Source organism: Ictalurus punctatus, chromosome 25 (genome assembly GCF_001660625.3).
Source record: "Ictalurus punctatus breed USDA103 chromosome 25, Coco_2.0, whole genome shotgun sequence".
NCBI classification, from domain to species: Eukaryota; Metazoa; Chordata; class Actinopteri; order Siluriformes; family Ictaluridae; genus Ictalurus; species Ictalurus punctatus.
Window position 1 is genome coordinate 5,328,008 of NC_030440.2, and position 124,367 is coordinate 5,452,374.

At 39.0% G+C, this 124,367-nt stretch overlaps 6 protein-coding genes across 13 annotated transcripts; 2 read left to right on the top strand and 4 right to left on the bottom strand.

Annotated features, from left to right (window-relative positions):
* Positions 1–3,204: 3,204 nt before the first annotated feature.
* On the top strand, positions 3,205–5,185 carry LOC108257698 (sterile alpha motif domain-containing protein 15). Its single transcript, XM_017455632.3, has 3 exons — positions 3,205–3,306; positions 4,022–4,120; positions 4,938–5,185. Exons 1-3 carry the CDS (start codon positions 3,220–3,222, stop codon positions 5,109–5,111), a joined length of 360 nt encoding a protein of 119 aa, XP_017311121.3. The 5' UTR covers positions 3,205–3,219; the 3' UTR covers positions 5,112–5,185.
* Positions 5,186–6,287: 1,102 nt separating this feature from the next.
* lrfn5b (leucine rich repeat and fibronectin type III domain containing 5b) lies at positions 6,288–13,027 on the top strand. The gene is made up of 3 exons (XM_017455572.3): positions 6,288–6,846; positions 9,962–11,384; positions 11,758–13,027. Exons 2-3 carry the CDS (start codon positions 9,988–9,990, stop codon positions 12,734–12,736), a joined length of 2,376 nt encoding a protein of 791 aa, XP_017311061.1. The 5' UTR covers positions 6,288–6,846; positions 9,962–9,987; the 3' UTR covers positions 12,737–13,027.
* Positions 13,028–21,918: 8,891 nt separating this feature from the next.
* On the bottom strand, positions 21,919–34,693 carry yy1b (YY1 transcription factor b). Of its 2 annotated transcripts, XM_017456485.3 has the most exons (6): positions 33,995–34,693; positions 28,675–28,837; positions 26,178–26,213; positions 25,841–25,901; positions 25,386–25,544; positions 21,919–23,094 (listed from the first exon to the last, which is right to left on the bottom strand). In XM_017456485.3, the coding sequence occupies exons 1-6, from the start codon at positions 34,560–34,562 to the stop codon at positions 22,912–22,914; spliced, it is 1,170 nt and encodes a 389-aa protein (XP_017311974.1). In that variant the 5' UTR covers positions 34,563–34,693; the 3' UTR covers positions 21,919–22,911. The 2 variants fall into 2 exon arrangements, with proteins under 2 accessions (XP_017311974.1, XP_017311975.1); XM_017456486.3 differs by lacking the exon at positions 26,178–26,213 and having other exon boundaries at positions 33,995–34,689.
* Positions 34,694–35,231: 538 nt separating this feature from the next.
* On the bottom strand, positions 35,232–75,058 carry evlb (Enah/Vasp-like b). Its single transcript, XM_017456484.3, has 13 exons — positions 74,611–75,058; positions 51,129–51,297; positions 50,085–50,262; positions 39,814–39,877; positions 38,539–38,615; positions 38,067–38,344; positions 37,656–37,750; positions 37,498–37,543; positions 37,255–37,297; positions 36,842–36,902; positions 36,248–36,308; positions 36,084–36,141; positions 35,232–35,970 (listed from the first exon to the last, which is right to left on the bottom strand). Exons 1-13 carry the CDS (start codon positions 74,613–74,615, stop codon positions 35,933–35,935), a joined length of 1,173 nt encoding a protein of 390 aa, XP_017311973.1. The 5' UTR covers positions 74,616–75,058; the 3' UTR covers positions 35,232–35,932.
* Positions 75,059–76,059: 1,001 nt separating this feature from the next.
* Positions 76,060–85,708, bottom strand: LOC108257621 (echinoderm microtubule-associated protein-like 1). Of its 4 annotated transcripts, none has more exons than XM_017455537.3 (7): positions 83,695–85,708; positions 82,047–82,229; positions 80,507–80,642; positions 80,301–80,405; positions 80,157–80,188; positions 77,836–77,862; positions 76,060–77,598 (listed from the first exon to the last, which is right to left on the bottom strand). In XM_017455537.3, the coding sequence occupies exons 1-7, from the start codon at positions 83,843–83,845 to the stop codon at positions 77,558–77,560; spliced, it is 675 nt and encodes a 224-aa protein (XP_017311026.1). In that variant the 5' UTR covers positions 83,846–85,708; the 3' UTR covers positions 76,060–77,557. The 4 variants fall into 4 exon arrangements, with proteins under 4 accessions (XP_017311026.1, XP_017311023.1, XP_017311025.1 ...); XM_017455534.3 differs by having other exon boundaries at positions 76,060–77,609; XM_017455536.3 differs by having other exon boundaries at positions 80,157–80,191.
* A 1,456-nt stretch (positions 85,709–87,164) lies between these two features.
* Positions 87,165–109,169, bottom strand: LOC108258122 (bromo adjacent homology domain-containing 1 protein). Of its 4 annotated transcripts, none has more exons than XM_047150877.2 (10): positions 108,851–109,169; positions 102,400–102,561; positions 100,802–100,876; positions 97,619–99,232; positions 94,811–95,166; positions 94,575–94,734; positions 93,878–93,957; positions 92,648–92,739; positions 92,334–92,516; positions 87,165–89,585 (listed from the first exon to the last, which is right to left on the bottom strand). In XM_047150877.2, exons 2-10 carry the CDS (start codon positions 102,515–102,517, stop codon positions 89,540–89,542), a joined length of 2,724 nt encoding a protein of 907 aa, XP_047006833.1. In that variant the 5' UTR covers positions 102,518–102,561; positions 108,851–109,169; the 3' UTR covers positions 87,165–89,539. The 4 variants fall into 4 exon arrangements, with proteins under 4 accessions (XP_047006833.1, XP_053531753.1, XP_047006835.1 ...); XM_053675778.1 differs by having other exon boundaries at positions 92,328–92,516; XM_047150879.2 differs by having other exon boundaries at positions 87,165–92,516.
* Positions 109,170–124,367: the final 15,198 nt, after the last annotated feature.

A 124,367-nucleotide genomic window follows, 5' to 3' on the forward strand; every position in this document is an offset into this window, starting at 1 on the left:
CTGTATGCACATTAAACTAACAGAACATTATATGATGATTAAGTAACTTTGATCCTTTACTGAAGTGATAATTTGTCTAACAGCTAATTTCATACTTAGAGATCAAGTAATTGCTTAGTCATGAAATTAATTAAATAGATTAATCAAGATATGTATCCACCAAATAGCTTGTACAAGACCTACAAAACTATCCTCAGGTGCGAGAATATGATTAATTCAAGCCTATATATACCATTGGAGATGAACTCCTTTTCCTCCTGATATGAACAACTGTCTGTTGTTTTATAGAAACAACATTTGTATATGATTATCCAAATTACATATAGATGTAATACAGACTTTTGTATTTGTAAGTGGATCTATAATCATTCCATGGTTGGCATAGTAACAAGATGTATGAGTGAGGCACTGTGTGATATAATGCTCATAATGTAAAACAGAAGGTGAACAAATAGCAACACAAAAATGACACCTTTAGTGAATATATCCAGTTAAGTAATATTAATCTCGCTGCAATCTTTGAAGTGTTATTTTGAACTCATGTTATCTTTATAAACCTTGCATTTTTGCAATAGAATCTGGTGTAAAAATGGGAGGAGGATCTGGAATAGGAACAGTAAACCCTACAGGTTCAGATATCACTTATAATATATTTTTTCTTTTACTACTCAGATGACATTGAGTAGCTAATTACCAGCTATTTCCAATCTGTAAAGTGATAAATGAAGTAATTATGTAAAAAAAAAAAAAAAAAAAAAAAAAAAAACTATCTTAAAAGTATAACCTGTTCTGCTTTCCTGTCTGAAAGAAATATACACAATACCATAACTACAATACACAACCTTTATTGAGTAATATACTGTATAGTTATATTACATTTTCAAATTTAGTAAGAAATACAGATTGATTTTATTGACATAATGGGGTATGCTTCAAGAAATTTACATGTCTCCCATTATTAAAATTTATCTTCATTAAACTTATAAAGTTGAAGGTATATCTGGTTGTCAGTACATACAGTGCTGTGAAAAAAGTACTTTCCCCATCCTGATTTCTTCTGTTTTTGTGTATATCTCATGCTAAATACTTTTAGATCATAACCCCATTATGAATGCAGTTATATAGATTTGGGGAATTAGTAACAATGGGGGCAAGTACATCTTCACACAGGCCCAGTTTGTATTGGATAACTTTTTTGCTTCAATAAATAACATTATCATTTAAAAACTGTATTTTGTGTTTACTCAGATTGCCTTTTTTTATGTTGTATTTCGTGTGAAGATCTAAAAGTATTAAGTATGAGATATACACAAAGACAATAGAAATCAGGATGGGGCAAATATTTTTTCACAGCTCTGTAGGTACACACAATACAACTGGTCAAGACTAGAGGTATGAATCGGGGCTGGCATCAAAACACAATAAAAAAAATGGGCAGATTATATTTTCATGTAGGCAGAAGTACAATGTTAGATATGAAGCTTGCAGGACAAACAAAGACCACGTTCATTAACACGCATTTGCAGCATTTATTTGTTTGTCCTTAGTAACTGCCTGGTCAGGGTTGTGGTGGTTTAAATTAGGTTACTATTTTGATTATATTTTAGGAAACAGGACCAGTGACATTTGTTAGAAGATATTGTGGGCAGGTGTAAACTGCAAAAAAAAAAAAAAATTTTAAAAAGCAAGAGAATTTAAAAAAAACACCCTCACACAAATCTGTAGTCGAGACTTATTATCTATCTCAACTGTGGCATTTCGACCTCTGGGCATTCCTCAATGTGTTTTCCAGTGTTTCCAGGGCGGTAGGGTTCATAAAAATAAGTAAGTAAGTAAGTAAGTAAATACTTTACAGACCATTTACTACTACTACTATTACTACTACTGACACTACTACTACTACTACTATTACTATTACTATTGACACTACTACTACTACTACTACTACTGACACTACTAATAATACTAATAATAATCCATCCATCCATCCATCCATCCATCCATCCATCTTCAACCGCTTACTCCTTTTCAGGGTCGCGGGGGAGCCTGGAGCCTATCCCAGGGAGCATCGGGCACAAGGCGGAGTACACTCTGGACAGGGTGCCAGTAATAATAATGATAATAATAATAATAATAATAATAATAATAATAATAATAATAATTATTATTATTATTATTATTATTATTATTATTATTATTATTATAGGGGGCACGGTGGCTGAGTGGTTAGCATGTTTTCCTTGCATCTCCAGGGTTGAGGATTCGATTCCCGCCACCACCCTGTGTGCGCAGGGTTTGCATGTTCTCCTTGTGCTATGGGGGTTTCCTCTGGGTACTCTGGTTTCCCCCAGTCCAAAGATATGCATTGTAGGCTGAGTAGCATCTCAAAATTTTCCGTAGTGTGTGAATGTGTGTGTGATTGTGCCCTGTGATGGTTTGGCACCCCGTCCAGGGTGTCCTCTACCTTGTGCCACGAGTCCCCTGAGATAGGCTCCAGGTTGCTCATGACCCAGTGTAGGATACGTGGTACAGAAAATGGATGTATGGATATTAATAATAACAACAATAATTAATATAGTCTTGCATATAATTTTGAACCTAATTTCTGAATCTCTAGATTCACTAACTGCTCCACTGGGAATCTGAGAGACTGAGCTGGATGATTTATCCTGGCAATGATCACACTTCCCCGCATAATGCCTTAATTATATCCACTAAGCATGTTGTAAAAGCTATGATCTGGATGGCACATAAACGAAAACCTTTTCCTAATCCCTAAAATCAATAAAGACTTAGGGAAAACATGTGTAGACTTGATGAATCGGACCAGCGGCTGGCGGACTTGTGATGCATGAACGCAATTAAGCCCCAGCGCAATATGAAGCCCAACACAGCCAAATTAAATTAAGAGCTGCACAGTGTAGGAGGCAGTCAGGCTGATACTGTCGGGCATGAGCACAATGCTCCATTAAAACATGCACAGCCTACCATTTCATGATATAACTTTAGAATTATTTTTGCATTTGTCAATTCATACGCAAATTTAGTCTTTTTTATTTATTTATTTATTTATTTATTTATTTACTTATTTATTTATTTATTTTTACCAAGCTCTCTCTCTCTCTCTCTCTCTCTCTCTCTCTCTCTCTCACTCTTTCAGTATGCAAATTACCTCGTCGGCAAACTACTTTGGATTGGATGAAGTGTTGCCATGGCAACATGACAAACACAAAAATGGCGTTCCTTCAATGGAGCTGTCAGGATGTGGCGAACTGGATAGACTCACTAGGATTTCCCCAATACACGGTAAAATATAGCAAATAATTACTGCTGTATTTTTAAACGTCTCACCCAGAGATGTATGAATATTAGGATAATGGTATAGACTAGCCTAAGCCTACAGTCCAGCTGTTATTATAACGAGGTTATTCTGAGCAGAGACCCAAACTGGACCTGTGTGACCTGTGTGGACCTGTGTGAAATCATATATATATATATAAAAAACATTTACCAAACAGTTCATCTTTCAGATTTTCTATAGACTTCATTAGAGGTTAAATATAGATAAATTCACGATAAGCCATTTGTGCTTTTAAAAAGCATATAGGCTGTAGTTCTTCATAGTTCTTCTGTTTATATGAAACTGCCTGTGTTTCCTTCCTCCTGTTGTTAAAGAGTCTGGACAGCTTTTCTTTAATAACGCTTTGTCATCACTGTGCAGTTATGCTTTGCCAGCATCACGGAGAAAAGAAAACAATCTTATTTTCATAAACATCAGCAGTGTGTGCTCTTCCCTTACCAACTTAACACTCTGAAAAACAAAGACATTGTATTAAGGCAAGCATAAATACATAATACATAAAAGCATAAAAGTAGGCCATAGATAAGCACACAAATAAATGTTTTCCTTATTGCTTTGAAAATTAGCCTTACACTTAAGGCTATTGATTAATTAAAGCAATAACCTACATAAAATCATGTTTTTATATTGTGTTGTAATTGTATATTTAACTGCTCACAGGCATGCTTTACTGAGAATTTCATCACAGGCAGAAAGCTGGTTTACGTAAACTGCCGTTATTTGCCACGATTAGGAATCACTGACTTTGAACATATCAAGGTAAGAATGCATCATCTACCACAATATACACATTCTGCATAGCCTAAAATACATTGTTTTTAACAAAGGAAGTTTCACAGCTTTATTTCTGTAGGTTGGAAATGATGGTACTTAGAAATGCAACTATGTATTGACTGAAGTTTAAGAAAAAGAAAATGAAACAAAAACACATAAAGAAACCAAAACACATAAAGCTCCACCTTCTTTGTAGTTAACGTCCTATAAATTGCCATCTCTCTCTGTTTCTGTACTCATGATGAAGTTTCTGCACCAGCCACCTCCCTATCTTTTCCCTACTATTCATCAACTCTTACCTGCATGACTATTCAGTGCAAATCAGAAGCAGCACAGAGCTGTCTGATTTCTCCCAATGTTTAACAGAATCACTCATTTGACACTTTTGTCACTTTGCAAGAGCAGACCATGTCCTCAACTAACTGCCATGTCTTGTGTCATTAGTAATAAAACACCCACCACATTCATCACACTGTGATGAAACATGCTGGGTTCGCTGACTTTTGGAAATGAAATCTTATGAAGGTCACTGATGCATTTACAATTCAAATTCAAACACGTGTCACACTTCATTAGACATGTTAGATCTATTATATACTGTAAGAGTAAGCATAATAAATACAACCGAGATGATATCCTTGAGTAAGGGATATTTCTGCTCAGACTTGAATGGAGACACGGCAGCTTTACATTAGAGTCTGAGAGACTCAAATACAAGAAGATTTTTAAAGCCTGTAGAAGAGCTATACGATTTCAAAGCATTTCATAATTGAGATCAGTCACTCTTTTGTCTCTTTTGCAGGCGATTTCAGCACATGTCCGTGAGCTGCTAGGCGTCTCAGAGCCATTGTGGAGTCGCAGTATTGCAGACCCTCAACGAGATGATATGGGCATGTTTTTGGAAGTCAAAAGCAGGACTGGGGAAAGTGCTGATCCCCTTACCTATGCTCAGTTCCTCAATTACCAAAAGAAGTAAACAGCAAGATTACAGTATAAACAGCTTATGAAGTTCAATAAAAAAAAAAACCCTGAAAGACATTAAAGCTTTTCTTTTCATTTTAATTAGCTTTAAAAATTTGGCCAAGGAGCTTCATTACATTTACTGTTTTTCACAACACGATCGATCCCTGGTGTGTGATTGCAGGGAATTGGCTATGGTTTACCGGGCTTCATAATTTAAGCATTCTGTCTTAGGTGTTTTACAATGCTATTGAATTGAAAGTTATTTAAGGTTTAATTTGGCCTAATCCTTTTTCATTATTTTAGTAGTATGAAACCCAGATACATACTGTAGCTTTGGGAATAATTGGACATCAACCATTAAAAAGAATATAAAAATTCCTAGAGATTCACCAATCTCATAATGATTGTTGGTATCAAAGCCAATGGCCTGAAACACTGTACTGGCACTGGATTGGATTGGACATGTTTTCCAAAATGATTCAGCGACATATTTTAAGGCATGAGTGTGCATTAGGTTGACCGTCACAACACACATCTTGCACATAAACACAGGACACAACTTGTCTTAAACCACACCAGCCATGTACATATGTTTTGCATGTTTTGATTTGGCAGCATAGACTGGCAGAGGGACAGCTTGGGTTCTGGGGATGTCAGTGTAACTGGTGTATCTCTAATGTTTATTGTTGCATGTTTTTATTTGAGCAAGACATGTATAAACACTGAGAATATTCGAGTGTTACATTAATAATCCTCTTCATTTATTATTATTATTATTATTATTATTATTATTATTATTATTATTATTATTATTATTACTATTTAAAAAATGTTTTTCTTTTAGGGTGGGGGAATTGGGGATCTGAAATGTAATATAGCTTTGCTAGAAAATTAATATACAATATAATTAATAATATAGCTTTTGTTGAAAATGTGGACCTCTTGTGGAATTTCCCCTATTAATGTTTTTGTTATTAAGCAGCATAATGCACGGATTAAGACCTTGATAGTGACATTAATCTGTTCTTAGTGCAGTTGATTCAGCTGAGTTAAATATGCTTAAGTGGCCCCATTAGTGTTGAGACCTATAGAGGATAGAAGACTGATGACATGCCCTCCTGTAAAGCTACTAAGCAATACAGTGATTAGCTACACTGCCGAGAGCAACAAACATCTTCCGCGCGGAGATCTCTAGTCTAGTCTGAAGCCACGCACGTCCAGCTGCGGCTTGCGTTGCGCTGTCATCATGTCAGAGAGCGGCGGCGCGCGGAGAAGCGAGCGGATGTGACACCTGCTCCGCCGCTCCAGACTGACACCACCGGAGGCCATATTTAGGGCGGGTGAACCAAGAGATGCTACAAACATCTGCCCTGGCCTGCTGCGATGCGATCCCAGTTCAAGCCCAGTCGCGCTGTGTGTTTGCTGTCGGCGGCCACTGAGCCATTTTCTCCGCTGAAGCGACGCGTGCAGCCGTAATGCGGACGCGCACGGAGAGAGAGACACGCGAAGAAGCATCCGCAAGTGAGGATTTCACAGAGGCTCCTTGTAGCTGGACGTCTGTTACTCCCGCAGAGATGGGATCCCATTCGTATTGTTTCATTTAGTCATCTCTCCGCTCGCGTATTTCGGTCAGCGCTAAAGGAGCCGTCCTCAGAGGGACCGGGCGATCATGCTGTAACGGGAAGAAGCGGGATTTGGTGGGAAGAGGGGCGGTGTGCCGCACGAAGCAAGGCTCATATCTACACAAGGTAATTCTTATAGAAGGCGTTGCACCCTGATGCTTTCCTTCTCCACGCTGCTGCCATTGTGCTAACATGAAAACGCAAAGGAAAGTTGTTTATTACATTTTATTTATTTGTTTGTTTATTTATTTATTTATTTATGACAGGGATGGTCGATTGTCGAAATATGAGCTTATAAAGAATGCAGCCTGTCCGTCTATAGTACATTGCAAGGTCACAGAATTCCATACACACCTGAAATCTAGGATTGCATTGCAAAAATCGTTTCCTATCCGACAATCATCGTCTTGTAGGCTAATTTTAATGCATAGACTATAACCAATTATGCATAGCTTCCAACCTAACCTTGGTGCTGGGATGGCAAGCTGAGCATCCTATTACTTTCTGAATACACTATGGCACTGATCACTTCATCATTAAGGCTTGACATTTTCTGTGTATATACTCTTATTAGGTCTATTTATTTCAATTTGTTATAGAAAACCTAGAGATGTATGTTATGTATCTTATCACACTTCTAACTTGGCAATGCTATAACAATCACTAATAATTAAAGCTCCGTGCATTGTCACATGCCTCAAATCGACCTTTTAAACTGTTACCTTATTAACCATGAGTGTTTTTTTATATATATATATATATATATAAACTAAGGAAGGCTGTGGAATAAGACCTTGTGTGAGAGACCATGGATGTGAGAGAGACATGCTTTAAAGCTTACTCAGAAAGCTGAGTGCAAGATATTACGATGATTTCACTTCAGCTCTCCGGTTACATAGGTCACAAAAGCAGTAATATCTCATTGAAGACCTACCTGATAATGGTGGTCATCTGCATGTGGGTCATCCCAATTTACAGGGTGCATGTCTGAATTACCTGTCCATAATTGTAAAAAGGGCTGAATCATAATTAATCTGACTGCACATGTTCAGCCCAAAAAAAAAAGAAAGAAAGAAAGAAAGAAAAAAAGCAGTGTAACAAACAGGGAGAGATAAATACATGGGCTGATGCTTTACTGACCTGATTTTAGTGACAGGGATAGTGTGCAAGTAGTCACCACTGCTCCATTAGCCATATCCGTCCTCCGCCTGAGCGACCAGACAAGTCATGGAAATGCCTTTTAAACATGAAGCTGGTCAGGCATGTTTCTGTCACTGAAGGATCTGTTGGCCTGCATGTCTGCAGTTTCCATTTGAAATCTTTTCTATTTTATCTGTTAGCTTAGAGGTTGGTGTAGTAGGTCAACCCAGAGAGATATTCCTACATTTAAAATTGCCAGCTGGATCCTTGATATTTTGGTTAATAGATAATACATAACAAAGGAACCTGCAGGAAACAGCCTTTCTCAGCCTAATAATCCAAAACATCTGACTACTGCAGTCTAAAACCTGATCCCAGATGACCCTGGTACGTACAAAACATGGGGCAGGGCACAAGCTGTCTAAAATCAGGGCCATAAAGTAACATATAATAGCCCTGATTTTATGAGTACTTTTAGAAGCAGGGTTTGGATGTGTCAGGTTTTGTCTGCAATCTGACAGCATGTGATAATCTGCAAAGTGTGATGTACAGTATATTTAGTGAATATTTCCCCCTCTTTTCCCCATTTCTTGTCTTCTCTTTCTGTGTATTCATCCTTTAGGAAAAACACTCATGTTCAATTATCGAAAAAAAAAAAAAAAAAAATTCTAAAGCTTCGTTTATGCTGTCCTTTTCACATTTGATGTTTTTCTCTTGGAGCAAAAAAAAAAAAAAAAAACCCATCTCTGCTCTGAGCAAGTCGATGCAGTGTTTCAGTGGGGGGTAATAGCGGCTCCACTTCAGCCCAGCAAGCAGACAGAAGCTCTGCCAGCTAAAGCAGCCAGCTGGTTGGCCTGCAATACTAGCAGCAGTTGGTTAATAAAGTGGCATGATGTGAAGGGCATTTGACATGCTAAAAGAGTGTTATAATCAGTTCATTGAACGATTACATCACAGCTCAATTCATGCGAACTGTTACATTTATTACAGGTCACATAATGTGGCAAAATGTCAGATATATTCACAGAAACGCAAAATAATAGCTCTTTAGCTTTCTCAGAAGCAGAACATTTCTAAATGTAAAGAGAATGATTGTAAAGGAAGTTTTATCATGCAAGATCTTTTTTTTTTTTTTTTCCTAATCAGAAACATTGTAGTTAAGCCCTTTAAGATTTCTTATTGTTTGTGTCAAGATAGCTCTGCTTTGTGGCTGATTTTACACATTGATAGCAACATTGCTATCTGATAAGTCCATCATGATTGTAACCATGATACATGACAGTTAGCATTTCAGCTGACTGTTAGCGCTATGTTGCGACACTCTGGGCACTTGTGACGGTTTCCCTTGATGTCACGTCACAGTTAGATATCCAGATTATAATAATATTCATACATCAATAGTGAGAAAACGACTAAAGCCACTAAAATATAATGCACTCTATATTTTACAGAACATGTAGGAACTAGGAAAATACTTACCTTATATATATGCCCTAATAAAAATGGTCTTGTGAACCTTTCATATTTTGGCCATTCATAATTTTAGGTTGTATTAAATGTTATATCCTTGTCAAGGTTATATCCCTGGCAGGAGTAAGTGAATATATACTTTATCCCTTCTCACGTTGTATAGTCAGAAACTTGAGCAGCAGTGAAGCACTATGGAAAATCAATATGAACAGAACCACGTCTCTCTCTTGATGTGGCATCTGTGCTGATCCCTTCTCTTTGTCTCCAAATGATCTTTGGAGACATCATCCTAATTTCAGTGAGTAACTGGATGGCCAGAGGAATCTTTCATCCCTTTATATACAAAGATGAAAGGCTGATCATTATCATACCAAAACCCTGAATCAGTACAGCAGGGGTTTCAGTTGATCTGCCCCAGGCCCAATTGTGTGCATTCTGTCATTCTTATTTTTGACACTTTTCGTTTTATAACAAGAAAAAGTTGTTGTGGAACATTCTTCATCATAGCTTGACCTCAGCTATAAGATATTAGAAAATCTTTTGCACCTCAGGTATAGTTATTGCTGTTCTGTTTACTATATAGACCTGAATTACACACTGAGACAGTTCTGGTTCATCTCTTTCTTCACAGGGGTGGTATTACAACAGTGAACCCAGATGGAGACCCTATTTGTTTATCTGATGGTCATGATCATGGCAGTAAAAGCCCAGAAGATTCAAATATGTCCCAAACGTTGCATTTGTCAAGTGCTGCCACCCAACTTAGCCACCTTATGTGACAAAAAGGGGCTGCTTTTTGTTCCCCCAGACATTGACAGACACACAGTAGAACTGCGACTTGGTGACAATTTTATCACAACTGTCAAAAGGAAGGACTTTGCTAACATGACCAAGCTTGTAGACTTGACACTCTCCAGGAACACAATAGGCTCTATCACACCTCATGCTTTCAATGATCTGGAGAACCTGCGTGCCCTGCACTTGGACAGCAACCGCCTGACACGAATCACAAACGACACCTTTAGCGGCATGTCCAAGCTCCATCATCTCATTCTGAACAACAACCAGCTCATGTATATTCACATAGGAGCCTTTAACGACCTCCTGGCCCTTGAAGAGCTTGATCTCTCCTACAACAATCTAGAGAGTGCCCCATGGGTGGCCATCCAGCACATGACTAGCCTGCATACCTTAAGTCTGGACCACAACATGATAGACTATATACCTGAGGGCACATTTTCAGGCCTCATGAAGCTCAAACGTTTGGATGTTACTTCCAACAAGCTTCAGAAGCTTCCACCTGATCCAGTCTTCCAGCGTGCAGGTGTTCTGGCCACATCAGGCGTTTTGGGTCCATCATCATTTGCGCTGAGCTTTGGGGGGAACCCATTACACTGCAACTGCGAGTTGCTGTGGTTGAGGAGACTACGGCGTGAGGATGACCTGGAGACTTGTGCTGCTCCACAGCACCTCTCGGGACGTTACTTCTGGACGGTGTCTGAAGAGGAGTTCCTGTGTGAGCCTCCCCTTATCACACGTCATTCCCAGGAGACCCGGGCATTGGAAGGCCAACATGTTACTCTGCGCTGTAAAGCACGGGGTGACCCAGATCCTGTAATTCACTGGATTGCCCCTGACGGTAGACTCGTATCCAACTCAACCCGAACAGTGGTGCACACTGATGGGACACTAGATATCGTCATCAGCACAGTGAAAGATTCTGGATCATTCACATGCGTGGCATCCAACCCTTCTGGAGAAGCACAGCAGACTGTTCAGCTATTTATCATCAAACTGCCACATTTCACTAATGACACAAGCTTAGTACAGGAGCCAGATCCTGGCTCCTCAGATATCGCTACGTCCACCAAATCAGGTGGAGATGGTGGCACTGCCATTAGCAACACCAAAGCTGGGCAGGAAAAACGGGTGCTGATTTCTGAAATTACATCCTCCTCTGCTCTAGTGAAATTTAACTTACAAAGGAATATACCAGGGATTCGGATGTTCCAAATCCAATACAATGGAACCTATGATGACTCGCTAGTCTACAGGTAAGACCAAAAGTTTGACATTTTACAACAGGTATCATTATGCATACATATATTCATATGCAATGTGTTTTTCATTTCAGTGTAATGGCATTTTGGAAGCAGCAAACTGTGTAGGATATGTGTAAAACACAACATATACTAGTTAGCACCTACTAGAAGTAAGGAAGACTGTGGGATAACTCAGCAACAGTAATTTAAACAGTCCCCAGAGGTTAAGTGGTTCAGGTGTATGACATCACCACTCAGGCTATTGTATTAGAATTTTCTTAATTTGTTTCCCCCTTTTTGCACTTCAGTTGAGCTCAATGAGCTCTAAGTACCAAAGTACTGATTTTCAGATTTTGCTGAACTTCTAAACCATGTGTCCTTGCAGAATGATCCCTCCTACCAGTAAAAACATCCTGGTGAACAACTTGGCGGCTGGGACGTCGTATGACCTCTGTGTGCTTGCAATCTATGATGACGCATTGACCACTCTCACAGCTACCCGCGTGGTGGGGTGTGTTCACTTTACAACAGAACCCCAGTACCTCCGGTGCCACTTCATGCAATCACAGTTCCTTGGAGGTACCATTGTAGTCATCATTGGAGGTATCATTGTGGCCTCAGTCTTGTCTTTCATCATTTTCCTTATTGTACGTTATCGAGTGTGCAACCAGGAGGGAGAGGACAAGGGAGTAGAGCTGGGAGAAATTCGTTCTCAGTCCAGGAGCGAGCAGCTGCAGGTCTGTGGAATCATCAAGTCCATGTCCAAGCAAGTTCTGGGTGTGGAGATGGATGCGTGTCGGAAGGTTTCTCCACAGCTGGAGTCAGTGGCCACATTAGGAACGACGTCTGGGCCTGGGCCTCGGCCCTCTAAACCTGCCCTTCCTGACTGCACCGTTACTACCTCTGCTGCCAGTCACAGCTGGCATCCTGCCTCCCCCAACTCCCAGCGTCCCATGCATGCTGCCTCACACAAACCTGCAGGCGTTCAAAAACCAGACACACAGATCAGTGTAGAACTTGACAATACCAACAAAAACAACTCAGCCAAGGTGCGTCCCAAATCTGCCCAAATACGAGCCTACTCCACCACAGTGATGCCAGTATCCAGAAGGGTACAGCTCGATTCCTCACGCTACATGACTGTTCCAGTGGGGTGTATGAGAGTGAGTCGCAGGCATTCTCTAAATGTAGACTCCTGTAAGCAGACCAGCTATGGGAGTCTCCCGCAGCAGACTGGCAGCCTTCGCTCCAAACGCAGTCTGTCCATGAGTGGTGGAGATCTTCCCCAGCTGGACGTTTCAGCCAAAATCCATGGAAAAAACTCATTGTCAAGGTCAGAATGGGTTCTAGAAAGCACACTTTAATTAGTTGGTGTTTTTTTTTTTTTTTTTTACAACCTTATCACACTGGTTTTCGGTAGACATACAGACCATTTTATTATTATAGGTCAGACTAAAAACTCAAATCTTTTAAAAGTATCTGGTTTCTGTCTTGAACATGGCACTCTTATATAGTGGGACAAAAAGGCCACAGATTGATCAATGTTTTTTTTTTTCTTTTTCTAAAGAACAAACAAAATATAATTTTCTGCATATACTAAATAATGCAGTTGACATGTATATTACTTTGTTATATGGAGTAATCCATACAGTACATCCTGTATAAACATGTTATGTTGTGTAAAATAAAATGTGAAAAGCCCCTTTGTTTTCATCTGATATTTAAACAACGAAGTTTGGCAAGGTAACTATTATGCGATGTGATCAATAGTTAAAAATAATAGGCAGTGCATTTAGAGAATATAAATATTTATTTGCTAATAACTCACCCTGTAATCAATATTGTTCCTGATTACTCTCCATTATCAATATTGTGAGATTAGTGTAATGGTTTCTGCCCAATAACTGTTCTAAAGCCATCCAAACACACACAAAAACAGCTTTAATTCCTGAATAATGCTCCAGCAATGTACACTGTACAGAAAGCATCATCTTATTTAATAATAGGCAGCTGCCAGGACTTGTGCTTATTAACTGCACAATGAAACTTAGGTAAATTGGGTAATTGGGTGTGGAGAGCAGTTTTAGATTCATAATTAACACAATTACTCTTAAAATCCACACACATCATGCCACACCAGCACAAATGTTGTTTAACAGCCCAAGCACAATTTATATGCACAATGCACAGAAGTAGCCTAGTTGAGGGGGAAAAAAATCTCTGCATTTTCAGTCTGTACGCTGTAAAAATGATATCTTGGCAAGTAAATTAGTTTATTAAACCTCTTTCAGGATCATTTTTTACTCATTTCAAGTTTAAACGGATCTTATTCTATTGGCAGATAATTTTGCTCGTTTTGAGTGTTTATTTATAGAAAGAAGAACGACGATAAAATATGTCTAGAAGTAGGTTTAATGGTCTTATATTTGTTATAATATATAGTATATAATATAATATATATATATATATATATATATATATATATATATATATATATATATATATATATATATATATAAGTATATAATAAACTCATAATGAGAAATATCCTAAAACATTGCTTTTATTCAATACATCAGCCCTTGCTAAAATATTTTTTGCAGTGTAATATAAATGAATAACAGTCTTTATTTATGATATTTAAGTTACTGAACTGTGTGCCTCATGAGATCCATTGGCAAGATTTGAGGTTACAGAGTAGAAGTCAGGCATCGATACATCATGGAGTCTAACAAAGAGGCGATCAGAAAGCTGCATTGTCAATACTATTTCATTCTGATATTATCTCCAGTATGGAGAGATGAGCTCATGTTCTTTCTCGCTAGGTGGAGGTAATATATTTCATGGCTGAATAAGCCTGCAGGAGTGAATGTTGTGCAGTAATTATTTTTAGAAGTGTTAATCTTCAGCTCCCACGACAGCACTGAGTAGGAGAGGGGATCTCTCACAAGTATAGGCTCTCTGAGGTCTTCTGTTTGTTCAAAGGAATGGCAAGAAGGCTATGAAAGAGGCCATTCTAGTCCCAGAAGACTCGGCTCCCCTCCCTTTCCCACTAGCTCTCATGCTTATACAAGCAGACCTTAAATTTGACACAGGCAAAGCGAGCCTGCATCCACCACAGCACGGATTACAGAACATCATGTTAATGGACTGTTAAAGGACAAATGGGTTTAAATTGGCAATAATTTGCATCAGCTGTGAGAAGATTTGTGTCTTCCTATTTAGTTAGATGTGCCATTGGAGAGATAAATGGCAGGTATCATTTAAAAAATAATAAATGTAAATGATGCCTATGCATGGATAAATACAACCATGGAATATGGTGTTGAACAGATTAGGGTATTAACATGACTGCTGGAAGCTATAATGTCAATTAAGGATTGATTAATTCATGCACATGAGGAGGGCAGGTCATTGTTCCTTCTGTTCATTATCATTATTAAAATCCTGCAAACTTTAGCACGCTGTGTGACAGTCTCAAATCGGTCCCGTAAGGGCACATAAATAAAACATGAGTATCAGGGGCGAGAGCCTCACTTGAAATCCGACAAGGAGCTCCTTAGCTCTTGGGCTATGATTCAGTCAGCTGCAGATAAACAGAGCTCATCCTGTTCGTAAAGGGTCAGTAATTACTACTCCTACCATATGGTGCACTGCCACTTTAGCACTGATCTACCGAGGCCAAGGTAATGAGAGTTTCAGTTTAATTACCCTCATATATGAGAGGAGTCAACCACTTAAGATAGTCTTGAATACAAGCTTGCTGTCCACTTCTTTGCTGCTGAAGACATAAAAAAGGCAATAATCCCTTGTTAAACAGATACAATCATCTAATCATCACTTAAGTGTATACAGATTACATGTCTATATTGTTCCATCAGCTTTATTTAAAAAATACTTAAAGATTTAAAAAAAAAAAAAAAAAAAAAAACTTCTCAAGGGGCCATTGTGTAATTTATGGTTCTTGGAACTTTTGAAGAAAAGAACTGTTTTAGGGTTTTACATAGAATCTTCTATGGGACAATCAGAGTCAAATTGGTACAAGCTGATTCTCTCCATGCCAAATCTGCAAACACACCAGGGATGTGATTATGTTTTGTCACATAAAAAAAAATGCCACATCAACTTTGTCTTTCTTACATTATTGATTTTCCAATTAAATGTCCACAATGAGGGCAGAAAATAAATGGTTTTGATGTGTCCAGTGACTGGACTGTGCATACCTGTGGAGGAGGAATATAAACAGAATTATAATATATGCAGAGGCAATTTCAAGCATATGCATTATTAATGCAGGAAAATGTGCTCTGAATGAACATCCTTGTTAATATTGAATGTGATTACTCCTTCTGGGAAAGTGCTGTCTAGAATACAGTAGAGTAATTGAAATGGTAAAGCCTAAAGAGCACTCAAGACTAGACCAACATGGCCTCCATAGAACTTAGGTGAAATAGATCAAATGCTGCAGTGTCCTATATAAAACATGAATTGATTAGGAAAAAAACTGTAATTCTTTGTGCATTACTGTGAATTAACAAGGACTATGAATATAATATAACAGCGAGCATGAATGTTAAAAAACAATAGCTCTCTACTGTTCTCAAAAATATGACACAGTCCCCTTGAAAACTACTGGAAAGGCAAGGCCCATTCATTAGTTTGTGCTATACACCAAAGACATTTGGGTTTGAGATCAAAAGATATGAGACGAGAGTCTAGGATTTCAGCTTTTATTTCCTGGTATTTACATCTAAATATGTTAAACAAGATAAAACATAGAACCTTTTGCATTAGACCACCCATTTTTTTAGGCAAGCAAAAGTATAGGAACAGATTAGTCTTGAAGTAAATAACACTTAATATTTGGTTGCATATGTCTTGCTTGCAATAACTGCATCAAGCCTGCGACTCATTGACACTAAATTGTTGGTTTCTTCTTTTGTGATTCTGTTCTGGGCAGTGATGCTTTTTTTAACCCTGTTCCAGAAGCAGCCATGCAAGCCCACGCCATGACACTACCGCCACCATGTTTCACAGATGAGCTTATCTGTTTTGGATCATGAGCAGATCCTTTCTTTCTCCACAGAAAGTCTCGTTGGACTTTCCATCACTGTGGTAGTGATTAATCTTGGTTTCAGAACTTTTGTGGCTCGTCTCAGTATTTCTTTGCGAATTCCAATCTGGTTTTCCGATTCTTACTGCGGATGAGTGGTTTGCATCTTGTGGTATGGCCTCTATATTTCTGCTCTCAAAGTCTTCTTCGAATGGTGGATTGTAATACCTTCACCCCTACCCTGTGGAAGTTGTTGGTGATGTCACTGAATGTTGTTTTTGGGTTTTTCTTCAGCTGTTGTTTTCCTTGGCCGACCCATTCGGTGTCTGTTGCTCAGTACACCAGTGATTTCTTTCTTTCCCAGGACATTCCAAATTGTCACACTGGTTATGCCCAGTGCTTGTTAAATGCCTCTGATTGATTTTTGCTCTTTTCTCAACTTCTAAATGGCTTGCTTTTTGCCCTAGACAGCTCTCTGATCTTCATAACTTATCCTTTTAAACAACAAATGCAGTCTTCATGGGTGAAAGTGAAGGCTAAAACAAAGAGTAGATGTTTAAACAGTCAAACTAACAGGACACACCTGAGTAACTAGAAACACCTGCCATTATTTTTGCTCACCTACAAATTGGGTTGTCTGATGTTCTATGTCATTTAACACATATACATATACATATACAGTGCCCTCCACTAATATTGGCACCCTTGGTAAATATGAGCAAAGAAGGCTGTGAAAAATTGTCTTTATTGTTGAACCTTTTGATCTTTTGTTTTAAAAAAATCACAAAAATACTCTGCTCTCATGGATATCAAACAATTGCAAACACAGCACAGGTTTATCCAAAAAAACATATATTTGTTAAATATAGGTGTGCAAGAATTATTGGCATGCTTCTGAATTAATTTGAGAAAAATATATTTAAAGTATATTTCCATTGGTATTTTACATTTTTTTAGTACACCTGGGTGACCAAGAACAGGAGATTGTTCAACCATGACTTCCTGTTTCACAGGGGTATAAATATGAGGTAACACATAGGCCAAATTCCCTTAGTCATTCATAACAATGGGTTAGACCAAGGAATATAGCTGTGATGTGCGGCAAAAGGTTGCTGAGCTTCACAAAATGGGAAGTGGCTATTAGAAAATAGCACAAGCATTGAAAATGCCCATTTCACCATCAAGGCAATAATTAAGAAGTTCCAGTCAACTGGAAATGTTATGAATCAACCAGGATGTGTCTATATTGTCTCAACGCACTGTGAAGAGGATGGTTCGAGAGGCCAAAAAATCTCCAAGGATCACAGCTGGAGAATTGCAGAAGTTAGTTGCGTCTTGGGGTCAGAAAGTCTCCAAAACTACAATCTGAAGTCACCTACATCACCACAAGTTGTTTGGAAGGGTTTCAAGAAAAAAGCCTCTACTGTCTGGGGCAGTGGTGGCTTGGTGGTTAAGGCTCTGGGTCACTGATTGGAAGGTCGGGGGTTGAAGCCCCAGCACTGGCAAGCTGCCACTGTTGGGCCCTTGAGCAAGGCTCTGACCCTGTACTCTGACCCCTCTGACTACAGGCTGGGGTATGCGAAGAAAATAATTTCACTGTGCTCTACTATATATGTGACCAATAAAGACTCATTATCCTCATGATTATCAAACCCAAATGTCTTCAGTTTACGAAAACAAATTGGCCTTGCTGTTCCAATAGTTTCAGAGGGGACTGAAATATTAACTCAGCTCTGATGTTGTTGTAGTGTGCTAGCTCAGTTCAATTTCCTTCCATTCTCCTAAATGCCATTTGGATATGACTTTTTATACAAAACATTTAGATAATGGCAAATTGTTAAGTCTTTAACATGGATTGATGTACATTATATTAGCAATTTAAGATATTATACCTAATGTTTAATTATGGTTCAATATACACTCTCACTAAGCAAATTAGCTGTTTTGAAATTTACCCAGGGTTAAATTCCATTTGAAATTCATGACGCTTAACATACAATTGCTTGTGACCTGATGATAATAAGAATTTGATATTTTATGCCTTTCCTGATTGCTTGGCATTAGAATAAATCCACTAATCACACTAAAGTAAAGGTTCAGTGAAGCATCTCTCCTCAGTCATTTCAGCAGCTAAAGGATACACAATCACCCTCTTATCAATGCATTAATCAATCACGGGCACATGCATGATTTTTTCCACTCTCTCACCACCTCCATGGAATTCAAGGGGATCTGCACACAGCCCTTCATGACTTTGTTACCTTGGCAACATATTTCTGCATAACTATATGTGAAATGCAAGCTTTGCTTGCTGCAAAGACACACGGGATTCTTCATGAAAATCACATCACCTGCTGTTATCACACCAACACCAACAGACGCATGTGCATGGACGTACAAATTCACAGACACATACAGTACATGCAATACATTTCTATGTAGATCCACATGAGTGCTACTAAATAAAACATTCACGTTTGATAAATAAATGATACAGCTATGATGAAGAGACCAAATAACATATCTACTATTACCGTATGAAGGCAAACAAACAGCTCCATTTAAATCCACTTTTCCATTTCATTATGGTGACAAATTGCGGTGGCATATGCCCAGAAACTTGATGAAGCTTGAGGGGAAATGCTTAATAAACAGGCAGAAAACACCCATGTTTTGCTTACTCTGGGCAGGAGGCCTGACTGCGTAAGAAATAGAACATTTGCAGCGTTCACAATCGCAACATCGCTCCAGACCTAAACAAACACACGAGCAGTCGACTCCTCTCAGTGCTAAATTGTAAATTCTGCACACATGCATGACACACAAACATGCTTCCGTTCTCCGCAGACAAGGCATCCGCTGTTGGCAGCTCCTTCAGAGACAATAGGAAATTTGTGTTGCAGTAGATTTCACATGAAAGATTTACTGACAGAATCCAAATTCATATCCACAGATCTGACAGGCCTTAAAAAGCTGTGCGTGAATTATTAGGTGCATAAATAAATATGAACTTTCTACATTTCCACTATTATTAATCATTCCATCCAGGCAGTCCAAAGATATTTGTGCTTTCTAGCCTTCAGGCAGAACAGCAGAAAACAAAAGAAGATGAGAATCAATATGGTGGGTACACCACAAACACTGGTTAATGGATTTATCATGGACATATCATTTCTTCTCATATAATTTAACATATTCCAATTTTCCAATCAAGTCTGGTTATAGAATAAAAGGAAGTTTAATAAAGAGTCTCTATTTACAATGTAATGTAATGCAACCGATTTAATCTCTTCAGTCTGTTGAGCACACACAATAAAGTGTACACGGGCGTGTCTCGTGCATAAACGGACTCATTCTTAAAAAGTACAAATAAATTAACCTTTTAGATCATCTTTCAAGCTACCACTAATGTTCACTGTTAAATTTTAACCAGTATGCTATTGCACATTAGCCATGAAGGCTCATAAAACTGTCTGAATGTCATCATGATCTTTTTTTCATCCATGTCCAAGTGAGATTGATCGCTAGGAGATAATATACCTATCTACTGAACAATAAATATGCGTAACAGAGGCACTGGAGCCTGGTTGGAAATGTGTCTTTCCTTATTTTTGGAATCAACTCCCTTTTTCAGGCTTGTACAAATGTACAGTTGTGCTCTTAAATCTTCATGTTCAATTTTAAATAATGTAGCTAACATAAAATAAAATATGATAAGATTATAATTAATTGAATATCAAAGAAAAAAATTAAAGAAATGTTTTGGACCAAGCAGAATTAAGAAAATGATCTACATCCTTTGTTAACCCCCCCCAAAAAATACATCGCGGTATGATTTTTTTTTTCTTCACTTTTGCCACAGTAGTGGAAATCACAACAGTTATGTTTACTCTAGAGTTTTACAATTTAACAGTCTGTTTGACAGGCCCCTTGAATTTAATCCAAACCTCAATAGATTAATACAAAGAAGCTGATAAATAATGCCAATTTTTAGTAGGAAGTAAAAAAAACAACTAATAACCAATAGCAAATGTTATTGTAAAAATTTAAATAATTTGAATAGTTAAATTATGTATAATAAAACTGCAGAAGTGCTCTGCATTCCTTTTTCTTTCAAAGTTAAAAGGATTTTAACTTTGGCTGCAAAATGTTTGAGAACTAAGGTGTGTGTGTGTGTGTGTGTGTGTGTGTGTGGGTCTGACTGTCTGTCCCTTCCTCCGAACTTGTGTCCCCTCCAGTGTTCTGGGATAGACACCAAATGTTTAAACATTAAGTTAAAAATTTAAACTAACATTGATTATATTCTGACTTCTATCTAACCTCTTAAAAGCTTTTTGGACTTAAGCGTTACAATGAAATTTTGCAGTGATGTTGACGGTCTGACGATAGAACTGTACCCTTCAATAACTGAATGATCCGTCAGTCCAGTCAGGCAAGTAATTTGCACACAGCGAATACTTTCTGTGCTTTTTGAAACTCCATGTGATTAATAGCATGAGTGACACTAGTTTTAATACATGTACAGTTCAAGTAATGGGAACAAACACTAAAGAAAGAAAAAAAATCCCCACAGCCACTATGGCTGCTTGTGAAAAATATGGATGACTGTAACTTTTGAATTAAGAGAATAAAACACTAGGGACTCAGTAACATTCATAGTGACTCTTGTCTGCGTCGTGGTGGATCCAGAGCCTGTCCTGGGAACTCGACGCAAAGCAGGTGAATTCACCCCCATGGGATTTCAGTCCATCGCAGGACACTATGCACACACACCCACATTCCCATGCTCATTCACACCAACGAATAACCTTAGCACAGCCAATCCTACTATCTGCATGTTTACGGAGAGTGAGAGGAAACCGATGAACCCGAAGGAAACCCACATAACCATAGAGAGAACATGCGAAACTGCAGACAGTAACCCAGTAAAGCTACCCACTGCACCATCACACCACCCACTCAGTATCATGCGTTATTTTATATAATCAGAATGAATGAATCATCATAGCAGGTCAGGACCATGGACAGTGCATTAATACGTCTCAGAATATTATCAGACGAGCTGGATAGACTTGATGCAGAAATCGGAATATCACTCGTCTTTATGAATTTAATGATAGTGTATTAAAATACAAAAGCGGACTCAAGTTTACAATGTTAAGCAACAGCACTGAAACAGCTCTCCATGAAGAGCAGTTCTTCATCTCCCATCGCAATCACACTGACACTAAGGAATAACAAGGAAGTCATTTGCGAAAACAAGGGCATGACGAACGTCTTCATATCTTGACCACAAGAGGTCAGCACATATTCCAAGTCAGTAAGAAAACACACTTCAGAGATCAAGGATTAAGAGGGTGGCATTCGGTATAGCTCTGCTTTTTGTAGGATATTAATACGCCTGCACTAACATGGACCAAGTGTGCACTAGTGTATCGTTCACTTTAAAGGCTTACTTTCCTACAGGCATATAATGAAGCACAGAGAAAACACTGAGGCATTTGTGTTTTTAATTGTAGACTGAAATACATGACAATGCAAGTATTAACAAAGAATATTTCATGATTTAGGCCTTTATAATACATTACAAACAAACAAAAAACAAACTCTCACATTGTGGTTTATCGTGAGACGCGGTTCAATATATGGGTTTAAAACGTGAATTCATGTTTCCTTGCCGTGTGACAAAAGAGAAAGCGACTGATGACTGAACGCCTTAAGGCAGTAAACACTTGAAATCACACTGCTGTCCATTTGTACAAGATCTTCATACAGTCATACAATACACGTATACAGGATTATTCAATGGTTAGATTACAACCAAAGAGAAAATGAAAGAAAAAAAAAAAAGAACTTTTTTATTTTTTTTTTATTTTTACATAAAATACTTTTGAAGTATTGTCTTACAGTAAACTATAAATCAACCCTTTCAGGAACACACCCCAAGCAAAACCTTAAATCCTTAGGGATAAAGAATAATCACAAGGTTGCATTACTAAGTACATTCCAAAAATAAGTGTACAATATGCACACTTGGAAAAGTACAAAATTAAAAGCTATATCTATGCAGACTGGTGAAATAGATGGAATAGTGAAAAGAAATGGAGCAAATGCCAAAATGTTCCTTGTTCCTTACTGTGGTAAAAAGTAACGTCTACAGATGAGTGTCCATGAGATCCATCATTCTGCTGGCTGCAGTAAGCCATCACAAGGTGGGATGGGCTGCTGGGCCGGACACAGCCGTGCTCTGCTCCTCAGTAAGGGCCACACGCTTAGCGGGCTGATTCAAGAACACAGGGGTTCCCAATGTATCACTTTGTGTCTTTTACAATATGCCGTAATTAAACCCCAAGGCCGTTGGGTCATCATTTCTGCACTCCTTAGGAGAACTACAGACGAGCACAGTTCATACCTCCAGTGTTTTTAAGATGCTGTCACGTTGAGGCTGGATTCAGGTGTAAAAAGAAAAATGCAGAACGGAGCTGCTCATTGGTTGTTTTTGGCTTTTGCATGTGTTAGGATGTGCGACTTGAGATTGGTAGACTGAGCAAACTTCTTATTGCAGCCATCGAAAGGACAGACATATGGGCGGTCTCCAGTGTGAATTCGTACATGCGTGCGGAGGTTAAAGTCCAGGGAGAAGCGTTTCCCGCAGCCCTCGAAAGTGCACTAGGTAGGAGAGATAAACAGAGAATTTAGCTCTCTATTACCCACATATTCCATGGCATCAACAGAGGCTTGTGTGTGTAAATTAAACAAACATTCATTCACGTTCAGTAAGCGCTTTATTCTGGTAACGTCTGCAACGTATACAAGCATGACTCAAGGTAAATCTTTGGTCGCTTCTTTTCTCCATTGCAAAAAGTATCAGACATTTCAACACCAGAAAACTGGAACTGTGCCTTTCCATTGGGCATCAGGCCAGTACCAAATGTTCATATTTTAATGCTTCAATAATGTCTTTACAAGTATACTGTCACCTTGTTTATCCATCTCTCTTGTTTGCTGCAAACATTGACACAACAATGCCAGAAAGGAGTGTACTGGCACTTCTTTTCTCTCCATTTCAAGCACTGCTGTTAAGTAATGTTGCTGGAGAACAGCAGTAGTAATTATCATCAATTCACACAGAATCAGTGATCTCTTCATAAAACCGCAGAAGATAGCAGTGTCTCACAATTCACCATACCAAAAATTCTATACAGGTACACCTCAGGTCGATGCATATTGATTGTTTTGACCTTTAACTGCTTGTTATGGCCATGAAAATTGCATTACAAGGCAACATGCCCATAACATGCGTGTAAGCTACTCTTGTGCTATGTACTCAAAGTACAAAATCTCTTTCCTGTACAGGGTATAATGCAATTTCCACCTCTTCGTCTATTCAGGCTGGATTTATATTACCTGGGGATATTCCTACTGGCCCTTTTACAGGAGGTATAAGAAAGTAATCTTCCCAGAAACAGGAACACACAGCCCATAAAAATTATTGACACGACAGATTCAGGCAGGACTAAAATCCCAAGATATAACGGTGAAAACCTCATTACCCGACCTCTCTGTGAGCAATTAAATCAGTCTGAATAGGGACATAGAGAAAATGGAAAAACATTTTATCAATGAGCTTTTTTATCAGTAACTTCATTTCAGCCAATATAAGCTAGTTAACCAAGCAGAGTAAATCAATGAGTTTAAAGGAACAAAATTAATCCAAGCATTTCTTCCATTTAGGACCCAGTAATGGGGTCCCTGCATGCTGAAATGTTCATGCAGGTGCTTTCACGGTCATCACAGTTGGTGAAAAATTAGCTACGACTAGAACCTCATGCTCTACTGGCTCCTGTTTAAGCCTGTTCTTGTTTTAAAATGTGCAATGGGGAAAAAGCACTTTGGCCAAGTGTTTAGACCGCACATATCACGCACATTGCCCAGAGGCTAAATATGGCCCGCTCTCACATTTCATTCGGCCTGCATGAACTTGGGAATAAAATAATATTGAAACCGCTCGTAGTACACTACTACTCAACGTTTTTACTATATCTAGAATTCACATTAGATCTGTAGTGTAGCGATGACCACTGTACAGCACGCGGCCTCACATCTCACAGGTGCCGATTTTAATCAGCATTTCAACAGTAACTGTGGTGATTGACGTCAAACTCGCAATTAAAAAACCATTCAGAAATATGGCAGGTGTTGGCAATGGTGCAACCAGGAATTAATTTGATAAAGTGCAACATGCTCACACAATTTACGTGGACAGTAGTAGGAACAGTGATGACACAAACCTGTTATTTAATCATTTATGACACAATATATCATAAACCATTATTGCCATAAAATAGCTTTATGACAGTTCCACTGAAAAGTTTTAAAATAGTAATTGGGGTAAAATTCCTAATGGCTATACTGGGGGAGATATATATATATATATATATATATATATATATATCTCTCAGTCAGGATAGCCTTCAGGAATGCCTTTAACAAAGGAAGAACATATTGAAGTCATTCTCATGGCTGGATCAGGAAGCTACAAAGTTATGATGGACATGCAATTACATGCACAACACCCGATGTGTTAACACAAGTTCATCATGAGTGTGAGAGATGACTGTGTGTGCTTACAAAGAAATGGAAATCATGTAAAGGAAGTTTTGCAAATAAAGCCACGCTTTGCTAAAAAGTGCTAATTTCCCCCGTGTATGGAGACTTTCGGGACACCCAGTAGTTGTGTTAGCCCGTCTTTTTCCAAGAAACACACTATTCTAATTTCAGAGCCAGTTATTGATGTGAAGCAGTGAAATAATGTTAAAACAAAAGTTCTTTTAGAATTAAGTTAAAAAAAAAAAAAAAGAAGAAGAAGAAGAAGAAAAGAAATGAATAGTCTTTGTTTCCGGCCTTTCAGGGTCTCACAATAAGGCAGATTTTGACTGATATCCTTGGGATATACTAACCTGGAAAGGTTTTTCTCCGGTGTGAACAAGTTGGTGGCGCTTTAGTTTTGAACTCTCTACAAAGGCTTTCCCGCACTCTGCGCACACATGAACCCGGGGCCCGTGGGTATGGAGGTGCTTCCTCATTGCAGAGTTATCCCTGAACATCTTGGTGCACCCCTGAAGGAAAGACAGTTTACGCCGACTTGAATTAATAAGACCAAATCAAAGCTTGCTTCCAAGAACCCGTAAAGTGCAACGCATCATAACACGGTTAATTAATTAAGATATTAATATAAAGCTGTGATTTGCTTTGCAGCTCTGTTGAGAATTCAACAGCAGCGTGGTGTAAGAGGATTGCGAATGCATGGTACAGTCACGGACAGTGAAGTTGCTTACATATTCTTAGCTTTCCCAAAAAAAAAGGAGGAGTAAATAATGCTGAAGAATTTTGAATACATCACAAACACACTTACTTTGTGGGGACAGGCTATCGTTCTGGGTGCATCATCCTCTTTGACCTTTCGCGGTTTCATTCTGAGAGAACAGAAAGAACATGGTGCCTGATGAGCCGAATTAAGGCAAAATATTATTGTATTTATTGCTCAAAAGAACAACAATTCTCCCATTATGTAGTGTCTCATGTGAACACATCACAGCAAAGCACAGACACCGTGACCAAAATAGCTGAGACTAACAGTTATACCACCAGTGTCCCCTGTGAACAGCAGAGTTTAGCCCCTTATAGACCCATTGAGAAATATACAAGCTCTGACACCAGTATGATTGACAATCCGCAGGTCTGTGTCTTACCGTACTGAAGTGCGACCCAAAGAGCCGCTATTGTTACTGTAAGAAAAGACCTCAATTAATACTTGAAGATTAAAATGAAGACTAAAACATGCATGGTTGAAATGTAAACACTGTTTACTGTAACACGAATTCATTTTATTTCATTGCATGCCATGCACTAAGGGTATTACCAAGTAAACTGGAATTCTGGCTTTACACAATATACAAAATATGCGCACTGGAAATCACACACACACACAGATAAAAAAAAATAAAAATAATAATACATACTAAAATAAATGTATATAAATGCATCTAGCAAATCTGATTTTCGCTCTGAAACTGTAATTCATGCTTCAACTCATTAATCTCATAATGGTCTCAAGCTGAAGGAAAGATCATTTATAGCCATTTCTTCAGTCTTAACTTCCTAAGAGTTCCACACAGAGCTATGATCTGTAATTAGCTGCTAACAGGATTTCTAGTTTGTGACAAATCCTTTCAAAAACCCTAACCAGAGAGTATTTTAATGGTGATCGATTTCAAGTCACAGCGCATTCTCCAGTCAATGTGCTGAGCAGAACGTCAGAGCACTCAATAGCAATACTGACCGCTTTCCCCACATAATACATGGAACATACAATGGAAAGAATATACTAGGAAATTTAATTCAGTGAACATGATGGGTTCATGGCTCTACAGTAACTCATTTATCTAACGTGTTTTTATCCGAATACACTGAGCTGTATAGTTGAAGGTTAAGGAGCTGGGGTCTGATTTATCAAAGCACGCGCAGAACAAATTCTACATCTGTGTTTTTAAAGTGCCAGGACGGACACAAAGAAATATGGGCATTTATCACACGTGCGTTTACAAGCGGATGATAAATGACGAATCCCATACATCCTAAATTGCTCTGCTCGTGCACGACCACTCGCGTTTGTATAAAGATACACCCCCAAAACACCATATATGGTAAACAGCTTCCCTTCAAAAAGCCAAGCAGCCTGCTCATGGGTCTGTTTGTTGCTGAGGACATGGACCATGACAAAATATCTAAGAAGATAAACTCAGTCAATGAAGTAGAGATAGTGTTGCACAAAGAAGAGTAAACAAAAATGGACTATTTCATTATTTTATAAGTGGTTTGTCTAAGATATAAATTTTCTTAGATTGTATGGCTTCATGTGCATTTTATTGCCCTAATTTACATTGAGACCATGCGATGGTGTGAAAATCTCTCATTATCGTCGTCTTATCCGCTGCTGTAGATAGAAATGTAATGTATTGCACAGTGAGTGATATAAATTCACACAAGACGAGTCATTATTTAGCTCAAAGTCGGTGGGAAAATACCAGACCTGCCTGCAATTTCTCATGGAAATGTACCAGTGGCTAAAAACTCTACAAGAGAGATGAACTAAAACTGCATTGGGCAAACCTAAGCTGAATAACGATCCACTGATCACTCTCAGCAAAGAGGTTTGTGCGCCCCTTCTAAACACATTCACTACACAAAGCTGTGTGCTAAATCTCCAAGCAAGGAACCATCCTGATGAATCTTTAAATATACGTCTGTTGTACAATTTTACTTCACGTTTCATCAGTCACCAGTCTGGTGTCACCTTGTGAGCACAAACGTCAGTAATTACTCTGTCGATTATACGGTTATGCTGAACAGTAACACGAGATGGAAGGTCCTCATAATCAGTTTTACCCAAGATCATACTTTTCGACCACTGTCCATGGTCAGGAGTGAAAAATATCCACACATCCTCAAGCACAAAATGAAATCTGTGAATAATACGCTACGTGTAAAGACAGTTGACACACAAAACTGTGTGTATATATCTTTGTTAAACGACACTCCTGGAGTGACCTCACAAGGTCACACTCACTAGCACAAACCCTTATTACCCACGTAAGTGTTTTTCAATCCTGTTCTTGAGAGTACCCCCATCTTGCATGTCATTTTCCCTTCTCTAACTCGACCACTTCAGTCGGTTTCAGGCTTGTTGATCATCTGATTAGTTGTATCAGGTGATTGGGGGCAGGAAAAAACAACAAAATATACAGGTCAAGGGACCGTTTTTTTTCCATACGTCGCTTAACTAATGCATAAGCCTCCACAGAAGAAACGTATTAAGTTAACCTTAAGCTGTAATCTTTTTGTTCAAACTGACGCCATTTTTTTTCCTTATAAGAGAGCCCAAATTTAACCAAACCACCTAACATAGTAATGCACGTATGAGGAACAGAGCCTAGGATCAGGACTGAAAAACCCTGGCCTACACTACTACAATCATATACAAACGTTTCTTTCACCATAAGCGCAGACAACTCATTACCCAAATTATATGTTGCTCAGGGGCGTTTGACAAGTCAGTTCTCACCCAAAAACACACTAGTCATTTACAGTAGCCAACCTCAGTCACCAGTTACATAAATCCATTTTTTTTTTGTGTGTGTGTGTGTGTGTGTGTGTGTGTGTGTGTAGGTATGCTTGTATACATCTTACCTGGCAAATTCCGCGAGCTGTTTGGGGTCAGAGAGGTCGATGCCCGGGATGCCACCGGGAGGAAGCTTTTTTCCAGTCATGTATTCAGAGTAATCTGGAGGAGAATTCTCTCCAATAATCTGCTCCTCCACCACTGTTTCATGGTCAATGTCCTTTTTATCATCTGAAATGAAAGCACATTATATACTACAAATTATTAAACAGCAAACAAAAGTATACGACAAAACATTTTATGGAAATCTTGCAGAAAGCGTACAATGTCAGTGTAACTAGTTATGGCTTGTTTTGTTCACACAGATTACAGAATGATCATAGTTTTCTAGATGATTACTTTCACTCTGATACAAATAAAAATTTATATTTCAATGCTGAAAACATTACTATGGCAAAAGCACCAGAACACCTGGAATCATCTGATATCCAGCACACTGCTTAAAACAACTCTATAACGTATTATGCTTTTTGTACATGTTGACCGTTTCTAGGAGAATAAGATGACACTGTTACGGAGTAAGATCTACAGACCGTACAAAGACAGGCAAATATCATCCGGTATCTTTCAATCTGCCCATTCAAATGACATTTGCATGTGCAATTTGACTTGTCTCTAGTCACACCATCATAGCATTAACCTATAAATACTGACTTGAAATTTAGACTATTGAATTGCTTGCTCCCCTGTGGTACTGAAAAACCGTTGAACTTTGTAGTATTGAACACATACAGATGTTTGTGCATCAGATGTGTATTTTTTGGTGCTAAAAATACACGAGTCTGACTTGCATTAGCGCAATCAACAAGAATCGCAACTGAGCACCTAGTGTGTAGTAAACTGGCACGGTGCAGTGTAATCAATGCAAACAATGAGAAGTGAGACATAGCAGGGAAGTGGAATACTGCATGTCATAAATAAGTAAACGCATCATGAGTATATACATAATTGCAATCAAAATGATTCAACCCCCAGTGCAAATCAGGTTTAATGTCAAAATCTGCAGACTTTCAGCTGTTTGTAATATACAAATCAAACAAAAGCAATTGAAATAGTTCAACACAATGAATGCTTCAAGTGGTTTCCCCAAATTCAACTGAAAATGCAAGTGATAATGACTTCTCCAGTTTCAAAATTATTCAACCACCTGAATAGAATCATTCACAACAGCACAAAATATGCAAAACAGGTGTTGTCTCAAGCACACCTGATGCTACTAATCAAGGGCTTCATCAGTTGCACCAGGTGTGCTCGAGCTGGAACACATGAAATACCTGAACTGGCTAGGGGTAGAAAATTTATGAAATACCTGGACCGGGCAGAAAAAGGGAGCTATCAACGGCTGCAAACAGATTTCTGAGAAGGCAGGTTGTGAAAAACCCTCAAGTGACTGCAAAAATTCTGCGGCAAGACTTTGTGGCAACAGGCACTGAGGTTTCAGTGAGCACAGTAAGGCTAAACGCAGAACATTTCCATGCCAGAACTCAAAGACGTATACCACTACTGACCCAAAAGCACAAGAAAAGTCGGCTCAATATCATAAATAAGCCACATGAGTTTTGGGATTTTGTTCTGTGGAGCTCTGAAACAAACTGGAAGTTTTCAGCACGATGGGTCGGAGGTATTTCAGGAGGAAGAAGAATGAAGAAAGAACACTCTGTACACAGTCAAGCATGGTGGTGGCTCGGTGATGCTCTGGAGCTGCTTTGCCTCCTTTGGCACTGGAAACCTGCAGCATGTGGAAGGCAAGATGGATTCATTGAAGTATCAGGAAATCATAGGAGAAAATGTCATGCCGTCTGTGAGGAAGCTGAAGCTTGGGTGTCGTTGGACCTTCCAACAGGACAATGATCCAAAGCATACCACAAATTCCACCAAGGCTTGGTTGCAGAAGAATCCTGGAAGATTCTACAGGGCCATCACAGTCACCTGATTTGAACCCTACAGAAAATCTCTGGTGGGATTTGAAGAAGGCGTTGCAGCACGCAAACCCAAAAATATCACTGAATTGGAGGCCATTCCTCATGGGGAATGGACTAAGATTCCTCAGGAACGCTGCCAGAAGCTACGCATCTCATCTGCAACAGGTCATAACAGCAAAAGGGTGCTTTACTAAGTACTAAAGATGCTTGCCATGAAAGGTTTGAATAATTTTGAAACTGGAGAAGTCATTATCGGTTGCATTTTCAGTTGAATTTGGAGAAACCACTTGAAGCATTCGTTGTGTTGAACCATTTCAATTGCTTTTGTTTGAGTTTTTTTCATTGCAAACAGCTGAAAGTCTGTACATTTTGACAATAAACCTGATTTGCAATGGGGGTTGAATAATTTTGATTACAGCTGTAGGTGCCATAGAGTAACTCCATAGTAAATTATAAATAGCAAGAGTTTGCCCATTGTTGTACACGAGCAAGGTAGCATATTGCTCTTAAATACTGAGTCCAGTATTAGTGATCCTTGTGCATGACTTGTCATTGTTAGACAGGGTGCACACATGGGGTGTTGTTTTCTATGCAAATCAATATACACTCACTGTCCACTTTATTTATTCATGCAGTTATCTTATCAGTCAGTCATATGGTAGCAGTGCAATGCAAAAAATCATGCAGATACAGGTCAAGCGCTTCAGGTAACAGTCACATCAAACATCAGAATGAAGAAAATGTCTGATCTCTGAATTTGAATGTGGCGTTCCTGGGGAACCCACCCGGTCATTGTCCAGTCTTCAGCTGTCCAGTTTGGTGAGTCTGTGCTCATGATTCTTGTTTTGGCTGACAGTAGTGGAACCTGATGTGGTCTTCTGCTGTTGTAGCTCATCCACCTCAGAGTCTGATGTACTGTGCATTCTGAGATGCTTTTCTGCACACCACGGTTGTAAAGAGTGCTTATTTGAATTACTATAGACTAGGGTTGCCACGATACCATAAACACACCTTGCGATACTATACCAGCTGAAGTATCACGATACCAAGCAATGCTGTGTTAATTCATAATTCAAACTACAAAATAAACCAAATTTACACAATTACATAGATATAAATGAAAACAGACAAACCAGATTTTCCTCTGAATACATTATTAATGAGAATGAATAACTGGGTTTTGGAAAAACTCAAGAACAATCATACAACTGGCAAGCAACTAATTCAATGTGCCACATATTTAATCTGCTGTTCCCTAGAGCAATGAAATCATGCAAATGGAAATTGTCCTCAGAGAACCAAGAATGAACACATTAGGAATAAATAACTGAATTTGGAAATGAACTCCAAAACAAGGAGCGGAGAGTCGTAATTTAAGTAAAATGATTATTTTCGATAGAACACAAATACAAACACTTTAAAAAGTCATTTAGCGATTTCGTATTTATTGACTTTACAATTCAAGCACTTTTTAAACACCGCTAGACAGTAAATATCTATTTTCAAGGTTTTCCAGTACTCACATTTCAAAAAACCAAATTCAAGTACTTCAAGCACCTTGTACGAACGCTGATTTTTATTATTTAAACGCATAACGGAAGCTCACTAACACGGTCAATTTTATTATTTACACACCGCGGTTAGCACACTGTTAGCTCGCTTGGTAGCAAACAGGAGATTTTTAAAGATTAATGTAAATAATTTAGATTAAACAAAGTGTCACTAACCTTTGTGTATTCTGCAAAAGAAGTGAGATGTGTCGTTTTAGTGAAAATAGTATTAACTGTCGCACATTCAACAACATTACTTACGGTACTACTGTATTTAAAAAAAAAAAAAAAAAGTGGCATCGGCGGTATTTTGAGACTTTAGTATCGTGATACTACCGTAGTACCGGTATATCGTTCAACCCTACTATAGACTTCCAGTCAGCTCAGATCAGTCTGGTCATTCTCCTCTAATCTCTCTAATCTACAGTGTTTCAGCCAGCAGGCCCTCTGCTCACAGGATGTTTTTATTAGTTTTCACACCATTCTGTGTAAATTTTACACACTGCTGTGTGTGAAAATCCCTTTTGAGAAAGGCTCAAACACAACCCATGTAGTACCAACACCCATGACACAATTAAAGACACAGAGATGACACTTTTTTTCTCCTTCATTCTGATGCTTGATGTGAACATTAACTGAAGCTCTGCGTGATTTTTGCATTGTGCTGCTGCCACATGACTGACTAACTGCACGAATGTACACGTGTTCCTAATAAAGTGGACTGTGTGTGCACCATACGCCTGTACAGGTTAGCATGCATAGTGGCAGCTTGGGGGTGTTTCTCTTGGAACTATTTATGCACACTTTACAGTGCATGTCGGTTAATAATGTATGGACTTTGTGGTCAGTAGGATGAGGAAATAGAAATGAAATCAGCAACACTGCTTCATAAAACCCAACACCGTGTACATGTGGTGGGATTAGATACGGCTAAACTACAAGCAAATTAATAATACAGGACAAAAATGTTGAGATTAATTCTCAGGGCAAGCAGGATTTACTTATTTATACCATCTGTCTGATCACACGGGGAAGTCTCTCGCTTTGTTGCACAGGGAACCTCATTTACGGAGTAATTCACTTATTCCTTACAGTAAAGAGCTGTATACACGGCTGGTAATAAACATTAAAGAGTTCGAACAAACGGGGGGGAGTGTTGTAATACAAATTTCTATCAGTCAGGGGTTGAATAAAGCGTTGTTGTTGTTGTTTTTACAAAGACCGAATCGGAAACCATGTAGGGCATCAGCACTAGCCGACAGCTGTTGTTGCTAATTTAGTTAGCCAGCTATATAAGGTTAAACGTATCCTAGTTAGCCTACTAGCTACATGCAGTGTTGGTAGACGCAACTGTAATGACTCAGAGATAACCCCGTTAGCCTAATACTGTATTTTATAATCGTATCACAGCAGAACTGTGTCATAACGTTTATATTATTTACTGAAACTGACGTGTGCTTTTGTAGTACATATTAAACCCCGAGCTAACAAGTTAGCTTCCATACTAGCGGCCTAGACTCTACACGAGCAGCGCGCTCGCGCCAGCAAACAGCCGCCATCTTCGTTCGGCCGCGCCATCGCCATGTTTTCGGGCCGCCATACTGGACTCGGGGAACATGGCGGCGCCCAGCAACACTTAAAACATGGCTTCCCTTCAAAACAAAAACACAAGAGTCGAACTCTTCGCATGTTCGCGCACAGAAGTCTCGAAAAGAGAGTCCAGCCATTACTCTATCGGAACAGTCAGTGAAAATAGAGCAATGTAGAAAAGACAACGCCCTGCAAGGCCGCGCTTTGTATCGACAACACAAACGAGCGAGCAGAGAAACTTACGAATTTGTCAGAACCAAACTTACCCGACGCCCACATCGTCACGGAGAATTCTCCTTCCAGAGTCTTTATCTGCACCTGTTTTTGCTCCCATTTTCTCCCAGTGGCTTCTCCGGCGCTCAGGTAGGTCTTTTTACCCGCTTTCTTTCCACCGCTTCCCCCCTTCTTCATCCGGCCCATGGAACTCTTCCCAGCTACCGTGACCAGAGTCTGCCCGATGTACTCCTCCTCTGACCCGGGAGCGGGCACCGGGATGAGGATCTGGTCCTCAAACCCATCGTCTGTCCGCAGATCAGACTCGTCCCCGCCGACTACCTCCTCCCGGGTCTGCACCAGGATCACCTCCTGATGGTGGACCTGATTTGGGTCGTCTGTTACGAGCGGCTGCAGCGCGATCATGGGCTGGTGCTCGTCATCATCGTCGCCCCCGACCACTGTGGTCTCGATCGTTTCCACCGGAATAGTCTCCACTTCTATTTCATGAAGTTCCACTATTTCAGCCGGCATCTCCGAGCCGTCTGTCTCGATATACAGCGTTTCCCCGGATGCCATGTTGAATTCCGCCAGCTTGCCTGCTTGCATATACACACACATATACACACACGCGCGCACGCACACAGCGCTCGTTACCCCCACAAACACACACCCCCTCACAGAGAAACGATAGCTGCCCTCCCTCTTCTCTCTGATAATACAAATAACTCCGCTTCGCCTCGCAACGAGATCCCGTCGCCTCTCCGTTTGAGTTTCAGATCTCGCGAGATTTGAGAAAAACGCTCATTGCGAGCAGATTCATGACAGATGGAGCGTGACAAAATATAATAAATAAATACATAGATGTTATTCACCGTAACATTAAGTCAACAAATTTATTCCGAAATGTCTTGTTCAGTTTTTTTTTTCTGCATTTATTGTATATACTGATGAATCGAGTGTTTTCCTTTTTTTATTTTGCCACTGAGTGAAAATTTGTACAAAGTACAATCAGTGAAAAATAAAAGCTCAGGAGAACCACACAGATGCCTTATGTATGTTTTTTTTTCTCTGTCCCTTGCATTTTATTAATAAATTAAATATAAAACGGAATTGTGCTAACAGGGTTATGTCCTCTAGAGGGCGCGCTTGAAGTGGATTCCTGTACAAATCTCTCACAAATTAATCATATCACCTAATTTATGCAAGACATGTTCACAACTTTATTTCATGTACTTGAAAGCACGTAGTCAAAAAGGGGAAATTCAAAACAAACAATATATCACTGTACCCTTTTAGGCAATAAACATTTTTATTAACAACATGGTCACAAATACTCTGGTGTAGTGTGTGTTTTTTTTGTTTGTTTGTTTGTTTTGTTTTTGTTTTTTGCTGTAAGATCACAATATCCAAAAAGAAAGTTTGTCTCCTGTCCCTCAGTGTCATGTTCCACCTTCCTGTCAGTGGTTACACATCTGTGTTGCCAAAAGGAGTTAAAAAATACTCTTACAAAATCATGGTGAGAAACAAATATTTTTAACACAAACAAAGGAAAATAAAAGTCAAACAATATAAAATGTAGACATGGGCAATGTTCCGTGTATTATTATTATTATTATTAAATCACTGAATAAATACCTACTACCACCCAAATAAACACTGCTACCAATAATAATAATAATAATAATAATAATAATAATAACAAAAGCAATCCAAAAAGGGGGAAAAATCTAGAACAAATTCCTATAAAGACATTAAAGACATAAAAAGGTCAATATAAATTTAAACCAGAAAACAGAGAGGTCAGTGCAAGTGTCTTCCATCTGTTTTTATATCTGAGGAGTACCACAATGTAGACTACATATTAAAGCAAACTGATCCATTTGCTTTAACATGGTGGTAACGTTGCTGGGTGTCATCCCCTCTTCAGCTACAGCAGTTCCTGCCAGGGGTCAGGGCTCGTAAAAGAGGGGTCACATGAGGCTGGGAGATTATGTCGTGCTAATTCTACTAAGTTCATGTCTAATGGCTGGAAGAGAAAATAAAAACGCACAAGTTACTTACTAATTCATGATTCGTTTAGCATAAGTACGGTCTCATTTTACCATAATTGTAATTTTTTCATGAAATCTCTGAACATACCATCAATGATTTCATCTTTCACTTTGTGCAATTCACGAACAACTTCTTCCAAGATTTCCTACGGGTAAAGAAGTGAACAGCAAATAAACAAAACAAAGCAGTAAACAGTAGTAGTAGTAATAATAGTTAACATATAGCTCAGTTTAGCAAGATTAAACGCTTACTTGTTTCATTCTATCCAAGTCTAAGGCGTCTGTGTCAGTGCTACTGCCCACGGGTCGAACTCTGAACAGATCACACACACAGACTCATGATCAGAAAGTTTAACTGGTGGGTCCAGGTATACATTCCTCATTATCATAACTACATCATTTATTGATGTAAATTAGTTTTACTGTAGTTACTGAATAAGTCATAGCAAATACTGAATAATATGATATACTGCAGATAATTGAAAAGTAACTCGAGAGATTAAGGGGTTAAATACTTCATCGACATACTTTAGTCCCACAGTGGAGCTGCATTTCAAGTATGAAATGTCTATACAAGTATGTTATTGTTATTACACTGATTAATATCACAGCCATCTTTCCCTTAGCATGTAAAATCATCTGAAACACTTATGTGAAACTAATGTGAAACTAATATGCTTTTTTCAGGACAACAATTAGCGATTTCCACAACCATCACTGATTCATTCAGAGGAGTCAGTGAAAGGAATTAAAGATGAATCATGCCATTCATGGTAACATTGGCATTATTGTTTAATAGCCCTTAATTGTGCTGGTGATATTCCATGATCTGTGAGACTCTCTCACCTTGATACCAGTGATGATCTCTCTGCGGAGTTGGCTCGATCCCACGGCTTCTTTGCACCATCTGCAGGTGAGAATAAAAAAGAGTGCAGGCTGATTGGCAGCAGAAATCCCTCCTCCTTCACCTTATTTTAAATCATATTAATTTATCATTAGCATGAATCAGCTAAGTTAATAATATTACCATTACCTTTTGACATTGTGTTATACAATAATAAATTAGAAATGTCTATAGTATGAAGGATATGTTGACACAGAGGATATTTTATTTATCGAACAGGGACAATATACATTATTCATTAGATTTGTTCCAAATGGATTTTGATTTTCATCTGCACTCCCTGTTGTTAAAGAAAAAAGACCCCCCAAAAAATCCAAAAAGCAGCATTAAAAGATCATGGTTACGTAACACATACCTGCGTTCTGTCCTCTAGACATTGGAGAGGAATTTGCATCATCCTGTAATAAAGCATAGTCGTATGAAATGTTTCTTACCAACTACAGAATTAAGCAGTTCACTGCTTCCCAAGTCATGTAAATTATTACTTTAGAGGAACACAGGCGATAAGGAACAGGAAAAGATTCTATGTTAAAAAAAAAAAATCTGTGTTTAAAATATCACAGAAAGTCAAAAAAAACCTGTACACCTAAGTACTTACATTTTGGCAGTCTCCGTCTTTCTCTGACTGGCTTGCTGCTTTTCGTCTACGGATTGTGAAGTGCAAAAAAAACAGCATTAATTATTCCAATACTACTTTCCAAAACAGAAAAAAAAGATATCACCTTGATGTTTAAATTTTTTTTAATTGTTCCTGACCGTCGTGCCAGCAGGGCATTCATCTCCTCCATCAGGCCTCCACTTCCTCCGCTCGTCCGATTGGCATCGTTTTTGGCTCCTGAGCTCTCGTCAGACTGTAAACAAACGGAGCAGTCACAAAGGATACACCATCACGTCCGTATACACAGTACCTCCACCATGCTGCATGCACATAGGTTTCAGAAATCTCAAGCTTCATTTAAGATCATAGATCTGACACCAGCTCCAATCTCCAATGTTATTAGAAACCACTAACAGACATCATGAATTTTAAGTATTCTGAGCATCCCGATGACATCGTATTATAGAAGCAGTGGTTATACAGAATAAACAAATGACTCGTTTTTAATGAATCCTTGCAGTAGATCACATAACATGTTGCAATTTGCATAACTCAAAGATGAAACAGACCCTCTGCACTCGGCGCAGTTTGGCCCCGGCGATCATGGCGGCGAGGCCTGTTGGTGCGTGCGCATCCTCGTGGTGATGATGATGACCTCCATACCCACCTCCACCCAGAGGTAAGGGAGGTGGAGGAGGAGGAGGGGCTCCTGCTGTTGGAGGCGGAAGCCCAGGAGGTGCAGGAGGAGGAGGTGGAGGCGGGCATGGGCCTCCAATTGACATGACAGGTGGCACAATACTTGGAGGTGCCACCGAGAGCACTGCGGGATGTCCCTGAAATGGGGAGCCTGCCAAAATAAAAGGGAATAATAGATGAAACGTTAAAAGGTTAATACCATAAAAAGAACATAAAAACACAGGGAGCAGCAAATTAAGCTAATACAATTACCCCCCCCCCCCAACACACACACTAATTTGTTTCACACTTAGCAAGTATGTGGGAGTTGATGCTTAATCTATATACCGCTCCTTCATTTCCTACCTGAGTTGGATGAGCGTCGCTCTCTCTCAATATGCGCCTGCATTTGCTGCTGCTGCTGTTGCTGTATCTCCATCTGCCTGCAGAGCACACATGCAATTTATAGAGTCCGAGAGCAGAGTATATAATCTGCATTACAATCAGCTCAATAGCATGCAATTACTGTCATGCAACAAGACCTTACAGTTTCTCACTCAGCAATGAAGAGTTAGGGTCTGTTCAGTCTGTTTAGAAAGCTAGCAGTTAAGACTGCTAACTTTCTAAAGGGGTTCGACTTGGAATCATTCCTAAAAGGCAAAGCAACAGTTATAGGGTTCTACACAGAACCATTAAAGGTTCCCCTAGAGAGCGAGAAACCAAATAAACCTTTAGACTGCTAGATGGAACCTTTTCAATAAGAGCGCAAGAAGCAGAAGTTTGAATTGTTACTTTCCGTGTTGGGCCAAAAACATGTGCCTCTTTAAGATACGGTGCCCTCCACTAATATTGGCACCCTTGGTAAATATGAGCGAAGAAGGCTGTGAAAAATTGCCTTAATTGTTTAACTTTTTGATCTTTGGTTCAAAGGAATTGACAAAAATCTTCTGCTCTCATGGATATCAAACAATTGCAAACACAACACAGGTTTATCCAAAAAATCTTTGTTAAATATAGGTGTGCAACAATTATTGGCACCCTTTGTGCTAGCTCTGAGTCTTCTTCTATAATGCCTGATGAGGTTGGAGAATACATGGGAATGGGATGGTCATGGAAGGACATTGATTTTGTGGTCAGTAAACCATTTTTTGTGTTGATTTTGATGTATGTTTTGGATCATTGTCCTGCTGGAAGATCCAACCACGGCCCATTTTAAGTCATCTACATACAACTGTCCTTCTGCTACATTTATACATTATATCACAGATAATGCTTGATATTTTTTGCTAGCACTATATGAGTATAGATGATGAGAAGAGAGATGTGAAGGTTTCCATCAGCAGGTTTCTGACACAGCAGACCCTGATAACTGCAAACATGCCACAATTTCATTCTTCCATCTTTGGACTTCAAGAAGCAGCCTTTCTGTAGAATCTTCCAGATCTGTCACCCCCACATTTTCTATTCTGGTACTTCTCATTAAGTCTGACTGCGTCATCCACCGAATGTGAATAAATAAAGCGTTCTGCCTGTTAAACAATCATGAGTGAGAGTGATGTCTCTTATTTTGCATGACCCATGACTCTCACATCCCGTTGTGAGCCTCGCATAATTACGCTGCAGTTATAAGTAGGATTTTACCTTCTCTGCACCTCCAGTTCTTCTGCTGTGGGGCCATTCTGCACATGGCGCTGAACTGCTGGACCTGAGAACAGAAGGTTGAGAACAGGATGATTGCAGGATGTAATATAAAAACTGCCAGGATCTGTCAGGGGGTCCAATCTTCAATTCCTCGCTTTTATAACAGCATTTTTTCCTTTTAGTTTCACCACAGTTATTGAATTTATAATAGTCATTATGTAATATGCTTTTGAATTAATACATGGAAAATAAGTTCTGACTTTTTAAGGGTTAGTTAATATTCGACATCTGAGCCTGACCTTTGAACCTGAATCTTTGGCAGATGTTGGTATGGAAGTATGATATTGTACGATTATATGTTTTTGGTTTTCTTTTTTTAAACCAGGCTTTAATGTGCCCAAGATGAGCATAATTATATATATATATAAAAAGATATACTGCAATATGCACTGCATTATCAAATCAAAGCAACTCCTCTTACTCTTATATCTTTCTATAAATTTAGTACACGCTGGCAGACAATTTGCATCTTTCATAATGATATGTGACTAGATTTCATGTATAGACTCTCACTGATATTTTAATAGGAGAAATACCACCTGGCTGTCACTACTTAAAGCAATATACTTTCTGTTTTCTTGTGTCCTTTTGTCAGAGTTCATGAATGTTTGAACACTCCAGGGCAAGACAACGCATTTATATTGACAAAATTCCTTGTCTCAATGAGGGCAATATATCTGCCATGTCTGTCTTCTCAGTACTTTATTTTACAGTTAACTACAGAATGATCTGTGTGTAATGAGGCGCCCATAAATAGTATACATAAGAAAGTGGATTAAAAAATCCCACTGTATCGAGGGATTCTGAATGTCAAGCGCTTTCATTTGTGGAAATAGTAAATGGGCAGGATAAAATCTCGCAGCCAAACAAATTAAACAGACATGACGCAGCTGGCACAGTTGCTGTCAAATGCTTAAATATTTTGTGCTGTTACCAGGACAGTACATGATATATAGTATATAAACTGGAATTTACAGAAAAATCTTCAAATATAGAAACAGGGTTTTCAAAAACTGATTGACATTTACACATATACACATAGTATACTGCTTATATATATATATATATATATATATATATATATATATATATATATATATATATATATATATCAGTCATAACATTAAAACTATAAGTGATTATGTTGTTACAATGGCACCTGTCCAGGGGTGGGATTTATTAGGGAGCAAGTGAACAGCCAGTTTTCGATTTTGATGTGTTGGAAGCAGGAAAATCTGCAAAAAATAGTTTAGGAATGGTTTGAGGAACATGACAGTGAGTTTAAGGTGTTGACTTGGCCTCCAAATTCCCCAGATCCCAACCCAATCGAGCGTCTGTAGGATGTGCTGGACAAACGAGTCCGATCCATGGACACCCCACCTCACTACTTACAGAACTTAAAGGCTCGGCTGCTAACGTCTTGGTGCCAGATACCACAGCACACCTTCACAGGTCTTGTGGAGTCCATGCATTGATGGGTCAGAGCAGTTTTGGTGGCTCAAGGGGGACCTACACAATATTAGTCAGGTGGTTGTAATATTATAGCTGATTGGTGTATATATATATATAGTACGACTGGATGTAACTGTGTAATTAGTTATATGGTTATTTACTTTTGTTTTTCATGCTCATGGCCCTGCTGTGTATCCTAACAAACCAAATGAAATGAGTATTTCATTTCAGGGTCTTGCAGACGGTGCAGTGCCCTCTGGCTGTCACACTGTGTTTTTACGATAATGATCTAGACTTGGCAGAAATCAGGAGATTAAAGCTTCAGCCTGTTTCATGTCTGCGTGTCTGGGACTATAAATTTCAACAACAATAACAAAAATACAAATGTAGTAATCTCATGCCATCTCTCCATAAAAAATGTGGCTGCGTATTCAAATATAAGCAGTGATTGTATTTTAATTGTCTTGATAAAATAGGATTACCACATACTGTATAAAATATAAAACACATAAAATATTAACACAGTTGATTAAAGATAATGAAGGCTGATGTACTCTGCCAGATTGACAGAATCACATTTGGGATCTAATTGTAGTGTTGGTTAGAGGATGGAGGCACACAGGTTTCCTTGAGGACGAAATGAACAGTAGAGGTAAAAAGATAGCAATACACCTCATTACTGCTACATACTCACTGCCAGCAACTTGAGTAGAAATACAATATCTGTGATGGATTCTTAGTGATTGCTACTGGGTAATTGACAGCTATGAACCGATAATGTTGTCTGTAATTGATGCGTCGTAACAGGGAATGCCAGTTATTCCTCAGGATCAAATGTCAGCTTTCAAACCAACAAATAAAACACAGCAGAACCTGATCTGGTCTTTCAGAGCCTGACACCGGCACTTTGACTCATTTTTCATTGGTAAACCATGACATATACGTTACACAGTATAGCAGAATGTTACAAGTGACACAAATAGAATCATCCAACAAGTGTAAAACAAGATAAAGAAATTAGGCCTGTACTTAAGCTGTAATATATCTAGGTGATTATTAACATTCAGCACAAACACAAGCTCTAGATAAAGTAATCAGCTATTATGTTTCTTTGTCGGTGTTGTATATCAAGCGTTTGTTGTGAGATTACAAGTTTACAGTGACCTTTAACATTAACCTGTATCCTTGTCTGAATGTACCACTGGTCTGTTCGCATTGTCACTGGGCAATATAGTCTGCACTTGGTGGATATTTTCCAACTGCGTTTTAATACATACGTGGTCATTTTTCATCTTCATCTGTAAGACCGGTTAAAAGTGTTACCATTTCTTAAATTTCCTCAACTAGAAACCTTGAACATGTTCAGTGTAGTAGAGCATCATCATAGCTATCATTATTCCAGTTCACCTCAGTAAAACTCTATTTATCCTCCCTACCCAAATAAGGATTTTTTTTTTTCAACATATACAATTATTTAAAGTAGTTTAATCAGTGACTATATATGTTTACAGCGTTTCAATATATTTCCTGACTTCCCATGTGATTGTTAACATACCAACTAAAGACATGATCTAAAGCCTTTCCCACACGTCCGGGTCCACTAAACCATCCTGATTAGAAAGACAAAGACAGAAGAGAGACAGAGAGCACGCAGTACCTACAGGACATCTTGAAGAAGAAGAGCCGGCCGTGGCAGATACACAGACACCCACAGACCAACTCGCTGCTGATCATAGTGCATTCAGCAGGCACTTCATCCCTTCTTCCTTCTCTTTCCTCCTCCTCCTCTCCGTCTCCTCTACACTCCTACACTGCAGGTCTCCTGTTTCTCTACAGAGTAACCCCATACCTGCAGTGTAGCAGCCGGTTAGCGAGCCCTGAGCAGCTCGCATTTCTCTAAAGCTCCCTGGGCAGCTGTCTGCACTACCACACACACCTCCCGACCAACAGAGAGCACTGCAGCTATATGCATGAAGGTGTGGGGTGACAAAAAATTTGTTTGTAAATGGGACAGTGTACAGAAATTGCTGTTGCTTACTCAGGAACACATTGTGATCTTAGCAGTGCATCCATCCATATAATACACAAGGTCGTGGGGAGCCTATCACGGGGAAACTTGGGGGAGACCGCCTTGCACAACTGCACACACTGGACAGTTTAGAGATGCCAATCAGCCTACAGTGCATGTCTCTGGAGGAAACCGAAGTACCTGGAGGAATCCCCCGAAGCACACAGAGAACATGGAAATTCCGCGCACACAGGGTGGAGGCGGAATCGAACCCCCAACCCCGGAGGTGCAAGACCAAGATATGTTCCAGGAATAATATGTTAAAAGCATTTACATCATAGCACTGTGTTACTACAATAAAATAGAACAGCATAGCATAGTTTATTGGTGCTCAGTCTAAAACTATTGGTTTTACACTGTACAGTAGTGGCTATGAAAAAAGAATACTGTGTGATATTGCAGTGGTCCAATTTCCTAGCAGCTCTTTATATACAAGAACGCTGTAACATAGAGGCATGCGTTGAGACGTAACAAAAATGTTTTTTTATGTTCATGCAAATGGGAGCAAGCGGTCAGATAGGAAGTTCGCAGGACAAAGAAAGACCACGTTGATTAAAAGGTACTGAGTGGATAGCATTGCCATCTCACAGCTCCAGGGTCCCGGGTTAGATCCTGAGCTCAGGTTACTGTTCTCCCCATGTTCCTCTAGGTTCTCCAGTCCAATATCCAAATCATCTTTATTCGACTCAGCTTCATCCACGGCATAAACAAAGCACACAAATCATACACGATAAGATGCATTCCATGCAGGCTAATGAAAGTGTGGTTGGCTACATAAAGCAAAATGAATATGTAAATTAAATGAAATATTAAATGGTGTAACTCTTAAATTCACATTATTTATTTTTAATTACATTTGATCACAAGTCATACTGGCCCAGTCCCTCACTTAACATGACTGAAAAGCTATTAAAACGGTGTGAATCAATGATGGGAAGTTGACAAGTTTAGGGTGTCATTAAAAAAACCTTTTTTTGTTGAACTACAGAGCTTGTTTGTAGTCAACAACTCAGATAGATGAGGAACATGGACTTCTTCCCCTGATTTTTCAGGCCTCTTTCAGATTAGTCTTGTTTTTGTCTAAGACGACAAATTAAAGAATCCTAGAGAATAAACCAGATATAAAAACCAAACTGCTTATAAAGTGTTCTTATCTTCCCAGAACTTATGACTATGCACTCTACCGCATTTATTATTCTCATAGAAAAAGCACTTTGTTCTCATTCTGCTTCAGACTCTTTATTTCTCTCTGTCATTTTGTCTCAACAAGAGAAAGAAAAAGCAGAGAGGCACACTCTAGTACTGAACCCAGGGGAGCACAACACAGCCACTTGGTTTAATTAAGATTAGCATTGTACTGCGAAAAATCCTTCTCAGTTAATAACTTAGCAGCCCTCATTCTAATTTATCTCATTATACACAGTTTCTTCATCTTTTCATGCTTGTAATTGTCACCACAACTCAAGTTCATAATATTCATGTCTAGAAAATGAATCGATTGCTGAATTTGAAGTATAAGCCCTGTGTAGGGCCCATATATACGGTGAATATATGTTATATGGCCTGGAAAAGCCTGTTGGATATCAATGAATTCTGGTAAGTAGCCAAAAATTGAGAAAACAACAGGTTTTGACCATTGCCAAAAAAAGAACAAGAAAGAAAACAGATCGTGTTGGATACAAACTGAGCCAGTTTAATGAACTGAAATAGTCTATCAATAAAGATAGGCAAATATTTTTTTTTAAATATTTTAAACATACTTTATTTATTACATGTTAAAATCAAATTAAATCAATATATGGCACTTGTTTTTAAGACAATCAGCGTGTTGGTGTCATTCATCTTTAAATGACATTTTTCTCTTTTTTTCCACTCTTGTGGGTAATCAGACTTTAAAATGCTAGACCACGACTGAGGTATTTGCAAAAGGGATTCATATTTCAAACATACGTAAACCTGTCGTTTAAGATAAGAATTTCAAATCCTTATATAATAGTAGAAAATGTGCAAATTTCACCAAGTGAAGGATTTCCCAGGCCACCACATATACTGAGTGACTACAGCCACAGTGAACCCTTATGCTATGTCCCTACCAATTACATTTAACCTCAACGTTTAAGCGCTTCCTGTAAAATAAGTCTGTAAACACCAGCTGTGATGTAGTGCACAACGAACACCATTAGAGGGCCTCCTGATTCCCACATGGCCATGCAGGCTCTCTGCCCAGATGGCTGCTCAGTAGAAATGCGTGAGTTGCTCAGAACCTAGCCACAGATGCACACGAGTATTTGCTGAGTTAAAAGTGATAAGACCAACGTCTGCTGCAAATGTTTATGTGTGTTATTTGGAAATCCCATCAAGTCTTCCAGAGCCCTCACAAGTGAAAATCTCATGAGTTGAAAGAACATTATCCATGAACACACAGACACAGACATCAAAGATATAAAGTATCTTCAGGGTCCAGGAATGAATGGATGGATAAGTATTTGCTATCGTCCTGATTCTTCTTGATTAGAACGTCCTGATTCTCTGTGACCATCAGTACATGGTTTCATTACAGCCAGGTTTAATCCTCTGGCTCTTCTCTGCAGACTCTGCTGTTCGCTAGCCACCACGGATAGATCCCATTATACCTATATATCCCTGGAAAAATCTTTTTTAATACTGCTTTTCTTATATAAAATCACACTGCATCTTGTTGTTACATTACGCTTTTTTTGTTTGTTTCATTTGTATTTTCCTTGAAGTCGAAAGATAAAGATGTGGAGAGTTTATATGAGGTCAGTGTGGTTATATAAGAGTCCTAGTAAGATTTAGCACATGTATGTAATGTGCAGTGCAGATATATTTCATTTGCAAGTGACTGTTTTTATTAACTATGAATGAATGAATCAGTATCAGTCACCACAGAGTAATTTTTGTTGTGGCTGGCGTAGTTTCACATATTGGACCCAAGACTGGCTGACTAGCATCAGGTTTGCATGTATCTCTTGAGTCAGAGTCACAAATATATATTGAAATAACACAAATAGCAATGATCAGCTGTTTTTACATTACTTAGGATGTTTATTGTCTGCCTTTCATGTCAGCATGATCAGGCCGCACATAAGACCAAGCCAGGTAATGAATCTTTGAACGAGTCTGAATGAATCATTTCACTGAATAGACTCAAAGGATCCGAGTCACCGAAAAGACTCGATTTCAACTTTAGTGAATACTAACATATAATCCTTAATGGAAGGGTGTCTCTCTTCTGGCTTTATTATCAGAATTCATCAAAACTGCTAAAATGAAACACAAATGCATAATAATAATAATAATAATAGTAATAATAAAAATAATACATGTGATGTATGCTTTGCATTATGTTGTGTTTGTAGTGCATTCAGTTTCTATAAGTATGACATGTTGCTGTGTCAAAATCGTTTTAAATCATTTTCATGCTGTTCCTGGAACAATAATCCTTTTAACCAATCTCTGTCATCTACCATCATCAGTGTGTACCTCTGACTCCTCCCACTCTTGATTATTCACTCCACATGCACCAGTCAGCTTTCAGACACAAATGAAATTGTGTGGCTCTGCATTTTCATCTATCCATCTTCTATACCGCTTATCCTTCAGGGTGACAGGGGAACCTGGAGCCTATCCAGGAGCATGGGGAGCAAGGCAGGGTACACCCTGGACAGTAGGGCTGCACAATTAATCGGATATCGACCGTAATTACGATTTTGACTGCCCACAATTAAATGAACATGATCGACTGCGATATTGATGTTTAAAGTTCGTCCTTCGCTCATAGAAAACTCTGCTGCAGATCAAATCAAGTGCTTCCTACACTTACAGCCAATCACCATAGAGTGGCGCAGGGATGACATAGCGATTTAGTGCTCGAGCTGCCAGTTCCTCTGCGAGCTCCAGCGCTTGCGTGAGGGAAAATCATGACACTAGCACAACGCTAAATGGCACTACAGAGGTTGTCGGGGACATTAAACGTCATCACGCCGAACGGGAAAAAACTTTACAGATAAACTCAGGGCTCTACAGTGCGACCATTTCACTCGCATTTGCAACTGAAGTACTCTGTGCGACTGTGAATAAATATTCATTCGCGGTGCGAGTGACTTGTACAGAGTTGTATAATACAATCGGAATAAAAACTACAGGAAGTCCAAAATGCATCTACACTGCGCAACAGTTACTTTCACACTGCTTATCACCTCCTCAGTCAACCGAACAAGTGTTTAAATACTGCAGAGAAGCCATTATGATGACAAGAGTAACTCTGTACATCATCTGCTTTAACTTCCCGATCTCACAACCGCCATCTTTTATTGATCCCGCAAAATGACCTGAACTTTCACCTGCTCGTGTAGACACAGCGGCGTCGGGCCGAGTAAATGAATAATAATGCTAACGCTACAAGGTGGGGTTAATTAAAACTTCTTTATTAAATAATTCCTCACCAATCATAATCAAGAGTAGCAACTGTTCAGAAGGAGTACGCTGATGCTCTCCATCACGCGCTTCACTAACTCAAATACATATCGTATTCACTTCATTTAAACTTAAGGTAGCCAGATATCACTAGAAAAGTCAGCACAAGTTTCCATGTTTTGATTTAATCCCCCAAAAAGCATAATATTATCAGCAGACATGGCAACACTGTACTGGGGAACCGATTTAAAAGGAACAACTGATAAACAAACAAAAACGAAAACTAATAAAATGTAAATACAGAAATTGTGCTTAGTTATAAATAAAAAATAGATATTATAATAAATTCATAAAATTTAAATAAACTGAGAAATGAAATAATGTTTAGTTACTATGGGTTGCATTTAATATCAATTTGACATTACGCTTAGTTCGCTATTTCCTTAGAAAGCTATTAGTCTTTTTCCTAATATGGATCATGCTTGTGTTAATCTACTTTTAATTAAGACTCTTTAAGATATTTTAAAATAAATATTTTATGCTTGTTTATTTATCAATTAACCAACAGTATTTCTCATTGCTATTATTTTAACTCAATTAACAGGGACCACGAGCAGAGAGCTTACACTTAACTGTTTATGACCTCCTGATTAAAGCTTAAACAAAAAAAAGATTGTTCAGTCCTAAAATTCCTGATCGGTGCATCCCTAATGAACACCATTAAACTAAAGCGCTTTGTATCTAACAAGTAAATGAACTCACCCAATCACATCCTATATGAGATTATTCAGATATATACACAATATATACAGAGCAGTTCGAGAACTGACTCCAGCCCAGAACCATGACAGCGGAAAATGTCTAATAGTGTAGCTTTAAATAGATTTAAGAGGTGCAGACTTCAAACACTGAACATTGAGGTTTATTATATTTGTTTAAAAGGTGGAACAAGTTAACGGTGGTTGTTTTTTTGCAAACAGTCGGTAAAATTAACTGAAAATATTAAATTTAGTTTATCAGAAGGTAAATTAATGTGTCATGGCTCACACTATGTTCCTAAATTCTGTCATGATTGACAAGCTCAAGTTTTCACATGCCTACTTGTGTGTTATATTGTGGCACATTAATGTTACCATCTGTAAAAAACAAAAACGAAAAAAAAACAACACTAAACTTCAACTGTGCTTCTAAATTTTTGTAATCTCCTAAAAGAAATTGTCTTGCGTCTCTCCTCCTGTAAACACTGTTATTGCCTTTTCTGCATACGCCTGAATTGTTTTCATTTAGTTGCATATTGTTATATTTGGTGCGTATTTTCATTTGGTTCATGGCATTTTTACTCATCCTATAATTTGGGTACAATTGTATTTATATTTTGCTTCTACGAGATGATGCACTTTAAGGACCAGTCTAATTTGATGCAAAGATTTGTACATTAGCAGGAATGTAGCACAACATGGAGGTGAAAGCAGCGGTCTGCTTATTTAAATGTGAAAGTGCAATAAAAATATGTTGTCACTAAAATCAATGAATAATCGTGATAAATAATCAAGATCTCAATATTGATCAAAATAATCGAGATTATCATTTTGGCCATAATCATGCAGTCCTACTGGACAGCGTGCCAATCCATCGCAGGGCACAATCACATACACACACTATGGACACTTAGGACATGCCTATCAGCCTACCATGCATGTCTTTTGACTGGGGAAGGAAACCGGAGTACCCGGAGGAAACCCCTACAGCAAACTGAGAGAACATGCAAACTCCGCACACACAGGGCGGGAATCAAACCCCCAACTCTGGCGGTGTGAGGCAAACGTGCTAACCACTAAGCCACTGTGTGCCCTCACTAACTTTATCTGAACATTTAAAAAGTCTCTCTAAAACACACCCTTTTCTAAACAATACTGTACTTCCACATTTTGGCTTGTAAATATTGAACAGAATGTTTCATTTATTGAAAGAATTCCACCTGTACATCTTTTATCATTTAAATGAGCTTATTCATTTGCATTCAGAGCTAAAAATCTGCTGGTCTAAACAGTGCAGTAACTAGTTTAGCTACCACTAACTATGCATACAACCTAGTGAAAGTACCCGTGGTACACACTGATGACATTAAAATGTCAGTGACTGGCTGAAAGAAATGCAGTTCCCAGAACCAAGAAATCAAGCAACATGCCCTACTTAAAGAAACTATGAACGAAAGGTGATTTAATCCTATTTGTTGCCCTCCATGTAGGCTTACCTCCATCCTGGGTGCTGAGCACGTTGAGGGCAAACAGCATGGCATTGGAGAAGGTGGTGGCCTCTTCCTTACTGGCAAAGTTGAGTCCATACACCTGCCTGGCATCACGCCATTGGTGAAATGTAGGAGTGGCCTGATTATACTTTAGCCCCTTTACAATAGAGTAGTTAATGACAACCTGAAAAAGAAGTAAAAAGGTCAGCAGTTAGATGAGGAATCTGGTAAATGACCATGAATCTGTCTACATTACACTGATCAGATACTAATTTAGTTGTTGCTTGCTGTTAGTATAACATGTGTTTATAAATGAGACGCATAAAAAATTATACCAATCATTAATGACTTTACAAATTGTAATTCGGTGTAATTCATTCAAAGGAAGTAATATTAGCATTAGCAGTATAGCTCCTATCTACTCCCTCACTCATTTTCAGTAATTGCTTTAACCTGATCAGGGTCACAGTGGGTCTCAGAGATGAACAATGAGAGAGCCATGGCTTTCATGTGGCCTGTTGTGAAGAGTACGTTTTCTACTTCTATTTCTAATTTGATGAGGCTAAACGTAACAGCCTTGTCCATGTGTGGAGGTAAATTAGTCCATGTCTGGCAGTAAATCAGTAAATGAGACTGTACTGATGCAGTTTTGTAACGCTTGATATGATGCTGTTGCCAGATCCTGATACACTTATACTTCTGCGGCTCATCTTACCCTCTGGACCTGCCTGGTTTATCCAAATGCTCGACTTCTGTTTGTAGTTTTCTGCACTTGTGACTCAGCTTCTGCTGATGTGGATAGACCCACATAGATACAACAAAGTTCTGCATTTACCAAAAACAGTTATGTCCAAAACCTTGATACTGTAGCTTTGTACTTGTACTACTATAAAGACTGTCCTGTGCTCATCCCAGGGACACATATCGAACATTCTTTCAACACTTCTACAACCAGATTTCTGTGAAGCTGCTCTAAACTTGATATTAAAAGCGCCAATCATATCAAATTGAATTAAGCTGAACTTAAGCATATCGAAAATGGGTACTCACCTGCTGATCCTGCAATTTGACCCCCACCACACGGAAGGTGTTGTTGGCAGTGTTGTGGTAGATGTTGATGCGACTGAAGCCTTGCTGGCCTGGTTTGATGGGCACCCACTTCTTGCTGGTGTCATCATAGACCATCACAGAGGCACGGGCCTGGCAAATACTCTGCTCACTACAACACAAGAAAAACAAAAGAGACATGATAGGTCTATCATCATACAGGTACCTTAAAATTCCACTCATCCTTTTAACAGTCATTGCAACCGATGCTTAATTTTCCAGAACCCCAAGGTAGAGGTGGTGCAGGAAGTGTACTGTACAGGAAGGGATATAGCTCAGTACTTCAGTACTTCAAGTGTCACATAATATAGTTCTATAGTTCACATATATGGCAACATAGACCCAGTTCTAGACCCATAGCATAGGTGTAAACGGTGTGTGTGTTGCACCATCTACTGCTGGGCATAAAAAATGCATAAAATGTATTAGTATTAGTAATCCGCCCTAATAGTACAACTAGTGGGGATACATTTTATGCATTTCTTATGCCCAGCAGTAGATGGTGCAATTTAGAAAGACTAGCTACTGGAATTTCAGAAAGATATTACACATCCACCCAAGTGGAATTAATCAGTGGGCCTATGCATGTACATTACAGCGACTGCTCGATGTGTGACTCACACAAAATCAGTGCAAGGAAATGTCCTCATTTAAAAATCCAAAAATGCATACGCGGCACAGAGATGAATTTTGTGGAAAATGGCAACAAAACCAGTTGGATTTTTTCACAATATCCATGACACAGTGCTGTGAAAAAGGATTTCTTCGGTTTTTGTGTATTTCTCATATTAAATATTGTTTCAGAAATGAAAACAAAATCTAAGATAAACCAAAGGCAACCTGAGGAAACACAAAACACAGTTTTATAGTTACTAATTCCCCAAATCTATGAAACTGCATTCATAATGATGTTCAGCTGGACTAGACGCAACCGGGCCTGATTAGTGCAAACCCTGTTCAATCAAATCAACACTTTAATAGAACTTTCTCAACAGCATGAAGTTGGTTAAAAGGTCTTACCCAGTAACACACTATGCCAAAGTTGAACGAAATTCCAGAAATGATGAAGAAGGTGATTGAAATTCATCAGTATGGAAGGGTTACAAAGCTAATTTAAAGGCTCTGGGACTCCAACGGACCACAGTGAGAGTCATTATCTCCAAATGGAGAAACTCGGCACAGTAGTGAACGTTCCCAGAAGTGGCCGACCTTCCAAAATTCCTCCAAGAGCACAGCAACGACTCATCCAGGAAGTCACTAAAGAGCCAAAGACAACATCAAAGGACCTACAGGCCTCTCTTGCAATAAAGGTCACTGTTCATAACTCCACTATCAGAAAGACACTGGGCAAAAATGGCAGGTGAAAACCACTGCTAACCCAGAAAAACCTTAAGGCTCGTCTGAATTTTGCCAAAACACACCAAGAAAAAAAGCCACAGAGGTGCCTAATCCATGCAAATAAGATACAGATCACAGGCATTTTAAATCTGAGACATGTCGGAACTTGTTCTGATATGACCTGACACAAATTAGGTACTGATTATACTAGTCATTACAGAAACTGAGGCCAATCATTGTATGTGGATAGACAGACAGACAGACAGACAGACAGACAGATAGACAGATAGATAGATAGATATTTCCATTTATCTATCCGAAATGTATTTTATCAAAATACTTTGCATGTTACTAACAGTCATTCCTGACAAATGTTCAGACAATTATCATCAGATCTATTATCTATCTATCTATCTATCTATCTATCTACCTATATATATATATATATATATATATATATATATATACACACACATTTTATTAACACAGATTTAACACAGATAGGCAATCTTGTACCACATGAATTTACACGAATACTACAACATCTGGTAAAGTTATTATATTCAAGAGGCATATAATTCATGCCTCTTGAACTCATCTGAGAGATTGGATTTACATCTGCTCTAAAGGGTGCATTTAATTTTGCATTCCTCTGTAGTCCCTGTCTGGATACGATCATGATATTAAAGACTAATGAACAACAAGGTGTAAACAGGGTCTTAATGGCTACACATCAAATATATCCAAAGTAACAGTGAAACAGAATCCTTCTATGTGATAGAAGGAGAGAAGAGAGCATGAGAAGGACATAGGCTAGATGGAGAGAGAGAAGGAGAGAGAAGGACAGAGGGGGGAGAATGGGAAAAGTGACGCAGGAATAAGCACTGATATGAGTTTTTCACTAAAATGAGAAAAACAAACAGAGGCTCCATTTGGCTCCAAACATGGACTGAGAATGAGAGGGGAACGACAGGAAGGGGAAAAGGGTCTTGAGAAACTTTGGCCAGTGCAGTAAACAATCCATACTTATTCAACTATGGGTTTATTTTTGGACTGTATGTTTTGCATTCTTTCCTTCAGTCTACATACTTATAATTGTACTGCAGATGGAGGCTGTAAATGTAGCAGTGCTTTAAAAATGGAGAATACATTGAGAATGCATGAGCAGGATGAAACTTGTATTTGACCAACACATTTGGACTCTGGAGGTTTGTTCCACATGTCAGTTGAAAGAAATGCATTAAACAACTGGTATTTAATTCCTAGAGTTGCATGTATTCTACTGAAATCATTCATCTTTTTCTACAGTCCAGTTAAATTGCAGTATAATTTGATTGAAACAATCCTGTTCCTTTTGGAGTACAAAAAATTGGCTGGGAAATGTACACTCACCAGACAGTCCGGTTATAAATAACCACACGTAAGACTAAGAGACTAATGCATCACTCACAGTACATTAACAGCTCTCCTCCTCTAAGTGAGCTGTTTAATTTACATAGTTTCCTAAATTTGTTTGCTCTGGGCAAAATGATGAGTGATGAGAGACAGTGAGGGAGAGAGAGTGATTGGGTGTGAGAGAGAGAGAGAGAGAGAGAGAGAGAGAGAGAGAGAGAAAGAGAAAGAGAGAGAGTATAAAATAAATAGCAAGATATGGAAAGAAGATCTGGTTGCAACATACATACAGTAAAAAATCTTTAAAAAAGAAAAAAGAAAAAAAAGACACAATATACACACAGGTTAACATACACACACTCACACTGTGCATTGTCTTCCATACGACATTCTCAGAAAAAGAATAAACACTCTGTAAGTTATGAATTACAGTACAATATTCCTCAACAGAAGAAAGGAGAAATGATCAATCTATTTATCCTGGCCCGCAATTCGAAAGATATACATTATAAAAGTTGAAATGTGAACGATCGTAAATCCTTTCTGTCTGTGGAAGTCCTATCGTATCTCCTATACCACTACATGAGCACTAAAATACATCCTTCGAAGACATCCTTTTCAGTTTGCAAAGGTCTAAGAACATTTTCAGATCAGATTCAGGTTTTATAAATCTTGATTTGTGCATGATTTAACATAAGAATGAATAAGAATAAATCCATGAATTTTAATAGAAAATCTGACTGTATGGATTTTATACATGAGGCCCCCTCTTCTCATCTGCCAGGACTGTACAGAGATTATCTTTCACACACCTTCACAGGAAGTCTGCAGTACCATTAAGTCTTTACTGTATATTTCAGATCACTGACTTTCTCTGTAAAATTACATGTGAAACAATCATAGCGCCAGTATTGTGTGTGCATGCGTCCATGTGTGTGTGTGTGTAGCCAGCAGGCGGTCTCTCAGTACTAATTAATGTGTCTTTTTCCAGTGTGTATGTACAGTATGTGTGGACTGAGGCTATGTGAGGCAGACTGTCTGTCCCCTTAAAGATCTGAACACATCCCTGCATCGCTCATGGATAATTCAGCGGCATGTCAGTGCACACATCTCACCTCTTCCCTCTTCCTCTCCCACTTTCCCCAGCCTCCATGTTTAATATCTCTCACCCTTTTCTTTTGTCTTGTGCCCTACATGCTGGATATAAAGCTATAAAACTAAAGGCGTTTAGTTGGATACTAATGCAGGAGTTTATTCAAGAAAACAACAGAGACAAACAATCCAAAGGGCAATTCCACACTTGTAATTCAAACAACAGGCAAAAAGGGCCAAGTAATGTTCGAACAGAGCAAACAGGGACCGGACGAGAATCCGAGTCAATAACCAAAACTAGAATCAAAAACAATATCTGAACTAAGGCTTGGAATCTTTTACTAGACATGCTAGAAGCAGGACTTTGCACTGAACGGTGGAAAGTTCAGTGACCTGAAAACAGTGGTTACCAGGTTTGCAAAAGTCACCCAATAGACAAAAACTGACACTATGACTATCCCTAACACTATACATTGCATTTAAAGTCCTTGTGTTATTGTCATTTGTTTCGTAATACTTTCAAACATCATACAATACTTTTTAGCAGCACTTAAAGAAGTACATCTAAATTGCTTTGTATTCTCATTGGCAGCTGGGGAAAACCTGTTGGATGTCACTGTGGCTGAAATATGGAATGAAAATTAAATAAGATTTTCTCCCTTTTCAATTCTGGATTTAAAAATTCTACAACTTTACTTCTGGTTGAGACACAAACATAGAAAGGCATTTCATTTCAGGAAAACTCTGTAGTTTCCAGAACTATATATACTATATGTTTCACCACCTGAAGGATTTTCCCAGGCCACCACACATATTGTCATAAATAAGGAATGTCTATTTTTAAAAAAGTGTAGACAAATTGGCTGGCATTGTCTCTTAGTATTTAGAATGTTTGCCTCGCACCCATGGGTTGTGGGTTTGATTCATGCCTCCGCTCTGTTTGTGTGGAGTTTGCACGTTGTCCCTATGCTCCTCCGGATACTCCGGTTTCTAGTCCAAAGACATGCGTTGTAGACTGACTGGCATTTCTAAATTGTCCATAGTGTGTGAATGGGTGTGTGAGCGTGTGCGTAGGTGTGCCCTGTGATGGGTTGGCACCCAGTCCAGGGTGTCCTCCGCCTAGTGCCCTGAGTTTCCTTGGATAGGCTCCAGGCTCCCTGTGAGTCTGTGTAGGATAAGCAGTACAGAAAAAGTACTGCTGGAAGGATGGAGTAGACACATTAACCGACACACTGCAAATAGGATCAAGAGGCACACTTATACACTTATACACGCTAATAGAACATTGAGAGAAGTTTAGAGGTGTGTATGTCATTTCTATTTCTATGGTTTCCATGGGAACTTTTGTGATGACTCTGAATTTGAATTATTCCAAGACTACAACAAAACTAGTAGGAGAGATATGTATTTGCAAGAGAGAGAGAGAGAGAGAGAGAGAGAGAGAGAGAGAGAGAGAGAGAGAGAGAGAAAGGAATGTGAGTCTGAATCTGTTAGTGGGTCCTGGAAGTTGAAGGGGTTCATTTAATTTTTCAGCCCCAGGTCTGTTGAAAAAGCTTGGCCTGTCAACACTGCTTGAAACTTTCGGTGTCTCTCATCTCTTTCTTTCTGTCTCTCCATGGTGTTTTCCGTGACTATCTCTTATAGAATATTTCCATGTAGTGCATGTATTTGGAATCATCCCTAACTAAATATAACAAGACTCAATTAAAAACTATTTACTCACCGGAGAGAACAATGCAGGGCCTTATGTTGGAGTTGGGTAAACTGTGCACAGTGAGGCCTTGATCATAGTCTAATATTAGTTCGAGTACAGGATTGTTGTTCCTGAGAGTATGACATATTATGACCATGTTCTGTTATTACAATAAATATACATTGGCAACTTGGTAACAGAGGTTGGTTGTGTGTGTGTGTGTGTGTGTGTGTGTGTGTGTGTGTGTGTGTGTGTGTGTGTGTGTGTTCAGAGTTTATGCCTGTGTTGACTGAAATGCTCTGGAAGCATCTGTATCTCTTTCTCAATCAACATTAGAGCTGATTGAGCACTACTTTCGCTCGCCTTGTTTATCACTAAACATTGGCATTATGATCATTAACCCAATGATTTGGGATCAACAGAAGCTTTGTCATGAACCCCTCCCACCTGGTCACTGCTTTAACATAGTCTGACTAATTCTCGTGCAGACTGATCTTCATGGTGTTTAGGCCAAATTAATTTAACTTTGATTTTCAGCACACAATTATACACGTGGCCATACACACTGGTGTGCCTCTCTGAGAACGATCTCCCTGATCAGTCTGTCACAGCTTCCCTTTTATCATCATCATCCTATGCCATGATTTATAATCAGACAAATGTAAAACAGGCAATATCCAATTCACTACTGCAATGAACAATGACTCATGCAGTTGTGATAAAGCGTGTGATTCACAGGGCAGCTATTTTTATCGAGAGATGTGCTCTGAGATGACGGTAAGGGAGATGTTTACTGTTTGCAAGGCCGTCTGATCCCATCTGCGTAAATCTAATACTGCAAAGTTAATTCAAAGATGTAATGAAGCCAACACAGCACAGTCAGCATTATTATTAACGATGACACAATGCTATCATTTACACAATGCTACTTCTGCTCATGAGATGCTTCATAAAAAATAATCATATCATTGCATAATAACGTCTTCCATTATCACATCATGTCTGGCGAGTGTGTGAGTATTAACATGCACATATAAACCAGCATGTTAAATCTCCAGTAGGGACAAAGTTAGCTTAAGACCAAATTTGGACTTGGAGCGGAAATGAAGGCATCAACTCACAATCCATCTTTAGGAACTTTTAAAGGTTATAGGTAGAATCTTGCAAAAGACTGTTTCCCTTTTCTGAAAATGTTTCAAGTGGAACCTTTTTAGAAAGCTGGAACTGATAACCATCTGAAGAATCCCCTTTTCTACTACTGGACTACTTGTACAGTGTAGGTAGAATTCAGCTACCACTCTACATACAACCAACACCCTTTAAGGGTCAAAGCTTATTTTTTTTCCACATCCTCAGGGAATGTTAACATGCATAAATATTATATGGGTTGCACAGACAGTATTAGAGCCTCACAGCTCCAGGGTTCACTCCTGCACTCAGGTTGCTTTAGTATAAGTGGAGGTTCACATGTTCTCCCAGTGTCTGTGTAGGTTTATTCTCCAGTTTCCTCCCACCTCCCAAAAACACGCCTGACGGACTGGCTACACTTAACTCCCATCCAGGATATATCCTTGCCTTGTACACAGTGTTCCCAGGATAAGCTACAGATCCATCACAAACCTGACCAGAATAAAGCAGTTATCATATAATAAATAATAATAATAAAAAAACACATATTATTCTACTTGCAGTATTACTTCTCTATACATTTAAGTACTAATATGTTCTAAAGGTCAGTAATTCAGAATAATGGTCTGTATTACAATTATAGCCGAAAAAGTTTTTTTTTTCTTTTTTTGAAGTCATAGAGAATGTACAATTTAATCTCCGTGGCTTGTTTAAAGACATTTTACATATTACATTTATTATATTACTGCATTACTTATAGAATTACATTTGGGTAGCATGGTGGTGTAACAGCCAAAAATCTATGTCTCTCTAACCAGGTACTAAATCACAACCTGTATGATAAAATTCTAATAACATTGTGACTCGTCATCCAGCGATAAGTTCATTAACACACGGCTATTCCCATGAATACTGTCTCTGTCTTTCAGAGTAAGCACCAATGACTCATATTCAAATATAAACTACAATCCAACTAAACTAACCCTTTATCAGTTAGCTGACTTTAGCAACTTGAATAATTTTGTAGAATCATCAGCATATGTAGACACTACAATTGTTAGAGGCTGTATAAACACACAGTTAGAGCTTTGCGAGGTTTGAGAGTTTCTATGATACAAGTGGCAGAACGCCCTGCCAAAGAAAACAGCCTTCCAGTACTAGGAACTGCAGTCAGAATTATGAGTCAGGCTTTTTTGGGGATGGTGTTACATAAGAAGCTTGCTGGCCTGCGCATTTGAGGTTTGGTGGCAGTGGAGGAACAACGAGAAGAAAAAGACTGCAGAAATAAAAAGCATTGACATTTAAAATGTCTGTGAAATCATTTAGAGTCTGAAAAGATTGATAGGATGGACTTGATAGAAATGATCTGATTGTGCATATTCTTCATGAGCATTTCTTTTGTTCGGATCAGTAACAGACATAAATAAAATCCTTTGAGACATATTTTATGGGAATGAACCTTGTGTGTTAGGATAGTATTTGTTGACAGATTATGTAGCCCCCTAAATACACCTACAGTTTAAGCACCTTGGATTGGCTGTAGTGCAACCTATGTGAGACACTATTAAAAACATGACTAAATCTTCACTTTACTATTTACCAACCCAAATTGCTCTGGATACCCTTTATAAAACAAGAGAATGAGCGATTCCCCCACAGCAATATAAGCAATCTGTTTTTTTCTACAAACTGTTGCAGAGGAAACTAGTTAGCCTGATGCCACATCACATTACCTTGTGTTTATTAAATATTTTCCTGTCACATCATGCCCATTCAGGTTTATTTATTCCTGACTTTATAAATAAAATGAAATCATTTGACTCATTTGAGAGATGGATTTTATTTCCTCTCAAACTGGAGATATCAGGCTAACCAGTTTCCTTTCATCCAGTGCCCAAATTTGTAGCATTAGCTGCACATACACATATAGTATCTATAAATTTGTTATTATTAAAGAATGACACTTAAAAAAAAATCTATTTATAGTTACATTTAATGTACAGGTTAGTTCATGTTATCACTTACATTACAGCAGCTATAAAGTCATTCCTTTATGTTCTATTGTAGGCAATAAAAATTCAGCTAGTTACCAAGAAACTGTGAAACTCAACTTATCAGAATTATTATATATAATTATATCTATAAAATTAGATATTAATATATCTATTTTTTAAAAAGATATATTTAGATATAATAATTCTGATATGTTGAGTAATGTAACTGTAACTATAAATTCACATTTATAGTAACATTTACATTATTATATCTAATTATATCTATAAAATTAGATATTAATATATAAAATTTTATAGCTATAATTAGATATAATAATGTAAATGTAAATATAAATGTGAATTACAGCTTGCACTACAGTCAGAAAATGAATCAACAGAAGAATTTACTAGCACTATGGTACAAAAGCTTGATAAGTGCTTTAAATCCAAGAGTGTATTACACTGTGTATTGGGGTGAAGTGTATTGAGCTGGACATTGAATAAACCTAGCTAATCAATCCATCACTGGATACACAATAGAGTGGGAATGTTTTCGCTGCACTAATTTGCTGCTGCTCAGTGTCTAGTAAAGTAGTTAGTGGCACAGAGTATCTATATCTTAACACGAAATGTCCCATCTCATTTAAATTAATGTGCACAAAATAGACACAAACTACAGCAACTCGGTTCATTAGGCAGTAATTGTTTACTTGTTAATTTGTGACAATAATCACGATCATGTGGGGTACAATAATGCAATGTCCTGTTGAGTTCAACCACTTAGTGAGATATTACTTGCCTTCAGTGAAATTAGCATGTGCCTGGTCACACATCTGATGGCATCTTTTCTGTGTGTGAGCAGTGACTGTATAGGTACAATACTCCGGTCTGTATCACAAACTCTATGCAACCCACCATTAAAATAATGCATGATCTGTAAGTAGACTATGGCCTCTAAAGGCATCACTGATGGCTTCTAATATCTGCTTACAGCCTACACAAGCTGGTCGTGCTACAATCGTTGACCTTTACAAATGAGAAAAATGCAAACGCAAAACATCTTCAAAGGCTTTGTAATAATCCTGTGGATTACACCATATGGAAAATACGAAAGCATAGCCATTGGCCCCTGCTAGTGTGTAAATATTTAGCAACACTACACAAAGCTACACTACGCACAGAAAGAATGAAACGACGACACACGCACAGTTGATTAGACAAGGCGGATGCATACCGTCAACATTCATTGACTTATAACAACATTTTAACCTAATTACCATGTATAAACTGCATTAAGCCTCTTTTCCTTGGATTAACAGTCAGCGTTAAAAAGAGGCTTCAGCTGGAAAATTTAAGAGCCTTGCTGGGTTATAGTGATGCAGATCATGGAGTTGACATTACACTCAGCCTCCGTAAACAGTTGAAGCCAAGACAGCATTTCATTTTACCTCATTTGGTCTTCCGTAGCAATCAATTAAAAGAGAAAATAGTTGCTTAATAATATTCTCTTTTTTTCCACCATGCTCACGCACAAAACATTAATACAATATTATAATATTAGGCCTTGTTTCACAATGTTCCGCCTGCTTTACAATTGGTATTTCACATTATCATTAGTTCTGATAGGATTCACCAACACGTCACAGTTCCTTGGAGTTTACAATATTTACCATCAAACTAAAAGAACTATTTTGGCCATTTAGAAGCCATTCATGAGTAAAGACAATCAAACGCTAAACCTTTAAGAGATCCTGTTTTAAAAGACTCTCATTTGTGTAATGTATGGTGTTCAGACAGACACAAATCCATGTGAGGAAAATGTTTTAACAGAGGATCATAACTAAATTAGGAGAACAATGGAATGAGAGCCTTTGTGTTTGAGACTACAGTTTTCCATGTTCCACGTGAGCACATGTGAAGCCTTGAAGCATGAGCTAATCTAGTATAGGGTATACCCTAGTAATCTAGGGTATAAACACCCTAAAGCTTTCAGTCAGTTATGTTTTATGCTTTCACTCCGGTTTCATTCCTTCTTGGGCATGTATGGCATGATGAATGATGATTGAGACCACAGAAATGGTTGAGACAATCATAGTTAATTTGATTCATTTTGTAAATGCATCTTGGTATGCGAAAGAAAAGCCTGTAGGCTGTTATTCCTTGCAGAAATCCATGAAAGCACACGTAAATGAACACACATCAGAAAAGATTATGTTTGGTCCCTTTGCCTCTCTGTTTGAGGAGACACTGAGTGCTCTCCTGTCGCATGGTTGCCATGGAGTCTTGGCCATGGAGTATTATGGGATGCTGGGAAGCACCTCATCTCCATGGTATCCAGAATCCTTACTGCGGTACAAAGCTTTTCTGTAGCATCCATTTCCTTATATTGTCCCCTCTTATGGACACAGACACATTTCACACCCGTTTTGTCCTTTTTTGAATTTGCAATTTTCTTTCTTCTCTTATTCAGTCTGCTTCCCTTTAATTACTTAGTATTTTCTTCCTCTCCATCAAGCCATCGGGCCTTCACACCTTTCTCTTTACCCTTTCTTCTTTTTGCATTTGTTTTCCCTGTACTTCCCCATCTGACCTAATAACCTCATTATTGATCAAGCCAGTGTGTCTGTAGCCTGATACTGAAGCTGTGCTCTTCTAACTCAGTCCAGCTGATCTGTATTACCTCAATAACAGTCAGTGGAAACTTGGTGCACCAAGACCGCAAACCTCACAACTATGTTACAAACAGCACAAACCCAAAACCTCCACTTCTAAAAACATCCTGGCTACAATAACACAGCCAGAATGTAAGCAACTCCACACTGAATACTTTTGTTTCTTTATTATTATTTTTGTCACGTTTAATACAGTATGGAGCATCATGCTTTTCTTTATGCACTATAAAAAGTCATACCTTACTTCAACCGCTAAAATTTAACCGCATAACTTTCAACACATCTTTAGTGGGTTAGATCAACGGAATGTGCTAAAACAATATCTCTGCTCCCAAGAGAGGACATGGTTTTCGGATTCAAAGCCAGAAATACAATCCTCATGCTGTATCACTACCTCTACGTCCAAATCAAACAGATATGCAAGGACTATTTCACCAAACCAGTGCACTCTCACACACACACACACACACACACACACACACACCAGCCAAACACATTAAGGTTGAGCCTCCAAGTAATATCGCCAATGTCATGCTCAAAATCCAGTGGCAGCTTTGTATACTGTAAGTTCCTCTACAGCCCAGTAGGAAGGTCACAAGCATCACAGCAATAAAATCTGATTAGTATAATAATACTCAGGGGGTCATTAAATCAGCTGTAACTGTGCAAGGGAGGGAAATAAGAAGGAGATTAGAGGGCTAGATGAATCTGAAACAATGAATGAGAGTGGAAATGGATGGATATGGTTGTAAATCGGTAGGTTATGAGAAAATTTCATCCCTGATTCATAATGCTGCAAAGATGTATAGATTAGCGCTAACTTTAGACACAGTATCTAACTGGCTTTGATAAGCATGGAGTAATATTCAAAAACCTTTCAGTGGTGTACTACCACTCACTCTATCTGAGCTATTTAAATGTATATACAGTATGTGGTCTTGAGATATATCATTGGCATCTACACATAATGAGGAAAAGACTCTGACATGAAGTTAAAGCTGTGTGAGGCCAAACAAAGGGCTGAAAATATTCAATCATGTTCCTCAAGTATCCTCAAGACTTCCACTGTAACAATATCAGTGATGTGGCCCAGCAAGGCATCATGAGGAAACACCAACAAAGCAGAAACCAAGAAAGAACAAAAGACTCATAGTCGTACACTTTAATCTTACGAACAGCACTTCCACTGCCAGTCACCGCAGCAGTCCCAGCTACAAAGGAAAGCATAACTCAACCTCCAGTCTCACGGTTTTCATCAAAACCACTCAATTAGAATTCCTCTCGACAACTCAGAGCAGCTACAAGGGACAGCTGGACAGAGGACAAACCTACCTGAGCTTATACTCAATGACCTGAGCGCTGGCGTCACAGTAGATCTGGGGGAAGTAGAAGCGATGTGACTGCAGGTTAATACCCATTGTTTTGGGTCACAGCAGAGGACCAGGTTCATTCACTTGTTCTATCGCTCAGTGGGCTGTAAGCTGGGCTCCTCCTCCACTCAATGTAGCCTTCGTTAACGGTTCAAAGGCAGAAAGAGCAACAGCATCTCATCCGAGCAGCAGTTGCACAAAGGGTGGCGCAAGCCGCCTGATCTCACTTCACCTTCCATCACACATGCATTCACAGAGCAGACACTCAGCTGAACAATGACGCTGAAGGGATTTGCTTTGAAAAAATGGAATGAAGTAATGAAATGCTAAGGTGTTCTTAGTAAGAAGGAAACTATGAGTCATCTCATCCTCACTGAATCAATCCTGACAGAATATCACACCAGAGAAGCACATTAATAAGAGAAAGTAGTCGATTTTTTTTTTTTTTTAAGGAAAAAAAAAAAGACAGAATAGAGCTCTCTTCTGAGAGGAGGGAATGATGTTCTCTATGAGGTGTCACCCTCAGACTGCTTCTCGCTTCATCCACTGGATTAGTTCCCTCCCACAACCCTCCATCTCTCCATCCCTCCCTCCCTCCTTCCTGCTGTGATATAAAATAGGCTTAAAACCCCCAATTTACCATTACAGCTACTACTGTTGCTTGGTCCTTTTCTCCTATCTTCATTCTTCCCTCTGTTCCTTTTTGCCTCTCAATTTTTACTTCCCCTTTTCTCATTTTCTCTCTCTCTCTCTCTCTCTCTCTCTCTCTCACACACACACACACACACAGACACCCTCTCTTTCTCTCTCTCTCTCTCTCACACACACACACAACCTCTCTCTTTCTCTCACACCCTCTCTCTTTCTCTATCGCTCTCTCTCTCACACACCCTCTCTCTTTCTCTCACACCGTCTCACTTTCTCTCACACCCTCCCTCTTTCTCTATTGCTCTCTCTCTCTCTCTCACACCCTCTCTCTTTCTCTCACACCCTCTCTCTTTCTCTATCGCTCTCTCTCTCACACCCTCTCTCTTTCTCTATCGCTCTTTCTTTCTCTCACACCCTCTCTCTTTCTCTCACACGTCTCGCTTTCTCTCACACCCTCCCTCTTTCTCTATTGCCCTCTCTCTCTCACACCCTCTCTCTCTCTCTCACACCCTCTCTCTTTCTCTCACACCCTCCCTCTTTCTCTATTGCCCTCTCTCTCACACACCCTCTCTCTTTCTCTCACACGTCTCGCTTTCTCTCACACCCTCCCTCTTTCTCTATTGCCCTCTCTCTCTCACACCCTCTCTCTCTCTCTCACACCCTCTCTCTTTCTCTCACACCCTCCCTCTTTCTCTATTGCCCTCTCTCTCTCACACCCTCTCTCTCTCTCTCACACCCTCTCTCTTTCTCTATCGCTCTCTCTCTCACACACCCTCTCTCTTTCTCTCACACCGTCTCACTTTCTCTCACACCCTCCCTCTTTCTCTATTGCTCTCTCTCTCTCTCTCACACCCTCTCTCTTTCTCTCACACCCTCTCTCTTTCTCTATCGCTCTCTCTCTCACACCCTCTCTCTTTCTCTATCGCTCTTTCTTTCTCTCACACCCTCTCTCTTTCTCTATCGCTCTCTCTCTCACACCCTCTCTCTTCCTCTCACACCGTCTCGCTTTCTCTCACACCCTCCCTCTTTCTCTATTGCCCTCTCTCTCTCTCTCACACCCTCTCTCTTTCTCTCACACCCTCTCTCTTTCTCTCACACCCTCTCTCTTTCTCTATCGCTCTCTCTCTCACACCCTCTCTCTTTCTCTATCGCTCTCTCTTTCTCTCACACCCTCTCTCTTTCTCTATCGCTCTCTCTCTCTCTCACACCCTCTCTTTCTCTATCACTCTCTCTCTCTATTGCTCACTCTTCCTCTCACACCGTCTCGCTTTCTCTCACACCCTCCCTCTTTCTCTATCGCTCTCTCTTTCTCTCACACCCTCTCTCTTTCTCTATCACTCTCTCTCTCTATTGCTCTCTCTTTCTCTCACACCCTCTCTCTTTCTCTCACACCCTCTCTCTCTATCATGCTCTCTTTCTCTCACACCCTCTCTCTCTCTCTCTCTTTCTCTCTCTCTCTCTCTCTCTCTCTCTCTCTCTCTGACTTGCTGGATGTGTATCCTCTATGCCATGGGAAAATTCACACAGTGCTGCATTTGATTCTACTTTAAATGCTAGTAGAAAATACTTGGTTTTAGGTCCCTAATCAGAGGCTGTAAACTGAAGTCACCAGAGCCTAAACCACCACCATCATCATCTCTGAGACATGACACATATAGTCATTACCTTCATCATTTATTCTGATCTGGTCAAGTACGCAGTGATGAATGGGTACTACTAGCACATGCCTTTAACATAGGATCATTAAAAGCACCATGCATGCTCCAATACTGGAATTTTCTGCCAGGGATTCAAGATTCAAGATTTTATTTGTCACGTACACAATTATATCCAGTATATAACTTGCAGTGAAATGAAAACCGGGCCCACTCCACTTAAATAAAGACGATAAAGCGTTAACTTTTCTCATCTTTTCTTATGCAAGGTTTGTGCTGTCTTATGCAAGGCATGTTCATTGTGAGTTACAAACTTAAAAATGTTATGAAAATGCGTAATTTTGTTTCCCATGATTACAGTGTGCAACACAGACTCCCAGCATTTCACATTCTGTACTTCTATTGTCTCAAATCTTTCTTTCTCTCAGTGGTGAATGAATTATCTAAACCTTTTATATACAACTTTAAAAAAAAAAAATCCTAAAACTTTCACTAATCAATCCTCTCTGGTCCAATAAATCAGTAAAAAATAAATGAATTCAAATGTTGTTGTTTAAATCTGCTAATATCAGTAAACTAACAGTGGCAGTTCAGGGTTCAGTTGAATAAGACTAAATGAAACCTGAAAAGCAGCACTTGCTTAACGTAAACCCTCCAAACACTCATTTCTCAAATGTAAGTCTGCACAGAAATGACCTTCTCACATAATGCAGTTTATGGCTGTTTATCTCTTTTTAATTGATAAAAAAACTAATGAATTAATTAGTTAATAAAGTCCACATTGCCTATGTTGTAAATATATAAGTACAATTAATTGTGTGTGATAAATATAATTATAAAAGGTTGGCTGGATGTGGTTAGAATTCATACCTTTTCATACAGCGTGTACTGTGTATAACACTGAATGCAATCCAATCACATCGTCCTCACTTGGTAGTATTCCTACAACATTGTTAACAAGATTAGGTTTCTGCTAATAATGATACAGTGCTGTGTATATAAAAAGTATTTGCGCCATCCTGATTTTTTGTGGTGTGTATTTCGATTTTGTTTATATATGAGCTACAGGCCTCTCTTGCATCACTAAAGGTCACTCCACTATCAGAAAGTAACTGGGCAAAAATGGCATCCATGGAAGAGTGGTGAGGTGAAAACCACTGCTAACCCGGAAGAACATTAAGACTCGTCTGAATTTTGCCAAGATCCCGTTACATGTGGCGTAAACCAAACACAGAATTCCACAAAAAAACAACATCATAGCTACAGTCAAGCATGGTGGAGGATGTGTGATGGTGTGGGTAAGCAATAATTGAGGGAAATATGAATTCTGCTCTCTACCAGAAAATCCTAAAGGAGAATTTCAGTCCGTAAGTCCGAAACTCAAGCGCAACTGGATTATGCGCAAGACAATAATCCAAAGCATAGGAGTAAATCCTAGTCCTAGAAGTAAGTGGAAGACCGATCTCCAGTTATCAGAAGCGCTCGGTTGCAGTTATTGCTGCTAAAAGTATCACAACCAGATTTTAAGTTTAAAGGGGTAATGCGTTTTTCACGTTGGTGATAGGTGTTGGATACATTTTTTTGCTTCAATAAAAATAAATAAATAAATAAATAAATAAATAAATAGAAACTGTATTTTGTGTTTGTTCAGGTTGCCTTTGTTTTATGTTGTATTTCGTTTGAAGATCTCAAACTATTTTGTATGAGATATATATAGAAACAGAAGAAATCAGGATGGGGCAAATACTTTTTCACAGCACTATATGTTTCCATATGCGTAGGTTTCCATTATAATATGGAAAAAAGCAAGATATTTCCCAGACAATGAAAATCTCTCTTGATTGGTAATAAAACACTAGTACACATACTACTATACAGAATGTCATGCTTCATAGATTATGACCTGGTCAATGAATGCATTTAGTCTTGATGTTAAATACGGATACAGATATAGCCATAAATATAAATATAGATATAAGGGAAGAGCAGAGGCTGCTTATACAGAGGGAGCAAGCAGCCCTTCCCCCATCATCATCCCCTCCAGCAGGTTCCTGCATGGCTGCAGACTGCATTTTAATCCTTAAAGGGAAACACGCCCCTTTAAGTGGAGCTCAGCCAAGAGTCAACTGTAACCCGCACAACCATTAGCACACCGCAGGGACCATGACTTTCTGTTAGACATCCGACCAGACACATGGGCACAGCCACCCATGATGAAGAGCATGACCACAGAGGGAAATAGGGGAGGTGAGGATGGGGGTATACAGGCTAATGAAATGAAGAAAGAGAAAGGTAATGAAATACACATGTGAATGAAAGGGAACCCATCAAACATAATTCATGTATGGCACAGGAGAGTGTGAAAAGACAACTTTCATAGACATAGAGCAAAGTGGAGAACTGGCTGACAGTGAAAGTCTGATTAAGCAGAGAGACAAGAAGAGAGGTTGGATGGATGGAGATTGGCAGCTGGCTCCAAGGCGGATCAGTTTTCTTAGCCTTTTTACAGCCATTTGTTGGCAGGGTTTTCCATTAGGGGAAGTGGATTGTATGTATGTCATCCAAGACAAGGTCAAAAAGGCACTATACAGTTGTGCTCATAAATGTACATACTCCTTGCAGAATCTGCAAAATTTTAATAGTTCAAATTATTATTATTATTATTATTATTATTATTATTATTAATAATAATAATAATAATAACAATAATAATAATAATAATTAGAGGGATCATAAAAATGGCATTTTGTGTTTTTTGGGGGTTTTTTTTCCTGCCCCGAATAAACTATTTCACATAACAGATGTTCACATATAGTCCACAAGACACAATAATAAATGAATTTACAGAAATGAGAAAGTTTACATACACTCGATTCTTAATACATGATGTTGAGATCCGTCTTTTCACACATAGGACAACTGAGGAACTCATATCCAGGGGGCCTAGAAATAAATAAATGCAAGCTCACACACATAATGTAAATTCAACTTAACAAACGTTATGAAACTGTAATACCAAAGAAGAATATTACTGAATATTGAATGCACAATAACTGCACTGTTTTACTATATACTCTTTATGCAACAGGAAGTAAAATCAGGAAACAGAGCTTTGTAAAGCTAGTTTTCTTTCAGTCAGTCCAGAGTGTATTCCTGCCCTACCCATCAGTGTTTGTGCAATAGGCTCCCGATCCATCATGGAGAATCAAGCAGTTACTAAATAATGAATCTATCCAATGCAAAGTGGAAATTGTGGTTAAACACATTCCTCAAATGAACCCAGGTTACCATAAATAGAAAAAAAAAACCCTATTTGTTTTATTTTAATTCTCTCAAAGTTCAAATATGCCCTATTTATGTTTACACTAAAGCAGAATTCTCCTTAGACTAAATTCCATGTAATGTATCTGCTTGTGTATATATCACTGGGAAACCTGTAGTAACATGGGTCTCTCAATATCTATCAAACTAAACCAACAGAGTCTCAATTACTTCCTTCAGAAACAGATGGATGTTTTCCACTTGAGAGAATAATTGCAGTGTGATGCTAATGCCACACTCTGTATTTACTCAGAAGACATCCATGAGTGGGTTCCTTTGCCTTTAAAGGCATCTCAGCAGATCCAGAGAAGAATTCAGCCCAAGATATTCTATTTCAAACTCATATGTGGGCCATCCAAGCAAGCACACTGAGGAAGATCCATACACTGACCAGGATCAATATTGAAGGTCTGGATCTATAGCACATGCATTTAGTGCATTTCCTATGAATTATATTTTAGCTCTGAAAAGCCCAATGTATTTGTAGTGTTCATGTGTACTATAAAAGCAAACCCTGAAATTATGTTTAATTGTGTGTGATGCCATTAATTTTATACTTGTGATCAAGGCCTACTACTATCCCAGGTTATACTTTGACTTCTTGATGTTGCCCCAAATGAACTAAGAATAACCAGAGCATTCATCATGCTCTTTGATTTGGAGATGAGATGGAGATTAGATAGATAGATAGATAGATAGATAGATAGATAGATAGATAGATAGATAGACAGACAGACAGACAGACTTTATTGATCCCAAAGGGAAAATTTTAATAATTTATAAAAGGGGAGATGAAGTGTGACTACTTCTGAATAATAATAAATAAATAAAAAACATTAATATGTGAATAGTCATAAATGTAATTATGCTAAATTCCCCTTGCTGTGAATGAGTGTGTGAATATATGCATGGTACTCTGTGATGAACAGGCATCCCATCCAGAGTGTGTTCCTCCCGCCCAGTGTTCCCAGAATAGGATCCGTATTCACCACAACCCTGAGCAGAATAAAGCAGTTACTGAAGATGAACAAATAAATGTATCTCATACCTTATATTCCATGCCATATTTTCTCCCTTTCTAAATGAAACCGTGTCCATTTCTGATTTTCTCTTTCATAAAAAATCTGTTTTCCACTACTTGACACTACTTGTGTTTTCAGATCTAAAAATCACACAATCACATGTGTTCAGACACAAAACACTTGACAACACTACAAACACAGCTGTGTGATCCCTTACAATCCTTCCCACCTGTGTTAGATGTGCATGTCTGACCTATAAAATACATGCCAGGTTTTACAGTACCTGAATTGGTGTATGTAGGGGATCAAAAGATATTCTGACTCAGCGACTCTGAGAGGAATTAAACTAGGTCTGTCACTGCTTAGTCTGTCTGCTCTACAGCAAAGATAAACCAGAAGGCTTAATTGCAGACCGAACCCCACTGGTTTTAAATGAGGTCAGTAAAATTCACATGCTGCTAATGCTCTTAGATTTTGTTAGATGTACTATTATGGTAGAATCAAGTGTTACATGTAAGTACCTTGTAAATATAATAATTATATTGTGTGTTTTTTTATTTAAACTTTAAGCATTTTTAAATTAACCTCGTATGCCTATTTATGCTTCCACACCTTACAGTCTATTATCCTATGTATATCCTATCTATTACATGTTTAGTGTGAGGAGACCATCCACTGAGAAGGGGATAATCTGTGACACACTTGTGCACACCTATACACACAAACCTCAAAAAGACTGCATTTAAAGATGAAACTAAACTAGCAGCAGACTGAAGAATGATGGAAGACTTATTGGGGTAGCATACTCAGCACACTCGCCCAACACCTCCAGGCCAACATATATTACAGTCCACATCAACTGACTGAAATCTGACTGTGCGATTTGTAGCTCCTTCAGGACATCCAGCATATCCCAAGTATATACAAGTGTCTCAAATAGTTCACCCACACAAATACATTCCATAATCAGCATCATGGAAAAGTCTGAGGTTGCTCAAAGGGCACAAACTAAACAACGTGTTGGACAGATGGATGAATGTAGATACAAAAATATTTATATATCTGGAGTTTATATAAAGGATTTAAATTAGCAAATTAGCTGTCTGTTTAGACGGGGGAGCTCCCCTTCTCTTTCTTCGTCATAGATGGTCTTAAAAGAGTCGGTCTTATGATCGAATCATCAATGTACTGTTCAAATAATACTGTAAGGTGTGTGCCGCACATAGCAATGGACACTCGTCAGGCTCCCCTTCATGGAACGCTCCAACAGACTGGTTTTTAAAAAATGTAGGAGATTTGACCTGGGGCAGAAACCCAAGGGTCAACCACAAAATCACTCTGGTTTTATATGGTCACCAACCCATTTACGGCCAGCTTATTTCCAAGGCACTCATTCTGCTGAAATGATTGAATGACAGTGTACTAAGGGCTCTTCACTCTGTGGAGCCAAATCCACAGAAACACGTGACCTGGCAGGGAGTCTCCTTCCATTCTCTTTCCCATGAATCTATTTGGGGAGGAAGCAACCAAGGTTTTCTGGTGATCACAAAGTTGTCCAAATGGACCATCTTATGGTGGTCTCGCAGAACCAGAAACACAAAAAAAAACTGAGGGCTAGATCGACTGCCCTCACTTCCAGGTGGTTGATGTGTTTTACTATCACACTGGGGCTCCACACAGCACCCATATCTCCATAAAGAGACACTTCACCTAGACATTCACGCTTTGTGAGAAAAGTCTTGCATCTTGAGCATGTTAGTGCTTGGGGTTTAGTCTCAGGTCGGGACTCCATTTTATAACATTTCCTTAATTCCAACAGGTACAAAGGAACTGCATCCTCAACAGCAAATGGTACCACACAAATTTGATTGGGCAGCATTACAATGTCTGCCATATGATTGTGTGGTCTGTTTTGGTACTACTGTGTGGAGCTTCACGGTGAGACAGAGTGCTGTAATGCATGCAAGGAGCGTGAATGTCTACCAGATGGCCTGCTCCATGGTGAAGGTACATATGTCCAAATACAGCAGTATCCTGAAGCCTCTGGTACTAGAGAAAGACCAAAAAGTATGGCTTTGAATTGGATGTCGGTCTTTAGAAAACAAGCCTCAAAAAACATCTGTGCTTCGAGTGAGGGGACCATGATATGTATTGTGCAGACCCACTGACTTAATCAGTCTTGTCTTTGCATGAAACAAGAGGGATTTTTGGAACCAGCCCATCTTCTGAACTAGGAAGTACATTGAGTAGAATGCCTTGTTCTAAACCATGGCATGTTAAAGAGGGAACAAACTTTGTAGGGTCTGAAATAGCTGAGACCCTGAGCCCAGAGAAGGTTGGGGGCCAATGTCCATGGTACTTTAGAGCTTGATTCACAGGGTAAATGGTGGGTGCCTGTCCTCTCCATAGCTTCTTTAGTCATAGGCCCAGAAAGCATGCCACGGACATAGCATCAAATCCTTAGGATGGCTTGTTAATTAATCAAAGCAGATGCTATGTATAGTGGAAAACAGCTAACTTGGTGGCTAACCTTGAGAATCACGTGTAAGGGCTGAAAGAAACACTCGAACACGGTAGCAGAATAAATTCACAGGCCTGTGAGTCTTTGGTGAGATGGTGAGAGATGTGAATGGGGAATGAATCTCAGAGAGGAAAAAAAGGCTTGGTGGAACGAAAGAGGAGATTATGGAGTTTACCCACTGGCCTGCTGGTCTCACCTTCTTAGCTCATATATATGCTTTGATTCCAGAAGTCTTTCGTGTAGTTTTTCTTTCTTTTCTTTTTTTTTTGCGACTCTATACAAAACACAACAACAATTCAGAATTTGATGCTGATTGAAGCATGCGACTGTAGCTTATTACATCAAAAGTAGACAATATACATGGTTTATCACTTATCACTGTAATCCGGAGACAGCACAGAGTCGCTGCTGTAGTTAGGTATATTTTATTAAAGTTTTGTGATATCCATGCGTAATCAGACCCGCATAACTACGTTTGCTAACTCATAACCACAGATTTCACAATAGATCCATCGTTGGAAAGAAGAACTGTACAGATGTAGAGCTTCATTAATAATTATCTTCGAAGAATGTTGTACAAAAATACATAATGCATGTATTTACATACAGTGCATGTAATACTACAACTGCATAAACATACCGGCTGAACCAACAACTGGTCTTATAACTTCTATTCTAGGTCAGTTTTGTACTTCTTGTTCATGATGTTCATGCAAATGCTCTAGATTGAGTATTCTTTTAGTGAATACATTTATGAACATCTTGGTGTGGGTCCGTGTCAGTACACAGACAGGCTGCAGTATGTCATTCTGAGCTATAGTTACATAAATACAGCCAAAGTATAACAGCATCAAATAACCTAACACCTTTCATAAATGTTGGGCCCTGGATGTGCTTCCTATTCCTATTATACTGAAAATAGAAACTTTTGGAATCCGTTCTCCAAGGACCTCCTCGCTAGGGGCCTTGGATAGGGGCCTAGGGGTCAGCTCCACTGACAGCAGTGCATGTCATACAGCCGGGATTGAGCCATTCTTACTGGGGCACATTAGGCCCGTGATGCTGTTACATGCATCATGTAGCCTACTGATGATACTGATGTGGCTACAATATAGTGATCGCCCTCTGTTCATCAATGAAAGCCGCACGTGCGCTCGGGTTTCTATGACAACGGCTCCTTTCTATGCAACCCTTCGGCTCCTTGCACTAACATACATTGATGTTTTATGTTGCTACAAAGACAAAACAACAACAACAACAAAAAAATCAGTGCCTGTAAACAGTCCAACTGGATAAGTGACGTGTGGCGCCCCACCTCAGAAGCAGTACAACATCAGGTGGACGCCGGTCGCCTCACACACACACACACACTCACACACACACCTGATTATTCATTAATGATTTGACTACACGAAGTCACATATAAACGTCACACCTGCCAGACAGATGTGGCCAGTTCATGTGTAAATCCAATAACAGGGCATTGGCACTGGCACGCGGCGGTTGCAGTAGCGCTCGCGCCCTTCATTGTACGATATAACGGTGCCGTGTGTCAGGACGAGCGCGTGATTTTGCTTACCTCATCTTTCTCCTCTCCCCTCCGAGTAGAGGACTGCGCAAAATCGTTCCCGGCCTCTTTTCTTCCTGGATTCACTTCCCACGCCTCTGGTTTAAGTCTCTTGTCCTTGTAATGCTGACGGCTCCGTTAACGCGCCGGCTGTGGGGCAGGCTGCCGGGGATGTGCGGATGCGGGAAGCCGTCGCGACGCCTTGAAAAACGCCACAAAAGATTCGCTTGGTGCCGCGTCCAAAGCGCGAGACGCTCTCCCGTTTGTTTCTGGACGTCTGCGCTCCGCCGATCTCTCCCTCACTTCCATTTCACATCGATCGCCAATTCTGCTGTCTCTGTGGAGCGAGGCAATGTGTGGAGAGACAACGGCTTCGGAGATGCCATCTTTCCATCCTCCAGCACCAGAGAGAGAGAGAGAGAGAGAGAGAGAGAGCAGTTTGCTGTGCTGTAATATTCCAGTGATAGCTGATTCACCGAAGAATCGGTTCCTTTTGAACGAGTAAATCATTCGGGGGAATCAATTGAGCAGCAGGAATATTAGAGCAAATCTATCTTTATAACTCATGCTTTTTTTTTTATTATTGCTGTCATGCTTTATATAGCATATTTATATAGGAACGGTGTTGCAGACATTTTTTGCTATAAGCCATTTATTGTCATTTATTGAATTCTAAATCAGTTCCCACAATAAAAACGGACTCTATAATCGTAACACATGCTTATTTATAACACACATTAAGCATATTAGGCAACTTTGAACCATCTTATTTATTTATTTATTTATTTATTTATTTATTTATTTATTTATTTATTTATTTATTTGGAATAATGTCATTTTGAAACTTTCACCCACACAGCCCAAATTAGGTACACTGTGTTAAAATATTATCATTTGAACAGTGCAGTTCCTAGTTTTATTACAATTAGCCTACAGCTTAATGTTTGTATAATATATGCTTGGTTTAGGTATAGCCTAATGAAGCTTTAGATTAGGAGGTGAACAACGTCCTTAGAAACACATTAGTACAACAGGCATCATAATCCTGTTTTTGAATCATTAATTATATCATTATATACAATTACGTGGTCTCAGTGCACTGTATAAAATCATGTAGATACAAGCGAAGAGTTCTCAATCAGAAAGGAGGAAATGGGATTTTTGCAGTGGTATGATTGTTGGTGCCAGATGGGCTGCACTGAGTATTTGCATTGAGTCCAGGTATTTTCCCATGCAACAGTCTCTAGAGTTCTGTATATGCAACAGTTCTGTACAAGTGGAAACACCTTGTTGATGAGAAAGGACAGAGCAGAATAGCCAGACTGGGACAAGCTGACATAGTCTACAGCAACTCAAATAAGCACTCTTTACATCTGTGGTAAGCAGAAAAGTATATCAAAAAAGTTTTTTATTCAATCTTCAACTATTATATAGGCTATAAAGTGACATTATAGATCCACTGGCTACACTGTAAGAACCACTGGTTTAGGCAGATCCTAAATAAGCAAGTATTCATCATTCAAACAGGAAGTCTTTTTAGGTATTTAAAAAAATCATAATACATAATACTTTCCAGTGGTACACTCACTCATTGTTGAATTAAACAGTGCAGTGTTCATGCAGGGCAACACTGCGATTGTCCCAACACTACAACAAAATTTTTTTTGCTAAAACGCTGAAAAATTCCATGTGCAGCAAATCCATTGACTTACTATCAGACCCCAGCCCAGTATTTAAACATGAAACACAGAGAGATGTTATGGCATTGTATTGTATTGCTCCTAAGGCATAAATATATCTGATTTCAACATTTTGGCTGTCAAACTATTACTCAAGCCCTCTACAATTATTTTCATTCTAAATATTGGTTACTTTTAAAGTTGCATTTATGATTGATTTTTGAATGATTGATTCAATCACTGAATGATTTTTTTAACCGCCTCTCAATTAGAGAAGCAATACAGGGAAATGTTTGTTGTTTTTTGTTTTTCTTCAAAGACATGTCAATATGGTAAGTAATAAGAAAGTCAAATAGAAGACAGCGGACAAGAATGAGAAAAATGACTAACTAGTGGTACGATTTTCAAAAATGTCCCATAACTTTACTTACAGTCATGTGAAAAAATAAGTACACCCCAGGGAAACTGTTGGCCTTTTTGACATATTTGGACAAGCAAACATCTGATCATCTTTGAAACAGTGCCTATTAATACAGTTGATATAGGCTATTTGAACAAAACCACAAGGGCAAATGAGCTTTTTCAATCATTTATTGAACAGAAATATCAATAGGTCTGACGTTCTTCTGTGATGCCTAAGCAAGTTCTAATCACTGGCACCCAATCTTGAACACCTGATCCTAATTTTATGGATTTGAAGGTGTAGGGGTGTACTTAGTTTTTCCATGTGACTGATCTGTTTGAAAATGAAATGTCATTTGATAGAGTGTATCAGCTTTATTAATAAGCACTGTTTCATGTTTGCTTGTCCAAAAAACAACAATTTCCATGGGGTGTACCTATTTTTTTTCCCCCACATGACTGTATGTCACCCGACAAATAAGATCCCATAAATTCACATTATCAAAACCAAAATAATTAAAATCAATGCCAGTCATTAGAGAGTTAATAAGAATTAGCCAACATGTCACTTCCAACAGTCACCAATCAACAGCTTTTATTTAGTAACTTACGAACTACAGATCAATTGTCCAGGTTCTACTATACTGTGTGTTTAGTAACAGATCTGGAAATACTGGCTAGGGGACTTGATGGGACTCTTGTAGATGGGGGTTTCAGCAGGGGAAAAGGGGCTCTGACATGTGCTCCTGTGCAGGGATAGTGTGCAGGGAGGCTTCTTCCCAGTTCCTACTTTCCTCTTGTCTGAGGCTGCTTTATCTGGACATGGACCACTGGCAGATGGGCACACATTCAGCTGCACGGCTGCAGCAACTGCATTCTCAGAAGTTCCAGTCTTTTTTGCTGGGTGGCTCAGATAGATCTGCATAGTCACTAAGTGAAGGGTGCATGATGGTGGGGATCAGAAACCAGAAAGGGGTGGAAGTGCAGTGAAAAATAGAGGAAGGTTTAGAAAAAGGGATATAAAATAAAGTAACAACAAAGACTCATAAGAATAGTTATCCCAAGTTTCCAAGATGTTCTTACTGTGATATCTCTCACTCTCACTGATAATTGAGATATATGAATATGATAAGGGTAAGAATGGCATGAGGCCTACCTTTGCAGTGGGTAACACGGTGGGTTGCTTAAGAAAAAAAAATAGAAAAAAGATCACATTTTCCATCAGACCTCCACAGTTGTACAGTAATTCTGTATTTCAGCGGTACAGATTTGATATTTGTGTCTCATTGTCTGAACAAGGCTGGCATCCAGTTGCATAGAGACAAGTTGCATATCTTGGTATTTCACAGAGAATGAAAAGAATTATTGAAAAGACATTTATTTAAATGTTACAGACAGACAGCATTTTGGATGTAACATCTTAAGTACAGTTCCTAGAGAGATGAGGCTGATATAACAGCTAATCAAATAAGAGAACCCAGCCTTCCACTCTCACTGGAGTCAAATGAATACATCTGCCCTATACAGCTGACTGTGAGGTTCAGGAAGTTAAAATGTCATTCATGATTGAACAGATAATTATATTATATTATATTATATTATATTATATTATATTATATTATATTATATTATATTATATTATATTATATTATATTATATTATATTATATTATATTATATTATATTATATTATATTATATTATATTATACCACAGGACTGTTGAATTCTCAAATTTTAATGTTTAATGTTGATTAATTTTCTATAACAGAGGCTCTGACAGTAAGACATATTTTCATCAAATGCTGTGAATTTTAAAGACCTTTGCAGAAAATATTATGTGTGTAAGGAATTAAACATGACAGGGTGTGCTGTTAAAGGAAAACAATCAACAGTGACCTGATGTGAAGCACAGTTTACTGTTACCACCCAAAATTTGATCATTTCCTATAACAGCATGTGCTGAAGTGTTTTATTCCTCTTACATCACAGCAAAAATGGCACATCATATATTTCATTTATTTATAGTTGCGTTTAATGTCGTGGCTCATCTGCGAAACAAGTTCCTGTTATGACTTACTTTATAAGAGCTGTCTTTTATATAAATAAATAAATATATATATATATATATATATATATATATATATATATATATATATATATATATATATATATATATATATAATTTTTTTTTATTATTTATTTTTTTTTAAAAATAAATCATAAAAACATAACTTGTCATGTTAGAGAGAAACCAGGGAGCACAAAGCCCTCCGTTCAGAAGACCTTCCCTTACAGAGAACATAAAGGCTTTATGTATGACTGTTACAAAGGGGCGCACGGTGGGTTAGTGGTTAGCGCGTTTGCCTCACACCTCCAGGGTCAATGGTCGTGGCCCTGTGTGTGCGGAGTTTGCATGTTCTCCCCGTGCTGTGGGGGTTTCCTCCAGGTACTCCAGTTTCCTCCCTCAGTCCAAAGACATGCACGGTAGGCTGATTGGCATGTCCAAAGTGTCCGTAGTGTAATGAGTGTGTGAATGTGTGTGTGTGAATGTGTGCCCTGCGATGGATTGGCACCCTGTCCAGGGTGTACCCCGCCTTGTGCCCGATGCTTCCTGGGATAGGCTCCAGGTTCCCCCGCGACCCTGAAGGAAGGGTAAGCGGTATAGAAGATGGATGGATGACTGTTACAAACCACTGACCTGGGAGTCTCCTTCCAAAAATGTGAAATAATCTCCTCACAGAAATTGTTTTAAAATGAGCACAATAATACAAACATTATGAGCTGTGCCGTTACAGAAAATGAATCAACACCTTCTGGTCAATCAAATTCAAGAATTCAACAGTGCTATGGTGTATAATATTATTTCAAAAGAAGCCAAAAAAAATATTAGATATAAAACATTTGTGGTTGTAGTATATACAGAACATTACAACTGAAATCTATCACTGTGGATGAGATATTTTTGCATTTTGGATGTAAAACAATCAATAACAAACTGCAATCATGGATGCATGATTAACTGCTGCATGGAATAACCAAAACAGCAACTGAGAATTTTTTTTTTAAATAATAATCCTCGTCAGCTGGACCCCAACTACAGGCTTTTAAAAAAAATTTTTTTAATGTATTTATTTATTTATTTATTTATTTATTTTTACATTAAATAAAGATGTGGTGTCAAAAACAATGGGTTTTATCTGGAAGTGCCCAATTTCTATCTAAATATTTATTTTTTTGAAAAAAAACAACAAAAAACCCATTCTGTTTTCTGTCAAATTTTTTTTTTTTTTAAGCACAATTTATAAATAGCTTTATTTTCTCTGGTAATCTCAACCTTGACATTTAATCTATAATAAGCTATACACAATTCATTAGTATATATATCCACGTTTTATATGAAGAACCGAATATTCTGTTACAAATCAGCTTGCTAGTAAAAGAAGCATTATTTTAATGTGCCTTAAGTTATTTTCTTACCTACAACACTTGCGAAGGTCTCCTTCGGTTTGCTGCTGGACGAACAAACAATTCTAAATCATAATGTTTAGTATTCAGATGTGTCAGAGTCATTGCAGAATTATGACCATCAGCTGCATGTTCTATTATTTTGAGAAGCCTGACCTCTCTTGAAGTTTCTTACAGGGGGTTGTGGTGGTGCTGGCTGTCAGAGCAGTGCGTCGGCTTGCGGGAACACTCGAACTGTCTTTTGCGCTGCTTGCTGGACTTCTAAACCAGACAGAGAGAAAAGAATGAATTATTTTACTTAGTTAAAAAAAAAGGAATAAAATAAACATTCAGAGTCTGTTTCAAACTTCAATGCCTTGTACCTTTTGCTGGCTGGCAAAGGGTTGTACTTCTTAGAGGATGTGGAAGAGGGTAGTGTGGAGACAGAGCTCTTCTTCAGGGAGCTGGAGGTATTGCTGGGTGTTCTGGGTGGCAGGGATAAAGACACAGGCCTTGATGCTGGAAAAACAGGGTAGTATGTTATAATATTTACTTCTGTGAACAATCTGATTATATATATATATATATCTGTATTAGGGGTTCTAATATGATCCTGAGTTTATGCATGTTTTTGTTGAAACCCTGCGCACTACTGATCTAATTACACTAATGAAAATACCAGCTAATCAAATAAGGGAACCCAGCCTTCCACTCTCACTGGAGTCAACTGAATACATCTGCTCTATAAAGCTGAACTGTGAGGTTCAGGAAGTTAAAATGTCATTCATGATTGAACAGATTATATTACTATAATTATTATTATAAGATTATATTATATTATACCATACCACAGGACTGTTGAATTCTCAAATCATTTGAGTCACAATGTGTTGATTAATTTTCTATAACAGTGGCTCTGACAGTAATTGTGGCTGCGAGCAAAATCACAAGTTTATATGAATGTGCTCATTCTAATACATTATCGTTTCTATAGTAACGAATTCCACAGGGACATGGTGCAAAATCCACATAATTTTATTTAATGTAATTCTTGATATGGTGAGTTTTTTTTCTGTCAGAAGATGCTTATTAAGGATTTTTCAACGGTTTCAGCACTTTGTAGCTATCAGGGGTAAAGCTGCAACTTTAGGTTTTCAGATATGGGAAAATATTCGGGACGTAGCTGTGGTATAAGTTTAATAAAAAAAACCTCAAGATATGCTGTTATTCAGTATATGCAGGATTTCGTGGCTTTTTTTTTGTAATTGTCGCGGCCAGAAATGTTCGATTTTGCTGCTGGTTTTTTCTAAATTCGCGATGCAATTTGCAGAATTGGCAATTGCACAAAATAGTCGCACAAAATAGTCACCGTGGTGTTTGTTGGTAAATGAGAGCCTTTAACTTTTAGCACATGAATCAAAGAAAGCTTTGGCTGAAGGCACGTTGTGATGAGGTCACATGATGCGTCTCGGCCCAAGTCTTGGGAAAATCTGTGTTCAATCTGAAAAATTGCGAGCTCCTCAGAATATTGCCGAGTTTGCTTGATTTTGCATTCATTTCAGCGATCGCAAAATCCAGGAGGGACGGGTTATTGGAAAATCATCAACTTCAGGGTGGTAACAATGACTCCATTTACCGCCGCACAACCCTGTAATGGATTATTTTCCTAAAGGGCATGCCCCATCGTGTTGCATTCTCTAATGAAAGACATCAAGTATTCCTACACAGTCTTGGATTTTTTGCTTCTCTCCCTGTTTTCAAAATCGGTATTGTCAAGCAGTTGTTCTTTTCGATTTTCAGATCATGATAAATATCTTAGTTTGGTTTTTAATGCTTTAAATTTAAATCCATTCTCCAAGACTGTTTAAAGGTGGGCAGTTGATGTTTATACAGTGTGTGTGTGTGTGTGTGGGAGTGTGGTACCTTTAACAGGCCCTCTCTTGGTGAGAGCAGCAGTTTGTGCCTCTGAAATGTTGAGTCTCTTGAGCACATCAGCCAGAGCTATCTTCAGCAGCTGCACTTCATCCTCCTGCATCTGGAGGCGCTGCTCCAGGTACATGAGCCTGTCCGTCACCTCCATGTTACTGTGCGCTGAGCTGTGCTCGTCTGTCATCACACAGGGGACAGGATGTTTCTGTTCTTAATGTAGCAGTGTAATGTACATGTCAGATTATGGCCCACATCTAAGTTCTGGAGTGTTACACAGTGGTAAATTTGGAGGAACTAAATGCTCTTTGCATTTAAATCTAAATGTTGTAAAACCCCAGCGCATGCTGGAAGAGCCATTACGTGTAATACTGAAACAAATAACTGTATTTGACCCATTTCAGGGTGTATTCCCGCCTTACACCCAGCGTTCTCTGGCTAGGCTCTGGACCCCTCGCAATCCTGGCGTGTCTCTTTCTTCTAAAAGCAAGGTGACACTAGGAACCAAAGCACATTTTAGATAAAGCATAATGAGCGCTGTTTCTTTTTCTGTGCAGAAATAGAAGCAAGTGTGACAGCCCGAGAGAACTGATACAGTTTTAACATAGATTTTGTTTATATACAGATCCTCGTACATGACTAAGACCATTGTACAGTACTTTACATATTTTGTAGAACACATTAGCTAAAATGGAAAATTAGTCCTTTTAGAGATTGTACTAGCTTTGAAAGAATGAAATTGTAGTTATGCATTAGTAACATAGTCAATTGTCTCCCTGACTGTGCATGTGTACAACAAAAACTTAGGAAAAGTGTAACTGAAATGACGGTATAACATACAAAAACCTGTTAAAACCCCATTACAACATCACTGACAAGACATCCTCTCGTATTTGTCACATTTATATTTATATATAATTGCACATCTTAAATTTATTGACAGACTTCAACACCTGCCCTTGAGAGACATCCATTATGGCTCTGACTGAATCTCAATACTTCACAGATGTCTATCACAATAAGGTATTCGCACCACAGAGATGAGATAATTATTTATGTCTTCTGCTTCCTTCATCTCAGCATTAATCCAACACTAGGCTCTTGTTATTTTGAGAGGACCCATATGGGGATTGGGACTGAAATAGTGCTTAATCCCATGACAGCAACAGGAATTAGTGAGACTGCATTCTGGTGGAGCAGAAATCCAAACGGGCACAAACTTCGATGCATGTACATTATATTCAGAGGAGAAACAACATTTTAAAAGATACCTAAAAAGGTAATAAAACAACAGTTAAACAAATGTACAGTAGACAATCCATTGTGGTGTCTGAGAGTGACTCTCAAATTTAAGGAAATGTTCAATTTTTCATTAAATGCCAAAGCACTTTCTTGTCACATCATAGTCATAATCCGTAGATATAATTCTAGACTTTTATTGTAGATTATCTAAGTCTGAGGTCTAATGAAGACATATAGATTAGAGTATACACCGACTTGCTTATAAGCAGTAGTATATATCTGAGGTTAATGTAGTAATTTAACATTAAAGAAATGCACGCACTCTAACATTTGAAAGAAATTTGTGCAAAAGGTTTCATACAATTAAACCAAATGTAATGGATGAGCAGAACTCGGCACTGACCTACTATGAAGTCTACTTCAGGTGCAAAGAGAGGACCGTCGTGGTACAGTTCTCTCAGCTGAGCTTCTCTATCTTCAGCTGCTTCAGATTGCTCCACCAGTTCCTCCATGTGTGCTTCTGCCATTGCTGCTGCTGCTATGCCTTCCATCATGTAGGCGTCTGCTCAACGAGTGTGTGAGTACAAGAACACCCGTGTGTGTGTGTGTGTGTGTGTGTGTGTGTGTGTGTCGAAATGTTGGAAATGGTCCTGCACTAAAACTGCGTAACAGGTCACACAACTGCACACTCCTCCTCCCCGTGACCTTCTTAATCCTCAGATACACACAATTTGAGATGAGTGATGTCACTGCCCCCTAGATTACTGGCTCTGGTAAGCCACCTCAAGACCGATCATGAGCTGTCTACGTGCGTGTGTGTGTGTGTGTGTGTGTGTGTGTGTGTTGGATTTTGAGGGCTGGGTGATGAAAGAGACGTTTAATTCCAAATAACCATTTCTTCGGTCACACAAATGAGGTTTAGTCTGTGTATGTAGGGAAGGCATTCCTCAGCCACTGAATAATAAGCTAATGGATTTCAGCAAATATCAAATCCCAGCAAATACAACAAACTCATTACAACACAAATAAAGTGTCCAAATAATGGTGTTGCAGTCGCAAAGGCCCTGAGAAAGGTACAATCTACTGTGTACCGTGCTTGAGAAGAACCCATTTATTAGTTAACACTTTAAAAATAATTCATTAACTCTGGTTTCCTCCCACGTCCCCAAATCACTGGCAAGTCTAAATGTCCTGCGATGTTCCCACATCACACCCAGTATTCCCAGGATAGTCTCAGGATCTTCCACACACCTGACCATGGTAAAGTCATAAATGAAGATGACTGAATGAATGAAAACAAAAGAACCTGCTCTCATAAACTATTCACATGAATTCAAACAAGCAAAGACAAGTGCAAATACAAACACTAACTCCCTCCTCTAACCCTAACCTTAACCTTAATAACTTCTGATATCATTTCTTATAGTTATTCAAGTAGTAAAGTTGCATGTGAGAGACCATGTTAATAAAACAATGGCCTGATTTCTAATCTCAGTTAAAACCATTCCCTTGTCTTACTCAAATCTTTCTTTTTTTTATTGCTGTTACGTCCACTTTTAACTAAGATTTTGAAACATTACTTTCACTTAAGTACAGTTTTATGAACAAGACTAAAACGAACAAGACTACACTGTATTTACAATGTTATAATAATGATGGTAATGAAAGACTGGAGAAAACAGCTCTTATGCTTGTCCAAGTTCATGCACTGGACAGCCGACGATCCACAAGGTCTCAGACACTGCAATTATAGCGTCCGGAAGAATTATTAACAAAGCTCATACTTACTCAGCTACTCAGGACCAGTTTCCCACAAATCATGAACATGTTTTTAGACTTTGGAATATGTATTTATGATTAGAAGTATGGAAAGGACATAAATATTGGACGCATAGAAATTGTTCTAAATGTTGTAATCTTCTCCCGTAAACCCTGCCGATCATTATTACATTCTCATGGTCCAGTGATAATGTGTGGAATAACATCGTTCTCTGTGCTTGTGTCTTTACACACGCATCTTAGTGACATGTCTGGCTAAGGGCCTCCCACTTTGAGACAGTCAACACTGGCATCTCTTTACAGCTCCACACCACTAATATCTTTAAAGAGGATCAGAGTCCAAAGCTGAATCCAACTACAGGGCAACACACAAGGACGTTTGTTGTGACACGAGACAGACACCGAGTGTTCTTTCGGACACACAGGTTACACAGTTCACAGTCATAACACCAGAAGTGCAACAGAGAGCCTTATGAGCAGTGAGAAACCACACCAAGGACATTAAACAACAGAGTGAGCACATACACCACAAAATAATCAGACCAGCATATATAAACACACGCACACACCAACCACAAGAAGACCAAAGATAGCCTAAAGACCAAACCAATACTTAGTTTGAAGTGTTTAAGACTACTGCTGACCTCTACTGGTTAAAACTGAATATTTGTTGGTTGTTGCATATAGACGGTAGAAAGACACTTGGTTAAACTGTAGTTACTCCTGGAGTATTCCTCCATACGACGTCAATTTTTCATTTATTGTTGCAAATGCTGCTAAAATTGCAACGTATAAATATATTAATCAATAGGAATAAATATGCTGTGAACATTTTCCTCAATTGTTCAAATCACACATATGTGGTTCTTCCCCAAACTCTTGCCACCAAGTTGGAAGCACACACCCTAATATGATGTCTTTGTATGCTGTAGCTGTACAATTTCCCTTCAGTGGAACTAAGGAGCACAAACCTGTTCCAGCATTACCGTGTCATTGTGCACAAAATGAGGTCCATGCAGACATGATTTGCCAAGGTTGGAGTGGAAGAACTTGAGTGGCCTTTACAGATCGCTGACCTCAACCCCACTGAACTGGAACACTGAGCAGGCTGAGGTCCTTTGGTGTGAAGGACCAGCTGCTGAGAACCGTCTATGAGTCTGTGGTGTCGAGTGCCATCTTTTATGCTGTTGTGTGCCGGGGCAGCAGAATTCCAGCAAAGGACACTAACAGACTGAATAAGATCATTAGAAAGGCTGGCTCAGTCCTGGAGACTAAATTGGACACAGTGGAGATGGTGGCAGAGAGGAGGATCCTGAAAAAGGTGTCAGTGATCATAAAGAACCCCCTCACACCACCGCCACCACTCCATAATACAGGGACAGAGGAGTACACTGAGAGGAAGGAGCACTTTAGCAGGTAATTTCTCCCAGCAGCCATCAGACTGAACAACTCTGCACTCCAATCCATCTTTTTATCCATGCCTCATTGTACAGCTGTGCATTACCTGCACTGGATACAATACAGCAACTGAAGCTACCTCATCTGTGGATAATACTGTATACATAACTGTTACACTGTATAGAACTGCAACACAATATAATGTGCTTCTTACACCGTAAAATATCTATAGACGTATACGATACATAATATATAGGTGTACTATTTAGATCTATGCTATACATAAATTTTTTATATTTGTACTTTTATTATTTTTACTTCATCATAGTTTATCTTTATTTTATTCTTATGTGTATTTGCGCCTCGTCTTTTATGGATGCTGCTGAAACACTCCAAATTTCCCCTTGGGATCAATAAAGTCTTATCTTATTTGTGTTGTGCTCAGCGACTCTCCAACACTCACTATAAAATAACTTGGTCGTAGTTAGACATCAAAATTTGCCTCTTATTTTGGAAGCAGCCAGGCTGAACAAGTAATGTTTTAATTGCATTCTTTTACTATTAAGACGGACGTTTTAGCTTACATCTGCTAAGACAACGTAGAAGACCAAAAAGCCATAAAACCCCGCAGTTTGACCATGTATCACAGTCATGTGCGCTGGTGAAAAAAAAAAAAAAGCAATAAAACACTTCAAACAGGTTTTAACAAAAGATTTTTATAAATACTCTTTCATTTGACAATAATCAGCAGGGATTCTTGTTGTCATTAAAAAAAGTGCATGACCTAGCGACACTGATAAAAACACATCCCCCCGGCCCCATTTAAAAATAACCTCTGTTTAACCACTGTTCTATTCTATCAAAATATATGTTAGCAGTAAGCAATAAACTAGCAACACAAACAAACATTAAATGTAATATTGGTCAGGGTAAAGGAATTAAACGAAAAACAAAACAAAAACAAAAAACAACCTTTTTTTTTGGTCACGGTTTTTAAAAAGAATTCTGAATCGTACAAAAGCATATCAGCAATTTTTACTGCAACAAAATGGTCAACCACTTACATAGAATGTAAATAAATCAATTTAGACAATCTAATCTCCTTATGAAAATTGGCATATAGAAGTTTTATTTATTTTTTAAATATTTGCAAAAAGGATTGAGTCTGAATTTCCTGATAATCTGGTAAGTTGACCACTGTGATGAAAAACTTGCTGCAGAGGCTTCCATGAGGAGCCGTTGCACTCGAGAGGCCTTCCTGGCACAGACTGGTCATCTGGTGTTCAGGACACCTCAAGAGCACAGGCTTTATGATGAAAATGAAAGATAAAAAGAAAAAAAAAAAACGCAAAAAACAAAAAACAAAACAAACAAACAAAAAAAAACAGCAGACTATCTCACAATGACCAAACGAACAGTGTCGTGACTCTTCGGTCACCTGCTGTTCTTGTTCAAAAATGTATTCATAGTACAGCATTCTCAAGTTCATTTACTTTTCCTGCCATGTTTGTAACAAGTTCCTTGTACAAGTGTAATTAAGTGATATTTGGCCCGTTTCCTGTAAATCAAACTAAGACAACTCATAGTAAATGGGTAAAGGCCACATGTCAAATCAATATTATAAGAGACTACAAAACTGACTCTTAAAAACAGATCATTCAAGTACCTGTCTGATTGGTTTTGTGACAGAAAGTCTTTCTGCAGTGTTGTACAGGGTAACCCCATGTAGATGCAATATACACATAAAGGGGCACCAGTTGAAGAGTGTGCTTTGGTCTTTAACCCTTGATGCCCAGTACACCATAAATACAACAGTTTCAGTTTTTAATCATTTCACCAAAGATTTCATAATTTATAAAAGAAAAAAAAAAAAAAAAAAAAAAAAAAAAAAAAAAAAGTATGGCATTCACTGACAAGTATTGCAACAGCACTTCAAAACACTTTAAAACCAAGATGACTTGTTTACTTGAAATATAGATATCTATATCGTTTCTATACTCAATGTTAAATAACGTCTTTAAATATAGTTACTCATAAGTCATAAAAATGTATTGTGCAACATTTCGTCTTATTTGAAACATGATCGGGTGATTCTTCGATAATATCAAGATATGTACAGTTAAATTTCTTCTACATGAACGGCTCTCGAGTAGTCCACACCTTTGGATTCCAATCTAACCAAAAAAAAAAAAAAAAAAAAAAAAAAAATGGAACACTGCCCATGTTTTAGCGTATGCCTATTTGGTTATTTTCAATTTATAGTTCACATCAAAACGATTGTTAAATCGGTTAAAACAATAGAAGTAATTTGATTTAAGTAGATTCCTCAAAAATAGTCCCAAAAATATATTGCATATTCTACCTTTAGAAATAGCCTTAATAAAATATCTCATGTTTGCAGGAGAAATTGAAAAACAGAAACCTTTTTTTTTCCCTCTCTTTTTTTTTCCCTTTTTTTTTTTTTAAACGAATGTGGGATCAAAAAAAACCTCATTTCATTTTAACCACAATATCATTATTATATCTATTTTTGTTTTAAAGAAGACCTGCTGATCAAGGTATAACTGCAGCAAAATCTGTGCCAATGATACAATGGAATAAAACAGCTTCAGGGTATTTCACACACATTGAACATACACTTATATATAATATAGATATATATATATATAATAATAATGCTGGAAAGCCATCTAAGCTACCTTACTGAAGAAATTCTGATCCCACTGTACAACAGTTCAACATGTCAATAATTCATATATGATAATGGATATGGTTTATGGGTAAAGCATTAAAAATGCAAACCAAAAGCATTCCTAATCTTAAGCTCAAACACTGACAACTACTTCAAATAAACTAGCGTTAGCTAATCTAAAAAGTGCTAATCATTACTCATTTTTGTTCAAAAGCTTAGAGGTCACTACTGTTTAGATATAAGAAGAGATTTTTCTCTAAGCACATAGGCCCTGATTCAACCAACACAATTAGATTCACATAGTCATTAGAATTCAGGTTTAGAGGACAATAAAAGCTTCAACGGATAGTGGAGCAGAGTGCGTTCACACACGCGGCGTTTAGAGCTGTAGCACTGCAGAAATGCCATGTGTTCTGGATGTTTTCCTGACAAATAAAAAGGAAAAAAACTGCTTAATGTGATAGGCAAAACGTTTGAAACTATTTATTCATATAATTACCTAATCATTTATTTAGCGCCTTTCGTGTGTGAAGGATTCCTGTGGTAACTATGCACTTTTTTTGTTAAATCGACATATTTCAGACCAGTCAATGAAAGCGTTTTCAGCCTTACACACTTTTCAGCTGGCTTGTGTGAGATCATCCCTACACGATATTACATCACCAAGACGCATATTATATTATATTACCAGACCTGACAGCCATTACTCATTTTGCATAGGAGCTCCACAAAAACATTGCCGTATGCTAGTGTTAGACAGTAGAAGGTTCACGTTTAGATGCACTGCATTGTGGGTATTGTAGTTTGGGGTGGGGGTTAGGGCTGTGAGTGTGTGTGATGGCAGTTTTTTTTTTTTTTTTTTCCTTTTCCAAGTTGGCATATTTTTCTTGTGTTTATGTCCGTGGAAGTAAAACTGGAATATTGCCACACTCTCTCCTGACTCGTCGTTATAAAGAGAAAAACCCCGGATATGAAAATTCCCCAGAGTGGCAGAGGTTTAATGTGCTCCAACCCTCGAGCTCTCAGCGAACAGAGGCTTCCATAAGCAGGAAAAGGAACACTAGTACGTGTTTTCTCCCCAATAAAATGGGAGACGAGTCAATCGATGTTTTCATCGGGAATGACTTGCGGCCCCCTTCCTCATTATTAACGTTAGAGGAGTATATATTTGACATCTGTTTACTATGTTTATTAAAGATTGCCACTGAAAGGTTTTGGCTGAAATGCAAACAACCGAAGATTTTGACCCAAAAACATTACATAGGCCTTCAACGAAGTGTCAAATAGCAGGTTATTAAATTAGAGCACTGAGCAGCATTAACAAGGAAAATGTTTGCCACATGAACGTTAGACAACCGATTTGTTAAAGGATTATATCCCAATGTACTGTTATGGCTTTTTCTTTTTTTCTAACTATTTACTGTGTGTTACTGCAGAATCACACAAAAATCCGCCGTCCACCCGAGTTTTCACGATTGCACAGCTGGTCATATCATCATACCTAAACTATTCTTCGACCAGCGAGGATGGAAATGCACGTTTTCTTGTCTTTTCTAAGTCAATGGGTTGCATTTTTAAAAGGAAAATCGTGACCAAGGTTAAATCAATATCGCAAAAGCTTTTTGGTTTGTTTAATTACGTGTAGTGGGAACGCAAACCAAAACAGATCGCAAGTGAAACCGACGGTATCGGTTTCACTCTGATTCAGAGATAGCAAATTATTAACAGGTGTAAAAGCTGAATTTAGATCGGTACGTCACACGTGTACGTTGACGAGAGGACATATAACTTAACAAAAAGAACTGCCAAAATAGTATGACTTTCCTTTTGTTAGAATTAGCTATTTGTTTATTCTTTTGTTGTGCTATAAATGAAAAAAATTCTATAAAAAGACATCCTTTGCGTTCCTGTGCACTTCCTTGCTGAACCAATCACTGCCATGAACGGCGGTGACAGAATCAGAAAGGAAGACCTAAATGTAAAATTGAATTGGTGGCAGAGGGAGAAAGAAAAACCAAGGAATGGGATTAGTGCAATTTCACTAGGGTGACTAGACGCAAGGGGAAATGGATACATGCAGGATTTTAATCAAATCAATGTGTCAAATAAATTAATAATAAGTCTTAGGAATCTCTACTCGATACATGATCAAACATCTTGACTTGAAAAAAAACAAGCGTCAGCTTCTCCTACCCTGGAGTTCTAGGGCACAGATCTTCGGGGGCTTAGTTAGTGAGGACAGACATTAGCACTGAGCTGACCTTTGGTTTTAGTATAGTTCAATTCTTGTAGGTTTCGGTCAAAACTAGCTGCCAACCGAGTGACCGGCATGTCGTAAAGCAAGACATGAGAAGAACGAAAAGGACGAACGTTACAGAGTGGCCTGCACGTGATGAAACAAAACGTGAGAAGAACGAAAAAGACGAGCGTCTACTCTTGCAGACATTTCATTGGAGGACTGAAGAGTCACTTTGCCCATTCAATGAAACGATACAATTTACTACACTTAGTCCCATATAAAGAAAGGAACGGAAAGCATTTGCCCCAACACAAACAAGAATGTCTGTCTACTTTGTCGTTTTTTTCCCCCCTCTTTCTTTTTCATCCGAATAGTCCGACTCTCCTAAACAGGAGCGCTAGATTATCTTAAGGTCTCTGTTTGAGCCGATTTCAGCAACACTTTGAAGAAATTGCATTTGATTACACTCTGAATCTGAAATGGCAGCTTCGTCTAATTTCCCCTGCTAGTGTCGTGGTCCAGTGTACAAGACGAATCGCCAAAGAGAAATATAGAACCCCTTCCGACGTTTAAATGGGAGGGCAAATAAAAACCACATTTCTACAGAGAATTTCCAAAAATCTAATCAAGAACTCAATAAAGCTGTCATTTTCGTTCTTCTACAGCACTCGCTTTAGATTAGACGCTGCCACTCTGGGAATGTGGAGACAGTTTCAAAATAAACCTTGTCCAACAGCCCCAGACCTCCCTGAGGTCTACCCTCCTGAGCGAAGAATAACGAAAACTGATCATTTATGTTTTCAACAATAAAATCAGGATTTTCAGAACAAAAAGGCCAGTAGGTTGCACAGGGATCTTTTTAGTATGAAGGCTTTCCATCATTAACGAGGGGCAGGTGTGTGTGCACACGCTGCACGCAGGCTCGCACCCTTACTGCAGGTTCTTCAGTATGCGGCCGAAGCGGAAGTCGTAGACATGGCGGCATAGGTAAACCAGTTCAGGATCAACGTCGTCGGGCACAAGTCGGTGAGTGGGGACAGCACTGTCAGAGGGCCGGGGCACCATGGGAACGCTGTCGGGCACACCCTCTGAGCGGCGCTTTACCAAGGCACAAAATCTACAACAGAAAGACAGTAGACTCTCTCACGCTGGGATATTCTTTCAGGCTGCTGAACGAGATCGTCTAATAATACCTTTGATTAGCGCATTCAATTGAGACCTACCCGGTAAAACAGTAAAATATCTTACCTACAGTACTGTGCTAAAGGTAAAACATAGCATCTGTCCTCAATACAGGCCACGCTGTTTTCATCTTGATGCCGAGAGGCGAATATTTCATTCTGGAAACAATTGCAGAGGCAAAAGTTAAACTGTGGTCAAGACATGGGGGGAAAAAAACCTTCCAAAACGCTGCTGCGTATATTGCTTTGTGCTTACCTCAAACCTTTTGCTTAACTTTAGATTAAGATAGCAGAAGAATTGAAGCACGAGACTTTCACGAGACTTTTTTAGAAGTTATGTTGAAGACAGTTTTTTTTTTTTTTTAATTAGCTATAACTGGGACTGTGGAAGACTTCGATATAGGTATGCAGCTGATTTTTTGCATAACGTTGAGGAGTGAGGAAAACACAATGTTTGTATACCAACAATACAATACAATACAATACAATACATTTAGTGTGTTATCTTTCATAGATCTTCCTTCATACAAGTAACAAGATTTGCTGAATAATATATGCTAAAAAAAAAAAAAAAAAAAAACCCATAGATGGTACTGAAAAACATCTAAATGAGTTCTGTTCAAAATTTTGGATTTCTCCCCTCCCAAATGTATTGCCTTTATACCTGCAAGCAGCTTCTGGAGCTCCTCAGCAGTGATATTGATCCAGATTCATCCTGAACATGTCTGTTCTAACTCCAGATAGCAGATAACAGCTAGATACTGACTCCTTCAATTCAGGTGAGGAGACTGATGGGGCATGACAAAACATAACTTCTTGCTTTTCAAAGCATTTTCTGTTGATTTTGTCTCATGTACTGCCGTGTTGTGTGATAAACCCACATTTCATTTGAACTAATTACTTTTTTTTAAACTAATTTGGAGTTTTTTGGTTTTTTTTAAAGGTTAAAAAGAAGTCTACTCTGCTTTTATTTTGCCAGAACGCATGGGTGGGGGTGAAAACTTTTGCACTCAACTATATATTAGAGAACTCTAATATTGGATGTAGGCTATTTTCTCAACATTTTATCTGAACCATCGGAAATAGCAGTCACTGCTTTCAATCAAACTTTTTAGATTTTTTTTTTATTTTGGAACATCGCAATTTTTCTAAAACAACTACACAGAAGTGTACTGCAGCACAAAGCTGAATGCAGAATAAAAAAAGTGGCTAAAGGATGTGATTACTACATTGAAAAATAAGGAAAAACATTACTGAGCTGCCCATCAGAGCTGTCTGGGATGAGTGAATGTCTCACCTCACAGTGCATGCTGGGATCTCTTCCTCCCTGTGTGTGTTCTGGTCGATAGTACCAGAACAGGCTCATCATCAGCTCTCCTGAAAACAGAGGAAACGAAAAAGGTCAGTCGCAGCAAATTCTTCAGCAACATTCACGAAATGAACTTCGGTACACTTGGCCATGACGCAATTTTAACATTCAGAAATTCACACGGCAGTTTATTTTCAAAAACATTTGCTTCTGGTATTTCACATATGGTATGACCACATACTTATTACGAATCAACATTTCATGCATGAACACGCCTCCCGTAATCAGCAGCTTAGTGATATTAACAATCGGTTATAAAAAACACCACCACCACAAGCACTACAGTAACCTTCCACTACTGTCCGAGTGTGTACATGACTCATGAATATCAAGCACAGCCTTTTTCACTTAAGCGGAGAACTGCTAAGAACTAGTGTCCTCCAGTACAGTTTTAATCTTTTAGTAATCTCCTATGGACACACAAAAAACCAACCACAGCTACACAGGAACATTTTATCAGAGAGCAAGTCTAATTGTTCATTTCCTCAATGAAACTCAGAAGAACTAAGCTACATTAAGTCAAAGGCAGCTTCTACCACATGTCTAAATGCAAAACAGAATTTCCCCGGCACATATTCATGTAAATACATCAGAGTGCTGATAATAATAGAAAACATTCTCTCACCTGTCTTAGGGTCATCCCACAAAGCTGATATCTTCGCCACATAGGGTAAGGATTTCTTTCGTGGTCCGGAGCGCAACAGCACCGTGTCTCTGACCCGAATCACCTCTCCATCTCGTTCTACTCCTTCGTAACACTGTCGCAGTGCTGTCATGTCCTCCCCCTGCACAACAATGAATTTTCATTGGGAATGCTCTTGTAGGGCAAACCACACTAACCAACAGGGGAACAAAACTCACCGCGATATAGACTTCTTTCTCTGTGGGTTCTCCAAAAGGGCGCCAGCCGTTTGTGGTGCGGTGGCGATGTACTTTTTTCTGTTGTTTGGCACTTGCTGGGCAGGGCGCTGGCTGTTTCTGTGACAGTTTTGTAGGTCTTGCACCAATAGAGCCATTGGGTGTTTTGGTGTTTTGAGGGCATTCTCTTGGCCCTTGAAGCCTGACCTCTGTCTGTCTGTTGTCTGAAAGAGTGGACAGGAGACGTGGCAGAACCGTGGAGGATGGGTTTAGTCTAGGCAACGGACAGCCAGAAAGGGGCAGGGCTGGTGGAACGAGCAGAGAGGAACTTTGATCCCCTTGAGGTGAAGAGTAGCCTTCTGCACAAGCAAAATGCAGTGTAGTGTTTAGTATGACCAACAAATGACTCAAAAAGACTACTTAAAGAAGGAATTTTTGGCATCTGTCAGAAAAGGTATTATTTTGCAATGCTGGATAAATCAGGGCTTTCTGTGAACTCTCCTTACACATTTTTAGCAGTAGATTGTACAGTTAGCAATGGCATGTATAGCCAGAATACCTTCTGTCAAACGTTCAAACTCATTACAGTGTTTTAATGAATGGTGGAGCGTATATTTTATGCATCAATATGCATTGGAGTATGCCGTCAATCACACATCATACATTCAGTGGCACCCGTTGGCAATGAAAATCAATGGTAACAGGTGCTACAGGTGGTGAGTACCAAAAAAAATCCCTGTGTTAATTACTGCTTAATAGTACACTGAAAAAAGGCTTCTTTGGATGGGCTCTTTTAAAGGGGTTATACCTGAAACATTTTCCAAATGGCAAACCTTCTGTTGCAGGGTTTTAAGTAGAAAGGTTAAGTCTTTTCCAAGAGGGACAAACCAAAAAACACTTTAGGGTTCTACAGTGAGGGAAAGAAGTATTTGATCCCCTGCTGATTTTGTATGTTTGCCCACTGACAAAGAAATGATCAGTCTATAATTTTAATGATGGATTTATTTGAACAGTGAGAGACCGAATAACAACAAAAAAATCCAGAAAAACGCATGTCAAAAATGTTATAAATTGATTTGCATTTTAATGAGGGAAATAAGTATTTGACCCCCTCTCAATCAGAAAGATTTCTGGCTCCCAGGTGTCTTTTATACAGGTAACGAGCTGAGATTAGGAGCACACTATTAAAGGGAGTGCTCCTAATATCAGTTTGTTACCTGTATAAAAGACACCTGTCCACAGAAGCAATCAATCAATCAGATTCCAAACTCTCCACCATGGCCAAGACCAAAGAGCTCTCCGAGGATGTCAGGGAAAAGATTGTAGACCTACACAAGTCTGGAATGGGCTACAAGACCATTGCAAAGCAGCTTGGTGAGAAGGTGACAACAGTTGGTGTGATTATTCGCAAATGGAAGAAGCACAAAAGAACTGTCGATCTCCCTCAGCCTGGGGCTCCACGCAAGGTCTCACCTCGTGGAGTTGCAACGATCATGAGAACAGTGAGGAATCAGCCCAGAACTACACGGGAGGATCTTGTCAATGATCTCAAGGCAGCTGGGACCATAGTCACCAAGAAAACAATTGGTAACACACTACGCCGTGAAGGACTGAAATCCTGCAGCGCCCGCAAGGTCCCCCTGCTCAAGAAAACACATGTACATGCCCATCTGAAGTTTGCCAATGAACATCTGAATGAATCAGAGGACAACTGGGTGAAAGTGTTGTGGTCAGATGAGACCAAAATGGAGCTCTTTGGCATCAACTCAACTCGCCGTGTTTGGAGGAGGAGGAATGCTGCCTATGACGCCAAGAACACCATCCCCACCATCAAACATGGAGGTGGAAACATTATGCTTTGGGGGTGTTTTTCTGCTAAGGGGACAGGACAACTTCACCGCATCAAAGGGGCGATGGACGGGGCCATGTACCGTCAAATCTTGGGTGAGAACCTCCTTCCCTCAGCCAGGGCATTGAAAATGGGTCGTGGATGGGTATTCTAACATGACAATGACCCAAATCACACGGCCAAGGCAACAAAGGAGTGGCTCAAGAAGAAGCACATTAAGGTCCTGGAGTGGCCTAGCCAGTCTCCAGACCTTAATCCCATAGAAAATCTGTGGAGGGAGCTGAAGGTTCGAGTTGCCAAACGTCAGCCTTGAAACCTTAATGATTTGGAGAAGATCTGCAAAGAGGAGTGGGACAAAATCCCTCCTGAGATGTGTGCAAACCTGGTGGCCAACTACAAGAAACGTCTGACCTCTGTGGTTGCCAACAAGGGTTTTGCCACCAAGTACTAAGTCATGTTTTGCAGAGGGGTCAAATACTTATTTCCCTCATTAAAATGCAAATCAATTTATAACATTTTTGACGTGCATTTTTCTGGATTTTCTTGTTGTTATTCTGTCTCTCACTGTTCAAATAAATCTACCATTAAAATTATAGAATGATCATTTCTTTGTCAGTGGGCAAACGTACAAAATCAGCAGGGGATCAAATACTTTTTTCCTTCACTGTACATGGAACTCCCACCCCCAAGTCAAATGAAATTGTGGTAGAAAATAATACAACTGATGAAGCAAGTGACTTCAGATAAGTTTTCAAAAATATACCACAAATCCTTACAACAACCTGGATGATTGAAAAACTTCACAGCCACTGAGGACTGTTTTTTTTTTTTTTTTTTTTTTTTTTATAGGTATGCCCCAAGGGATCATGCCACAGAACCCCCAAATGGCTCTACCACAATGTCACCATATGACATGGATCAGATTTTTTTTATTGTCAGTCAGTTCCTTTATTACATATTACCTGTTTTGATTGGATGGCTACAGCTGGAGCAGCCTGTAGCATAAGAGCACGCCCTGCTGGTGACAGGCTGCATAGCGCTGAAAGTGTAACTGCCAACTCTGCAGCTCTCACTACAGCACGGAGGGCGCACTGAACTGCAGAAGGCAGGGTGTGAGATTCCTGAGGCGTGGGAGACAGAGGAGGACAGCAGCTTTGACGCAGGGACCCTGCTGGGACACATGGAGCTGTGTGCACAAGGTAGTGGCTGCGTACTTACGCAAACTGAACGAGGCCCATGATTTGCAAAGTGAACATAGTAACTAGAGTAGCAGGGGTCTGCACACAGGCATGGGTGGGCACTGAGGGTGAGGGCTGGGTGGGCCAGACAGTATTCCACTGAGCCTTCTGTAGAACAGCAGTAGCATGGACCAAGCTCAGTTTCCACTTGCTCTTCTTTGACCATTTTAATGGGATATCCCATCAAGCCATGAGAATGATACCCTGGTTTGGCTAAGCAGTGACAGTCAGCAGGTCCTTCCCACTTCAGTTTAGACTCACTTCCCTTGCTCTTACATGGTGCACCACCACCCTGAGGTAAAGCCTGTTTGAGTTGTTGTTTTTTAGGCAGCTGCGCCTGGGATTTACAGCATGCGGTCTGCTTCCCTGCAGCGCAAATACCTTTATTGTCCGTCTTTACTCGCTGCTTACTTCCCGTAGTGGAGCTTGTGAGCTTCAGCAGAGCAGCAGCATTGAGTCCAGCGAGGCGTCTAGGAGTAGGAGTGTACAGACTCAGTGTAAGATCGCTGTCGTCTTTTTCCTCTGACTTGCTCTTCTTGGCCTTCTTGTGGTTTTGGCACATTTCAGTCTTGTGGGCTTGAGCAGCAGTTTTTGACAGGGAGCAAATATTTGCATCATCTGCTTCATTAAAAACAGGTGCTGTCTCATGGCGCTGTTTCTTAGGGAGTTTGCTGCTTAGCGGTACATCTGTTTTCTCCAGCAGCAGGCTGTTGACAGCTTCGGCGTTAAGAGAGGCAAGCCGGCGTTTACGGGGCTCCTGAGCTATAATTGTACTAGTACTTGCTTCGTATTTAGTTTTAGGTGGTATATGTAATGATTTATTGGTGTTTACTAGCTTTTGGTTGGGTTTGCGTCTCTTTTTTTGCCGACTTCTTTTTGAAATTGCATTTGCCTCCTCCTCCTGCAGTTCACTGTCCTGTTCAAAGGCATTCCCCTCCAGGCGGGTGAGCAGAACATGGCAACTTAAGGCCTCGTCTTTTGATTTGTTACTTCTCCGTCGTAGTGGGTACAGCTTCCTATTCCGCTCTTCCCTCAATTTCTTGGACACTTTTGCCTTGCCTTTTTTGGCCCCGACCTTCAGAGTCCTGACCTTTTTTAACTGGGCTCCTGTCTTACAAACATCATGGAGCCATCCTTCCATGCGCTGTCGTCTCTTTTGCTTGTCTCTACTGGTTGTATGCTTTAGTGCCTTGGCCTCCTTCAGACAATGCTCAGGCCAAGCTCTACCCATGGTTTTACCATGGGGACAACAATCTACATGGTTACAGCCCTTGCCACAGCTCTGGTTGAGGGAGACCTTTTTCTTAGCTTGGCTCATCACATGCTTTCCAAGAGAATCTAGATGGGTCAGAAACACAAGATATATTTTAGAAATATATCAAGTTGTAACAAGCCACATAAAGTATTCAGAGTATTTCCAATGTGGCTAGACTGTTTGTTTAACACCAGATACGTGTTCACACAAGAGGTGTACATTAGGACTGGGATCCCTCAGGACAGAACAAAAAGTCCCAGGAGCAGGCGGCTTTTACTTTCACGCAGGCGCTCAGTTACGAAGCATGTGGGACGACGAAAGCACAGCGTAATGCGTTTATCGTGTTTATTCATTTTCAGTAACTGCTTTTTCCTGGGCAGGGTCACTGTGTTTTAAATGACATTTGTTTAGATTTTGGGAAACAGAGCCAAGTAAGATTCTTAGAAAACGCTGGCGGCCGGTACAAACAAGAAAACTCTGATCAGGATTGGTCAAGAGTGTTTGCGGGCGTGGGATTTAAAAAAAAAAAAAAAAACAACAACAATAGAACACACACCTCTAGTTCACACACAGACAACAGGAACTACGGTGCCATAGTGAATATCGTAATGTCCTCATTTGAGTATGCTGGGAACGGACAGTCTCAACTCATTCAAACTCAATTAATTTATGCAGTGTGTAAGAATTAAACAAAAGCATGTAAAATATATGAAAATTGAAATAATGAATAAGAAATGGATGCAATAGAGATTGCTTCTTTACAAATGAAAATACAAAACAAATAGCCAAACAAAACTCAATCACAGAACATATTAGAATAAGAAAACGCATACCTCCTGATTAAAACCTAAAAACTGAAAAGCTGGTTAAAACTCTTGCGGCTCTTGTGATTAGTTCGCTAGCATGTTTCTCAGTCTTATGCTTCTTAATCCCGGGTTTATTTCGATAGTTTCGTAAAAGGTGGATGTACTAATACTTCCAAGATTCACAACGATAACCCATTTCACAGTCTACTATCGCATGAAATCAGGGCTGGACTGGGACATAACCTCAGGCCGCGAGTCTCACACTCATCCAGGCCACCTGATACACCCACAACAAATTTTGAAGCCACCGACAACCGTATTTTTTCTTTCCCAAATTTAATTTATTACACACAGTATGGCCATCCCATAAAAAACATATACAAGTAACCTAGAGGTAGTGAAGCAGTTCTAATTGATATCAGCTTACACGGGTCTGCCAATCACTTAAACATCAGACATGCAAAGCTGCCAGGGACTCTCTACTTTCCACTCACAAACGTACATTAAATGCAGGAGAGAGGGGGAGAAAAAAAAGAAAAAGAAAAAAAAGACAGAACTTTTTTTTGCTGTTGTTGTTGTTGCTATTCTCCATGTACCCGTCACTTCTTCACCAGGTCTACTGCTACGAACAGAACCTTCTCCACATTGTTGGAAAACAACACCTGTTTAACCTCACTCATTTCTGAGCACAGAATCTAAATTTCTTTTAGTTAAAATTTGATCATCGCATCAGAACAACGTGTTGGTTTTTTTTTTTTGAGACTTAAATATTCTTAAAATTCCTGAAATTTAAGCATACTATATATATATATATAAAAACAGCATATTTCATTTCTCTTATTTTACCTCTACCTGTCATCTCAGGTTGACCCTGAAGTGTGACCACTGCACCAAAGCTAGTGCCAGGAAGACTCTCGCCACCTTATGGTGAAAAATAGGAGAAAAAAGGTTTGTGGGTTTTTTTTTTGTTTTTTTCCCCAACCTCACATATGGGCAGACAATTTTCTAAATTGCCTAAATATCTGTTAGTACAATATTAACTACATCATAATGTCTATTTTGAAAAATCCTAACACTGAACATGAGCTTGCCTTTTATAACTTATAGCTTGGGAGAGTGTTTTTGTCTTTGTTGCGGTTGTTGTTTTCCCTAGCTGTGTCTTTTCATTTCAACATTTAAAATAACAACATGTGCCGCTTTTCCACTGCAGGAACTTTCCCCAGGAACTAAGGACTTTTGGAGGTACTCTGTGTGTTTCTACCGCATAGACCAGGGTCTAAATTAAGTTCCGGGTAAAATATTTAGCCCTCGCAATGTCCCTACTCGTGAGGTGGTACTTTTTCAAAAGCCAGGAACTTTGTGGGGTGGGACTTGGGCACTGAACATGCTGATTGGTTGAGTGCGATTAATACGATTCGAACCGACACGACTGAGTTTCTTAAAAAATACGACCGATGGACCGACGATGATGTTCGGTCCTTAAGTATTTACGCCGAGGATGAAATACAGCGGGAACTGGAAACGGCCACCCGCAACGGAAAAGTATACTTCAAAATATCGAGTGGGTTAAGCGAAATAAAATCTGTTTGTTTAAGTCTAGCATTACGAGCGTTCTGAATTCGCTTAACTTCCACTGCTCGTCTCTTTTCCAGCGTTTTCTCAATTCCCTCTTTGACAGAGCGACACGTCACAATCAACAGCAGCACAGCTTGAATCTCCTCCATGCTTCTTGCTGTTGCAGTCTCGTTATCAGTTTTCAGAAAATAGACTGTCTGTTTTTAAAACACGAACCTTTATCCAAAGATTTTTTTTAAAAATCGTTCTGGGAATTGAACTCGGGCCGCGGCGGTGAGAGCACCGCATCCTAACCGCGCTCCTAGACCACCCTTTTGGTTGTGGTAAGCTCGTTTGCTACTGTTTAAAGGTTCGTGTTCCGATCAGGACCTCCTACGTGTTTTTATGAGCCGAGCAAACATTTAACATTATTACATCATTAAAATCAGCTTACTTTGTGTCAGTAATCAGTTTGATTGTAGCACACTTCGAGGCTTCATATCATCGCCGAGGGCTTGTCGCGTGCAGTCATACGTCACCGGACTAATTTGCCTAGTCTTTATGGTACTTTAGACCGCGATGGAAACGCAGACAACAAAGGTCTGGAGGAACCAAACGGTCCCTTGAAAAAAGTTCCTGGGATTAATTGTTCCGGGTCATTTCGGGTTCAAAAGCGGCTATGGAGGGCTCTCTAAATGTACTGTCTGTAAATTTGGAAATTTGTCTGCTAAATGACTTCTTATAACTATACAGTAGATAGTGCTGTCCTGTAGCATATCTTGAGTGACGATAGTAATAGTGATAACGTCTGCTAGTAGTGAAACTGAGGTTAATACTTGATTAGCTAAGTTAGCGAACACAAAGCTGCAGTATTTACAGGTGAGACTGACCTGCACTTGAAGCCTTGAACAGATCAGTAATTTTGCTACATTTCGCTGCTTCTTTTTGGAGGGCTTTCCTTTTGCGTGCCCTTTCCCTCTCTGCTCCACCTGGCCGCTTGCTCTCCATCCTCGGCCTGTATTGCTGATTCTGTTCGAAACCGTTCACCGGAGCTGAGGTAAACGGCAGCGTTGCAAGTCAAAACTAACAGATTCATGGTTTAGTATCGATTTATTAACGGATGCCGAATTCAGAAAGGATCACTTGAGTACATAAATGAAGTCAATAAGTAAACAAATAAGTTTTAAAAATATAAAATAAATAAAACACAGTAGGGCAGCAGGACAAATCGGTTGTCAGGCCACCGGGAATTCTCCCAGCGCTCCCGACGGCCAGTCCGGGCATGAAATTATTCACCATTTAAAACAAATTTCCATCAAATTGTTTGCAGCAAACAATTTAGACAGTTAGTTTACTCATCCCACTGCACATTTGGATGGTTTGTAACTTTTCAGGCTTGACCAGGCTCTTTATAGCACCCAGACGGTGTTCATAGCATTTCATAAGAATTCCCAATTCAAAGGAATAATTCAGTGCGTTTACACGGACAACAATAATGCACTCTTAACCCGATTAAGACAATACTGCGATTCAGAAACTACCATGTAAACGGCTATTTTTAATTACCTTAATCTGATTAAGGTCATACTCGTAGCATGCACTAATCGAATTAAGACAGGTGGAGTATCCCTGCTTTAGTCGCATTATGGACGTGTATTACAGACATGTAAACACCTTAATCATATTATGAACGTCGTGTGAGAGTTTTCACCGCATTTTGCGACAGGACACGATCACGCACGGCAGTCGTCAACATTTTGAAGCGAACAAGAGAGTTCGGCTGCGTCCCAAACCGCGTACTTCCCTACTGTAGGCCTGTAGTGGGGAAAAATACATGCATCTCGGCTACTATTTAGACGGTAAGTACGCGGTTTGAGACGCAGCCCACGGCTTCAAGCAGTCATCTATTACCACGTACAACATGACAAATAATTAACTGCACTTAAAGCATTCGTAAAAAAAAAATAATAAAACCACCCAAAACTGTATACGGTACCACAACGAAGACGAACTGTATGTCGATACGTGAAATTCTGGAGGGACGTCGGACGGCGTGGCGCGGTGACGTAATGACGCGGGCTGTTCATCTAATTATGTTCTATAACGTGTAAAACGGGAACATGACAGGAGTATTCTAAAAGCGACTCATGTAAACACCTTAATCACGTTATTATCTTACTCAGAGTAAGGTCAATAATTAGATTACTGCTGTCCAGGTAAACGTAGTCAGTGTGGCACACTTGGACAACACGCAGTTACTCAAGTAAGCAACTGACTGGGTAATAATAAATAATAGATGCTTAAATGTGCACGTTTTCAGCAAATGTGTCTGACAGCAGCCCAAATCTCAACTTTCTCCATAGAATACACTGCATACATTCAGTGTCAAAGGGCATGTTAAAGAAGCCAGCATTGCATTATAACATAAAGACATTCACTGAGTAGCCCTGTGAATGCAGCAGACACACTGTGACTTCGTATGATGAACAGAAACGCTTACTGGACACATTTCTTGGGTTTTCAAATAATTCTTAAACATTAAAAAGACATGATCTATTGCTTCAAATTCTATGACTCGATAAGCCTTTTGACTGCCGATCATGAGAGATCATAAGATTGTGATTAAGAGGAAAATTTATGACATCAAGCTAAGGGAAATCACACTCCTACAGTGTTACTGATAGTCTTGCTAAATCTGTTCTTTCACTTAGGTTTCCATACCCATATTTAGAAATTATAAGACCAGCAAGACACTTAATGCAAGATTTTCTGTTTTAGGTGTTGTGAGGGCTTTTCTGACAGCACTGACTCTTGGAATTAGCCTTGTCGTCAAGTTTGACTTGAAGCATAAGCTCAATATAAACCTCTGTTGATTGTTTTAGGTCATTAGACACCGTAATAAGGTCCAATAAAATAAATGAACTAGAACATGTCAATGGCTGGAGGGCACGGTGGCTTAGTGGTTAGCACGGTTGCCTCGGGGTTGTGGGTTTGAATCCCGCCTCTGCTCTGTGTGTGTGGAGTTTCCTCTGGGTACTCCAGTTACCTCCCCCAGGCCAAAGACATACGTTCCCAAATTGTCCATAGTGTGTGAATGGGTGTGTGATTGTGCCCTGAGATGGGTTGGCACCCAATCCAGGGTCCCCGTCCCCCCCGCCTTGTGCCCCGAGCTCCCTGGGATAGGCTCCCCGTGACCATGCGTAGGATAAGCGGTGCATTAAAATGGATGGAATGGTGTCAATGGAAACTTTTGAGCTTGCTAATGAAGATAAGGATGCACTGACTAGGATGCACTGCTCTAATATTTATGTTTTAACAGATAGAGGTTATCAGCACACAAAAAAACACCATTAAACAAACATCAATGTCTGTTTTATACATAAACTGTAAAATATGAATCATTCATTTTATAATTCATCACCAAAAAGACCACGGGGGACGCAAAACTGGCAACCAGCTGCAGGTAATTACATAACTAAATAAACGATTAATTCATGATTTATGATCATTAGTGCCTTAATTCAAGATTTAAGGTACATACAGCCACAGGATAAAGAAAGTACACGTCCTTAAATTAAATCAAAAATGATTTTAATTATCGGGGCCCAAATAAGAATTGTGTTGTCCTCACCAGCTTCTATAAATAACCTCAAGTAATAATAATAATAATAATAATAATAATAATAAACAAAACAGATTTCAATATGTAGTGATTTTCCCCACAAAAATAAACCAACATTCAGAAACCAGATGGAGAACGAATAACTGCACCCTATAAATCAGTAACATGTAGAACTACCTTTAGCAACAATATCTTGAATGAAATGTTTTCTGTCGGGAGTCTATGATTCGCACACTCTTCTTTACAACATTGATGTTTGAGGGCATTCATTTGTGCGCAGCTCGCTTAAGATTCTGCAACAGCTTCTCAATGGGGTTGAGGTCCAGACTTCTTCCTTCTTTAGTCATTCAGATGTCGATTTGCTGGTGTGCTTGGGATCACTGTTCTATTACATGGTCCAATTTCAGCCTAGTTTAAGCTGTTGGACAGATGACCTCAAGAATATTTGTCTCAAGAATATTCTGGAATAAAGTAGAGTTCACTGTTATCTCAATGACTGCAAGTCTCTCAGGTCCTGTGCCTCTAAAATCAGCCCAATTCATCACCCCTCCACCACCATGCTTCACAGTTGATATGAGGTGTTTGTGGTAACGCACTGCATTTGGTTTTCATCAGACATGACGCTGTGCATGATCACCAAACACCAGCTTGATCTTATCAGTCCAAACGTTTTGATTCCAGAAGATGCAATTCTCAAAACGAAATCATGCTGCCATGTTCTTTTTCCTAGCCAGCCTTTCCTGACAGCCATACCTGTTCAGGATTTTTCTGATTGTACTGTCATGAACATAAACATTTAATGTGCTTACAGAGGCCTGTAGGTCACATCATGTACCTCTCTGAGCAATTAGCGGTCTGACCTTGGATACACTGGGACACACGCTCCTGGGAAGACTGGCAACTGTCTTGAAGGCTCTCCATTTGCGAACAATCCTTCTCCCTGTAGAATGGGAATTTTCAAGTTGTTTGGAGATGGCCTCATAACACTTCCCAGATTGATGAGCAGCAACAATTGCTTCTCAGAGGTCATGGCTGATGTCCTTTCTTCTCGACATGATGTAGACACACACCTCAGTGCTACAGAACATGAAACTGCCAACGTTCTGCTTTTATAGAGGTTGTCACACTTCGTGATGATTTACAAACATTTCATTAGTAACACCTGGCTGCTAATTACTCTCCTAAAGATTGTAGAACTACAAAGGGTGTACTTGTTTTTTTTTTTTTTTTGCCTAGCTGGTTTCTGAAAATTTATTTACTTTTTCGGGGGGGACGGACTACATGCTGAAATCGGTCACGTTTTTCGATCATAGAAGTTAGTGAGGACCTCAGAATTGTTATTTAGACCCGATGAATAAATATATAGAAATGAATGAGGGCGTACATTTTTCCCACCAACGACTGGAATTACCTTTCAGTGTAAAGCTTTAAAAAGGTACACTATGTAAAACTTTCTAAGTAAAAAGATACTACATACTAAAAGGTACAAGAGGTGCAGACTTAAAGGGTACCACGACAGTCACAAGAAATAGTACAAGCGAGGAAATCGACACTTTAGTGATACGGAGTGTACACTGAATCTTCCTTGCGTATTTGTTTCGCATTTTGTTTAAAAAGTTTCCACCCCTGAAGTTTGCTCTGCTCCCAGTTCTCACCTCTGTTCTCCTAGTGTTCCTAATATGGCTGACAGTGAAGACTGTGCCTTAGAGGCACTAGACTGAAGTAGTTTTTTAAAAACTGTACGATGTAGCACAAATCGATACTAGAGGAGTCAAATCAGCTGCTAAATTTGTCACGATGGTGCTGTATTTAACACTGTGCTTTCTAAAAGTACTTTGAGAAACTGTGCAAATAGAAGTAACTAGCTATTATTACCAACTATCAGTTAGAGGTTAAATGCCGGTTGAGGGAAGACGGCAAGGCTCTGGCAGTGGTGCACAGTGGTTAAAGCTTTGAGCTGGTAATCTGAAGTTTATATATTTAAATTTCAGGACTGCTGACCTTTCGGTAAGAATTCTCTCTGAACCCGGGTTCACACGGTACGATTTTGGCCAAGATTTGGTCGTCTGAGACAAACTTTGAGAATCCTAAAAGATTCCTATCACCCTAGGCCAAAATCTGTAGTCTTTGATCGCTAGTTTGACGTGCTCCTCGACAGCTGATCAATGGCCGTTGCGATCAAAAATTTCCTCTGATTAAATTCTGGCAGTGTCAGAAGTTTTGAGGCACAGTCCTGTAGTGTGGTTTCTCCGACTCAGTACGAGTCTTCTCGCGTGCGTGCGTGCTTCTTTCACGTCCTGACTGTCGTACAGTCTGACATTAATGACAGCCAAGATCCTACAGTGTGACGTGGATTACACAGGGGATCGTGTTCGTACAGTCCGACAAGCAACAGGACTGCTCCAAATTCTAAATCGCACAGCGTGCACCCGGCTTTTCATCGTGTCCTCTTCTCAATTGTAAGTGCTTCGGATAATGGCGACTGCTAAAGGAATAAACACGAGCAAACTCCTTACAAAAAATGTTTTGCCCTACCAACAGCCAGGACTGTCAAAATGACAAACCGCTCTCTGAAATAAACCAAAATTCAAACATGCGTTATCATTTGAAGATAGCGTTCCAAAAAGAAAAGCAGAATATCATTTACACGCTCACTGAATACAGAAGATACAGATGTCTAGCAAAAGTCACAGTTCATTTTTAACCAGACAACCCTTACATCAACCCGAACAGTCACATCAGGTGACTATAGACTCATGTTGTGCCAATATTATTATTATTATTATTATTATTATTATTATTATTATTATTATTGCTGCTTCAGCATTATAATGCTTTAGCCGTACTGCATTTCAGGGTGGAAGAAATGTGTGTACAGAATAAATGTAAATTTATGTTGCTCCAGACACTGCATTTAAACTCCTCCATGCTCTTTGCTCTTGCCAGATTGTGGGCTGCAAAAAAAATGTCGTCAAGAACAAAAAGACTTTTAAAATAAAACCTTATGGACTCGCGCATTTATTAAATAAGCTTTCTATCTAGTAACTCCGAGCTGCCACAAAATCACTGTTATAATCCAAACATCATTAGCTCAGTAAGAGCAGCGCTATTGCACCTGACCCGTGCAAGCTCGTGCTCTCCGTTAATGAGGCCGACCGCACGCGCGCCGCCCGCGAGCGAGCGAGCGAGCTTCCGACAAACTGCACGCTCGTGAACTTCGGAGCGACAAAAGCGAAGCCCGTACAGCGCCTTAACGCCGCTTTTTACCAGCGTCCTGTTTTCCTAAATGCCACCAAAGCCTTTGTGGGCTCCGCGGAAATGTTTAAAACTAAAGTTAAGTGGCGAACGGGGGACGACGACGCTTCGTTTCGCTGCGCCGCGCGCTGACACGGCTCGCCTGACGTCAGCCTCCATCAGGAGGAGGAATAAAATAACACCCGCGATGTTCCTCGGTGTAACAGACCTCATCAGTGCAGGGACACTTCAGCCGCGCTCGAGCACTGCCAAAGAAACACGCCTTAAAACCAAGTGCTGCTTTCGCCTATCGCATCGAGGCAAGCACAATAACACCAGCACGCAGCCAAATCCGCCCTGCTCGCGCTGTTTCACCGAACAGAAAACCTATTCGTCCCGAGAAGGGTCGCGTGCAGTTCACGAAAAAAAAAAAATGCGTATCGTTTCAAGTCGAGTTTTTTTTACAAAAAATCCACCATACTCACATTTAAAGACCCAATCCTGCTGAACACCGAAGGAGATGTTGTTTTTTTGTTCTGGTTTATGTTTAAAAGGCCAGGCAGAGGGCTGATGTGTGTGTGTGGTATGGACGCTAGCTGGCTGCCCGCTGTCCTCTTCCTACTTCAGCACGAGCAAGCTGCTCTCAACTTCAGCCGCACCAATGACAGCGGAGGCACGCGCAGCCTGACACTCTCACCATCCAATCAGGAGCAGCGCCAGCTGTTGTTTCCAAGCTATAACTATTTGTAAATAATGCACAACATATAAGCTACGTTTAGCTAATCATTCTGGAGACGGTTGGAGCAAAATGTTCAAACATACACTACCTCAGTCTCCAAGTACTCCTAAGATTAAAATAATAATAATAATAATAATAATAATAATAATAATAATAATAAAATATATATGAAAAAAATACTTCACAGCATGACTGTGGTCTTGGAAATTGTCTTCAGTTTTGAAATGTAAAGTTGTATTTATTTATTAAAGTACCATTTCTGAAAATAATACATACTAGTTTTTACAGTGTTTCCTTTTAATAGTTGTTTTTACGCATAAAGAGCCCAGAACCCGGTTTGAGTACAGTACTATAGGTCATGTCAACACCTAAACTACATCAAAACACTAGCAAAATACACTGCAGTACAAAACCACCTGTTATCGACATGTTTTCTATGCACCCTGGTGTTTTATGCCTTTATCTCATGAGGATCTACTAGATTAAAAAAAACACATCAAACTCCATTTTTATGTAATTATTGTGTTTATATGTGCATTTGTAAAAAATAAATAAATAATAAATATAGCTTCAAGCAGCAGTTATCGGGGGTTCAAGCCGTTTAGGGCCCTTAAAGATGTTTAAAGATATTACTTAATATTTTGCAATACTATAAGCACATACATCAAAGAAAAAAACAAGATAATTTTAAGAAATAGCGGCATTCATTAATCTTGTCTAATAGCTGCCGAACGTTGACCAATGGGGCCTCGGAGTTTTCCGAGATTTACAATTGTCCTCATGTACACTGATTGGACCTTGGACAAGCACAATTCTTGCAAGATTTATTCATCAAGCCTATTGGACCAATGGTTCCATATTTTGCACCAATTTCATGTTTTGTTCTGTTATAGCGCCACCAATTGGTCACAGTCAGTAATTTTTTAGATCTGTCCTCAGATTGAGCCCTTATATAAGTATCCCAAATTTGGTGAAAATACCTCATTCCGGTCCAGAATTATAGCCAGTCAAGTAACGGTGTTTCTGAGTAGCGAGCAATACTACTACCATCTGACCAGGTTTCCAGTCTCTAGGCCTTACAGATTGGTCTGCCCGATCAGTTTTATGGTGGAATAATAATAATAATAATAATAATAATAATAATAATAATCTTAACAATTACAATAGGGTTGTAGTGCTACATGCTAGAACCCCTAACAATGAATGCTTTAAGCTTAGTTATATGTAGATGTGTTAATTCAGGCTTAAACTATTTAGACTATGTTAATGGGTGATGATAATATAATCGAACTTACAATGTTCTGTGTGTAATTCTATCACAGTAGAATCAAGACAGTCCACACATTTATATATTTTGAGTTTTAAATCTCACATTACTCATAGTGTCAACAGTATGAGCCCAGCTGTTGACATCCTACACTATTTTAAATAAGATGCTGACCCCAGACAATCCTAGCTGTTTTTACACTCTGGTTTGGCGCTATATGAATTAAACCACACGCTACATTGCTCTTAGTTAGGGCCAGCTACTGGCTAATAAAGCAGTTTGCCAGTTCATCAAGACAAATGTAAAACAGCAACATAGGACACCTATGTTTTTCAGAGTGTGACACAGGCTATGCTTTCGCTTTTCTTATCTACACAACAGTCCAGTCCAGTAGACTACTGTTTGTACAACATGAACCTTTTGTGAGAAACTCATCTGCCAAAGCAATTGTTATTGCTTCAATGGGCTTATATAAGCTTACTATATATTTATATGTTTATGCACGGCTTAGAATTTTTTTAAACACTCGCTCTATAGAGTTTCAGTCCATGTATTGTAAGTCTAGGTCATGTATGCCTGAACCAACAAAATGTAATTATGGAAACATTCTCTTCTTAAAAATGACAGATTTCCATCTGAAATCTGAATCTGACTAATGATGTGTGGTTTGCTATTTTATCTAAGGGCTGAATACTCACATCCTTCCCTCAACAAAATAAGCTACGTAACTTCACCTAGCTGCTATGAAGTAGTACAGATGATATAAAATGACTGTTGCAATATTAATACCATAAGGGAATTGACATACAATTCAAAGCAGCTGTGGCTGTCCAGAGCTAAGGCTCTGGACAGCTGACTGGAAGGTTGTGAGTTCAAATCTTGGCCTAGTTGCTACTTTTGGGGGGGCCCATCTGTGCAGTTCAATTGTAAGTCACTTTGGATAAAAGCATCTGTAATTGAGCTAAATGTAAATGTGTGGCGGTCCTTTTAAAAAGCATAAACCAATGTATTGGTATTAGAAGAGCATACAAAACACATAGTCTCAAAACTAATATATATTTTGCAGAAATCAGGCACATTCATAATAATGACAAAATTGGAATTTTGAAACTTTACACTGCATCAACATGCACTCTCTTTCCAGGCTGAGAACGGCAAAAGTGGTTGTTAAGAGTGCAGTAAGAAAACACCCAGAGCTAAATGAATTCATGTTTGGGCAAAGGCAGATGTTTGCACAATTTCTCCCTAGCCAGTATTAGCCAGTAAAACATTTGTATCAGGTTCACTGGTTTTGAAGAGAGTGTTTGGGAAATGGTTGCTCAGTGCAGGGTACTTAAGCAACTAGGCAATTAACAATGCTAATTATTATATCATGTACATTTGCATGTACATGGGGACCAGACAGAAATGTCAGAATTTGGAATCAAAAAGATCATATTATAGGTGGGACTAGCCAATCTAGAAAATGTTTCTGAACAGAAAATGGTTCATTCAAGAACATGTTATTCAGTGACATGATCAGCTGCAAATCAAATTTGAAAATCAAATTAAAAAGCTATCTAATATCTACTCTACTGCTAATATCTACTGTAGATTATAACCAAGGTTGCTTCTTCGGGGCAAATGTTTCGCTAATGACAGGGGTGAGAAAAATATCCACAAGTCTGTGGTATCTGGTGTAACACGTGGGGTGGACCGTTGCACTCTTGGTCCAGCAGCCTTGAATCTTAGTACACAGAGTCTGGAGTAAATCAGATTTTAGCCCTCACTGTCTATATATGCCTCTCGTCCATTTTGCTTAACCGTTATTATCCAAGATTTGCATATTGTAAAAACCAAAACATCTTATCACATTTGTGATTATGTTGTAGTAGGACAACATTTAGACTTGTAATATTAAAAAACATAATCTTATATTTGTTATGTATCTGTTATGTAATATGTCTTGTATCGCGCACACACACACACACAAAGTCAGCAAAGAAAAGATATAAAGGTTTAATTTTTTCTAAATTAATTCTTGTTTATAGTAAAAGCTGAATTGTTTATAGTTGATCATTGATAATTAATCTTTTATATTTTTATGGGCTAACTTATAATAAAAAAATATATTTTAAAACCCTGTAGATGTTTACTCAGTATAAGTATGGTAAAATTTGCGACGCTACTATGACAATGAATTGGAAGTCATAATTCAGTTGGAACAGTTTTCCAAAACCGCACGAGAACATGTACACAAAATATAAATGTGGATAGAAATTCGAAGAAGGATCCTGCAAAATTCTTTTCTTTACCATGAAAACATTTGTATCTACTATGCTTTTACAATGATTGAGTATAATTTATATACCAGGACTTCATTTTGATCATTCATGTCAAAGCTCTCTCTCTGTATACACAACAATAATGCGAGGAAACATAAAAAAAATACAGTGTTTGCAACTGGCCAAAAGTGTGTATTGCTACAGATATAGTGTGTGTGTGGTGTTTTGATGTGAAGGAGAGTTTTCATGGTCTGGAGGTAACATTTGATTTTGTTTGCCATACATTAAGATTTCCAAAATAGGTGTATTGTTTTGAGAAATGTGTAATAGAGAAGAGAGACTCTGTTCCTTGAAATGTACCGTAAGGAAGTGAGAAAAGCTAGAACCCCTAAACACAAGAGCTGAAAGCATTTCAGTGCTGACACCGATCTGGCAAGGCTGCCTGATGCAAGTGGGTTAAACCACCATTATAATCAGTGCCCTCAATCTGGGTATGTGAAGTAGAGACTGGAGGAAGAGGTGAGCACTGAGATGAGTGTGTGAATGGTTGAGTGAGTGAGTGAGTGAGTAGCTGAATGAATGAATGAAAAAACAGGAGAATGTGCACCAGCTCTATGGATTAAGGAGGATGTTAGTCGCTTGTTTGTTTAAGCAGACAAAGGTAGTTTTAGTTCATACAGGAAATGTGCATGTACCGAAAATACATGCAATATAACACAACTCAGCAATGCTATTCAAAACACTGCAGTAAGTCAATATCTTTCTGATGTTTTCAGGTCAAAGGTAACACTTGTTTTAACCGATACATTTTTGATACCACTATAAATCTTTATAGCAATTAACACATTTTCCTTGTCTGTCCCTCTGAACAATTATGTAGCCTTTTTTTTTTAATACTAGCTGTATGCATACCGTTGCTTTTACTGAACCAAGGAGAAAGTTGCAACTGTTCTCCTTTTTTTTTTTTACCTCCTGAAGTCAGAGTGCATTACACTGAGGGTGCATTACACCCTTTGTTTGCTGATATTATGGAAATCATGATGTTTTATCAAAAGTTAATATATATATATATATATATATATATATATATATATATATATATATATATATATATATATATATATATATATATGTAATATACATGTATATAAAAATAGCCAATTGAAATACAGTTCATTTGCTAATTCAGTGCAAACCTGATAATCACTTTGTTACAATGGGTGAGTTTAAACCTCTGATAAAGAATTGTGTAACTGAACAGTGTAATTGCTATTCAGAGCTGGATTTTGTATTATGCATTAGAATTTTTTGTCTGGTTTTGACTTTTAAGTTTGTTACTCTGTAATGGCATGCCTTCTTGGCCAGGTCTCCCTCAGAAAAGAGATTTAGTCTTAAGGGATTGGTTAAATAAAAATATATATTAAAGTCCTTAATATATATATTAAATATATATCCTTTAATATATATATTAAAGTCACTACTCCATGCATTTTAAATTCTGTTGAATTGCTAATGACCTCTTTTGAGTGACCAAAGATTTTTTTTAATGTTGCTCTTTGGCAGATATAAGCTGATGTTCAAAAACATGTTGTGCTCAGCTGCCCATTTAGCTCACTGTACAGGCATCCCATCCAGGGTGAATTCTCCTGCCTTGATAGTTATAAGTATTTAGGAGTGGTGATTAACAGCAAATTGAGTTTTGAATCCATTGTTATGGCTGTTTGTAAAAAAAAGTTAAACATATTTAAGGCTGGTTCCACTATGATAACCCTGTTTTATAGAAGTTTTATTGAATCTTTATTTTCTTTTTGTATTGTGACATGGCATAAAACTCTTACCTTGTCAAACAAAAATAGATTAGCCACCCTTGTAAAGGTGGCTGTGAAAATTATTGGAGAGGAACAGACCTGTCCTACTGACAAATGTATATGCATGTTCTGGGAAAGGCCCAAGCCTTGGGCCTCAGATGTTGCCTCAGATGTTGCCCTCAGGTCATCACTTTAGAGTACCAAGAGGTAAGATTAAAAGAAGTAAAGACTCCTTTGTGGCTGTGGCCATTGGGTTATTGAAATCTACTTGCTTTGATGACATTATCTGTTTAAAGTTGGTGATCTTATCGTAGGTAACTTGCAATTTTATATTTATATTGTATGTATTGTTATGTCTTTATATATGTACTGTATTTGTTTATTTTAATTCTAAAATTTTGTATTGATGTGGTTATGGCATGGCACTTTGCTGCAAAAATAGTTTCCCCTAGAAGGACAATAAAGTTGAAGTTGAAGTTGCGTCTTACTGTAATAGGCACTATATCCACAATGACCCTGTACCAGGATTAAGTCATTACTGTAGATGAATGAACGCATTATCATCACATCTCATGGACAAAAATGGGAACTACAATAAGGGCTACCAGAGGCCCATCAAGGCAAGAATCACTCTGCCCCATGCTCTCTCTGTGAATATTTTGTTCACCAGACACAGCAGACAGTTCATAATACAACCCCAATTCCAAAAAAAGTTGGGATGCTGTGTAAAATGTAAATAAAAACAGAAAGCAATGAAATACATTATTCACAATAGAACATAGACAACATATCAAAAGACTCTGTCTATCTAAGATACTCTTTTTATACCCAATCATGTTGCTGACCAGTTGCCAATTAACCTCCAGCTGGTTCTTTTCCAGACTTTTGTTGCCCCGAACTAACTTTTTTGAAAGGTATTGCAGCCATCAAATTCAAAATGACCTTATTTTTTTTCCTTAAAATGGTACATTTCCTCAGTTTAATCATTTGATATGTTTTCTATGTTCTAGTGTGAATAGCATCTGGGTTTATGAGATTTCCAAATCACTGCATTCTGTTTTTATTTACATTTTGCACAGCATCCCAACTTTTTTGGAATCGGGGTTGTATTATCTCTTGTGTGTTCACTGAACCAAACCAGCTGTATCAAACACAGTTTCTTTTAAACATTCTTTTTTTTTTTTTTTTTTAAATCAAAATGAACATTGGCATCTTTTAGACATTTTCAGTCTTGAAATTAGAAAGAATGTGATTAGCAAGATTAATCTGAGTAGCTATCTACTGTATGTACTGTATTTCTTTGCAAATGAAGCTAATTAAACAGTGAGGTGGTAGTGTTATGTCAGAGATATTCTGTTTGATCAACTCAAGGAATTGTATTGTTTGGCTTTGTTTCAGTCTATTTGTCTATGCTGAGGTGCTGGCTTTTAGACCAGACTTTTTTCTGGTTTTCTGTTGAAAATTGTTGCAGATATATATATATATATATATTTTTTAGATCATTCAAGTTTTGTCTCTCTCAACTGCCTGTTACAGGGTTTCTATAAAAATTCACTACATAGTAGCCTATAGCACAGGTCAAGCAGGATAACCATCCATCCATCCATCCATTTTCTGTACCGCTTATCTTACACAGAGTCACGGGCGAGCCTGGAGCCTATCCCAGGGAACTCGGGCACGAGGCGGAGGACACCCTGGACGGGGGGCCGGCCCATTGCAGGACACAATCACACACACATTCACACACTACAGACAATTTGGAAACGCCAATCAGCCTACAACGTATGCCTTTGGACAGGGGGAGGAAACCAGAGTACCTGGAGGAAACCCCCGAAGCACGGGGAAAACATGCAAAATCCCTGCACACAGGGCTGAGTCAGGATTCACGCCCACACCCCGGAGGTACGAGGCAAATGTGCTAACCGCCACCGTGCTCCCCACATGATAACCACATAACTTAATTTTGTTTGAAGTTATGTCATTATTAACATGATGCAGCACCACCCAAATCTATGATCAAGAGCCACTCCTAGACAGGACGTCACTCATTTCCTATTAGAGTTAGCAATTTACAGTGATACAATTGGTGACGAAGCAAAAGCAGGAGAAGTGACCAGTGGCAATGTGAAGTAGGTGGAGTTTAACTTTATTCAAATGAGATGTGAAAATGCAAATATACTTCTACTACTATTGGAAATAATGGATGGTGGTATGGTTCTTTTTCCCCTCACTGTGAAGCATTATCCATGTTTTTAATCCTGAGCAACCGTTGTTTTTTTTTTTTTTTAAGTAGATGGCAGTGATTGCAAACGAAGACGTCTGATTTTAGCTATTTAGTTTGTGAGCCATACTAAACTAGTGAGGCACTAAGTCCCCACCCACCACTCCCCAAACATTCATGGCATTCAGCAGTAATTCACGGTTAGAAATACACACACTAATGATAAACATAAAGCGTCTTTCGTCATGTGACGTTACAAATCATTGCCAGTGTAGTGATAAGAATGTCATCTCTCTTCATTGAGTTAAAGCAAACAGCTCAGCTCATATGGCCATTTTTTAACAGCAAAGTGGTTCGTTTTTGCCTATTAATTTCCAATAAAAATTCATTTTACCTTCCGATTAACACGTAACATTATATACTGTATTGTGTTTCGTATTTTAAAAAATATCTGTTGCACTTAATGGAAAACCAGCAATGCCCTGTGATGTTTACTTTCATTAAACTACAATCTGAAGAAAATTCCTGTCCAACTGTTACCATAATAACAGTTCACCTCTCCAGTACACTATATTACACATCCATCAATATAACAAGTAGCAGTACAGTCAGACCCTCATGCTGCCCAAGGCCCTTACAGAGAACAGACAAACACATTACCAATCCCACTACAACAGGCTCTCATTTGTAAGTCTGTGCCAAATAACTCAGATATTCATATGAAAGAGATATTCTCTTTCAGTGATGTTTGCACTGTATATGGTTAAAGAATAATAAATAGAGATTACTTCAACAAAAAGAGTCACAATGGATCCAGAGCATGTCCCAGAAACACCACGGATGTGACGTCAGCTAGATAAGCAGATGAAAAACATGGATAACCATAAACCCACACTAAGTAGTCAGATGAAAAATAAAATATAAAAAGGAAAGAGAAGCCAGTGTTAATTTTCCCATTCCGCATGGTTCATATTAAAAATGAATTCTGTATTAAAATGGGCCAAAGAAGACTCAACATGCTGCCACTGCTGGCTACTGAGTTGGAGTTTGAGTCATATAGCATGTGAACACCCATGTTTGTTCATTGAACATCCCATTCCAAAACTAGGAGCGTTAATATGGAGTATTAATGCCCATATGTGCCTTTCTGTGCTGCTATAATAACCTCCATTCTTCTGGAAAGGCTTTCCATTAGATTTTGGAGGTGGGGATCGGCCCATTTAGCCACAAGAGCATTAGTGAGGTCACGCAGTGATGTCAGGCGAGAAGGCCTGGCGAGCAATCTGCACTCCAATTCATTTCAAAGGTATTCCGCAGGGTTGAGGTTAGGGTTGAGGTCCATGTCTTTATGGACCTCATTTTGTGCACAATGGCATTGTTATGCTGGAGCAGGTTTGGCTAGACCTTTTAGATTTAGTAAAGGGAAAACTTAATGCCACAGCACACAAAACATTCTAGACAATTGTGCACTTCCAACTTGTGTGCCAATTTGGGGCAGGCCTGTGATGGGTGTAATGATCATTTTGCACATGATGGGTTGCATACCAGGGGAGGATTAAGGGGGCTCACTGCATTGGTTTGTGTGGCGTGAGGTGGGTAGGGGGTTCCTGTATAGGTTCCTACCTAGGGGCCCAGGACCCATAGGGTAAGAATCTAAGGGCCTGTCCAAATACCCACACTTGCAGTCTTGGCCACATGAGTGTGCATGCCCGCAACAGGAATTAAGTGTGCAAGACTGTCCCAGGTCAGTGCCCTTAACACACACTAAATCCACACATCTCTAATACCGCTTCGGAACAGTATTTGAGGCTATGCGTATCCCATCATTCATTGTGTCCAGGAATGTGTGTGCCCTGAAATCAGGAGGTGTTGAGGAAAACTTTCCAGTGTAAGTTAAATTAATTAGATATTACATATAATTTGGTAATCAAACAGAAAGTGTTGCACATTTTATCGGTGCAGACCACAGAGGTGATATGTATTTTGTAAAACGTTTGCAACTGCTTTTTTTTTTTTTTTTCTTTCTTTTTTTTTTTTAAGCATCACTTAAAATACATTTCACTTACCCGAAATTCACTCATCAGAGTTAGGTCAGTTTTTTGTTCATCGTGTCGCTGTGTTCTCAGAAGAACAACGACAACGACGAGAACCGCTGCACCATTTTTGCACTTGCTATGTGTGTCCCACTGGGTAACTTGAGGTCTTCACACCTACTTGAACACTCAGACCAGATACAGGAAACACGTCAAGACAAGTGGTCAAGTGTAAAGACGGCAAGTGTGGGTATTTGGATAAGCCCTAACTCATAAGACAGCAAGGCATGAAAAACTTCCTTCTGTTTCAGACACGACCTGAATTGACCTGATTGGTTGGAATGAGGTGGTCCAACTTGTCGACCTTTTATTGAAAGCCAACTTTAAATAGGATCAAACAACGGATTGTGCTCTCAGAGAGTAAATAGATGCAATCTTTTAATTGAACCGATATCTCATGTGAGTCAGCACAGTGGCGCCCACTGATGTCTGACCACCGATGACGTCAACGGAGAGCTCTCATTCAGGGTAAATACACTTCCACGTGCATCATTACCGGTTTAACAGGCACTTAGGACTAAACACAAACACTGCACAAAACCTGTTCCAGGGTTATGAAGCCTCGGCTACATGTGTGGATGGTTTTGTTTGTTGTTGTTGTTGTTGTTGTACCACGAGCCCCCTCCCACCCTGCACGTGCCGTGTGCACGTATCTCATGTGTAAACCTGACACATGTGGCATGTGTATAAAGCGCGAATGGAAACATTTACACGGCCATTTTAAAACAATGAAACCACAATCATGCACAAATCTTTCTGGAAAAGCCCTTTCTTCCACAGCTGTCACGTTCACACTTTCTCATACACACACTGACACATGGTAAATATGTCACGAGCCAAAAATAATCCAGCAGATTACTGGTGCAACTGGTGTATGCTTCAATCTGCCTAAATCCAATGTGTCTCATTTAAATTCGTGCACAAACTTATTTAATTGAGGGGGACACACACTGAATGGAGTAATGAAATCCTGTTTTGGTAAAATAATAATAATAATAATAATAATCATAATAATAATCATAATAATAATAAGCCTTCACAAATGAGTTTTTAATAGGCTATTACTCCACCTCAGTTTTTCATACCGTCTCCTACAGTGAGACATGAGACTGCGTGTGTCTTGTGTTTGCAATGTTCTCAATGTCTTCCGCTCTACCCCCCCAAAAAAAAAAAAAAAAATTCAGCAAACGAGGAAAACAAGTCTACAACACTAACGTGCCCCAAACGACATCCGCGATCATGGGCAAAGACAGATATTTCTACACATTAGACCCTTTTTTTCAAGTTTGCAGACTAGACAACGATAACGGTTTGGAGAAGTCGAGAGCAATACCAGTTCAATGCAACCCTCTGAACAGCAGCAAGGGCTCCCTTCTGTCTTACCTCCCAGCCGAGGCTGAAGCCTGGAGAAGCGCAGCAGTCAGTGCACACCGTCCTCAACTACAGGAGGAATAATCACCCTGATGGATAGTTCCCCTGCAAACACTACAAGTCGCTTTAAATATCTGTCCTGACGCCGGAACCCAACGCCTTGTCCAACACATAGTGTTTTTCAGAACCTCATCATCCCGATGTCCGATCACATGTTCCTTAAAGGGACACGACTGCGTTTCAAAATAAATAAATAAATAAATAACATTCCAGCATATGTTCAACATATGCCGCTTTCCAAGTTTTATATCGCAACCGATAAGTACACGTCGGGTGTAACGTTAAGTGGAAATTAAGTGGTGATTTATATCCGACTTACACGACTTGCATGGCTGTGAGGCGGCCATTTATGTAAACACACCGTGGAGTGAGTTGTTCGTATATTAAACCCCCAGACACTCCGTGAACACGTGGTTCCAGTGTGAAGCCCCTCACTCCATCCACTCACTCAGCCCTTCCGCGTGCTTTATATGCACAAGTTCATAAAATATGTCACTATAATTTCATCTGTCACTATGTATCATGAAATATTATCTGTTACTATTAACTGTGAAGAAGATTTCTTGTAGTTGGTGATTATTGTGTGGTGAAAATGCACTTGGCAGGTGTATCTCGTTATACTGAGGACAGTATACACTGCTCAGTTTGTCAATCCCTCTTTGTCAGGGTTGGACCAGGGTTCACAAAGGTATAAGCCTTATAACTATTAACAGGAAGAAGCCACCTGATGTCTGTGACATCTCTCTCTCTCTCTCTCTCTCTCTCTCTCTCTCTCTCTGTCTTTCTCTCTTAATTTTCTGTTTTATTTTCTTCACCTTTATGCCATACTCTCAAACAGTCTCCTCGATATTTTGAACATGACCTGCAGTGTAACTATCCTACTTTCTTGGAAGCAAAGTGTTCTCTAGTGGTTCATTGTATAATTAAGGGCCCCTAGCGCGATACACAGCCTAGATGAAAACCATGGATAACCGTAAATCCACACTAAGTAGGCAGATGAGAATACAACCTAAAAAGGAAAGAGAAGCCACCGTTATTTTTTCTCCATTCCTCACAGTTCACATTGAAAACGAACTCTGAACTAAAATGGGCCGAAAAGTCTGGACATGCTGTCACTGCTGGCTATTTAGTTGGAGCTTGAGGCAATGCAAGGTGACAAACAGGAAAGAAATCAGTGTGCTAAGGTAATACTGCTTTCTGCATAGCACAGAGGCTAATTCAATACTCATAATGGATGTATAATGTATTAATGTACACTATATGGCCATAAGTATATGCGACCACCTGACCATCACACCCATATGTGTTGTTGACATCCCATTCCAAAACTACAGAGTATTAATGCCCATATGTGCCCCTCTTTGCTGCTATAAAACCTCCACTCTTCTGGGAAGGCTTTCCACTAGATTTTGGCGCATGAAAACATCTTGCATCCTGCCATTTTGAATATATCAAATATGAGTGGAACCAAGGGTTCTCATGCATTCGTCACCTCTAGATTAGATTACTGTAATGCCATACTGTCTGGATGTTCCAGTAGGAATATAAATAAGCTCCAATTAGTCCAGAATGCAGCTGCTAGAGTCCTAACTAGAACCAGAAGATACGACCATATCACACCGATATTATCAATACTGCATTGGCTCCCAGTAAAATCTCGCATTAATTATAAAATACTTTTATTAACCTATAAAGCACTAAATGGTCTTGCGCCACAATATCTAAGCGACCTTTTGGTTTTATATGATCCGCCACGCCTACTTAGATCAAAAGATGCAGGCTATTTGACTGTACCTCGAATATGAAGGCTATAGCAGGGGGAAGAGCTTTCTTTCAGTCTTCCTATTAGTGTTCGGGACTCAGACACAGTCTCAGTGTTTAAGTCTAGGCTTAAAACGTATTTGTTTAGTCAAGCCTACCCTGACTAGATTCTGTTCTACTACTTCGCAGTCATAATAATCTTTTCTCTCCCTCTCTCCTTTCGCCGAGCCCCACACGAATTTATGGAGATACTAGATATCCAGATCCTTTCTTCCTCTGGATGGAGCTCAAATCTTCTCTAATTCCAGACTGCTGGGACTACGGCTGCTCTTAACGCCATACAGACTTCATATAAATCCAAAATGAACTTTTTCACATTATCTGTTGTTACCCAGATGAGGACGGGTTCCCTTCTGAGTCGGGTTCCTCTCAAGGTTTCTTCCTCTTAAAACATCTTAGGGAGTTTTTCCTTGCCACCGTCGCCACTCAGTGGCTTGCTCAGTTGGGATAAATTCGCACCTTTAATATCTGTATACCATGTTGATATTTCTGTAAAGCTGCTTTGAGACAATGTCTATTGTAAAAAGTGCTATACAAATAAAATTGAATTGAATTGAATTGAATATTGGTTCATTGTATAATTAAGGGTTGGTAGCTTTAAAAATGGTTCTACTTGAAACCCTTACTAATAGGGAAATCCACTGTTGTAGGCTTCTATATGAAACTTTTACGGGTTCCCCTAGAAGTCTGGGCTGAAAAATCAAGCTTGGTCTGACTAGTTACCAGGTGCCAAAAACACAGGCCAAGCTGGTCAAACTGGTTGATCTTCGTTGGCAGCTGATACATTATTTGCTAAGCTTCCTTATTATTTAATCAAATGTATCAGTAAATGTTTGAGATTGTCTAATGGTGTTACTGTTCTAAGTCAAGACCAAACAAGGAACCTTGGAGTTGTGGGGCGGCTCTGTTCATTTTGTTAATTTTCTGAGGGCTCATTGGCATAACACAACCCTGACCACAGGACCATCCCAACAAGTGTTATTTTTCTGGATCATTCTCAGTTATTAGACACACCTACCATGTTGGCTCAATTTGAATCTGTACAGTTAGACATTATAGTTCAAATATAGCATATATATAGAATATCGTATATCAGATATATAGTTTTTCGCAACCACAGTTTGTGTTAATTGGTCAGTTTCAAACCATAGAGCTACTGTGGGCGGTTCGGGAGAATAATCTTAACCCCACACCACATACAATACACTACAATGTCCCTATCAAGTCAGTGCCACTACTGTGCTGAGAATGGGGCCTAATAAATTGGTCACTGTGTGTATGTCTAGGTTCTTAATCTATTCAACACAAAACAACTCGTCATAAGTCAAACTCGTCAACAAATAGTCATCAGTTGCAGCAGGTGGCAGCAAAATAGGCTGTCAATTGAAAGGGCTTTAGATGATTGTGAGAAGCTCAGCATGTTCTAGTGCAAGCTCACTGTAGGTCTGAGGATCATTTGTGTTTTTTCCCCTTCGAATTTTCCGCAAACCATAAACACTGCATTGTTTACAGTGCATATATCATTTGTGCCAGCTACACTGTAAGCCTTTCATTAAACTCTTGCACAAACAAGTAATTATTCTATCTGCCACTTATCTTAACCCATAAAAGTAAATGTGAATTCTTTTTCATGACACCATCTTATTTAATGATGGAGTACAGCATGCAGCAGACCCTTTCTTTTATATTATTTGTTTTGTCTAGGCCAACTAAGAAAGCTTTATTATAACACCGCTTCCTGTATGCATCTTGGTTTTGAGATAAAAACGTTGTATGTAAGCAACTCATAAAACAGAGCTTCCACTTGTTAAGAGACTATGTTAATGAAAAGCCTGTGGATGATAAGCTTTAAGATTCAGAAACCATAAACTAGCAGTTGAGTCACAACAACCCAGCATTTTAGAGCTAAGTAGGTTTGCCTTTAACCACCATTACTTGGAAAATTTTACCCACTTGCACAAACTATTTAGAAAAAAAAAATTTAAAACATGAAAGCACACAGGACACATTCAGGTAATGTATTTATTTGATTATTCTGCACCCACTGAAGCACGGATACATACGTAGGTTTCTCTGGTAAAGTCCAACCTACACATACAAAGCAATGGAAAGCTGAAGGAGGGCTAAATATTGTAGAAGCATTGACTTCAGTAAAATAATCAATATTTTTACATTCTGTAGCAAATTTATTACATACTGGGATGAATTTAATATTAAAATGTCCTTGTAATATTATTAATTTGTTCATTTATCGTTTAAGCTAGTCAGGGTTGTGGTGGATCTGAAGCCAGTCCTGGGAACAATAGCTGTGACACACACTGAATTTAACTTAATGCAGACACACACACACACACACAC

Excerpts from the sequence above, each read along its gene's own strand:
- LOC108257698 (XM_017455632.3), top strand. The coding sequence starts at position 3,220 with ATGACAAACACAAAAATGGCGTTCCTTCAATGGAGCTGTCAGGATGTG. Across the intron at positions 3,307-4,021 it reads TAGGATTTCCCCAATACACG|GCATGCTTTACTGAGAATTT; the intron begins GTAAAATATAGC and ends AACTGCTCACAG. Across the intron at positions 4,121-4,937 it reads CTGACTTTGAACATATCAAG|GCGATTTCAGCACATGTCCG; the intron begins GTAAGAATGCAT and ends TCTCTTTTGCAG.
- lrfn5b (XM_017455572.3), top strand. The coding sequence starts at position 9,988 with ATGGAGACCCTATTTGTTTATCTGATGGTCATGATCATGGCAGTAAAA. Across the intron at positions 11,385-11,757 it reads GATGACTCGCTAGTCTACAG|AATGATCCCTCCTACCAGTA; the intron begins GTAAGACCAAAA and ends GTGTCCTTGCAG.
- yy1b (XM_017456485.3), bottom strand. The coding sequence starts at position 34,562 with ATGTGTGTGTATATGCAAGCAGGCAAGCTGGCGGAATTCAACATGGCA. Across the intron at positions 25,902-26,177 it reads TTGGGTCGCACTTCAGTACG|AATGAAACCGCGAAAGGTCA; the intron begins GTAAGACACAGA and ends CTGTTCTCTCAG. Across the intron at positions 23,095-25,385 it reads CCGGAGAAAAACCTTTCCAG|TGCACTTTCGAGGGCTGCGG; the intron begins GTTAGTATATCC and ends TCTCCTACCTAG.
- evlb (XM_017456484.3), bottom strand. Across the intron at positions 39,878-50,084 it reads GCTCAGCACCCAGGATGGAG|GTCCAGCAGTTCAGCGCCAT; the intron begins GTAAGCCTACAT and ends TTCTGTTCTCAG. Across the intron at positions 36,142-36,247 it reads ACTTGGATAGAATGAAACAA|GAAATCTTGGAAGAAGTTGT; the intron begins GTAAGCGTTTAA and ends CTTTACCCGTAG.
- LOC108257621 (XM_017455533.3), bottom strand. The coding sequence starts at position 83,845 with ATGATGGAAGGCATAGCAGCAGCAGCAATGGCAGAAGCACACATGGAG. Across the intron at positions 82,230-83,694 it reads TGAAGTAGACTTCATAGTAG|ACGAGCACAGCTCAGCGCAC; the intron begins GTCAGTGCCGAG and ends GTGTGATGACAG. Across the intron at positions 80,643-82,046 it reads CAAGAGAGGGCCTGTTAAAG|CATCAAGGCCTGTGTCTTTA; the intron begins GTACCACACTCC and ends CTGTTTTTCCAG.
- LOC108258122 (XM_047150877.2), bottom strand. The coding sequence starts at position 102,517 with ATGGAGAGCAAGCGGCCAGGTGGAGCAGAGAGGGAAAGGGCACGCAAA. Across the intron at positions 99,233-100,801 it reads ACCTGAGATGACAGGTAGAG|ATTCTCTTGGAAAGCATGTG; the intron begins GTAAAATAAGAG and ends TGACCCATCTAG. Across the intron at positions 89,586-92,333 it reads CGCATACTGAAGAACCTGCA|GAAAACATCCAGAACACATG; the intron begins GTAAGGGTGCGA and ends TTTATTTGTCAG.